General features: G+C 45.7%; 2 protein-coding genes across 2 annotated transcripts; both read right to left on the bottom strand.

The window, feature by feature from the left end:
* Positions 1-13476: 13476 nt before the first annotated feature.
* Positions 13477-33696, bottom strand: TNFSF8 (TNF superfamily member 8). The gene is made up of 4 exons (XM_021551458.2): positions 33502-33696; positions 25914-25959; positions 14462-14533; positions 13477-13868 (listed from the first exon to the last, which is right to left on the bottom strand). The coding sequence occupies exons 1-4, from the start codon at positions 33694-33696 to the stop codon at positions 13477-13479; spliced, it is 705 nt and encodes a 234-aa protein (XP_021407133.1).
* Positions 33697-66173: 32477 nt separating this feature from the next.
* On the bottom strand, positions 66174-139031 carry TNC (tenascin C). The gene is made up of 24 exons (XM_021551384.3): positions 138800-139031; positions 113539-114131; positions 111406-112626; positions 109850-110113; positions 108747-108862; positions 108510-108666; positions 107687-107956; positions 106236-106421; positions 105395-105484; positions 104071-104334; positions 94532-94804; positions 92336-92608; positions 84749-85021; positions 80414-80536; positions 79098-79241; positions 77779-77898; positions 77108-77251; positions 75902-76032; positions 74834-74966; positions 72776-72927; positions 71251-71347; positions 69769-69930; positions 67494-67657; positions 66174-66299 (listed from the first exon to the last, which is right to left on the bottom strand). The coding sequence occupies exons 2-24, from the start codon at positions 113999-114001 to the stop codon at positions 66189-66191; spliced, it is 5331 nt and encodes a 1776-aa protein (XP_021407059.2). The 5' UTR covers positions 114002-114131; positions 138800-139031; the 3' UTR covers positions 66174-66188.
* Between the last annotated feature and the right edge of the window lie 4631 nt (positions 139032-143662).

Below are 143662 nucleotides of genomic sequence, written 5' to 3'. Positions count from 1 at the left end.
AGCTCCATCCCAGGGCACAGCTCGGGGGGCTGAGGGGGTGTGGAACTCACAAAGCTTCTTCTGGGCAACTCTGCTCAGTATCTGGGAGCAGGGAAAGGAGGGGAACTTGTCCATTTTCATCCTAAAAATGAAAGTAGTGAGAGCAAATGCATGCGAATAAATGCCTAAATATCATTTCAAGATGAAATCCAGCATCCAGCAAAGATGCTTCCCTTGGAAGCTGGAAAATTCCAAGGGAAGTTGAGGAGAGTCTATGATTGCTTACAGCCTGTGATTAATTTTTCTTACTATTTTGTAGAAAATAATTAGAAAGGGATTTGACTTTCCATTATATGAGACAGACAGTTATTTTCCACCATAAGCTCACTTTTTTTTTTTTTTTGACCATTCCTTTTATCTCAATATAATGAGTCCTAAACTCTACTATCCCACATGTTAAGATCAACTTATTTCAATTAAACTGAAATATCCTGAAAACAGAAATCACGATTAAACAGCAACATTTTGGACAGAGGAATGCACTGAAATTTCACTTTCAGAGAACTGAAGAGTGTAGCAGAATTAAACTTCTTTGGAAGACATCTCTCTGCTTGAAGTAGATAACTCAATATGTGATGTACAGTTGAAATGCCTCCGAACTATTTTGAGTCTGTGCTTCCAAGCTGGATTGATTGTGCTTCCATGGCATTTGGATGCTGGTCAGGAGCACTGGGGGAGCTGTCTTGGATCCCTTTGTCCCAGGGCTGATCCCACAGGGGTAGCTTGTCCATATGCAATAGTGAAAACTCGTCTGTGAAAGCTTCTGGGCTCTCTACAAATGCACCTGTCAGTGTTTGCAGTTTCCCTGAGAACATTCATCCCCAGGTTTTCAGCACACATTTGTGAGGAGTTGGAGTAGTGTTTGGTGTGTTTTATTGTGGATCAGGAAGCAAACCTCAGACAGGATATGGGCAGATATTTTCTTGGATCATTTTGTGCAAGTGCCTTTGGAGGGTGGCGAGAGCAGGGATACACCTTGAAATGAAGACATCTCATTGTCCCTGACTTACCAGAGCTTCCAAAGCATCCTGAGCCCAGCTTTGGTGTCCCTTTGCTGTGCTGTGCTGCCAGTGCAGGGACTGGCACAGCCAGGAGCAGGCAGTGAGGTTGATAAGGGGTCTGAGGGAAAAGTGACCCTCACTGGGGGCCAGGAAAGCACCTGCCTGCAGGTGAGCCAGGCCAGCCTCTCTGTCTGCCCTGGAGCAGCACCTCAGCTCCAGGATCATTCCTGGATGGTCCCAGCCTCATGCTGCTGTGGGATTTGTCACACCCAACCCACCAGCATCCCACACTGGCACTGCCCCATGCCAGCACCACACCTGAGACAAACTCTGCTCTCAGGCTGCTGTGGCACAGCCATCCTGAGCGGTGGCAGAGCTGGGGATGATCAGAAATGCTGTCAGTTCAAGTATCTGCTGTCCAAATCTCAGTGGGTTTCTAAGCAAGCTGTACATTCACTCTTTCAGACTCCTTGGAAAACCCCAGGCAAAATCCACTCGGAGCTCTGGCAAGATGACAGATCATTCTCTGCAACTTGCAAAACAGTCTTTTTTTCTCCAACTCCCACAAGAGTTTCTTGTGAGAAGAGGAAGCAGGCAGTGGTGTCCCAGTGCCGTTCCACTACAGAGTTTGTGTCTGACTGTGTTTGAAGGACACCTCCCAGTGACGTGACCCTCCCTGAGGTGCTGGAGGGAAGGTCATAGAGTGCAGCTGGAACACAGAAAGTCAACGTAGGAGAGAAAAGAACTCGAGGAAATGGAAAGAGGGAGAACTGGCCAATGCCTTGCAATTCCTGTTTTTCTTTGTGGTGAGAGGAAATACCAAAGAAAAGGCCTAGCACACATTTTCCAGGGATTCGCTTGTTTTTAAAAGAGAGATGTAAGAGCCTGATGGCAACAAGACAGTGAGGCAGAGCTGGAAAATCAGTGAGGGAGAGTGAGCACTCTTGTGATGCCTTGTGATGGCTGATGTAGAACAGAGGCTGCACAGAACTAAAGAATAAAACAGGGATTTATTAAAGGATCTCCTCCATGGATCCACCTTGGGCAGCACCAGAGCCCAGCCAGGGCTGCACCCAAATGACCCAAAATGGTCCCAAAATGCACGAGCGCTCCTGGGGGCTCTCCCTGGGATCAGTTCTGCTCCATTGGCACCTTGGAGTTCATTGTCCCATTCCAGCTCCAGCCCAGGCAGTCCCATCCTGCTTGTTTTTCTCTCTGCAGCCCACGGTGTTTGTGCTCCTGGGCTGAGATTTGGATCATTTGTCCTTGGTGCCCAGCTCGAGCAGGAATTGTTTTGTCTCCCTGCTCTGTGCAGAGCTCAGCATCCCCTCATGTGAAGCCCAGACTCACAGACTAAAGCAGCAGAGAATGTGAAAAATAGAAAAGCTGAAACCTGAGGCATCACTTGGCTGCCCAGTGCTGTTCCAGGTGCTGCTCCAAGGGTGTGTTTGGAGCAACATGGAAGGATGGCACAACCTCCTCTGGGGAGTGATGGGCATTTCCAGAAGGCTCCAACAACTATGGACTGTAAATTCTGTGCTTTTCTCTCAAACCCCCAAAACAAACAACTGACACTAATTTATCAGACCTCTGACACAGGATAAGGCATTCCAGTTCCCTAGGGGAAATTGGGCATTTTTGAACCACCAACTCTTCCAGCAGAGGAGTTTTACTGGACCATCCCCAGCAGCAGCTCCCAGATTCAGTTTTCAGCACTGAGGTTCTTCCTTAGCATTTCTGGGACTTTTAAAAATCTGTTATTATCAAGGAAGCACCAACACTGCAGTCAAGGAGAGGGACACCCCACCAGGATGTTCTTAACCACAGGCACATCCCTGTGTTGATTATCAGGAATTTGAGCAGGGCTGGGCCTGGTGTAAAGCTCTGCAGCCCCTCCTGGCTCTGGGAAGAGCCAGATCCCCTGGATATTTTATATTAATGCCTTGGTCTTTCTGTGGTTTTGATCAGAAATTCCAGCGATGCTCTTAGCAACCCCTGTTGATACAAGATCCAGTGAAACTGGTACTTTCCAGAAAAAGTGAGAAACTGTTGTGTCTTGGTGGAAACATCCATGGCTTACACTTTCTGAGACATTGGTTTTTCTTATGGGGTAAGTCCTGAAACTTAGGGAAAAACAAACAAAACTTTTGGGTTCAGTTTCTTTTCTGTGATACTTCCTTTTGTTTTCAACATAAACTTCATTTTCATTCTCTAGTGGGTAATTCCTAGTGAAGAGTGGACAAACAAGTGTTTTTTTTTTCCCTCTGGACTCTGAGCTTCTTGGGAAGAAAAAAACCAAGAATTATAAGAGTTTATGTATTCAGTAATACAGGTCCCCATTAAACAGGGAAGAATCAGGTTATTTGCTCTGAGTAGGCTCAGATTATTTTAGAACCCTGGAATGTAAACAAACTGCAGCCTATAAACTTAGATAAATGATCAGGGGAAAAATGTCCTTCCTGTTAGGAGCTGGGATTCCTGCTAATGGATGGGAGTGGATTTTTCTTTCCTGGATTACATGTTGCAGTGACTGATGTTCAACACACTCATTTTGCCTCATTTTAATAGGATTTGGAGAGAATGTTAAAAATAGACAGTTTCTAGAACCCTTTGAGATGTATGAAACCAGATTAGCTGAGTTATCTCCCAGTTATGCAGGGGATTCTGTGACTGGGCTGCTTTTCACTCTCAGTTTCATTGTTTTCTCTTTTATCCTCGAGCTTCCTCTCTGGGTGGTTTGGTGACAGATCCCTGGATTTATGCATTTTCCCTTGGTTTTTTTTGGATGGCTCAGGTAGCAGCAGGAGGGAAAAGTTGCAAAACTGGACAAAATCAGTGAAGTTACCTCAAGAAAGGGCTGTGAGTTGTTGGAACTCAAAATGTCCCTCAGACATTTTTGGAGGTTCCAGGCCCTGGTCAGAAGCATTTGGGACCCTGGCAGGCAGCTGGAAACAGCTGTGATTTTGGGTTTGAACCATGGAATGATTTACCAACCTTGCAGGAAGAACAAGAAGTCACAAAAGTTTAGATATTAGAGTAGAAGTGGTCACAAAGTAAAGGGAAGAATTTTTGAGTGCTGTACAGGGGGGTTTTGGTTTTGTACATGGGGGTCAGAGGTTTTAAGATGGGTTTGGGATCTGGGCCTGCCCTGTCCTCCCTCTTTCTTCTTCCTCACCTCCATGTTCTTGGTGATGTTGACACTCACAGATTGGTTTAGAGTAGAAAAGCACCATTTAATATAGGTAATAGGCATTGGGAAAAACTGCAAACATGTAACACGTAATGTACCATATAAAAGATAGAAAATCCCCATTTAATATAGGTAATAGGCATTGGGGAAAAACTGTAACCATGTAACATGTAATGTACCATATAAAAGACAGCAGCAGCCCTGGCGGGGAGAGAAGAAGCAGTCGGGGTCAGAGAGGATGTCAGGGTGTGTGTGTGCCTCTGCCTGAGCTCTGAGCAAACCACAACAGCCCAAGGAGAAAATCTTTTACATAACTTGCAATAAACTGCCTGGAGAGCGAACAACAGAGACTGCTGAGCCTTTCTTTGGAAGCTCGGGCTGGAGGAGAGATTTTTTCCAGCACACAGAGTCCCTGACCCAGGTGAGCTCTGGCAGTGAGTGATTTCTGGCTGGGGACACGGTGAGGAAAGCCGAGCAGCGATGGCTCACCCTGACTGAAAGGTGCTTAATTCAAAAGAACCCAGAGGAGTGATTCTCCCCTGCACATTGCTGAATAATTAATTAGTCTGTGCTTGCTGCACCTCAGGAGGTTGCCGTGGTGGGACTTTAATGTGATTTTGATCCAGCATGTCCAGAAGAGCTGAGACATCTGTCAGACCAGGGGATCTCCTGGCGGGATGGGATGGGGTGTGGGACAGGCCTTGCCCTTCTACCTGCTGGGTGCTCCTGGTTTTGATTCAAGACCCGCAGGTTTTGTCTTCCCCTGCAGGGTTTAAACCAGATTTACTTCACTTTTAAAAGTCTCATGTTGCAGTAAGGTAGAAAAGTTATAAAGAAAAGCCATATAAAATCAGGCCTGCTCTGGCTGGCCTGTCATTTCTTCTAAGTCAATCCAGCACTGTGCAAGTTCCCATGTGAAAGCAACCCTGGTGTGAGCACTTCATTAGCACAACAATCTATTCCTGGGTGAAAAACATCTTACTCTTGTATAAACTGTTTATCTGCTAGATTTTTTTAATCTGTTTTACACAGTTAGATAAAAAAATGAAAACTATCTCTCACAAAGAACTTTTCCTGCACGTACACACCGAGGGTTTGAGTGACCAGTTAATACAGAATAACTTGTTAATGACCAATGAAGTAATTGTTAAGAAAGCTCCTGACCAATGTGAGTCCCACACGAGGTCTGTAAAGCTGTATAAAAAGGAGTTATGTTCATAAAGAGTAAAGAGAATGGAGTTCCATGTGATTTACTCCTTTAGCCTCAGCCTCCAGTGGCAGTACTGCTGCTGAAGTGCACCCTTGACAGTAACATCCTAATGAAACTGCTTCCATAAATCACATCCTTCCTTCATGAAACCAAATCTCTGACTGGAGGCTTAAAAAAAAATCCAAAATTTGGAATTGTACATGGCACGTACCTCACGGGGCAGATAATGAATAAAGTTATTTTCTACTTTCTTTATCTTTTACAAGAAGGAAGTTACTTTGTCTAATCTTCATGGAATTTAACATAAGAGATGTAAAAGATGTGGGATGAATCAAGTCTCTTGTATTTTCTTCTGAATAGTTACTGTAGTTTTCATTTTCTAAATTTTTTTTCAACTAAAGTCAGCTTAAGATTTTTTTTTCTCTTGTCCTGTTATCCTTTGAGTGAATTTATGTAACACCTTAACAAAATGCATGCTGAAGTCCTTGTTGCTTAGTGAGCTTTACACCTTTTAAATTGATGTTAGTGAGTTTACACCCTTTAAATTAAATTTATTTGGACCTTACAACACCCCCTAATGTGTTTTATAGTGAAAGATCAGCACAGGGTGGCCAGAGCAGCTGTGGCTGCCCCATCCCTGGAAGTGTCCCAGGCCAGGTTGGAACAGCCTGCGATAGTGGAAGGTGTCCCTTTCCATGGAATGCTGTGGAATTAGATGACCTTTAAGGTCTTTTTCAACCCAAAAAGTTCAGTGATTCCATGATTAAAGCTGCAGGGAAAGACCAAGTGAGTCATTAAAAATACTGGCACCAAACAGAGATATCTTACTCACTTGTTGATACAACGCTGTGACCCCGAGCTGCTCTGGCACCTGAACTGCTGCGCTGTGACTGTTCCTGCTTAAAACCACTCCAGAATTTAAGTGGCTGTGTATTTTCAGAGCCTCTTGGTTGCCATTCAACACCTGCTGGGAGTGAGGGCTGCCCTGGAGTGTTCCTCTGCGTCAGGGCACAGGCACGAGCCCTCTCCAGGCCTGAATTCCAAAACTCCGACTAGCGTTCGGCTAAGCTTGAATCATTCCGTCTTCACACAGACATTTCACCCTCGTGGGAGAAAACTAAAAAACCTGCCAAGCACTGGGACATCCTGCAGACATCTCTGCAGCTCTGGAATGAATCAGAGAACCACAGGGAATGCCAGAGTCAATTGGGTTGGAAAAGACCTCTGAGATCATCGAGTCTGACCTGATTGTGGGGTGACAGGACGGGGAAATGATTTTAAGCTGGCAGAGGGGAAATTTGGCTTGGATATTAGGAAGAAATTCTTCCCCATGAGGGTGGTGAGGCCCTGGCACAGGTTGCCCAGAGAAGCTGTGGCTGCCCCATCCCGGAATTCTCAAGGCCAGGCTGGATGGGGCTTGGAGCAAACTGGGATAAGGGAAGGTGCTCCTATTTTCCTGTCTTTATTTTTGCATAAAAGTGGATGGAAAAAGGAAATTGAACATAAGTTAAGGAGAGAAAAAGGAAATAAAGCAAAGTGTGGATAATTTGGGAAAACACCCCAGCTGTTTGAACAGTTAAATGAGCTCTATGAAGCTCTGACTCCAAGGATGGAGGGAATGTGGCTCCAAAGCCAGGCTGGACAGGGCTTGGAGCAACCTGGGATAGTAGAAGTTCCCTGAAATGGGGGGAATGAGATGAGCTTTAAGGTCCCTTCCAACCCAAACCATTCTGGGATTCTCTCCCAGCTTTATGGGAGAAGGGCAGATCCCCCCTGCAGCCCTCAGCCCAAGCAGTTCTCCAAAGAGCTTTGTGCTCCAGCACCAGGAATTCCTTTCCCATAAGGAATATTTGTGTTTCTTGGCCAGCAGGACCAGCCTGTGCCCATCTCTACCCTAAATGCTGCTCTGTAATTTGTCTGAAGATGGTTAAAGACACTCTCAGCGCTGTGCTCTGAAGCAGGTGTGTTTATTCAGGAAAACACCTGTGCGCCCCAATAGTTAAACTGAAATAATTAGCACAACACAATTCCATTTTGCGTGGGAGAGTTGTTTTGTCATTTCATAGGTGTCATTGCTAAAGCCCCCAGTGAACACTCACAGCACAGTTGGGTTTATACAGGAAAAAAAACTCTTTAAATATAAAGGCTCTTCAATACTTCTCATAATTCTGCCTGCCAGAGGCAAAAGTCCTGCTGTCCCACCACTGTCCAGGTTGAGGAACTTGGTTAAGGCCCCTGGAGTTACATTCATCAATTGTTTCAAAATTGCATAAAATTTAGCATTTTCACCATAAAACTTCTTTTTCCTCTACAGCATAAGATGTATAAATTGCTGGTTTCAAGTTGTGCTTGATGTGAATATTGGAATCAAAGGATCCCAGACTGGTTTGGGTTGGAAGGGACCTTGAAGCTCATCTCATTCCCCCCATTCCATGGGCAGGAACATCTTCCATTATCCCAGGTTGCTCCAAGCCCTGTCCAGCCTGGCTTTGGAGCCAATTCTCTCACATCCTTGGAGCCAGAACTTCTTAGAGCTCATTTAACTGTTCAAACAGCTGGGGTATTTCCCCCAGTCCTCACACTCTGCTTTCCTTCCTTTTCCCCCTTTACCTTATGTTTGATTTTCTTTCCCATCCGCTTTTGTAAAAAATATAGAAAAAAAAAAAATAGAAGCAAAGAGAAGAAGAAGCAGAATGAAAAAAACCTAAAGAAATTTTAAAAATGTAAAACCTGAAGGAATGAAAAAATTGTCAAATATTTACTACACAGTTTTCTATGAGAAAAGTAGCTTCAAAAGTGACTTTCAGTTCTGAGTTAGTGCTTAATTCCAAAATGTGGCTTTCCCTCTGTCAGGTCTGGACAAGACCAAGGAATAAGTGGAATAAAAATGACCTAAACAGGCAAATCTTATTCTTCTGTGACCATAAATCTACCAACTTGCTCAATTGTCATTGTGTTTTACCTCACAAATGTGTCCTGCTTGGAGGCCTCAGTCCATAAATTACCCCTGGAAAGTGGCCATAAAATATCAAACCACGTATTAAATAATCTTTTCTTTATCTGGAACTGCATGAGTCTGTTGAGTTTGAGGTGGCTGGACAGAGTAAAGAAAGACTCAGTCAGCAGCTGAGCCTGGCTTTTCTAGGCAGCTATTTTGGGTGCTCTGACTCACCTGGAGCTTCCTGTTTCACATTAGCTCTAAGAAGGAATTAAGGAGCCTAAATTTAGAAATTGTTGACGTGAAGGAAGTGGAATGTCAGGACTGCAGGATATGGCAGCTCAGGAAAAAATGATGGCTTCACTCCTGGGGTGCAGCATCCCTGACTGACACCAGAGCACAGAGGTTGCTGCAATCCCTGGGAATGCTGAGAGTGGAGAAAGCTCTGATCCCATGGAAATGTCCAGCTCTGGGGTCTCACAACCTTCCCTCTCCTTGGAAAAACCTGAATTTCTCCTTCAGCCTGAATTTCACACAGTGCCAAGCTGTCCTTGGGGCTTGGAAGTGGACAAGAATGAAGTGGCTTGGAGTGTGCCTGCCTCTGGGCCTTGCTTCAGTTAAAGCTATTTAAGATTTTAAATAGCTTTAAAATAGGGGAAATTGTTCACTATTCCTTCTGCATCCCAAACCTTTAAGCTCCTGGGATCAGCAGTGAAAAGAAAAACTGGGAATTTAAACCATGGGGGCTGGGGGTGGGGGGGTTCCAGGTCTGACTGCAGAATGTGCTCTTCCAAAACATTTATCCAGTTTTTCTATCCTTACATTCTTTGAAACTGAGCCAAGTAAAACCATCAAAAGCTGAGCCTGGAGGAGGTTTTGAGGTCACTACATCAGCTCCTGCTGCCCCAAGTGTTGCTCATCAGAATTTGCATTTGTTTCAGTCGTTTTCCCTCCAGAAGCTGCCTTTGCTCTGTGGTTTTCTCTTGCTGTTTGCACCAAACACCAATTGTATCACTTCCACTTTCTAAAGACCTGTTGTAAGGACCTAAATATAAAAGTTTCTTATTTATTTTGCTTTTTAGGTTGCTTATTTGTGTTGAGTAGTCCCTTTCTTATGTTATCTTCAGGATTGGGTGCTTGAAAACAGTGGAGCTGCTTTGAATTCTTCTGTCTAGTAACATTATGAATAATAATAATAATAATAATAATAATAATAATAATAATAATAATTTAAGAGCATGAGCAATTAGCCAAGAATTTTGCAGAATGCTGCTTGTTCTCCCAAGGGATCTGTGTGGCTCAGAGCAGTGCAGAGTCAGGCAGTTCCTGCACAGAAGGTCAGGGCCCTACTGACCCAGGTGGGATCTTTAAATAGGCATTTTTAGGTTGCCAACATCCCCTGGCTGGCCCTTGGCACAGGAAGGGGTTTCTCTCTAAGTGACTGTGATGTTTTCTTCTCGTGCTGAACAAAAAACTAAACAAACCCTGAAGTGAATGTGAAAGTCCCTCCATGAATAATTAATCTGTGTCACATAAGCCATGGCTTAATTTTCAGAGCTGAGCTTTGAAGAGTTTGGGTTGGGGCCAATTTCATGGGAGGTGTCATGGAGCCTTGTGAAATCTGATTGCTCTTGTGCTTTCAAAGTCTTCACGGCTCCAGCAGAGCTCAGATCCAGCTCTGTGATCTCTGATCTTAAACCTGATCAGATTTTGGGCTGCTGCCCCGGGGTGAGCTGGGATGGAAATGTGTTACATCAGCTTGACTGCTATTGAAATCCCTGTTAAAGATTTCTCCAGCAATTAACAATAGGCAGAATTAAGCCAATAATAGGAACTTTTTTCTCTATCAACCAAGATTATGAATAAATTCTCTAGATGCCCGTGGCCAGGCAGATATGAGATTAAGAGTGCAGCTTTATCAGTGACTGGGGAGGGCCCAAACCCCTTTAGAGAGCAGAGCTGTGGGATTGTTGCTGCCCCCAGTGTCTGCTGGAGCTGGCAATCACACGGGCACAGAAAACTCCACGTTTGCCCCATCTGAGGACTAGGGGAGGAATTTGTACAATTTCTCCATGACTTTGATGCCTTAGGATTTGAGTTTTTCTATTTTCCATAGCTTTGTAACCCTGCAGTTCTTTAGTGTAGAACTCCAAACTCCACACACAGTGTGAGCTGCTGCTTTCCCATTTTGGGCAGACACAACAATTCCTCTCCAGGCCTGGCAAACAGGGACCCCTCACTGCCTCAGGCCCCAGAGATGGAAACAAAAGTGAGTTTGGGGAGCAAACTTGGGGTCAATGACTTCATTAGCTGAAGCTGAAATTGGCAGCTGAACCCCCAATATGCAAATGGCCCAAACTTATGAAAGTGTGAAAACCCATTGTCCATTTTGGGTGCAGCCCCTGGGGGGCTTTGTCTGCCTGAAATGTACCTGAAGGGCCTTCAATAAATATTCCTGCTTTTTATTCCCTTAATTTTGTCTGGCCTCTGTTTTTAGGTAGCCCCAAAAGGCATCAACTTCAGTGCATTTAGGATTGCTCCTCTCTCCTGGGCGGGGAACCAGAGCAAGGTGTGGTTCCTCAGAAGATGCTCCTGGGCAGATCCAGGACCCTGCTGCTGCAAACAGGGCAGGGAATTCCCCACAGGGAATTGCTGATGATGCTGCTGGAGAGACACATCCTTGTGGGAAGGACCAGCCTGGGGATATTTTTAAATACAGGGCTGTTTTCAAAATGAGTCGCTTAAAAAACTTAGGGAAAAAATAAATGAAGGAAAAGGGATAAAAGAATGAAGTGGCTTGGAGTGTACCTGCCTCAGGGCCTTGCTTCAGTTAAAGCTATTTAAGATTTTAAATAGCTTTAAAATAGGGGAAATTGTTCACTATTAATGGCCTTTCTTTCTGTCTATAATTTATTCTTATTTCTCAGAAGCAATAGGGTAGAGGCCAGATTTCTTTATCCAAAGGTATTAAAATGCCTGGGGCTGAGCAGTTTAGCATTGCCTTGTCAGGATTTTTTTCCATATGGCAAAATAATAGGATAAAATCACCCTGTGGAGGGAGAGCTGCTTTATTTTTAAAAGACTGCCCTTTCTCTTTCAATTCAAAGGCTCCAGCGAGAGGAGGAGTGGTGGGATGTGTGAGGAGATGCATGTTTTCATTCACTGAATGCTTCTATGCTCAGGAGCTATGATCCCTCACTGCCAGGCTTGCTTTAACTTCTCTGGATTGTGTGGATCAAAGTGGAGGCAAAGAGAAGTTAAAAACTCTATTCAGAGACATGAGGTATTTTTAGGGCCCAGAGGGGTAAGGACAGCCCATAGGGGTTCCAAAGTCATAGGCAGGGTCAGCTGACTCTTATAAAAATAAATTTCTCTCTGCTAAGAGAAAAAGAAAGAAAACTAAATCCTTGGTTTTTGTTTTTTTTCTTTTGATTTAGTTTTCTTTTTTTTTTTTTTTTTTTCCCTGAGTCATTTACAGCAAAAGGAATTTTTGTTTGCATCAATGTTCATCAGAACAGAAATTGGGTACCTCTAGCAGTGAATCATAACAGTTGTTCCTGACTTTTGGAAAGTGTCTGGTGTAATTTGAAGTCACCTGGTGGACGAGACAAAACCTCATTGATATGCACCATCAGTTTCTGGTGATGTAAAACAAGAAACAAATTACTGCTCTGAGGAATATTTGGAGTGTGCTCACACAAACTGAGCCATATCAGTCACCAGCATCCACTGAGTTTGGATGATAAACCACCGGGTTTCTGGAGCCAGAAACTCAATCTATTACTAAATGTTTGCTGTGGAGAGTTTGCCAAGCTGCAGTCAGAGAAAAATGTCAATTGTGCAAGGGGAAAAACTCCAATAATGGTGAAAATAGACTTTCCTGAGTTCCCAGAGATGAAGGGAAAAGGAGAAGGACTGAACTGGGACCAGCTTTGGGAACATCTTGGTCCTTTCCCTCCCCATACTGTAAGAATGAAATTGCAAATAAATGTCTGGGTTACTGCATTTCATGGAATAAAAGGGCCTGAGATTCTTCTTTTATCCTGCATTCTCTAAATAATCCAGGCATCCAAAGAAGCTCAAATACCACCACCCATCCTCTGGCCTGCTCAAGCATCTCAGCTCTCAGCTGAGGGCCAGTCTGAAACTGTCTTTCGGCAAGTCTGGACTTTGGGGAAGTCTGGAGCTCTGGCTTTCCAGGAAGTGATGCTGTTGGAGGAAGATTCCCAGCCCAGTGTGGTCTGTGTCACACAGGGACTGCCAAACTGGCAGAGCAGCACTTGAGGAAAATGCATCCTCATGAACTTTGCTATCTGCCAGAATGGCAACTCCATTGCTGTTTTAATGTTTAATGTGAAAAGGTCTGAGAACCCCAGGGGAGAACAGAGGCTGAGGACTCTGCTTAGACAAAGTCTCTGTCCCAAAAAGCTTTATATTTAAATAGAAAAGATGGATAAATAGTGACAAGGAAGACACTTGAAAGGAACGACATAAAGTCCATAGCAGAATGCAGCACAGAAATATCCTGTAAATCCCAAATCTCCTTTGTCCTGCCCCAGAGTTTCAGCTGCCAGCCCGAGAGTCGAGAATTTCATAATTTCTGCTGTTGTACAATGAATCTACTCCAGAGTTCTCATTGAGTGCCCATGGTAAAGAAAAGCTTTGACTACAAGCTTTGGCTGTTGGGTTTTTGGAAAGACCAGGTTAAAACACTACTCCATACAATAGAGTTAAACAGATTTCCCCATGTCCTGAGCACAAGCATTGTGCCAGCAGTTTATGACCTTAAAAATCTCCGTATTGTGGATTCTTGCCATGACCTGGCTGGGTTTAGTCTGTGTTTGCACAGATTATTTCGAGGAACCCTTGGTGGGTTAAATGCTGGATAGTCCAACTTTCCCACCCGGAGCCAAGCCAGGGATCCTGGCAGGTGTGGCTCTTGCAGTGTTTTTTTCTGGGACACTCACGAAGTTCCTTGTTCACCATAGGGATGAGGTGAGGTGTGAAATTTAAACCAAGGTGGTCCCTAGTAAAAGCAGGCTGCTGGTGTTCAGAGGAAGGGTCTGGCAGCAGTGGGAGATCGGGGAGCTGCTCACTTTCAATCGCTGCACTTCAAGACCCCGAGAATGTTTTCATTGGGAAGAGAAATGTCATTCAGGAATTCAGGATGGTTCAGTGTTACTGATATTCGGTCCTCCACCTTCAGTTCTGTCAAGTGCAGCTGGAGCAAAGTCTTAAAAGTCTTGTCTTGGCACGTTTCCGACGCACACAGTGTGGACAACGTCTGCCTGTCCACCCTGTCGTTCACCAGGAGCTCAATCTTGAGGTCGATGGGGCTCTTGGAGCAGTTGGGAAAGAGAAAGTTCAAGTGGCAGAAGATCAAGTAGAGGCCTTGTTCCCTGATCACCAGCTCCTGGCTCAAGCACTGCATGGCCTCACAGGTCCCCTTCTCCACCAGGCTCAGCTTGGAGCTGTTCACTGCTCTGGACACTGGAGGGAAAGCAAAGGGCTGTTAGCTCTGAGCTCCGTGAGCTCCCTGCAGCCCCACCACACTGCCAGCAGTGTTTCCTGCTGAAAGGAGACGCCTGCTCAGTGGTTTCCTGCAGGAAACTCCAGGAAAAATCCTGGAATGACTGCTGGGAGCTCAAACATGGAGGTGGGGCACTAAAAATTCCAAGGATTTACACAGCCCTGGGGGAACCCAGGACAGCGAAATGCAGGAGTGTTCATTATTTCGCCACTTGGCATTTGAAGGAAATTCATAGAGATGTACATTCATGTACTTTCCATATTCATGGAGATTGTACAGTTCATGGAGGTGTACATTCCTCTGTGCATGTGCAGAAAATAAATCTTTATTTCTATTTATATTTATCAAGTTGAAAAAAAGGGTTCTAGGATTAGATAGGGGTTTTCCAATCACATTCCAGGAGAACTAAGGAATATTTTTCCTATAAAATGCCCATTTGGACGAAAGTTCTATTTGCTACTAAACCCAGTGTGAATGACATGAGCAGCTTTTCAGACAGCTCTGAAATTTCCCTTTCCCACCCCTCTTCTCCCACCCTGGACTCCCCACTGACCTCTCATGTAGGCAGCAGCCCCCTTGGCTGGGACACTCTGTTGTATTTTCAAATAGTCTTCAAAGGTGTTACCTGAAGAAAACAACAGATTATCTCATTGCTCCTGAATATTTTTTTTTTTTTTGGTACTGTAAAATGCAACCAGCACTTGGTACCCCACTTCCAGCACAGTTCTTACTCCTTGGCTGGGAATATCTGATCTGCCCAGGGAATTCAGAGCAGTGTCACTCAACAGGTAAATCTATAAAAACCTAAAACTCTGGCAGATTGCAGCTCTCAACTGTGAAAAATTAAATTCCTTACCCTGCTTCTTGAAAATAGGAGTGGTGGTTTTAAATTAAAAGAGGGTGAATTTGGAATAGATATAAGGAGGAATTACAGTGAGGGTGGGCAGGCCCTGGCACAGAGTGCCCAGAGCAGCTGTGGCTGTTCCTGGGTCCCTGGCAGTGCCCAAGGCCAGGGTGGACAAGGTTTGGAATAATCTGGGATAGTGGGAGGTGTCCCTGCCCATGGCAGGGGTGGAACAAGATGAGATTTAAGGTCCCTTCCAGCCCAAACCTGTTTGGGGTTCTCTGATTCTGTGAAACAGAAGTTATGTACTGTCCCTGCCCATGGCAGGGGTGGAAGAAGATGAGCTTTAAGGTCCCTTCCAGCCCAAACCTGTTTGGGGTTCTCTAATTCTGTGAAACAGAAGTTATGTGCAGGTAAGCTTAATTTAACCAAGTTGCTTTTGTGGTGCAATTACAGTAAGCTTTTAAACATTTGAGTGGGACATAGTTCTGAAAATGTCTCTTTGGGTGCTTCTGGAATGTTGCATTATTCCCTCATGGTTAAAACGTGGATTTCACCAGGACTTTAAGTTCTTCATGTAATCCTAGAGTGTTTTAGGTTGGCAGGGACCTTAAAGCTCATCCAGTGCCTCCGCTGCCATGGGCAGGGACACCTCCCACTGTCCCAGGCTGCTTCAAGCCCCGCCAGAGCCGCGCGGGGACGGCTCCATCCCTCGGAACTGCTCCATCCCATGGGAACTGCTCCATCCCATGGGAACTGCTCCATCCCTAGGGAACTGCTCCATCCCTCGGGAACTGCTCCATCCCATGGGAACTGCTCCATCCCATGGGAACTGCTCCATCCCATGGGAACTGCTCCATCCCTAGGGAACTGCTCCATCCCTCGGGAACTGCTCCATCCCTCGGAACTGCTCCATCCCATGGGAACTGCTCCATCCCTCGGGAACTGCTCCATCCCATAGGAACAGCTCCATCCCACGGGACGTGAGAACTGCTCCATCCCACGGGATACAGGAACTGCTCCGTCCCACGGCCGCGGGATCCGTTCCCTTCCACGGCATGCTAGAACTGCTCCATCCCACGCGACGCTGGGATGGCTCCATCCCACGGGATGCAGGGATTGTTCCGTCCCACTGCCTCGCGGACTGCTCCGTCCCACGGCCGCGGGGACGGCTCCATCCCACGGCCGTGCCCGGCACTGCAGGCGGCCGCGGCGCACCGAGCAGCCGAGTCCCATCCCCGCATCCCGGCACCGCATCCCGGCACAGCATCCCGGTGTCCCATCCCCGCATCCCGGCACCGCATCCCGGTGTCCCATCCCCGCATCCCGGCACCCCATCCCGGTGTCCCATCCCCGCATCCCGGCACCGCATCCCGGCACCGCATCCTGGTGTCCCATCCCCTCATCCCGGCACCGCATCCCTGTGATCCAGTTCCTGCATCCCAGACCCTCTTCTCCCCCTTGCATTTCACCTCCTTTCCCTCCATATTCCTGCCTTCCATCTCCTCTCTGGAAGCTTCTCCTTCTCTCACCACACTAGATGTTCAGTTAATGGCACTGAATACCCATTCCTGGAAGTGTCCAAGGCCAGGCTGGACACTTGCAGCAGCCTGGGGTAGTGGAAGGTGTCGTGCCCTTGGCAGGGGTTTGGAATGAGATGACATTTATGGTCCTTTCAAACCCAAACCATTCTAGGATTCTGTCAGTGATTCTGTGATTGTAGTGTCTTTATTCTGCGTGACACAGAATTGTCCCCTCAGTCCACAGGTGGATGGACACACAGACAAGGTATGGATTCAGGAAAACCATGCATATCCCAGTGCAACCTGGCAGGTGAATTGCTATTTCTCCTTGCATTTACTCTCCTTTACATCTCCTGTCTCTCTGCTGTGGCTGTGGAAGTGCACAGGAGCTCAGATGGCAAATTGAGAATTTTATGTGTTTTTATTCCACAGCTGAACACCAAGAATAAAGCAGGAAGGAGTTTCAGTTTCGCTCTCCCAGTGTACACAAATCTCTGAAGTTTTCCTGCGACTAGGTTTGTAAAACTGATATCACAATCCCCAACCCTACAAGGGTCTCTGAAGGGCCAGTTAATGCAGTTAATATCACAAAACTAACTCCTACTAAAACCTGGCATCAGATGTTTGTCATGATCCTCACATGTCCACAGTGCTGCTGTGGCCTCACCTCAATCCCTGGGAGCGCTTTGGAGAACCACAATAAAAGAAAGATCTAAAGCTGTGAGAGAGCGTCCAAAGGAGGGCAGGGATGGGGCAGGGTGTGGAGGGGCCCGTGAGGAGCAGCTGAGGGCACTGGGATGGTCCAGCTGGGGCAGGCTGAGGGCAGAGCTCCCCGGGGCTGCAGCTCCTCCTGGGGCAGCTCCAGCTCTGCCCTGGGACAGGGACAGGAGCCAGGGCACGGCTGGAGCTGGGCCAGGGCAGCTCAGGCTGGAGAGCAGGAAAGGTTCTTCCCCCAGAGGTGCTGGCACTGCCCAGGCTGCCCAGGGAATGGGCACGGCCCCGAGGCTGCCAGAGCTCCAGGAGCCTTTGGCCAGCGCTGCCAGGGATGCCCAGGGTGGGATTTTGGGGGGTCTGGGCAGGGACAGGGGTGGGCTGAATGATCTCTTCAGTCCCTTCCAGCTCAGGATGTTCTGTGCTTCCATGATTCTAACAAGAGCTCTTTTTATATGCAGAGTGGGATAAGGATCTTAGATTTCATAGGATTCCTGAAACTGGGGGTGATGATAAGAGATTCAAATCTCCAGACCCTTGCTGTATCTGCATAACCTTCTTTCTAAGGGAGTTTTGATAACAGGGATGGACAAATCAGGGAGAAGCTGGTCCCACAGCCAAGTTCCCCTGGCTGGAGGGGCTTGGTGTGGTGCGTATTGCAGGCTTTGCACTCTCCATTGGAGACAGGAACTCTGGATATTTTGAAAAAAAATGCAATATTTTTCTGATTACAGTAGTTTAAAAACTTTTGTGGTGAGCAGGAGCTCACTGCTCTCCAAGAATGAGTAAGTTATTTACCAGCGTTCCTTCACCATTCTGGAAATCCCCAGAGAAAAACCAAAGCCTACTTTGCTGGTGTTAGTCATGTCAATTTGGTGTTTTAGTGAGGGCAGAGATGTGGAGATATGGCTTAGGATGGGCAAAAACCCTTCTGGCCTTTACTTCAGCTAAAGCTGTTGTGGTGATAACAAGAGTCTGGTAACAGAATCAGCATCCTAACCCCACTCTCTCTCCGTGTGTCTGCAGGAAGGGGGAGATTATTTACAGAAACTCAGTGACATTTAGGGGGTTTACCCTCCAAAGGCTGAAAATCCCCTGCTGCACAAGCAGCCCTCAGAGGCTGCAGCCCTGCAAGCTGTGCCAAGCCAAGTGCTGAGCCTGCCCAGAGCTGCCCCACCTGGCTGGGCCTCAGCTGCTCAGGGTGTCCGTGGATTCTCTCAGGATCTCCCCTTCTCTGACATGGCTGCACTGTGCATTTCCAGAGCTGTATTTAACATTTATTGCTGACAGCAACTTTGGTGTGCCTGCGTTTGAATTTGGTGACATCAGCTGCATTAGTCAGAAGGGAAATTGTGGAAAAAAAATTTGTTTTAGAGAGACAGGTCTGGTCCTCACTCTGCTGAGACAGCTTTTATAACCGTTTTCTACTTTTATTTCTCAAGTTAATTCTTTTCTTTGAAACATTTCAGCTCAAGCCAAGAGAGGCTGAAATTACCAGAGCTGCAGGACTGATCCGATGGATGTGCTCACATTCCTAATTGCCTTTGCACGAGTCATGGTGTAAATCAGAGGTAATCCCTCTGCAATCAGTGGGATTAGATCAGCTTAAAAATACTGCGAGGAGGAGGAAAAACAAAGCCACACCTGGGGCTAAGGACCAAGGAGAACACACTGGTTTCACTGCATGCTGTGAGGCACAGGCACTGCAGGTTTGCTGCTTCAAGGAGACCTGCTGGGAGAGGGAGGGGTCTCAGGGGGAAACCCTAAAGAAATATCTGGAGATCACTTAGTTTTGTCTTTTTGACCCCTTTTAGGGTATGATGGGCATCCAGAGGGTGCAGCCCTGAGGAAAAGAACCTGGTTGTTTCCAGGAGCTCCGTGCAACTTTTCCCCACTTAGCCAAAAGGGACTGGGAAATGGGACTGGAAAATGGGACTGGGAAATGGGACTGGGAAATAGGACTGGGAAATGGGACTGGAAAATGGGACTGGGAAATGGGATTGGGAAGCAGGACTGGGAAACAGGACTGGGAAACGGGACTGGGAAATGGGACTGGGAAACGGGACTGGGAATCAGGACTGGGAAATGGGACTGGGAAACGGGACTGGGAAATGGGACTGGGAAACGGGACTGGGAATCAGGACTGGGAAATGGGATTGGGAATCAGGACTGGGAAACAGGACTGGGAAACGGGACTGGGAAATGGATCTCAGAGAAGCTGCAATTTTGCAATTTCACTGAGCCCCCTGGATTTCCCCCTGAGGTGCAAAATGAACCCCTGAGGTTCTCTCAGAGCATCAAAACACAGCAGCACCTTGTCCAGCCAGGAGGAAGCCGGGGCTCAGGGACATGAGGACACATGGGCTGCTGCCAGACAGGTCCAAGAGGATGTGACTGTGCTGGGGAAAGTTCTCTCTGCTGCCTGCCTCAATTTCCCCACCTCTGAGATGGGTCTGACAGGAGCACCAGCAAAGGGCACTGAAACCACGAGCTGAAAGTGGCTCTGTCAGCATGGAAGGTGCTTCTACTCAGACATGGAAAGCCCCTCTAGTGGGGTTCCTGGGTCTTGTCCTGGTCCCAGACATCCCTGGTGACATTCCACTGCCACGGGGGTGGCATCACCTCTGGCTGGGGGCTGAGTGTGGGTAGGCACAGGAGCAGGGCAAAACTGAATTATTCTATGAGGTAAAGAAGTAAAAGCAGGCAACAAACAGCTTTTGCTTCCTCTGTAACCCCTGTGGATTTAAGTGCTTATGGAATTGGGCGAGGTGATGTCACACATCTCTGTCAGCAAGCCAGAGTTAGCATAATTTACCTTGTTTTGTTTCTCAGCAGCCACTCCCTGAAGTCCCTGTGGCTAATTTTAACTCTCCCCTGCCAGTTCAGTGTCCTGCAAACAGCAGCCAAAGGACTGGCCCGGCCTGTGGTGCTGTGACAAGTGGCAGCTGGGTGACATCCCCTTGTGGGATCCGTGACAGAGCTCTGGGCTCAGCTCCTGGCTGTGCTTGTCACACATACCCCGACAGCCTTTGGTCCTCAAGAGCCCCAGAACTGCCACTCAGCTCTGAGGGGGACTGAACTCAGCTGCCAAACTTCCTTCTAAAACCAGAAATTAAAGAAATATCCCTTTTTCACCCACCAAATTTAGGAAGAACCTCTGATGAATTCCTCCTCACTGCACACCTGAGTACTGCCAAACCTGTGGAATTTTAGGTCACAACTCTTCAACTCTCTGCCTGCTTGTCAGTGTAGCAAAGGTCACATAATATAATGAGTTATTCACATATATATATATGTGTGTGTGTGTGTTTATTCATACATACTGATATATATTCACATATAGCTGTGTTTTAGGTGTTGGAGAGAGGGCAGACCCAACACTGAGCATCCTGAGCAATACCAATCAGCCCAGCTGTGATGACCTCAGCCAGCAGCCCACCCTGCATGTGTGTGCTGCATTTCCCCCCGTGCTGGCCTGCAGGAAGACTCTGCACTCTTTCTAGCATTTGCAAACCCAGGCTTGCCCCTGAGAAACACAACTCCTCTGCCCTGGCCTCAGCCTGGGTCACATTTATGCACCCAGACGCCTCCCTGGACTGAGGGGGCAAACCTTTATGGCCCCAGTGTGAAATACCCATTTCTGAGGAGCCCACTGCTGTGGGATTGGTGCTGCTGCCCTGCAGCATCATCACACACAGCCACAGGGTCATCGAGCTTGGAAAAGACCTCCAGGATCATCAAATCCAGCCTGTGCCTGGTCCCCACCTCGTCCCCAGCCCAGAGCTCTGAGTGCCACCTCCAGGTGACACCTGCAGGGATGGGGACTCCAAAACTCCCTGGGCAGCCCCTGCCAAGGCCTGAATTTCCCCTTTCCATGGGGAAATTCCTGCTGGTGTCCCCCCTGAGCCTGCCCTGGCCCAGCCCGAGCTGTTCCCTCTCCTCCTGTCCCTGTTCCTGGAGCAGAGCCCGAGCCCCCGGCTGTCCCCTCCTGTCAGGAGCTGTGCAGAGCCACAAGGTCCCCCCTGATCCTCCTTTTCTCCAGGCTGAGCCCCTTCCCAGGTCCCTCAGGAATTCTCCAGCCCCTTCCCAGCTCCCTCAGCCTCTCCTGGGGCTCCAGCCCCTTCCCAGCTCCCTCAGCTGCCTCTCATAGTGCTGGGATCAGATTAAGTTGCAGAAGGCCAAACTGCCCTCCGAGACATGGCTGCAAATCTGAAAAGGCTCCTTGGCCCATTGGCTTCAGCCTGATTTTCTCTACAGTAGCAGGTTTGTGACTGTCACCTGTATTATATTAATTTCTCAGAGCCACGTTTTTATTTGGGAACATATTGCCCATTGAAACTGAGAGCAGGGTGCTGGATTTCTTTTCCTGGTTTGTTGAGTGTCAGAGAAAAATACCTACAAATTGTGTGTGTGTGTGTGCTCATTTGTATCTGCAGGGTTTTTGGGCTTTTTTTTTGGTTTTGTTTTTTCTCTTTTGTAAAAGAGAAGAGATTTTGATAACAAATCTTTGCAGCTCAAATAACAAGAAAAGCCATCAGCCCAGATTATACAATTCCCAGTGAAATGAGACTCGGAGAGGCCAGCAAGGAGATGATGAGGGCTGTACCTTTCCAGGTCATCAATTTGTCTGTGGGTTCATTTTCCCTCTAAAAAATGAACATAACAATACTCCTCAGATTCACACTAATGGATGATTTGTTATTTGTGAAATGGGAATGAGTTTCTGCAGAGAAATGCTTCCACAGAAAGAACATTTCCCAAACACTTAGTGATGGATTTAATTCTTTTCCCCTGTTGCTCAGGTACTGCACCGACAGTGGCACGGAGGATTGGAGGAGCCTGATCCCATTTTTCACACAAACATTTAATGAGCTGCATTGCATCGCTCTCAGCCTGTGCCTGTGCATTCCTGCAGCCCATCCATTGGGGCCTGACAGCTGAGTCAGGGCTGGAAAACTCCCATAAATCTGCTTTAGTGCCCACTGGTGTTTAGCTAACAGCAGAACATAATCTCATTGGAGATTCAAATTAAATCATTGCATTTCCCTGCTTTAATAAGACACAATGAACCCGTGTTGTGGCTGGGTCTGGGCTGCTGCCCGTTGGCAGCTCAGTGAAGTCTCTGCCTGAGCGACCTCGGCCGGACCCAGCACACAACTGTTGTGTCACAGGATCATGGAATGGTTTGGACTGGGAGGGATAAAGCTCATCCATGGCCAGGGACACCTCCCACTGTCCCAGGCTGCTCCAAGCCCTGTCCAGCCTGGTCCTGGGCACTGCCAGGGGTGGGGCTGTGTCCCCCAGAGCATCCCTGAGACGCTGGTGCTGACACAGGGCAGGAGCCAGGCTGAGCACCCTGCTGCCAGCTGGGCAGCGCTGGCTTTTCACTCCCTTGCCCAATTTTAACAGTGCAGGAGCCCTGGTTCATGGCTACAAACCACACCCAATTTCCACCTGGGAAAATGGATCTAAATCCAAATCCACAGCAACTCCAGCCTCAGCTCAGTCCCTTTCCTGAGTGTTTCTCCTGCTCCTGTCTCTGGGTGGGACCCGGCAGCAGTTGCCACAAGTCCCTGCTTGGTTGCCAGCAGGCAGCAGCTGACAGAGCTCCCTGTGAGGGGCCTCAGTCAATTACCCATTAATTAATTAATTACCCACCCATTAATTAGTTGTTTGGGTACACACAACAGACGGTGCTTTGGCCCTTATTAGCATATGAGATTTTATAAACAAAATATGTCAGCAAGAGCAAACAGGACTTTGAGGATTAAATCAAGATTACAAGAAGATTCAATCTGAGGGGTTTACTGGAAAAAGAAAATTACATCAGACTTCTGCAAGCAAGAGATGTTTAAAATGTATATGTTTCTTTATGTGATCTTTAATGCAGTTATTTTAGTAAAACATTACTAGTCTCCCTAAAATAGTATATAAGCATTTGTATCCCACAGTAAAATTGGATTCTTTGACCACCTCAAAGTCTTCCCTGTCTCTCTTTGCTGATAATTAAGAAGCTCTGCTTTATGTATTTGAAGAGGAAAATAAAAGGCCCTGACAATTTGCTCACACTTGAGTGCTCTGTTACCCTCCAACAGAGACTGATGGCTTGGAGAGCATTTCCCTGTACTAAACCAGCTTGCAGCAGCCCTGCCTGATGTGGGCTCTCACTCGCAGCCCCTTCGCTCCTTCACGAGTGGCATCACCTCAGAGCAGCGAATTGGGAAACTCAGAGCCAGAGGCTGCTGGATTGGTATGGACCGACAAAAAATGTTCTGGCTGGTGAGACAGCACCCTGGCCATTCCTGGGGAGAGCACACTGCTCCTCCCGGGCACCTGCCAGCTGCTGCTGAGGAGCACAAACAACTGCATGAGTTGCTTGAGCCGAAAAAAAAATTTATGGTTTATATATATATATATATATATATATATATATATATACACAATAAATATAAATATATATGGTTTATACAGAGTATATATGTATATATGTGATTTTATTTCATATAAATATAAATAAATAATATAAATGTATGGGGTTTTAAATTTTATATATATATACATATTTTATACATATATAAAAATATATATACATGTAATAAATATGTATACACATATACATATTTTATATATGTATATATGCATATACCTATATGTATATTTTATATAGATATGGTTTTATTTCATATAAATATAAATAAATAAATAATATAAATGTATGGGGTTTTATATTTTATATATATGTATCTTTTATATATGTATATAAATATATGCACATATACATATATATACATTTATATACACATACATATTTTATATATGTATATGTATATATGCATATACCTATATGTATATTTTATATATATATGATTTTATTACATATACATATAAATAAATAATATAAATTTATGTTTTTATATTTTAAATAATTTTTCAATATATGCATAAATTTATAAATAATAATATTCTTTTATTTCGAATTTTATATTTATACATTTATATAACTATATAATATATCATATACATAATCTTTATATAATTATATAAACATGAAATTAGGATTAATATTCTATAAATTAACATCAGCATTATATGAATTCTTGATTAATAATAATTATTTTTATATTATTATAAGAATATTTAAAAAAAACCAAAATATATTTTATTATTATTTTAAAATATTGTTTTTAAAATATTATTTTATTATTTTTTATGTTTTTTATAATTACATTTTATTTTATCTAATTAATATAAATAAAAATATATATAAACAATACAAATATAACTATAAATGGACTTTTGGACTGGTGACATCTCTCTCCCTGCCCTGGGAATGCCCCTACCCCTTGTGCTTTGCTTTGGAAAGCGCTGAGCTCCAGGTACAACCTCTGGGGTTCCTCCTTTGTGGATCATAAGGCTCCACACTTCAGATCCTGCTCTATTTCTGAGCCTCTTCAGATACAAAATAAAGCACAAAAAGGCTTGAGAAAGGCTTAAGAAGATTTAAGGGGATGCTTAGGTTGCTGGGAAGAAAGCAGTGTGTGTGTTTAGGGAGAGCCTATGGGGAAAAGAAAATTCCTCCAGGTTATAGGAATGTTAGAACTTCCCAAAAGTGAGGGTCAGGTAAGATGGGAGCTCTCAGGAGGACACGGGGACACGCAGGGACTGCCTGGGCAGCTGTGGGAGCACGGGAGAGTCAGGGATTCCAATTTACCCAAAACGGAGTGGGGGGGCCCAAACACTGCAAAAATGCAGCTGCAGAAAAGGTGATTGTGGGATTGGGACTCTCCAGAACTTGGGCTCCTCTTACTTAGAATCATGGAAGCACAAAATATCCTGAGCTGGAAGGGACCCCAAGGATCACCCAGTGCCACCACTGTCCCTGTCCAGACCCCCAAAATCCCACCCTGGGCATCCCTGGCAGCGCTGGCCAAAGGCTCCTGGAGCTCTGGCAGCCTCGGGGCCGTGCCCATTCCCTGGGCAGCCTGGGCAGTGCCAGCACCTCTGGGGGAAGAACCTTTCCTGCTCTCCAGCCTGAGCTGCCCTGGCCCAGCTCCAGCCGTGCCCTGGCTCCTGTCCCTGTCCCAGGGCAGAGCTGGAGCTGCCCCAGGGAGGAGCTGCAGCCCCGGGGAGCTCTGCCCTCAGCCTGCCCCAGCTGAACCATCCCAATTTCCTCCAATCTCCCCTTCTGCTCCAGCTCTGGATGAACTCGGGGCTTCCTTTCCTCACTGGGGTGGAGGCAACGGCACCTCCTGCCCTCTGGGACTGGGCACAAACTTGGTTTTACAAGGAGTCAAATATTGGTGCTGAGATCTGTGTGAGGCTCATGTCACAGTGTCACTGACATGAGCAGTGCTCCTGATTCGCGCTAAGGCAAAGCAGAATCTTGCTAAATTGTCTCTCTTAGATAGATTTTCTTATTTCAGTCTCTCTGTGCTCACACTCTGCCTGTTCCAATTCCTTGCTCTGTGCCTTTTGCTGCTGGTCTCCCCTTGTCCCTGATTGATCCACCCACTCCCTTCTCCCTTTTCCCCTCAAACCAGGAGCTGTTTTGGGACATGTGGAACACATTTTCACCCCTCCCTCATGAAGATGAGGACTTTATACACATTTACAAGAGCCAGCGCTTAAAATAAGACATTAAAATCAGAATGATGTTCACATCTCCTGGCAAAAATCTCTTTGGAACAGACACTCCAGGGCACATTCAGAAATATTTATTATTTCCTCAGCCATGCACTGGTTCCTGGATGTACTAAGTAATTTGAAAGCTTTTTTCTCATTTTCATTTTTTCCCCACTACTTTAGCTCTTCACCAAGAGAAGCCTTTATTGGAAATGTTAAGATGTGCACAATTGACTTATTTGTGACCCTGGGCAATATTTGCATTACAGATATGACAAATTGCCTGTGTTGTTTAGGGGTCTTACCTGTCCTGATGGGTTTTTTGATGCCCTCCATGGCAGGATCAGCTTCCTGAAAGAGAAGAAAGAGTAGAGATGGATTATTCTGGGAATAGGAAATACCCATTTCAGGTACAACAGTGGATCTGAAACATTTCTGTTTTTTTTCTAGTATAGAAAACCGACATTTCTGACACAGCCAGATTCTCTCAGTGCAGTAAGAAAAATGTGTGGCTTCTGTTGGGGCTGTTTCAGAAGCCCAAGTCCTAAAAATCCTTCTCTGTGTCTTGCAAGGCTTGGAGAGAGTAGGACAGACTGGGACTGGACAACCTGGAGAGCCAAGTGCCTGGGAAAGATCATTAAAGCCCCAAACAGGTCTGAGCGTGACAGTGATGTCCTGTCCCACTTCTACTTCTTGCTGAGATGTAAAACCAAGGGTGAAAATGGCACAGGAAATTGTCCTCAATCAGCACGACATGAGAAATTCCCAAAAAACCAACTTCAGGGGTGAAATGCAGCAGGATTCCTCTGATGACATCTTTGTCACCCAAACACACATCCCAGAGCTCCTGGCAGCTCAAAAAGGAGCAAAATGCTCTCCCAACATCTGAGCAGAGCACTGGGAGTTCCTTGTGCAATAAGGTAGAAAAATTATTTTATTTTTTTATTTATTTTTAAGCCATATAAAATCAGGCCTGCTCTGGCTGGCCTGTCATTTCTTCTAAGTCAATCCAGCACTGTGCAAATTCCTGTGTGAAAGCAACCCTGGTGCGAGCAGTTCATTAGCATAACAATCTATTCCTGGGTAAAAAAAAAACAACTTACACCTGTATAAACTTGTTTTACACTGTTAGATAGAAAAATGAAAACTATCTCTCACAAACTGTCCCTGCATGTACACACCAGGGGTTTGAGTGACCAATTAATACAGAATAACTTGTTAATGACCAATAAGTAATTGTTAAGAAAGCTCCTGGCCAATGGGAGTCCCACACGAGGTCTGTAAAACTGTATAAAAAGGAGTTATGTGAACAAAGAATGGGCTTTTCCACCATGAAGAAAATGAAGTTCCATGTGATTTATTGCCATAGATCCTCACTGTGTGTCACATCCCTTCAGTGCCACCCTGGGTGATCCCACAGGGATCCCAGTGGCAGGGAGTGGGCTTTGCTCAGGCTGGGCTGAACCACCTCCTCTTACCTGGATGCAAATTACCTGGGCTAATTGTGCAGGCTAATCAGGCCAGGTCCAGCTTGGCACATTAAATTAAACCATAGAACCATTACCTAAAACCACAGAACCATAAACCATTACCTAAAATTAAACCATGGAACCTAAAACCTCTCCCAGCTGCTCCTTGAGCCCTGTCAGACCCGGTGCCCTGAGCACTTCCCTGCTCAGTGACCCATCAGGATGTCCAGGAAGGAGAAATTTGGGAAGCTCCACCAGCTTTAAGACAATATCTGATATCTCCTGGGAGAAATTTGGCACTGCTGTGGTGGGAACAGCTTAATCCATAGTGTTGTTACAGCACAAACACCTCATGTGTGTGAGGTTGGATCTGTTTGTGGTGCTTGATGTTCTAATCTTAAATGTTTAGGAAGGTTTTTAATAAGATTTTGGCTCCACGTGGCTAGGTTTTGAACAGCAGTGGAGTGTGGAGCTGCATCTGCTCCCAGCAAAGAGTTGCTGTGCTATGGTCTGATGGCAAATGCTGTGTCCTGCAGAGGAGGCAGAGCTGCTCCCAGGGGCCTGGGCAGTGACAAGTTAATGGTTTGACTCTCAGATCTTTGGGCTCTTTCTCAGTTTGAATGATTCTGTGACTCTCCAGGAGTTTGGAGAGCTGTAATTTGTTAATTTTCTCTCCCCACACCTGTGTAAGTTGGGGCAGAGTTGTTGGAATCTGAGGTGTTGATGATTCTGAGATTGTAGAAAGTCTCTGTCTGTCAGCCCCTCTGCCAAAGCAGAAGCCATAATTGGTCTGTGCTGGTTTCCAGGTTGTTTATTCTGTTTATCTCTCACATGTTCTGCTGCCCTGCCCAGCTCTGTCCTGCAGGGCAGCGTGTGGGGCTCTGCCCTCAGTGGGATGTGACAAACATTAAATACCAGAAACTCCCTGGGCTGGATTGACAAGAACGTGCCAATATCTGTCACCTCCGTTGGACAGTGTGTCCCCAGCCTGAACCAACAGAAAAATGCCAACACCACAGTGAAACATGGAGGGCATGAAGAAGGAGAAAAAGGACAAGGCACACCCAATTTCCTCCATCTTGTCCCCTTTGGACCCCTGATCTAGAATCCTAAAATTTTACTTTTGCACCCATGCCACACTTAATTATTGCTTATATCAAACACTCAGAGCTTGTAATTCATCCTGTAAGGTTGAAAACTCTTTTCCATGGGCAGAGATCACAGCCAGTGTCTCTGGGGGCTCTGTCCAGGGGGGTTCCTGACCCCTGCCAGGGTCCCAGACCTGCCAGGGCAGCCAGAGGGAAGCCCTGGATTCCCACCCAGAGTCACCTGTTAAGCCAATATTTCTCCAGGTGAAATTTCTGAGCTGTGCAGGGAGGTGCTGGGCAGCAGAACAGGAACCCAGAGATGGAATTTGAAAAAATTGATGTTTCCAAACTTTTTGGTGCTGAGACAACATCGTCCCTTGGGAACTCTGATGGATCTCATCACATATGTTAAACTGAGCAGGGTTTGGGTTGAAAACATTCCCAGGAATCTCTGCCAGGACCTCTCAGCCCCTTTCCTTGCCCCTGCTCTGGGCTGTTGTCTCACACACACTCAGGGCACAGGGAGGTGTTGCTGTTCAATGCAATATCTGAATATTCCTGCTCTCTGTGCAGAATTCAGGATGTTTTAGGTGACAGAAAAAGAATGCTCTGCCCCCAGTGAGATTGCACTCAATGAAATCAGGCAGCCAGGGAGGTGTTTGCCTTGCTGGTGGCTCAGAGCCTGCTCTGCACTCAGGGCATAAAACCTAAATTAAAATGGACTAAAGCATTTTGTTCTCACCTGGGAAGGCTCTGAGCAAGTAAAATCAGCACAGACCAAAGCAATTTATTTTAGTGACAATTGAGTAGATACTGAAATAAACCTTTAGGACTTCCTTTGAAATATCACTGGTATTATTTCTTTCTTTTCCAGCAGCAAGAATATTGCATGTAATGCTGTCATTTGGAATCTAAAGAGGCGCACAGGAGGAGCCCAAACAGATTAAATTCTACAGTCCCAGCTCAGAAAAATTTCAAGACAACAAATTTCTCCCTGTCTGGAGTGATCTTGGGGCTGGTGATGAAGGAGCTCAGTCTTTCCTCAGCAAGCAGAATAATTTGAGTTTGCTTTATTAGAGAAAATTATAATCAGGTGCCAGGGAAAGTGATTTATTTCTTCTTTCCCTTAATCATTTTACAAGAAACTTTCTCAAGCTGAGACAGAATAAAGGGTCATTTTCAATTCCTGGGTCACAACAGTGAATACTCATTGAAGCAGATACCTCTTACCCCTGTGAGGGTGTGAGGCCCTGGCACAGGTGCCCAGAGCAGCTGTGGCTGCCCCTGGATCCCTGGCAGTGCCCAAGGCCAGGCTGGACAGGGCTGGGAGCAGCCTGGGACAGTGGGAGGTGTCCCTGCCATGGCAGGGGTGGGGTGGGATGAGATTTAAGGTCCCTTCCAGCTCAAACCAGTCTGGGATTCTGTGAAGTCTTTATCTGCCTCTAGAAATTCCGTGGAAATTCCCCCAGACCCGAGTCCCCACAAAGGGCTGGGGCTCAGGGTGGCCTGGGAGCATCTCCTCCCTGCAGCTCTGTGGGGAGGAGCTCCTTGGTCCCCTGCCCTCAAAGGAAATGCTTCAACTTAAAAAGAAGCCCCAAGGCTCTCCTGTGTTTCTGCTCAGCCTCAAACCACCATGATTTCAGGAGGAATTTCCTCATGGAAAGGGTGGTTAAACATTGGCAGGGGTTGCCCAGGGAGGTTTGGGGTGCCCATCCCTGGAGGTGTCCCAGGAAGGGCTGGAGGTGGCACTCAGTGCTCTGGGCTGGGGACAGGGTGGGGATTGGGTGCAGCTTGGATTTGATGATCCTGGAAGAATTTTCAATGATTTTGGGATTTATTCTATGACCCAGCTCGGGCTGGGGAAGAAGATGGGGGCACTTCCTCCCGAGGTGCCAGGAGGCAAAGGCTGAAGCTGGACATGAGAAGTGCAGGAAGCAGAGCACTGTCCCCACTGTCCCTCACTGATAACGAGTCTCACAGGAAAGAGTGAAAATCAGTTTCTCCTGTGCTGACCAAAGCTGTCAAAGTGGCACTTCCAGACAGCAGGTGACTGTCACTGCACAGAACATTCACAGCCAGGGCAGTTTTCCCCTAAAATGCCTCAGTGGATATTTCCTGTAGTGCTCAACAAATGGGAAATTTGCATTTAGAGGAATTTTCAGTATTTTTATTTTATCTTTAAAATTTTATTACTTTAATTTTTTTTTTTTTTTTTTTTAATTTTAAAATTTTCCTGTGAGGGTTACCACAAGAGGGGGCCAACAAGCCCTGAGTGGGGCACCTGGGGCCAAAATGAGTTTTTAGGAGACATAAAACCACAATAAATAGTGCAGGGTTCTGCTGGCTGCTGTATGAGTCATTCACAAATCTACTGCTAAAGGTTCTTAACAGCCTTAAAGAGCAGATCAGCAAATAGAAAAACCTGCTCTGACCTTTAGTATTTGCTGGTGATAAAAAGGTTTTCCTCACACAATTTAGAGGTTCAATAGATGAAGTCTACAAAAGCCAGAGCAGTGATGGACTAACCCGGATCATGGACTCTGGACATCCACACAATTTTTAATGGGAGGCCCAGGTGTCTGACGAACCTTTCTGTAGAGCAGCAGACTTGTGAGGGTCTGTGTGCCTTAAAATGACATTTTCCAGCCCTTCCTGTCCCATTCTCTGCCACTGGTTTGCCATGTCTCTCTCTAAACACACAAGTATCTCCAGAGGTGGGTACATACACATAAATCCAGCAGTGAATGCAGCAGGCACAAGGGTGGGGTGCCCAACTCCACAGTGGGGGGTTTGACACACTTACAAACAGTGTTAAGAAGAAAAATGATGGCTCCAGACCACCTTACAGAGATTATGCTCATTCCAGAGGAAAATCAAGTCACTTGTGAAAGATCAACAATGGCCTGAAGCCAAGTGGTTCTGCAGGTGAAAGCTGAAGAATTGATCTGACTTCAGCACTGCAAATACTTCCAAAAATCCAATTTAGCTCTAAAATTGACCCTCCCCAGATAGGGCACTAATGTGCTGCACTACCCTTCTTAAAAACAAGGCGTAAAGGAAATTTCTTGGGGTGCTGGAAAGTGGGGAGGTGTGATAATGTTTGTTAGAGGTGCTGTAGGATTCAGAGAAGCAGCTTTGAATCATAGTTGCCTTTTTCATTCAGCCTTTCATGTTGTGTTTGCCTTCTTTGGAGCACCCAGATTGTGGGGGTTGCAAGTGCCTGGTTTCTGCAGAGTTTGATTTTCCTTTTTCAATCTGTCTTCCTTCAACTTAAATTAGGCAATTATGAATTCATCAAAAGGCAGCCTGTGACGGGGGCAGGGACAGTGTGTTCTTGTCACCACAAGCCTCTTAATGTTGTGGCACCCAAGGGTCCAACACCAGCACCCCAAACACCCCTTGGAAAGGAAGAAAATAAAAGTTTCTCTCTCAACTCAGCATGAGCAGGGTGTGAAGCTGCTCCTGAACTCAGGGACCACTCACACAACCAGCTGGGAACATCTGGAGGGAAAACCTCATTGTCCCAAGGAGATGATGACACAAAATGTTGGTCCTTTTGTCAGAGTTCTAGAGAAAATGATGAAGTCAGCTGGTGGTGCTCCGATCCCTCGAGCAGCTCAGGGCTCCAAGGGCTCCCCAGCCCCTCAGGTGCTGGCAGTCAGTGCTGGAGATGCTCAGATCCCCAAAAGAGTCTGGGCCCAGCCTGACTCCGACAGTGCAGCCAGGAGCTGAGGAGTTCTGGAGCAGTTCCCTGTGGAACCTGTCCCACAGAACCAACACTTGTTCTCTGCTCTGGGAGAGGATTTGTTCTCTCCTCAGGACAGATGGGGGAAGGCTGTTCTGCTTCTGAACTTCCTGAGAGCAAAACACAATTTGTGCTTCACTGCCAAATTCTCCTCTGAGTGTAAAATTGCTGCTTGATTTTATTTGTTTCTCACACCCTTCAGCTTCGTATTTCCTCCTTCAGCCAAGCTCGTTTTCAAAGCAGCTGCAATGGTGTCATTACTCTTTTAAGTCAAAACCTTGGCTCTTTCAGCAATCTTGTTCCTCTGGCAACTCCTGTAACTGCTTTCTCCTGATGGAGAGGTGATTTAATGCTTGCTTCCATAATCAGTACAAATGAAAGCTTCATTATACAGCAAAGCTGTGGCAAGTCTGTAATTACCTAGACTGTTATTTTAAATATCTCCCCTGATAGCCCACTATTTCTCACTTAAAAAGCCCCATGTCTCATGGTAACTGTCCTCAAAGTGCTTCTCTTTTGGGAGAACACTGATTACAGGTAAATGATTCCTCTCTTGAAGGAGTATCAGTCAAGCCTTCCTGCTTTAATTTCTGGGTAATGTGCGTACACGGGCACACAAATTGCACAGGGTAAATTTAGCAAGAGAAAATATTGAGTCAAAGGATCATATTTTCTTTTCCATGGCCAGTTCCTCCAACAGCTCTGTGCTGGAACTTTCCTTCTATGAACAGTAGTGGGGGTACCTCAGCACTTTGATTTTTGCAATAAGATTTCGGAGACTATAAAACTTCTAACCTGGCACTTTACCTTGGTAAAGTTGATGGTAATACCCCTACAAGGTCAGAAATTCACTTTTTATCCTCACAACCATCTATCTCTGCTCTGGCTGTCACTGGTTCCCCATCAACCCCAGATCCATTTGAAAGCAATCTTTTATTTCAAGAAGCTGAAGTGGCTGTTGGTAGAGGGAAGAGTTGTGTGTGTGACCTTTCTACAACTCCGGTTGTGCATTAAAAATCACACTCAAGGCAGGACTGAGGGGACAGGGGGCACGAGGAGCTTCCTTGGCCCCCAGCTCTGCTCTGGGTGCTTCGGGACAGCTCTTCCTCACCACATCAGCAGGCAGCAGCACAGGGTGTCACACAGAGCTGTGCCATGTCCCCTGCTGCAATCCACTTCAGAGGACCAGACCAAACCTTCTCAAGCACTGGTTGCTCTCCAAAGAGCCAACAGGAGACACACATCAAACCAGGTGGCACAGAGGCTGCTTGGCACCTTGGATCAGGAGCCTTCTCTTTCCATTTACAGAGTAGGGACTGTGTGCCAAGAACAAATGTTGTCTATGGAGAAAGATCCTCTCTTTCTGAAGGTCTTTTATCTGTGTTTCATCTTTCCCCTAATTCATGGGTGTGTGCATTTATAACAGAGGTAGGAACTGTTCTTCTGGCCACAGAATGAAGGAGGGAAGAGAAGAGAAGAGAAAAGAAGAGAAGAGAAGAGAAGAGAAGAGAAGAGAAGAGAAGAGAAGAGAAGAGAAGAGAAGAGAAGAGAAGAGAAGAGAAGAGAGAAGAGCAATTAATCAATCTCTTACCGTCCTCTGGACGACCAGGACCATGATCGTGGCCAAGGCAAAAACGAGCAACACACCCAGGATGGCGATGATGAAATACAAGCAGACTTTGTTAGTGGCTCCAAGCCTCCTGGAAACAGTGTCTTCATTCACATTCATGGCTGATTCATGTGAGTCCTTCACCTGAGAAAGTGTTTGCTCCTGTTCCTGGCACATTCTTATATAGCTCTCCAGGCACTGCTGTGTGTCTCCCCTCGGTCAGGTTCAAGTTGCAGCCCATCTCTGCTCCTGGCAGGATTTTCCCCCTTCATCCTGGCTCATGTGATCTGGAAAAAAAACTTCATCACTTGCTCTACAAAGAGAGAGGGCCCCGGGGGCGTGAGGCAGGACGCAGCTGCCAGCAGGGGAAGGAGCTTCATGTTCTTGCTCAGGGATTTCTCCGCCGAGGTCCTGCGCTGCAGCCGAGGTTTCTGATGTCACAAGGTGCACAGACAGCAGATCCCCCGCCCCAGGCTCTGTGAAATGGGGAGATATGCAAATTCTCTTTCATTTTATACTCCCTGCAGCTGCAGTTGTGTTCAGGGAGTCTGTCTCGAGCTCTGCCTTCCTGTTGTGCACTGAAAGCTCTGCTGCCCCCCAACAGGGAGCCACCTCCAGAGCTCTGCATCCACACGTGGCCTTTGGGCAGCCCCACTGTGCCCTGGGGTGCTCCAGGCACAGCATCACTGTGGGTCTCAGATTCAGTCAAAGAGAGAAACTGAGAGTTTCTATCCAGGCAGAAGCCTGGGAAAGAGCTGGAGAAGAATGTAAATAATTCTTTATCTCTCTTGTTGTTCACATTGTTTATAGTTAAGTTCTATCACTGTGTGTCAAGCACTCTGCACCAATGCTTTGAGTTGTTTTCACTTCAGGACCAATGGAGTTGGTCCTCACAAAGCTCTGTATAAAAGAGCAGTGTATTTTGAATAAACTGGAGTTTTACTCTCAGCAGCTTCTGAGTCAGTCTTCTCATTCCTGTCCTGCTCGACAGTGACACATCAGCAGCCAGGGGACAAAGGAAGGAGATGGACCTGCTCTGCCCCTCACCTGGGGTGCTGGGAGCAGTTTTGGGCACCTCAGCAGGGCAAGGTCATTGGGCTCTGAGGGTGTGTCCAGGGAGGGCAACCAAGGTGGTGAAAAAGGCACCACGGGCAGGACTTATGAGGAACATCTGAGGTGAGTTGGTTTGTTCAGGCTGGAGAAGAGATGGTTGAGGAGGGGACCTCATGGCAGTCCAGAGCTTCCTCACAAGAGGAGCAGGGCAGGAGCTGCTGATCCCCTCAGGTGGCACAGGAGGAAAGGGAGTGGAGCTGCACCAGGGGAAGTTCAGGGTGGACATCATGGAAAGGCTCTTCCCTGAGAGGGTGCCTGATCACTCCAATAGGCTCCCCACAGCACTAACCCTGTCCAGGGATAAAGGAACCTCTGGCTGATCCTCTTGGTTATAGGAGTTGGTGTTGGGCACTCCTGGGAGGAGCAGGGAGTTGGACTCAGTCCTTATGGATCCCTTCCAGATCAAAATATTCTGTAATTCTATGACTATCCTTGTCTGTGGAGGTCTGGAGATACCTGGGTGAGATTTTCATTGAAGAATTACACAGAAATGTGTCAGAAATAAATTCTGATGCAGGGTGCAAGTTCTGGGCAGAAAGGAAGTGGTGACACTGAAGTAGCTGAATGCAGAGGTTGGGATGTGCTCACAGAGGGTGTCAATAATCACAGTTTTATCTGCAATAAGGGAATTACTGCTCACTTCTATCTCATCCTGGCCTGGGGCTATCACCCTGGCTTTGCACAGAACTCAAGTGAGATTTATCTGGAAACATTCCTACTCTATTCCAGTGTTAAAGGACCCTGCATGTGTTTTGTGGGATGACTCCTGACTTTCTGGCCAGCCCAAGTCAAAAGACACCTGAGTTTTTCCATCAGTGTGTCCCAGCTGGTTGTGTGTCCCCTTTTGAATCACATCCATTCAAACCAGTTAATTTATTTAACAAGGAAATAAATCCTGGGTTATTTGTCTCAGCTAATCCCGATTTGGTATTACAAGGACATCAGAGAGGGCAAAGAGGATTTTACCAATGGTCCATCCAGCTTTGTCTTCAGTAGAGAGCAAAAAGAAATTCCTTGGGAAGAATACCAGAACAAAAAACCCAGACATTTTTTGAGTGCATTCTCCAGTTTCCTCTGATTTGGGCTCGTGGCCTCCTAGATAAAAGGTAGAACTTTTCAATTTTAATCCAATTGTTCTTTACACCCCTGACATGGCCGAGTTGTGGCATTTCCCTATCATTACCACTATCTTTAATAGAATCACCGGAGCACAGCACTACAAGGCTTGTACAGATTTGCAATGCTGTGTTTTTCACAGCATCCCTTATCACCATGGGAACAGGCACAACCTGTTTTAAGCAGAGACAAAGGGATGAGAAAATGGTCAGACCTGGCAGGTTGGATGAGGTAGACCCTCACCTTCTTGGTGGATGCAAAACTTCTGAACAGCCATGAGCAGCAGATGTTTCTAGTTCTGGAAATTAATCTTTATTATAATGGAAAGATTTACAAATTCTTGCCTGTGAAAGTTCATTTGACCCCTTAACGCATCAAGTGCAGACCAGGAAATCCACTCTTTGGGAAGCAGCACATGGAGATCTCCTACCAAAGTAATTTCTCCCCAGCCCTCCTCAACAACGTGACAGTTCTGAAATGAAGGAAAATCCAAATTCCCAATGTATTGCAGTGACTCTAGAGCAGGCAGTCAGCAACTCCTGCTTGTGACTGATCAATCCCTCAGTGGGGCAGATGATATTCCAGAGGATAACGGAGGTATAGTTTGTGGGATGTAATTTTGTGTGGTGTCATGAGGAGAGCCCATTTCTCAGCGAGCTCTTAGGCTTTTACATTCACACCTGGATTTCAGGTCACCTCTTCAAACAGAAAAACCCCTGTGCTAAACTCACATAGGAACAGCCAGGTAGTGGTGATGGCTGTAAAAGGAAAAGAGGTCAGTGAATATCAGTGAGAAAAAACGGGATAAATTTGTGCAAACAAGTGCAATCCAGGTTAAACTAGACCTGGTGCTTTCTGAGATAAATCTGGTCAGCCCATGAGCACAGCACTGCAAACCCACAGGGTGAGCTGGAAAGCTGGAATCCGCTGTGAAGGTCCTATAATCACAGAATCCCAGACTGGTTTGGGCTGGAAGGGACCTTAAACTCATCCTGTCCCACTCCCTGCTATGGCAGGGACACCTCCCACTGCCCCAGACTGCTCCCAGCCCTGTCCAGCCTGGCCTTGGGCACTGCCAGGGATCCAGGGGCACCCCCCATTAAATAGGGTTTTGGGGTACTCTGGCTGTGTGTTCTGGCTTAGAGGTGGTGTTGGGTTTTCAAACATAACATCACCCTGCGCACCTTTCACACTCTCGCCTGCGGTACGATGCTGATTCCCAGAGCACAGTTCACTATTTCATGTCTTCTGACCAGTGTTGTTCTGGTTCAAGAGGTTAACTAGTTAAATTTGCCCCAAATTTGCATTGGCACGAGCTGTGTCCTCTGGAGTAAAGAGTTTTGCATAAAAGGGCAAGGAGGCAGAAAACAAGCCAACCACAAAACCAGCAGCTCTAATTATTTCTTGGTAAATATTGCAAGTGATTGCCTTTGTCAGGAGAAGTACAAAACATCCCAGCCCATTGTTAGTACTTATTGTTCTGCTCCTGGGCTGAAAGGAAATGAACTCACTGAGAGCTGAGAACCCATCCATGGGGTCACTGGAAATTCACCCTTGACTGAAGTTGTGACAACTGAAACCTTTATCAAAGACAATAATGCCCCACTTTTGAGAGATGTGTGGGCATCCAGCTGCCACTGAAATCCAGGGGGTGAAGAGTGTAGGTGCCTTTGGAGATTCTTGGGTTTATATGAACTGTGTCCATTTCTTGGCAAAGCCATCAGCCATGTTTACATCCATGTGGTTGACTCCTAGAACCTCACCAAGATCTAAGAGACAAAATGAGCCATTATATGAGGTTTATTACCCTGAGTGATTCCTGCCATCCCCCTAATTGAGGGCCATTGACAGCAGGGATGCTGTCAGGCTTCTTATGGAATCAGGGAATCACAGAGGGTTTTGGGGAAGAATGGAACTTAAAGATTATCCCATCTCCCCTGCTGCCATGAGCAGGGACACCTTCCACTACCCCAGGTTGCTCAGAGCTCCATCCAGCCTGGAATGAGATGATTTCCAAGATCCTTTATGTTCAATGAGAGACCCCAGTGGCTGCAGGGTTCTCCAGCCCCCTCTGAGCCGCAGCTGATTGCCCACACATGAACATGTGAGCACATGTGGAGAGCAGTTGATATGGAAATGCAAAATCAGTAAATTGAGGTGGCTGCAAAACACCCTGAGCACCGTGAGGATGAATCACCTCGCTGGAGGCTTCGTTTCCTCCATGAATCACTGCGGGGTTGTGCTTGAACTCCACATCCCAGCCCTTGGCCAAGCTGAAAAAGTTGTTTGGGTTTATTTTTTAACGGCATTTCATAGAATCTCTGGGTGATCTTGAATCTGATCTCTGGGTGATCCTGAATGCTGATTGGAATCTCTGTCCATTCACGTGGTCCTGAGCCAAGCTGATCTCTGTCTGAAGGAAATGACACTCCAATATCTCATTCCCAGCCCTGCTGTGAGGATACCTTTGGCTGTCAGCACAAAACTCTCTTTTGAGGGAGATGCTGCCTATCTCCCATCTCTCATCCCAGCCTCTTGGAGGGTTTCCAAGAATAGCAACGTTCTTTACTCATTTTGTTTCTCAAATAAGATCACTGGATAAAAATAGACATCAGACAGGGGGAAAATGAGGGGGAAAAGAAAGGTTAAAGCTGCCACTGAGCAGTATTATCTCCTTGGGAAGCTGCAGAGGGTTTATTCATGCTGTGCTGCTGCCTCCTTGTTCAAAAGAATTATATCACTCAGTCTTGTAAGAATATGGAAAATCAGGTGTATTAAATTAGCTGAAAATTGGTTATGGGAAAGAAAACACCTCTTGATACTGCAGTGGATGTGCATCATCCATCTCCTTTGGAGCACAGGTAGAAAACAGAGGTGTTAGGAGAGATAATAAAATGCACTAATAAAACAATACAAATGGAACAGTTATAAAAGTGCAATAACTTCCACGAATTTGTCAGAGACAGAGTTTGCTCAATGGGAATTATCATCTGCTCAAACACATCCAGAGTCCTTCCCATGTGGCATCCCCCAAACTGGGGAGCTGGGAAGCCTGTGGTGCCTTTCAGCAGCACTTGAGAGAGTCAATCCAAATGAAAAACTCATTTCTGGGTATTAAACTCCTCTGTGTTCTGCTTAATGACCAGAAGAAAATAATGCATGAATTTCAAAGCTGGTAGAAACTGAATAATTAACATAGTTTAAATTAAAAAAAAAAAAAATACGCAGAGTTATTCAGAATGAGATTTTCAGGCACATCTAGAGATTTCAAATCACTGAAATTCCACTTATTCTGTTATGGAACACCAGAAGAACATTCATTTCCCATAAGGATCTCATAATTTCTTGAAAACCAGGCTATTTCTCTGTGATTTCAGCAGCATAATAAAAATATTGAGTCATACAGAAGAACATTCAGACTCTCCTGCATACTCTGGGATCTAATTAATTTTTAAAAAATAGAAGAGGATTGTATTCATTTTAAGTTAATTAAGAGAGAGAAAAAGAACATTTACACTTGCTGGTGTGAGTGTGGCTCTTAAAGTGTCTGGAAATCTTGGCCTGACAAAGTCCATGAGGTGGATTTGGGTCAGGAGGAGGAAGTGCTAATGTAAGGATTTGGGAGCAGGAGGAAACAACCACTGGAGCTCATGGGTGTGAAGGGAAAATCCCCATTTTCACTGTGCTGAACAGGGGCAGTGACACTGGCACAGTGCCACACACACCCAAAACAGGCACAGAGAGGCAGCACCACCACAAGAGCCTTACCCACAAAATCTGCAGAGAATTTCAGAATTTAACCCAGAAAGGGTTTTTTTAGATCATATAATTTGACACACTATTCAGGAAAAGGCACAGAGTTTTATCCCAAACGCTGGAAAAGGAGAATTCTGCTGAGCATCAGGTGGGGACTGAGCCGTGGGCAGGATCAGACTGGAGCAGCACCCTGCACCTGCATGTGGCCCTGTCACCCACCTAAGGGACAGCGTGAGGCTGGTGGGCACCCAGGGGTGGGGATGAGCAGTGGTTTTGGAAGTGATGACACTGGGCAGCTATGAGTTTGTGGGCCCCAAGTTGGGCAACTCCCTGGGGGCTCCCCTGGCAGGGGAGACCCTCCTGGAGCAGTTCTGTGTCAGGAAAAGCAGACACACAGGACTTTGTCTATCTTCAGCTTCTGTTTATTGTTATCTTATCAAAACTTCAGCACACTGTCTGCACCCAGACCTTGCATGTATGAAAACGGCACAAAAATGGCCAAAAACCTCGTGCTGCCAGGTCTTTTTAATCTAATCAAAAACTAAACTACCCAATTAAGAAGTGACACCTAAACTATTTTCCTTTCTAACCCCAATAAACTGACCCTAAAGACCCGCAATGCAGATTTTTCTACCCAATTACAAGATAACACCCAGACCCAAGAAGAAGAAGAAGAGAGAAGAAGGGAATTAGAGACAACACCCTATATCCTCCATTTGAACCCATTTACAAATACTAAAAATCCCAAAACCTAAATTTCTCCCCCATGTGACACACCACACCACTCTCTACAATCTCCATGATCCATTTCACACTTTTGTGGTTTCTAGTTTACCTTGAGGCTTTGGAAGTTTTCTCCATAGATAAGGGTCAAAGTCAGAGTTTTCCTGGGAGTCAGAGCACCCCAGGGCACACAGGGGGATATTCCCCAGGGGAATATTCCAGACAGGGGATATTCCCCTTGCTCTGGGTTCCCACAGGCAGGGCAGCTTGGGTGTCTTTGAGACACAGATCTGAGGGTCTGGGTTAGGACAGGCAGGGCTCTGGAATGGTTCAGCTGTAATAATCAGAATTTTCCCCTGTGTGAGTATGAAATATTCATCATTGGCCATGGACAGAAGTGGAACTATGGACTAAAAGCTGGTAATTCTGATTTAGGGAAGAAGCTGTTATTTGTGTTCTCCGTGTGTGTGTTGAAAGCTTTTGATAAAAGAGAGGTGAGAGATCTGAGGTCAGATTGAAAACAACCAAACCTTTCTAGGGACCACATCATCTCTGGTTAGACTTCCCTGGGAGAGCAGCTGAATTCACCTGGCAGCATAAGGTACCCAGATTAGAAATAAAACCCCTCAAAGGCTGGCATTCAGCATCTGACAGCTCTTAAATCTCCCTGTGTCCTACAGAGTCTGCTCAGCATGGCATTCATACACTGAACCCTACTGGGCAATAATTTGAGAACCATTGAAAAATCAAAGTTCCACTAGCTTGAGATGCAGTCTGTACATGAAGGGAAGTGCAGGAATGTGGGGTGAAAGTCTATTTATAATTCTGGCAGGTTGAAAGGCTTTGTTAGTTTACCTTTCTCAAAATAAGAAAGCTCCATCACTCTTCTGCTCAGGCAAGAAACTGTGAAGTTGTTTATTTTTTCCATCCCTGTAAGGCAAATAAGGAAAAATCTTGTAAAATTCCCACTGTAGAGTGCCTTAGGTGCCAGGGCCACCTTCTGTTCCTCAGTCTGGGGTGGATTTATCCCCACAGCAGCTGCTGAAGTGGGGATAAATAGAGGTGTTCCTCCTCTACCTCCCCATTAAAAGGCTGAAATGAAGCATCAGAAGGTGGAAGTGCCTCAGTTTCACCTCGGGGTTAAACACAGCTGTGCCCTCCACTCTGAGGACCCTCTTTAGGTGTTTGTGCCCCTAAAGGCCCCCTGAAGCAGTCCCCAGAGTCTTGGGGATGCCAAGATTGGCAGACATGCCAGGAACAGCCATGGTTGCAGGGCAGCACCACTGCCTGTTCATTTACACAAGCCACAGAATGTATAAATCACAGGACAATGGAAAAGGAAAATTAAAGTTTGATGCAAATGACTCAGGAGCATGGGCACACATGGAAAAGCTGCAGCAAAGGATGGAGTGCTGTCAAAATACCCCCAAAACATCAATGTTAAAAACAAAAACTCAATGTTAAATGAAGGCAATATAACCTGTCTCCTCAGGGGGACAAGAGCTTTCTCTCCAGATGTGAAACTGGTAAAAGTCTTAACAATGATGTTCTAAAATGCCTGAAAGGATGGAAGTCACCTGGAGCTTTTTATTCATGGTGGTTGGAACAAGTTCAGCTTGAAGCTGCTGGGAGATTTTGGTCACCAGCTGAGACCTGGGACACCTTCAGGCTGGAGCTGCTTTGGGCTCCCATCAGCACAGTTAAAGAGAGAAATCACCAGAAAAGGCAAAAGAGAAGCTGGAATTTCCCTCCTGGGAGCAGCACTTGGCTGACCAACATCTCCAAACAGAGCTGTGGAGATGCCAGCCCTCACCAATTAATGAGCCTGCTAATTGGGGTGTGCCAATGCACAGCTCTGGATCTGCAAGGCTGGGCTTCTCACAGGCCCTGCTCATTCACAAGGGGCAAGATTCTCAAAAATCTGTAGGATTAAATTATTATTAAATGATTCTGGGCTCCCCAGGCCAGTTCTGAAGGTGGCATCTGTGTGAATAGACAGTGCTTTCTTGGTGAGTGGTTCATCCTGGCTTATCTGGGAGATCACTTTGGTTATGTTTGTAATTAGCAATACCAGGGCTGATTACAGAAACAGCCCAGGCAAGTTCTTTGGTCTATATATCTCTGAGATAGATAAAGGCAGGGAAAATTACTGAGGGCATTTGAGAGAAGGAGCTCATTTGGGAGCAGGAGCCTCATTAACAGGCAGAGGGTGGGAGGTTAATTATTATTGTTCTTGTGAAAAATCACCCCCAACTTTTGTCATCACCCTTCTGAAGGTGGCAGTCATCAAATAAGCATAATGCACCCTGCCTGGGAATGAAATTGTGGAAGGCTGTCGTGGAATAGGGATGATCCAGGGCTTGGGAGCCAACACAGTCAGGTACACCAGGGGGGCAGTGACAGTGGGGTAAGGGAATTGGGGCATCCCTGTGATTGCCAGGGCATCACCACTGCCTGTTCATTTACATAAGCCACAAAATCTGTAAATCGCAGGAGAATGGAAAAGGAAAATTAAAATACTCAGCCTTGAGTGACAGCCTTTGTTTGTCCCTACAAAGTATTTGTCAGGTAAAATCCTGCAACTGCCAGCATTTTCTCTGGAACTGTTACCCTGAAATTATTCAAAGCCTTTTCAGAGCTGTTTTTCCTCACCACAAGAAGGACTTATCCACTTTGAATCCTGTTTGGTTTGCCCTCTGTGGAATTAAGTTTGGCATTTTTCTCTGATTCCAATCAAGGCATACAAAAGCTCTGTGCATTCCCATTGATATTCACATCATTTCTACTCCAGCTTCTTTTGAATTAATGAAACCGCAGAATCTTTGCAATGTCACTCTCAGTTTATGCAGGCTGAACAATTTAATCTTGCCCGTTCTTGAATTCTGCCTCCCTTTTATTCCTTTCTTTGATGCCTTTGTGCAAATCTCTTGGGGCTTCTTGGGCACACCACACACAGCAGGTTTTGCTGTGGAAAAACAGGATTTTGCCTTGTCCAGAAGAGCTGGGCACTGAGATGCCTGAAGGACACTCAAGAGAACCCATCAACACGAGCCACTTTAACAAAAAGCGTTTTATTTGGCAGTTCTACTTTTCCAAACCTTTTCCTTAGATTTTCCACAGTGGAGCCCTGCCAGCCTACATAGATCACAGAATGGTTTGGGTTGGAAGGGATCTTAAAAATCACCTGGTCCCACCCCCTGTCATAGGCAGGGACATCTTTCACTAGCCCAAGTTCTCCCAGCCCTGTCCAGCCTGGCCTTGGGCACTGCCAGGGATCCAGGGGCAGCCACAGCTGCTCTGGGCACCTGTGCCAGGGCTGCCCACCCTCCCAGGGAAGGATTTATTCCCATTACCCCATCTACCCCTGCCCACATTCATCTTAAGGCCAGTCCCCCTTGTCTCATCACTACCCATCCTCGTGAAAGTCTCTTCCCAACCTTCTCATAAATCCTCTCGAGCACTGGAAGTTGCTCTAAGATCTCCCCAGAGCCTTCTCTTCTCCCAGAAGAAGGAATGCCAGAAGGGCAAGCTCAGCCACACCTGCAGAGGTGCCACCAAGAGCACTGGGGACCTGTGTGTTCCCAGAGCTGGCTGACAATTCCCCAGGAGCTGAAGCCCTGTGGGATCCAGGAGCTGTGGTTTGGTGAGTCAGCAGCAAACAGCTCCCAGAGCAACTCAAGAACTCGGTGAGCAAACCTGGCCTGCGGTTTCATGCAAAGCCTTTTTCCTTCTTTTAGTCTGCGTGGGTTCGTGCCCCCTAAATTTCGCTCTCAGTTTCAGGTGTGAATGAATTCAACATCTTCAGGTTGTATTCAGTTAAGAGAAACTCCCCAGTTCGGACTGGTTTCAGTACAAACCTAAGCAAAACCACAGAATTGCTCATGGTCTCCAGACCAAACCATGCAGTTTACCTTTTTTTTAGGGTTTCATTATGAAAATTTCATGGAGTCTGAAATAGAATAGACACAAAGCTTTGAATTGTGGCCTGTCCACTTCTGCCTACTGGGAATATAATGGTTGGTGATGGAAATCTTTGCTGCCAAGAGACATTTCTGTGCTCCCCAGATGGTTTTAAGTGAAAATTGATTGATTTATTTGCCCTGCTTGGGTCTTGGGCCTTAAGCTTCATTTTGGCCCTTGCTTTGGTCTCCTTAGCATGGATTAAATCCATGTCTGGAAGACCAAAATCATGGATTCTTCCTCATGGTGGGAAATCAGTGCAGGCATGGCATAGATAAACCTAGATCTTCTATATCTCAGGGTTTAAAGAGATGTAGAAAATGCTGAGACTCTGCTATTGTTCTCTCTTACTGACTAACAGGGGATTCTTCCAGGGGAGATTAAAACCTGGATAATTTCTAAGTCACAGAAATGATCAAGCACTTGGTAACTCAGAATTTCACACTTATGTGCGTGTGGTGCACGTAAAAGACACCTTCAGCGTTGAGTTTGTGACAATTAAATAGCAGAGAAATGAAAACATGAGCGAGATGGAGGGTGGGCAATACTGGAGAAAATTTGTAGAAAATTTGTCTTGAAATATATCTCATTTTTAGTGATACACAAGCAGATGTGTGTGTTTTTCCTGGGTGCACTTCCAAAGGCTGTGTCTCACCTACTGAGCCAATTCTGTCATCCAGGATACATCAGTACTGATCCATTCTGCTGAATTCTTTAGGAATTACCCTACACAACTGAACCAAGAAACAACTAGGCTGGAAGATTTCATTTTAGAAGACAGCCAGCTTTCAGCTCAAAGGCTTCCAGTCAGGATGGACTTGCCTCTTCTTTCAAGGAGTCACGACAGTGTTTAACTCACTCCAGTCTGATGGATTTGCTTCTCTTTTCTGTTGGATTGACAGAGCCAGAAAGAAAAGAGGAAAATCTTGTGGATTATTTTCCCTCAGTTTTCATTAGCTCACATTTCCATTGGTCAAAACTTTCTTTATTTTAACCTCAATTTACACAAACCCTTCTTTCCCCAACTGGAATAAACAAACAAACAAACAAACAACCCAAATTTGTCAAATTTATCTTAGTAAAGATTTTCTAGACCCCAAACCATTTGTTCACTCTTGCTCCTGTTGAGCAGGGAAAATCTGTACCAAATTTCCCCTGTTCAACAGAGAGAGTGACTTCTGAAAACACACAGGATGGGAAAATGCAGCTTCAAACAGTGTTTTGAGTGAATGAAATAAAAACACAGCAAACAATTGAAACATTTGAGGCATCCACTCAAATGCAAAAAATATCCCCTCCGTCTGTGGCCACTGCTAAATGTAACGATGCAGTTTCAGGATGTGTCTTGGTGAGCTGCTTTTGGTTGGTTTGGTTGGGTTTGAACTATTTTTGAGATGAGGTTGGCCCATGGGAAAAGCCCAGACTGGGAGGAAATCTAGTTTCTCATCTGGTGTCTGCCCAGGGCTGTGTCACGATGCTGTCCCACGCTGGTGGCTCTGGGAGAAAGGAGCATGGCATGAACTGAGAGGGTGTCAGTGTCCCATGGAAGTGGAGCATCATTTTAGAGGAGATATTCAGGACTTTGCCTCGAGTTTCTTAGGTCAGAAGACTGAGGGAAAAGAGTGGGAGAGGAGCAGTGAGCACTCTGCAAGGAGAGCCACCAAGATGTGCTCTGAACTTTCCTGCTGCTCCATGAACACCTTGGGAAGGGAGACGTTTGAGACCAGCTCTGAGCAGAAGCACCTCATTGTGATAATATCTACATGTCTAAATCCAGCTATTTTCACCACGCAGCTCAGATCTTGTTAGAAGCAAAATCTTGATTTTTACCATTTTATAGACAGAAAACCTCAGGCAGGGGGTGGAGAAGTGAGAAATGGAGCAGAGACTCTTCAAAAGCTTTGCTGGATGAATTGTGCAAATGAGGTTTATGGAGCTGCAGTGGGGTTCTTCCCTGAATTCCACCAGGATTCTTGGCCAGAGAAAAGCTCCACGAGCACTTGTGACAGGGGGTTGTCCCTGTTGTCCCAGCTGAGCCTGAGCTGGGCAAGGCAAGGAATGAGGGAGGGATGTGGTGAAGATCGTGAGGAGGTGGTGGTGTAGGTTGTGAGAAAGCATGAAGCAGCTTTGACATGAGCAGAGGAAACTTCACATTTGGAATTTCAAAAGTCGACTCGACATTTCTGCTGTAGCAGATAAACATCTCAGTCTCTTTTATGGCTGGGAATGGTCTTTTTCTGTTTATAAATAGAAAAAAAAAACACAACAAGTTACCCGGTGTTATTTCCTCTGGGGCTTTTTGGGGGTGGATATCTGTGGGTAGTAAACAGCCCACAAAGAGGTTGTTGTGATTAATAATCAATGTGAAGCAGGGGAGGGCAGGGGCTGAGGCTGAGATGAGCCAGGTTTGGGCTCACCACAAACCAAATATAGGTGAGGGAGGGACAGCACAGCCACACTGCTGCTCTGGGACTGTGATTATTGGACACAGTCTCAAGCGACATCAAGGGAACTATAGGTTGGATATTAGGAGAAAGTCTTTCACTGAAAGAGTGATAAAGTTCTCAAATGCTGCCTGGAGTGGTGGTGGAGTCACCATCCCTGGGTGTGTTTAAAAAGCCTGGATGTGGCACTGCGTGCCAGGGTTGAGTTGAGGGGTTGGGGCTGGGTTGGACCTGATGATCTTGAAGATCTCTTCCAAGCCAATGATTCTATGAATTGCTGCTTTATGATATTATTTCTATACCTAACAACATTTTTCTTGCCAAAAGACAATTTAGGCAGACACACAGAGAGACCTGAAAGCCTCAGAACTAGAAATGAGACATAAAGGCACTGACAATCAGCTGGAGAGGGTGAGCAGAACACTTGAGGCAGTGTTTTAGCCTTGGCAAAGACTTGCTGGTGTCGTGGTGCCAGCCAGAATGGACACCTGTGTTCTGCACAAACACACTCCAAGACAGTCTGGTGAGTGCAGCCTGGGCAGGTGGTGCAGAGGCTGTTGAGGAGGAGAATCACAGTACATATTTCAGTGTTTTGAGGCTCTGTGTCCCAGTCTGGAGTACAGGAACTGCCCTTGTTCTCCTGGAGCATCCCCGTGGTGGGCAGCAAAGCCTTCAGTGCTGGTCCTGCAGGGGATGGATCTGCCTTTAGGGAAAGGGCAAGAGAAAACCTTTGGAGTTTGGGATCTGAGGTACCCTAGACATCCCTGCATGTCCAGGTAGGCTCTTGTGGGAATCCAGGGCTTCCCTCTGGCTGCCCTGGCAGGTCTGGGACCCTGGCAGGGGTCAGGAACCCCCTGGACAGAGCCCCCAGAGACACTGGCTGTGATCTCTGTCCATGGAAAAGAGTTTTCAATCTTACAGGATGAATTACAAGCTCTGAGTCTTTGATATAAGTAATAATTAAGTGTGGCACAGGTGCAAAAGTAAAATTTTAGGATTCTAGATGAGGGGTCCAAAGGGGACAAGATGGAGGAAATTGGGTGTGCCTTGTCCTTTTTCTCCTTCTTCATGCCCTCCATGTCTCACTGTGGTGTTGGCATTTTTCTGTTGGTTCAGGCTGGGGACACACTGTCCAACGTAGGTGACAGATATTGGCACGTTCTTGTAAATGCAGCCCAGGGAGTTTCTGGTATTGAATGTTTGTCACATCCCACTGAGGGCAGAGCCCCACACGCTGCCCTGCAGGACAGAGCTGGGCAGGGCAGCAGAACATGTGAGAGATAAACAGAATAAACAACCTGGAAACCAGCACAGACCAATTATGGCTTCTGCTTTGGCAGCGGGGCTGAGAGACAGAGACTTTCTACAATCTCAGAATCATCAACACCTCAGATTCTGACAGGGTCTGGCCATGGGGGACAATCCCAGCAGGTGCCAGCTGGTAAATCTGTAAATCTGTGCCAGCTACATCAGCAAACCCGAGATACCCCAAATCCTGTGGGTGCCGTGACATTTGGGATGTACTGGGGATACACCTGGCCTGTGAGGCTTTAGAGTGACCTTCAGGCCAACCTCAACCATCAAATCTGAAACCAGCTGGAGCTTCTCAAGGTACCCAGAGCAGCTGTGGCTGCCCCTGGATCCCTGGCAGTGCCCAAGGCCAGGCTGGATGGAGCTGGGAGCAGCCTGGGACAGTGGGAGGTGTCCCTGCCATGGCAGGGGGTGGCACTGGATGAGCTGTAAGGTCCTTCCAGCCCAAAAATTCTGGGATTCTGTGAAATATTGCAGTGGATTCCCCTCCTCTCAGAAATGCCATTTCACTAAAAGCAAAACTGGATTTTGGAAAAGTAATCATTCTGATAAATCTATTCAGAAATAATAAAAAAAACCCCGTTTATTTTAATAAGCTGAAAGACACAAGTTCAGCATTCAGGGAATAGAATGATTTCATTTTTCTATAAAATGACATTTTGTTTTGGAACTCGCTGCTTGTTATTAATTTATTTATTCAATATGTTTATTCAGCTTGAAACTATGGGGAAAATTAAGCCTTTTGATCTATGTTTGCTACATTTTAGTGGTGGAGAAAGGGACTTTTTTCTTGTGATGCGTTTCTAGGATTTTTTTTTCTTTTGTAAATAGGATTTATTCTTAAGCTACCTCATTACAAACTAAGCACAACAGCTAATTAATTCCTGATTAAATATTTGCACCACTGGCAGTTTTTCAGTGATAGCAAACTCTGTCAGCACTTCTATTCAGCAGTTCAGGAAGCCTTCCCTTACTGCCAATCTAATGGATTCTGTAGCACTTTAGAAAAGGATCAGTTTTGTTTTATTTCCTGAAGAAACAAAGAATTTCTCAGTGCAACAAGGACTGGATGATGATGCACAAGAGGGGACAGGGACTTGCAGGCAGGAAAAATAGGTGATTATAGGAAGATGTGGAGAAGGAAGGAGCTGTAGGGATAAGTGAGGATTAGGTTGTGGGACTTAGATTGAGTCAAAGAGAGAAACTGAGAGTTTCTAGCCAGGCAGAAGCCTGGGAAAGAGCTGGAGAAGAATGTAAATAATTCTTTATCTCTCTTGTTTTCCACATTGTTTATAGTTAAGTTCTATCACTGTGTGTCAAGCACTCTGCACCAATGCTGTGGGTTGTTTTCACTTCAGGACCAATGGAGTTGGTCCTCACGAAGCTCTGTATAAAAGAGCAGTGTATTTTGAATAAACTGGAGTTTTACTCTCAGCAGCCTTCTGGTCAAAATCTCTTCATTCCCGTCCTGCCTCGACAGTGACATTAGGTGGCTGAAAGATTAAACTTGTGTGTAAAAGGGAACGGGAAGGATGTTGTCATTAAGTTTTCATGGGAGCTGGGCACAAGAAAAGGTGTCCATCCTTGCAGGGCACTGTGCCAGGGGATGGAGCCAGGCAGAGGTCAGTCAGCTCCAGCAGAACAGTAGGCAAACACTGGTGACTACACTGAATTTCTTTAGGAAATTCATTTGGGCACTGTTTTTCTGATTAAAGCCAGCAGTTGGATCAGGGATTCTCCACACAAAGAGGAATTTTCTATAGGCAGCCTTTGAGACTTCTATATCTCTGTTCTTTTAATGTCATAATCTAAATATTTAGCCTGGCTTCCAGCTGAGTGTGAATCACAAAGGGAAGGAAAGCAGCCAGGTAGAAACCAAAATGACAGAGCACATTGTGGACCTGCAAGTCAGAGCAAATCCCAGTCAGAAGCAGAGTCTGGTGACCTCAACCAGAAGTTCACTGGGTGCAGCCATTGAAAGGCAATTAATCTGTGGGATTAATTGAAAGGTAGAGGAGGAAGTGCCCCAAGAGCTCAGGTTAGCACAGGATACAGTCCTAGACGGCTGCACAGCCCACAGCCCAAGCTTTCAACACTCCTGTGGTGGAATGGGCTGTGATAGCCATCTCCGTGAGCAAAGAACTGCCTGCCATGAGATGCTGGGGCTCTAAAACTGGGAGAAAATCGTTCAGTGACTCATCAATTCATTAGAAAAGGAACTTTCAGGTTGACCAAGCCTGTTCATGCATTTGAGTTGGGTTTTGCTGAATGGTTGAGGTGAAACCACAAGTTTTGGAAGGGCTGAAACATCAGCATTAGACAAGATAAAGCAGTGGTTTAGATCCAAGATTGCTTCCTTGGTTTGGCTCTTGCCAAAACCTGAGACCGATGATGCAGGTATTTTTCCTCATCCATTACTAGGCTGATTAATTTACCAACGGATGCCATAATAACAGATGTAATCTCTCTGAGTAATTCAGAGCACAGATTTGCGCAATCTTACCCCATCTTCAAGAAATCATGACTGTGACAGCATGTACAAATTAGAATACCATAACCTGAATGAAAGCATAGGAAAATACATGATAATAATTCCATGAAAACTGCAAATTAAAATTCCCTCCCTGGGACTTCCAGAATGAGTATGTATTACAGGAGTCTGAATTTAACCACTGATGACCTTGACTCAACAGGAGATCAACAACCCTTTCAGTATTAGCTGAGTAAATATGAAACTCCATTTTGGCTTAAAGTTCTACCTTTATTTCTATGCCAGGAGCAGTGATAGACACAGAAAGGTGAATTCCATACATTCTTAATAAATAAATAAATAAATGAATACATACATAAATAAATACATATATAAATAAATAAAACCATTCTGGAGCCTGGCAGGGACAGATTGTCCAGAGCCACCTAACCAATGGAATCACAGAATGGTTTGGAAAGAACCTGCCATGGGCAGGGACACCTTCCACTGGAGCAGGGGGCTCAGAGCTCCATGCAGCCTGGCCCTGGACACTTCCAGGGTCACCACCTGCTGTCTTTGGTCCCTGCAATGAGCACAGAGCAGCCCAAATGCCCATCCAGCCCAGTGCATCATCAGCAATAAATGAGTACAAGATGCTTTGGGAGAGAGGGAAAGCAACAGCTAAAATACAGCAGGCATTCACCTGAGTGAATTCCTGCTTGGGTCCAGTTACACCCTGTGGCAGTGATATCCAGGATTTAATTGTGCAATGTAGAAAACAAGCATTCTTTTAATTTATTTTAAGTGCTGAAGAGTTTGTTTTCCTGGCATGCTCCCTAGGTTTGTTGGGTTGTGGCCTGGATTCATCTCTGTATCGCTGCCTCCCCTCAGTCAAGATAGGGATCTTTGAAATCTCTTTATTTTGAAATCAAGAGAGAGAAATGGAACTTTTCCAAAGGGGATTTTTCAGTTTATTTTATGCCTCTGTTTCAGGAGAGTATGGCTCATGTCCTGTCCCTCCCCAGAGACTCCGTTGCCGTCGGCTTCAGCTGAGAGAGCTCCATCCCTGGGACACTTCAGTGTCTGGGCAAACACAGCCTGGCTGGAGAGGACAGCACTGCCTGAAGTCTCAGACAAGGGAAAGAAGGAGGAAAATCAAAAGCAAACTGTGGTCTTGGTAGGAATCCTGCAGGGCAGCCAGATCCAGAGGGCTGTGACCCCTGTGGGACAACTCAGAAAGTGCCTGAGTTTCATCTTGGAGCAAAAGCCATTAAAAATGAGCTGTGTGAAAAGGGAAAGTGTCTCTGCTGGTTTCTAGGATGAAGCAGCTGCAGGGCCCTGCCCCATGGGGAACCAGAGCTGCACCCCCTCCCCTGCAAGAAGAGCCAGCAGGGATGCAGCCCTTCCCCAGGCCAGCCCGGCTGGGAGGCACTGAGCAGCTCTGCTTGGCCTTGAGAGGTTTACCTGAGAGCAGAAGACTCCAAAATCATGAAGAAAAACTGAAATGAAACAGTATTTGCTCGTTAAAAGAGCTGAGGCAGCTTTTTAGGTTTGTTTTCATTTCAGCGGATGCCAGGTCATTTTTAATTTTGATGTGTGTTCGTTCTCCCATCCCTACAGATGCAGGCACAGTAAGAACACACCTCAGGCTGCCTGACAGATTTCTGGTGTGGTTTTGTAAGGTTTCCTGAGAATCAGGGGACATTTCTTGTTTTGCAGCGTTACAAAAACCCACAAGTGCCTGAGTGCTCGAACAAACAGGTCAGTGTGGGGAGAGGTTACCCAGGGGCACAAATTGGCCCTGGTCAGCTCCTCTGCTGGCCCTTGGCACAAAGCCACGCTGGGGCTCCTGGTGGCCCCTCGGGGGTTGGGATGTGCCAGTGAGGTCCTGGAGCCGCAGGGAGATGTGGTTTGTGTTTACCAGCACCTGTGGCAAATTCATCTCAGAGCCTCCCACAGGGAACCCTGTGTGCACACGGTGATGCAGAAAGAACAGGAGGAGGCAGCTGCTTGTGTCAGATGTTCCCCTGGTGCTGGAGAGTTTAGTTTTGAAAGAAGAAGAAAAAAAAAAAGCTTTAAGGTACTTTCTGTTGTTTTTTTAGTTGTTTCTTTTTTTTTTTTTTCTTTCACTGAGGACATAGGGTGGAAATTATTACAGCAGGAGCCAGGCAGGCTCTGTCTGTGAGCTGAGCTCTGCCCGGCGCTGTGCCCCGAGGAGGATGTGCAGGGATGGGGACGGCAGAGCAGGGAGGATTTCTCAGTGAGAAGAAAAATTTAATGGAAGAAGAGGAAAGATTTGGAATGTTTATTTTACTTTCCCTGCTATGCTCACATGGACACCTCCCTCTGTCTGTGCCAGATAATTTAAATATATAATTATTATATATATAATTATTTAATATATATAATTATATATATAACCAACATCTTATTATATTATTATATTTATTATATTTATTATATTATCAACAATATACTATTATAATATAAATAAATAATAAAGAAATATTATAATTAACATATAACTATATATAATTATATAATTTAAATATGATTATTTAAATATATCAATATTATATCAATTATTGATTATATCAATTATATCAATTATATTAATATTGATACATTTATTAGATAAATGTATAATTATTCGATAATTTGATAAATATATAATTATTATATAATTCTAATAATTATAATTAATGAAAATATAAATATTAAAATATTAAACCATAAATAATAATAATAATAATTAATATATTATAATAGTTTTGTAGTAATGCAAGCAAAGCTTTAAGTAAGGGCTTTTTCCATGAAGAAAACCCTCTTCCCTAGGTGGGAGACAGCAAGGAGAATGCAAAATTACAGGAAGGTGTAGAGCCAGTGACACTGGGTGATTAATGAACCAACCCATCTGTCTTGCCCCGACCACAGCACCACACAATGGACTTTCACTTTCTCCCGGGGGCCTCCAAACATCCTCATCCTGAGGGCCAGGCAGCCTCGAGCTGATGTCTCTGCACTCAGAAAGGGACTGGGCTCTCACAGGGGCAGGCACTGCTGCAGAATTTCTGGTATTTCTGTGTCCTGAATGATATTTATGGCAGGAACAATAGACAGAGAAAAGTGTGTTCCATACATACTTAAAATAATAAATAAATGAATAAATTAATAAATAAATACATATCTAAATAAATAAAACCATTCTGGAGCTCAGCAGGGGCAGATTGTTCAGACCCACCTAATCAGTGGAATCACAGAATGGTTTGGAAGGTGCCTTAAAGGATCCTTGAGCAGCTTGGAAACACTGCAGTGTCTCTTACACTGCAACATGGGAAACAACTCTTGAAAGGATGAAGATATGAAAAATAATCTTGTGACTCTTGCAAGGACTAAGAGTGTAGCCTCAGATTATTAAAATATAAATCACACCGGTGTAATTCATTGCTCTCCACTCCCTAGAAGCAACGAGAGCAGAGAAATGAGAACTGCCAGATGTGAAAACTGCCCAAAAATGATCTGATTTTGACAACAGCTCTATATATTCTGCTGGTTGAAGTCCAGTAAACCTTATAATAATGGGCTGACTACCTTCAGCCCCACTGGAAGTCAAAGTCTAGGTCCTGTGTCTAAGAATAAGCCCTGGAAATATCTCACCTTGGCCAGGTGGAAATGAAAGCTCCCAAAATGCCAGGTGTGGTCACAGGGGCTGAATGAGAGCCCCTTGTGCCAGACTTGGGCCTCCCCCATAGATCTGTAGGCTTAGAGCTGTATGCAGTTTGGAATAATGAAAAAAGGAAAGAGTAATAGAATAGTAGAATAATAGAATAAAAAAATCCCAGAATGGATTGGGTTGGAAGGGACATTAAAGACCATCCACCACCATGGCAGGGACACCTCCCACTGTCCCAGGCTGCTCCAGCCCTGTCCAGCCTGGCCTTGGGCACTGCCAGGGATCCAGGGGCAGCCACAGCTGCTCTGGGCACCTGTGCCAGGGCTGCCCACCCTCCCAGGGAGCAATTTCCTCCCAAATATCTAACTTAAATTTCCCCTCTTTCAGTTTGGACCCATTTTCCCTTGTCCCATCTCTGCCAGTCCTGGTGAAGGGTCCCTCTCTGGCTTCCAGCTGCTGTGAGGTGTCCACACACCCCTCTTGTCTCCAGGATGAACATTCCCAGCTCTCCCAGCCTGTCCATAGGGGAGTGCTCCAGTCCCCTCACGAATGTCATGCCATCCCTGAGAGGATTTTGGTGCCAAGACTGCACTGTGGCTGCCTGTGCCTCAAAGGATGTTTGCAGCACCTCCAGTAAAACAAGCTGTGGCAATTTGAGGGCAGGAACTTTTCTTTCTGCTGAGGCCCATTGGGCAGCTCACCCACAAACACAGCCTTTGGGACCATGGTGCCAAAAGGCACCATGAAAAATCAGTGGTGCCTGTTGGTGAGAAAAACCAGTGGGCCAACTCACAGCCCTGGATCACTGGAATTTCTGATTGATCAAAACCACAGAAAGACCAAGGCATTAACATAAAATATCCAGGGGATCTGGCTCTTCCCAGAGCCAGGAGGGGCTGCAGAGCTTTACACCAGGCCCAGCCCTGCTCAAATTCCTGATAATCAACACAGGGATGTGCCTGTGGTTAAGAACATCCTGGGGGGTGTCCCTCTCCTTGACTGCAGTGTTGGTGCTTCCTTGATAATAACAGATTTTTAAAAGTCCCAGAAATGCTAAGGAAGAACCTCAGTGCTGAAAACTGAATTTGGGAGCTGCTGCTGGGGATGGTCCAGTAAAACTCCTCTGCTGGAAGAGTTGGTGGTTCAAAAATGCCCAATTTCCCCTAGGGAACTGGAATGCCTTATCTCCTTGTTGGAGGTGCAAAGCTTTCGTTAGAAATAAATGTGCCAGTGGATTTTTTTTCTACTTAAAGAGTGTTTGTTTTCTGTGCTTTAATTTTTTCCAGGAAGAGATAACTGAATCTCAGAACTGATGCACTCCCAACTCTTACATGCTGGCACTGCTTATTAGCTGCTTGCTCAGTGGAGAATATTCTTCCTTATATAGGTCTTTCAGAAAGTAGGTCAGGGGATTAACGTGAGTGCTGTGTACTAAAAATCCTCTTTGACAGCCTGCCTTCCTTTATTATTTTCTCACTCTGCCCACTGCAGATGCCAACACCTGCCAGCTCCTCTGCTGTTTTCGCCTGGGGTCAGTGGGGATGACCACAAACGGTTTCTCCACTCGGATCTCACAACCAATCTTGGCCCACTCATTTTTCTGGCGTGTTTGATCCCTGACAGCACTGAGCTTTGAAGAAGGAGAGGTTGTTTTCCAAAGAAACGTGGCAGTGCCACATCAGCCCAGGCACTGGGGTGATTTGTCAGTGGAAAAACACCTGGGCGGAGATGGCCTTGGCCACTGAAGGATGGAGCTCAGATCCTTTTTGGGAGCTGCTGTTCTGAGAAAAGAGCAGCCGGGCCCAGTGCCAGGCAGGGTGTGAGGAGCTCCCACAGCAGCCCAGCAAGCAGCTTCATCTTCTCGATGGCAAGTGCTTCTAGGAAGTTCTGCAGGGCACATAACAACGATCGCCACCAAAGCCTTCTGTGAAATGTTTGCTCTCCACACGATGTCCTCGGTTCCGTGGCTGCTGCTGGTGCTGCTCGTGTTTGTGCTGATGGGGCATTTCTTGGGCTGTTTACAGGAGATACAGAACAGCTCTCTGTGACATCCTTACAGTCACACAATGGCCTGGGTGAGCAGGGACGTTAAAGATCATTTCATCCCACCTTCCACTGCCCCAGGCTGCTCCAAGTCCAGTCCTTGGACACTTCCAAGGGTCCAGGGGCAGTCACAGCCTCTCTGGGCACCCTGTGCCAGGGCCTCACCATACATACAGGGAAGGATTTATTCCTAATATCTGACTTTAATTTCCCATCTGCTAGTTTAAAGCCATTCCCCTTTGTCCTGTCACTACTTGCTCTTGTAGTTTCTCATATATATATATATATATATATATATATATATATATATATATATATATATATATATATATACACAAAATTATATCCCCATACATATCCACATAATCATGCCACCAATAAAAGATTTAAAACCCATATTTAGAAACTCATTTGTTTGAAATATAAATGATTTATGAGACAAAACAAAACACTATTATCATATATTCACTTCACAGACACTCTTAACCTGAGTCTGTGTCTGCGTGCACATCCACGCCTATCTCAGGAGATGTCTGAGGGGCCCTCAGCCCTGGGTGTCCCTGGGTGTTTCATGTCTGTCCCTGTGGTCCCTGGGTGTCTCTGGGGGTCCTTGGGTGTCCCTGGGGGTCCCTGGGTGTTCCTGTCTATCCCTGTCTGTCCCTGAGTGTTCTGTCTGTCCCTGGGTGTCCCTGAGTGTTTCTGGGTATCCCTGTCTGTCCCTGTCTGTTCCTGGGTATCCTTCTGTGCCCCTGGCTGTTCCTGGCTGTCCCTGGGTGTCCATGGGGGTCCCTGGGTGTCCCTGAGTGTTCCTTGGTGTCCCTCTGTGTCCCTGGGAGTGCCTGTCTGTCTGTCCCAGTCTGTCCCAGTCTGTCTGTCCCCCTGTCCCCCAGTCTGTCCCTGTGTGCAGCACTCAGAGCAGCCCCAGGCTCTGCTCCAGGCCCAGCGATGGCCCCAGAGCCCCGGGCAGGGCTGAGCCCAGCAATTCCCTGCCCAGGAGGCAGAACTGCTGCCCTGGGCAGTGCCAGCCCTGGCAGAGCCCAGGGAGGCTCTGGGGTCTCCCTGACTGGAACATTCCAGAACCATCAGCCCCGTGCCCTGTGCTGGCCTGGCTGGAGCAGTGACCCCACTACGGTCCCCTCCTCCTGACCCACGCTGAGATCTGTGGATCTGGGATTCTGTGAACTAAGACAAACCAAGATTCTCAGTGAAGGTTTTCAAATCTCCACATGGCCACTCAGTGTACACTCAACAGGGTGATCTTTGTGCAGAAATGCCAAGAGCAGAGCAGCCCCCAGCAACCTGCTGTGCCAGCAGTACCCGGGCAGCGAGAGCACCCGGGAGGGAGCAAAGCCCTGGCAAAGACCCTGCTTTGTAGCTGGTCATGCAGCCTTGAAATGAAAAACAAAGCAGCTGAACTTTCTTTGGCCAAGGACAGATGCAAAGCTCAGTGTTGTCCTAATTCTTAAGATTTTCTAAAGCCTTCTGAGTTCACATTCTTCTAGAGAACTTTCTCACACAACTTTCTGTAAACAACCTATTGTTTTGCATTCCTCCGTAGAGACGGAGAAACTTGATGCACTGGTAGTTTGTCCAATGTCATTGGAGAAGTGGCACATTCACCCTCCAATCCACTGTCACCTTTGGAAAAGTATAAATGCTGGAGTCAGAAAATAAACTTCCTCTTTTTCACCTTTGCAATAGCAGTGGCTCACGTCGTGCCTTCACGTGTCCTGTAGTGACAGCTCAGAGCTTTTTTTGCTGCAGAAACATTGAACTCCCACCATGTGCTGTCACTTTGCAGTTGCAATAAAAGCCCCTTGCCAGCCACTGCATCCTTGCTGCTATTTCTTCTCCAGACCATGGCCTGGCAAGGTGGGCATGGAGTTACCCCCTTCACATGAGCCCCTGCTGCTCACACAGCTGAGGGTGCCTCCAGTGTGCCCCATTTGCTTTCCTGCTCTGCTCCAGCTCCAGACAGCCCAGCTTTTTCTTGTACTACCTTTGGGATGGAGCTGAGGGAAATTCTTATTTTTACTGCAGAAGAAAATTGCTCTTTTCCTGTCCCAGAGGTGCTGTGTGTCCCCAGTTTTGTTGCACTGCAGCATTCCCTGGGTACTCACAGAGGTACCCTGATCAGGGGGTGATTATTCAGTGTTCAGCTCAGAGGAGGAAAATAGATTTTTTCCAAGCAGCCTGAGTGTCACAAAGCCTCCAAAACCAATGTTCTGTTGAGGTGGGAAATCTGTTGAGAAGTGCCAAACTGTAGCAAGGAAAGAAGCTCTGAGGGCACAGACTGATGATTTTTTTTCCGTGAGAGATGCAGAACTTTCCAGATAGGATCACTAAAGCTGGGAGTACACCATTACTGTTCCTTTATTTCAATTTTGTTCACCACCTGTTGAGCCTGAGGCACACGACACAAAAGCTCTGATCTGGGCTGAATCCCTCTCAGGACACAGACACCCTTTGGCTCTCCCCTTCTTTTCCTCTCATGCCCTTTGAAGCACAGACATCAGTGATTTTACAGGAATCACAGAACTCCTACTCATAATCACACCTTAACAAGAAAGAACTCTGCTTTATTCACTCACTAGAATGGAGTGGAAGAGGGAGATCCATCCCAATATTTGGGAGTGCTGGTGATGCCTGAGTGCCTCAGTGCGGGGCGAGGGCCACAGCAGCCCCAGGCAGTGCTGCCAGCTCTGAGATCAGCACCTGCTGCCACCTGAAACCTCGGTGGTTTCCTCTCGCTTTCTAAGCTGCAGGAAACACTGACATTTCTGCTGAGCTGGCAGCACCCTGGGGTCTGAGTCCCAGCGGTGCTCCCAGCCTGGAAATCATAATGTTTTTATAATTCTTGTATCTATTAATATGTAGTTTTATAGTTATATGTGGATGTTTGTGGGCAAACACAGACATGGATGGTTTTTATAGGTATATACACACCTCTGTATCCATATCCTTTAGAGTTATGCACTAAAGAATTGCAGGATTACAAATAGAAGAAAAATAGAAAAGCTGAAAGCATTCAGTGATGCCGGGGGGCTCTGTCCTTGTTTCCAGGGAGCAGGATTGCTGTGAGTGCCCCACAGCAGAGCTGCCACAGGGGTGTCTGTGTGTGCCAGGGCCCCTCAGCTGTGCCCTCCTGCCCTCAGACCGAGGGCAGGGCTCGGCAGGAGCTGCCCTGGTGAAACCCCGTGTGCTGGAAGATGTCCCAGCCCGGTCACTCCTGTTCCATCCTGCTGCAGAACACTCCCTTTGGGCTGTTTTCTTCCAGCCTGCCTTGGGAGAGCTGCTGTGGGTTGGGAGAGCCTCTGGTGATGCCTCAGGATTTGAGCTTTTCTATTTTCCATAGATCTGTAACCCTGCAGTTCTTTAGTGTGTAACTCCAAACTCCACACACAGTGTGAGCTGCTGCTTTCCCAGTTTGGGCAGACACAACAATTCCTCTCCAGGCCTGGCAAACAGGGACCCCTCACTGCCTCAGGCCCCAGAGATGGAAACAAAAGTGAGAGGGGGGAGCAAACTTGGGGTCAATGACTTCATTAGCTGGAGCTGAAATTGGCAGCTGAACCCCCAATATGCAAATGGCCCAAACTTATGAAAGTGTGAAAACCCATTGTCCATTTTGGGTGTAGCCCCTGGGGGGCTTTGTCTGCCTGAAATGTACCTGAAGGGCCTTCAATAAATATTCCTACTTTTTATTCCCTTAATTTTGTCTGTTTTTAGGTAGTCCCAAAAAGGCATCATCACATCCAAGAGCTGCGTTTCCCTCCAAGGCCAAGTGAGATGAGAAGGGTTTGCCATGGGGGAGATGGTTTGGGCTCAGTATTGCTCAGGGACACTGAAATTTTGGTGGTTGAGAGGCTTTTCCCCATTTCAGTGAGAAGAGTTCAGAGCAGTGGCTGGAGCTGTGAGTGCTTGGAAAGGCAAGAGCAGCAACCATGAACGCAGGTGTAGCCAGGGTTGGGATATATTCACACAGAGGGCTTCAAAAGAGACTCCTCAGGGCTGATGTGAGACTGCCAAAACACTGAGCTGCCACCTGTATGTACTTTTTATCATGAAAAAATTGCAATTAATTTGACTGCTGTGCCAGTGCTGCATTGTTTGTGGGGGTAATTTCCAGGTAGTCTGGCTACAATAAAGCAGAGGATACACATAGATTACACTGAAAACAAATTAAAATTAAAATTAAAATTAAAATTAAAATTAAAATCTCAGGGGTCCAATCTAATTTTTACTATTTATTTCCTAGGGAAAAGTCAAGTGGTTCAGCATATAAGGCAATTCAGATTATGGTTTTTTAACTTTTGTTTCCAGTTTCTCTCAGCCATTTACACTCCTTTGGTTAGTCATAATGAGTTGAAACAATCAAAAATGTCTTTTAAAACTTTTTTTTAAACTTTTTTATAGGGAAGACCTGTTGAACTTATTTTTGCTGACTACCTTCTTTGCAAGCAGCATTCTATTTGCATGAAAGCCTAGAATAACTTGTTAATAAAGTCCCAGCTCTTCCTAAAGCTGTGACTTTTGCAATTGGTGTGATGACAAAGTGGGAATTATCTCTCAGACTAAATCTGAATGCTTGTGCTCTCTAGTGACACAGCCAGGCATTTTTTCTTTCACTTGGACAAAACCCAGCCTTTTTCATATTATTTCTCCTCTCACTTTCACAGAATCACAGAACTAGAAGGACAAGGCACCAAGTAAAGTAAAAGTAAAGAGGCAGAGGAAGGGTGGGGAGGAAATGAGCACTTTGAGTCCTGAAAGTAGTTTCAGTTTAAGCAAGGGACCAATTTTCAGGTTGTTGCTTTTAACCCTCTCTGCTGCTCGAAAACAGGGGGATGCCTCTGGCAGAGGGAGCCATGAAAGTGGGAGTGAAAAGGATTATCTGGATTATCTGCACCGAAACCACCGTGTGTTGGATTTCCCCCCACCCCAATTTCTCTATCTGTATTGGTCTCTTTCTCTCTTTCCTCTTTGCAGCACAGAATTTACAGTAAAAACACAGGAAGCTGAATGATTTCCTCTGAGGAAAGTACCTGATCGAGAGGTGAAGGAGCAGAGTCATCATCAGGCCCTCTGAGCCATCCCTGCCCCTGCACTCAGGGGTGGTTTCAGGAGGTGCTGCCTTGGAACAAGATGCCTTGAAGGTGTTTTTTGCCAGGTCAGGCAGGCTGGCACAGGAGAATTGTTTTTTCCCCCTCTGGCAATCCCAGAAAAGGGAGTCCTGAATTTGTGAGTAACAGCAGCAGTTGTTGATTTGTGAATAACAGCAGATATTTATTTATTTATTGGTGATGCTGCGCCCTGTGCACCAGAAACCACTTAACCACAGTCACTCTGCCCACAGTGGTGTGGAGGAGCCTCTGTGCCTCCAGGGAGTGTGAGATGGCCCTGGGGAGAGATAAAGAAGGCACTTGGGGAGGGACAGACACATTTTTAGCTGCCATTCCAAACCTGTCCCTGCCCAAGGAGCCAAGATGGGAAAGCCAAACAGCAGCGCTGAGGAAGGAGACCTGTGCCCCCTTCCATTGCAAGACCCCTTGGGAAAGCTCAGCGCAGACTTCCGAAGTTTCAGAGGTCTTGAAAGGGGACTTTTGCCCTAAAAATACCCAAACCCTTATCCTCAGTGTCAGCTGAAAGGGCACGAGTGAGTAACCCTGCAGATACCATCTCAGAGAGACTGTGATCTCCCCACACTTCACGAGTGACTAAAGCTGAAGTGGATTTTTCAGCTGAGTGGGCCTAAATGTAGGAGTGGAAGGGATCCAGAGATGGGTACAGCACCAGCCTCTTTATTTTGCAATAACTTCTCCTGTCCAATAACTCCTGCCCCCTCCAGGAAACTTTCCTTTAGCTTGCAGAGCTGTTGAAATGCCTGTGTGTGGTTACATTTTCCTGCTCCAGCCTCCACTCGGGATCTCACTGCTGCTGCAGAGTGCAACTGGCCTGATTCATTTTGCAGCAGGAACGTGATTGGTGCAAGCCCGGATGGAGACTCATTCTCAGCCCTGTGGAAATTCCTCACCAAGGCTGCAAGTCAAGTGAAAACCTCACTGTACAATCATCAGGTTGTGTTTCTACTCCTAAACCTTTTGGGATGGAGCCAGGAACAGCTTGTGAGCAGGCGAGGCTGACCCAGAAAGTTCTTACATCATCTTTTATTCTGGTTTTGTTTTTTTCTTTTTTTTTTATTATTTCTTTTTGCTGAGGATTGTCTTTCTCTCTCACCTACACCAACTCCTTCGCCTTTAGATTGAAGGCCTGATTAAGATGTGTGTTTTTCCAAGGCCCTCCAAGAATAAAGATCATCCGTGCAGTTCTGGCTGAGCTTTGCTCGCAGTCTCCTGCTGACAAACCACACCTTGTTTATCAGGACCAACATTTGTTGTACACACACAGAGCTGCTGGAGCTCTGAGGGCTGAGATTTCTGTACCTGCCAGGGAAATCACTGGGGAAAAGGTGGAGGAACAAAAGCTGGAGCAGAAAAGAAAATGCTCAGGCTGTGCTGAACAGGGACTCGAAAGCTGCTGGGGGGTTCATGTCTCCTTTATTTTAATTTTACATTATTTTTCCCCACTTCCCAGTAAATAAATGGTATAATTTTATCAATTCCCTGTGTTTGTAACACTCTGTGAAGAATTCCACTCTGCCTTGAGCTCCTGATGGAGTGCAGAGAACCAGCAGGAACCAGCCAAGTACCACCTCAGCAATCCCAGCTCTATTCCTGGGCCATCTTGTCCTCATCCCTGGCAGTCAGAAATAAAAAGTGGCAAGGTACCTGTGAGGCTGATGCCACCTCCTTGCCATTTTCTGGGATCAAGCTGCTGCTTATTGATGACACCTAAACATTTCTATTCTGCTTTCCTTTCTAATCAAATTCTGGTAGAGAATGTTCAGTGGGTCAAGCACGAAGAGTGCTGAGAAGAAGAAGAAGGAGAAGAAGAAGAAGACAAAGACGAAGAATATGAAAAGAAGAAGAGAAGGAGAAGGAGAAGGAGAAGGAGAAGGAGAAGGAGAAGGAGAGGGTTAAGGAGAAAAGGAAGAGAAAAAAACAAAGGAAAACAGGTACTGCCCCTTCAGAGTGTAACAGGATTAACATGGCAGCTGCAAGAAGGTTTTTCAAGGATGCAGTTTTGGATTCAGGTTGTGAAGACTGATACCTAATGAGTATCAGGCAGTCACTGGATCACTGTGTACTCAATTTCTTGTTTTTCATTCTCTCTGACCCTCAGTTATGCTCAACTGCTTTTAAAGCAAACCAAGCCAAACCTGTAATTTTGATTGAAGGGACATCCTTGGGCAGGAAAGATGGGAAAATTGTGTTTTCTGTCACAAATCACTGGGCTGTTTATTCACTACTGCAGGCTCAGGTGAGATTCCCTGGCTTTCTGGTGCCATTTAGTGCAGCAATGGGTGAGATCAGTTCCCTTGGCTGGAATTGCATCAGGAGAGGAGGTGAGGCAGCTGCACCCAGAGGTGATGCAGCAGATGTGGGTGCTCCAGCTGAGCTGACACTAAGGTATTACTGTGGCAGAGGAAAGAATTTAAGGTATCTGCCATCTCCCACATCATCCTGGAGTTCTCTAATCACTGCACGCTCATGCCTGGAGTCAGAAACCACATCACTTAGCAGTCCAAATCTCACAAAAAGCCAGGGGCCTGAATCACTTGAAAGTGATTCCATCACTTTCAGCCATCAGCCTCACTCCCCCAAATTATGCATCCAGCTGACTTTTGCCCACCTGGCTTGAAGCTTTCACCTCACCCGGACTAAAGTATGAAATCCAAGCCTGAAGTCTTGCTCAGACTGTAGTTAAGGTTAGGACAGTAACACTGGAAAAGGAGTTTTCCCTTCACTTGTCTCAATAATACCTCATGGATGCAGTCCTAACCCCATAAACCCCCTTCATGCCCACAGATATCCCCTTCAGTGCCTTTAGGACCTTAAATCTGGCTGAGGAAATAATTTCGAAGCCCTTCCTCTCCTGCCCCCTTGAGGCTCCCAAACTGCTTCATCACGTTAAGGATGAACAGCAGCAGTGAGCCTTGGCAGGTTCATGAACAGATTTCAAATCTTAGCGTGTTATTAAACTCTTCTCACGAGTTACAAACAGGAAAGGGGGGAAAACCAGTGAATTTCTCTTCCAGGAGCCCGTGGTGGAGCTGCTGGTCCCAAATCAAGCTTGTGTCAGCTCTGAAGGGTTTTGGCAGGTCTGAGTCCAAGGATTTGCCAGCTTCCCTCTCACAGTCGGGATCACAGAGAATACCAAGCAGGGCATCTGTCAGTGAGTAATTACAGGAAATATCAGCTTCCTTTTGTGCAGCGTGTTTGAGTCTTGTCTGGGGCGAGCCACAAACCTGAGCCTGTCTCCAGGAGCTCTTTGGAGCTGCCAAGGTAAATGACACCAGAGGCAGAGCCAGGCAGCTCTGGGATGTTACCAGAAATGAGGAAATCATTCCATAAATGTCACTTCTTCCCCTGACTGTCTGCAAACAGACTGCCAGAGCTCTCCAGCGCCCAGAAACACGGATCCAGTGCCATTTCCTAATAGCTTGGAAAGCATCTGGAGAGCAGAGCATATTTCTGCATTACTGGATCTGTTCTCCTTTATGCTGCCTATTATTTACTGTGATAAACACCTAGGAAGGGCGGTTAATTACAGAGAATTAATTTAATGTAGTGCTGCCAGTGCCCTGGAGGGTCAAAGGAAATTTATGTTCCCCATGCAACACAAACAATGTTCAGGAGTGTAACTTCAGTCAGGAGGGAGGCAAGAAACATTTACAAAATGTTTACAAAACGTTTGTGAAATGCAACCTTGAAGTAGGGCAGAGAGACTGGATTAAAACAAGAGATCGTTTATTGTCTTGAACTGCAGAGTGTGATACAGAGGAACTACATGGATTTTCATTCATAGAAAAAAAAAAAAAAAAGAGAGCCCTTTATTTACACAAGTGTTCAAACTGCCCATGGTACCTACAACAACTCTGGGTTCTCTTAATTTTGCTTTGTTAGTTATTCCCACCTAGTGGAGTAAGCATTGGTCAGTAACACTTAGAAAAACATGGAAGAAGCTTTTGGGCAGGAAAAAAAATTCTATTCTGAAAGAACCCAAATCTCCATGGGCATTTCACTGTAACAAACCCACCAGAATAATTACAACCAGTCACTGACAAAAGGAACAGTTTTCAGTAGGGTCTCAGCAGCCTAATTAATCTCAGTCTGTCTTTATTTCCCCATCTAAGTAAACATATCCTGGACATGCACAAACTCCACATGGATGAAAAAAAAAGGTAGAAATTTATTTAAAAGTAATTGTGCTTTTATTTATAAAAAAAAATTTACAATCAGACACTGTCCTGCTGTGTTTCCAAAAGCATGGTTCTCTTAAAAATGACAAAATGTAGCTTATTATTATTATCATTATTATTATTATTACTTTGTCTTTATATTAATAATATTAATCTTATGCTTAACTTTAAAAACATACTGCTTTCCCTTCCCATTCCTTCCTTCTCTGTGGTACTTGATATATATAAAAAAGGCATTCAAGCCACCAATTATTTTCACTTATAACTAATAATAATAATAATAATAATAATAATAATGACAATTAATCTTACACATTTCTGTGTGTAAAATATGGCTGGTTCTAAAACAAACTACCAATGTACAAAGCTGTTCTCCCTCCCCTCCCCTGGGCCACCCAAGAGATCGTCAGATGTTGGAAGAACTTTATCCCAGACGTTTTCTGGCAAAAAAATTAAAAAAAAAAAAATTAATAAAACAACACAGAACCCTTGAGATCGTTGTCTTTGGTGTGGAGGACGCTCCTGGTGGGCAGCTGGAGCTGCTCTGCTGGAAGCTCTGGGATGCTTTAAGGCTTTTTTTTTATTTGTTTGTTTGGAATGCTGCAAAGCCTCTGCCGGGCCACGGTGCTTTGGTGCCAGTCCCAGCTCCTCACACCCCCAGGCCAGCGATGCCAGAGGGTCTCTCCCCACACCCCCCTCTCCATCCCCTCCCCAGCCCTGCCCGCAGCCCCCGGGGCTCTACGCTCGCTTCCGACGCCCCTCCAGGTTCCGGAAGCTGGAGGGTCTCAGCTTCATCTCTGCAAACTGGATGGAATACTCGTGGCCCTTCCAGTGGAACCAGTTGACGCCCTGTGAAGGCAAAGAGGAGAGGTTGGAGGTCACACCTTCATTTGTTGCCCCTGGGTCAGACTGGGGGTGTTTCTGGTTTGGGCACAGAGGCACCACAAAGCGGAGGAGCTTTGGGAAGCACAGGAGCTGTGGAATGTCCAATCCATACAAACCCACCCATGTGAGGTCACAGAATCATGGAAATACACAATGGATTGGGCTGGAAGGGGCCTTAAAGATCATCTTATTCCAACCCTGATGTGGGCAGGGACACCTCTCCCTGTCCAGCCTGGCCTTGGGCACTTCCAGGGATTCAGGGGCAGCCACAGCTGCTCTCGGCACCCTGTGCCAGGGCCTGCCCACCCTGCCAGGAAAGGTTTCCTCCCACTATCTCATCTAAACCTATTCTCTGTCAGTGTGAGGCCATTCCCCATTGTCTTGGCATTCCAGGCCCTTGTAAATCTTCTCTCTCCATCTTTCCTGTCAGCCCCTTCAGGCTCTGCAAGGCCACTGAGCTCACCCCAAAGCTTCTCCTCTCCAGGTGAACAATCCCAGCTGTGCCAGCCTTCCCTCCCAGCAGAGCTGCTCCATCCCTCTGCTCCCCCTGGCCCTGCTCTGGGTCTCTGCAGCAGCTCCAGCTCCTCCCTGTGCTGGGCAGGGCTGGGGCAGCTCTGCAGGTGGGGTCTCACCTGAGCACAGGGCACAGGGGCAGCATCCCCCTGCCCTGCTGCCCACGCTGGGCTCAGCCCAGGGCAGGGGGCTCAGGGCTGGGGCAGCTCCAGCTCCCACCCACAGCACCCCCAGCTCCCTCTCCAGGGCTGCTCCAGCTGCTCCTCCCAGCCTGGACTAATCCTGGGGGTTGCCCCAACCCAGGTGCAGCACCTTGAGCTTGGTCTTTTTAAACCTCTGTCCCTCAGAGCTGTCTCTCTTTGCCTGGCTTTCATGGCAGGAAAAATATTTTTGTTTCACATGTTGAAAACTACAATTATTCCCTGGACGCTTGGGATATTCCCTTTGAAAATCAGACAAAGCCAACAAGATTCCAGCAGCGGATATTAAATTCTTGGTTTGTGATTGCCTTTACATTTCTCTATGTTCCTGGAGAGTAGAAGGAGGAGATGCTGTGATCTTTTGCTCTATGAACCATCAGAAAAACCCACAATTGCAATTCCCCTTCCTCCCATGCATTAGAGAAGCCTTCAGAGCCAAACTCACCTGGCTGTGGCTGTTGTCACCATATCTGCCCATCAGGTTGACTCGGTGGCAGTTCTTGTACCAGAAGGCTCCTTTGTATGACAGAGCACAATTGGTGATGGCAGAATCGTGGTCCTTGTCGAAGGTGGAGAAGGACCTTCCATTGTGGTAGGTCATGGAGTCACCTGGATGGGGGGACAAAAGAAAGAGCGAGGTCACTGACTTGACTGGTTTAGATTGCATGTGTGTGCCCATTCTGCAGAAAATATTTGGACTGTGCCTGTCTGCATCTACATTTTTAAAAATTGACTTGTTTTAATACAGAAGGAAACGCACAATTTTTGGTTTTGCAGGCAGGTCAAACTATGTTTTCAGGTGGTCTCTAATCCCCAATATATGAGGTGTTTTTTTCATGCAGCTCGATTTCTGTACTTCTTGCTAAAAGCTGGGTTTTACAGTGTGGAGAAGCCAAGACCAAAGAGGTGTTCACAAGGAAGGAATCAAGACTAAGAGAATCTCCACGCTGACTGAATCCTACTCAAGGTAGCAGCTACTACTACTCTGCACTAGACAATTTGCCTTAAATCACAGAATCATGGAATGGTTTGGGCTGGAAGGGACCTTAAAACTCATCTTATTCTACCCCTGCCATGGGCGGGGACACCTTCTACTATCCCAGAGTGTTCTCAGCCCTGTCCAGCCTGGCCTTTGGCACTGCCAGGGATCCAGGGGCAGCCACAGCTGCTCTGGGCACCCTGTGCCAGGGCCTCCCCACCCTTACAGGGAAAAATTTCTTCCCAATATCCCATCTAAATTAAATAGACATTAATTCTGCTGCTGCATTTCCTGTCTATCTCTGTAGTCTGTGTAAAAGCTCTTGTGCTGGTCACAGAGCCCACACCTCTTCTCTGGTTTATGCACCCAGCAGTATGAAATTATCTCCTTTTAAGACATATTGTTAAACTGGATTTATCTGTTAATCCTGTGAAGCCCTGAAGAGGACTCACCAAGGGCTGCAGGGTTTGCCCCAGTGTGACTACAAAAGGCAGATGATTTGTTCAGCAAAATCATAAATCACATTACAGCAGGGCTTTGCTGCAAATTCTACTGACAAGAGAAGAAGCTGTGCCAGGTTATTATTGGCTGTATAAATGACAGCCAAGATTGGCCAAATGAGATATATTGTGGTTTAATACACTTGTTTCATTGCTGCCATAAGCAGGCCATAAAATATGGCATGAAAATGCCTGGAGGATATAAAACAGAAACATAAATACAATGATATGTTTGATTTTTGAACACCTCACTGTCCTGAATTGTAAGATATGGTCTGGGGGTATGTATTTCCCATCTGTTAGAGGTGGAGCAGTTCTCCTCTGTTCATTGGGCACTTTTCTTTATCTCTCCCTCCAGGAGATCTCTTCTGTTCATGGGCCATTAATTATTAATTATCTTCTGTTCATGGCCACTGAGTGTCCCTGCATGGCTGAGAAAATTCCAGCATCCCATGGGGAGAGGCTCTGCCCAGGGGAGGAGCCAAACATTCCTACCTGGATCCAATCTGACCTGGGAACAGCACAGCAGCCTTTGCCCCCTGCATTCCCAGAGGAGCAGCTTCCTTCCCCCTGCATTCCCAGAGGAGCAGCTTTCTTCCCCCTGCATTCCCAGGGGAGCAGCTTTCTTCCCCCTGCATTCCCAGAGGAGCAGCTTTCTTCCCCCTGCATTCCCAGAGGAGCAGCTTCCTTCCCCTGCATTCCCAGAGGAGCAGCTTCCTTCCCCCTGCATTCCCAGAGGAGCAGCTTCCTTCCCCCTCATTCCCAGAGGAGCCCAGGCCCATCTCCCCCAGCCCTGGAGCTCCAGAGGAAAACTCCCCCCTTGTGCAGGATCCTGCTCCAGCAGAAGCACAGCTGGCACTGCAGGAGGGCTGAGCCCCCCTGGGATGGGGCTGAGCCACTCCCTGACCCACAGGGGACAGGGCTGCTCTCACTCTGGCTGTGGTTTGGGGTTTATTTGTACTATTGCATTTATATTTTTAATTTCCCTAATAAATGCTATTCCTATTCCCATATCTTTCACTGAGAGTCCCTTAATTTCAAAATTACAATAATTCAGAGGGAGGGGTTTACATTTTCCATTTCAGGGGAGGCTCCTGCCTTCTTTAGCAGACACCTGGCTTTTTAAACCAAGACACTCACAGTGGAGAGGCAGCTGCTGATCTGCAATATTCACACAGTTACCTTGAGTTAGCGGGGAGGAAATGGGTCCTTTGAAGGAGGGAAATTCAGATTTTGCCCACCTGCAGTGCCGCTGTAGCCATCCACGCGCAGGCGGTAGCGGCTCTTGGCGTCGCCCACGCTGAAGCGGTCGTACACGGCGTAGGCTGTGTCCCCCTTGTCCCTCAGGTCCACCCGCAGCTCGTACTGGCCCTGAGAAGTGATTTTGTGCAGGTTCTCCAGACCTGTGGGCAGGAAGGAATGTTTGTCTTGATGCCGAATTTTTTTTGTCTTTTTCCTTTTCTTTACACATGTATTTGGAGCTCTGTAGCCTATTGTTGCATTCCTACTTGGTTTTCCCAGTGCTTTTCCCTACCTTTTCCCTAGGCAGAAAGATAAAACACATTCCAAAGCCCCTATTCCATCTTGGTCCTCCCTGGCAACCAAGGCCAAAGGAAAGCTCTTTGAGACCCATTTTCATCAACAAAGCTCAGTTCTATCTGAGGGGGGAGGATTTAGAGAGGGCTCAAACTGTGGGGAGATTTCATCACCACTTGTGCTCCTAATTGGTAATTTTGTCAATTATGGTAATTTGTTAAACTTGTAAAAACTGTGTTCATCTCATGGAGGAGGGGCTTTTTTGGACCTTTTCCATATTCACCTCTAGAGGACTCCAATAAATATCAACCTTTACATTACTCCTATACTAATCTTATCTCAAAAATGTGTTGCTTGATTTCCAGGCTCCTTAAGGCATCAGTCTCTCCATGTTTTTTTCTCTGTCTGTGGTGGGTTAGGTGCTGGTCACTGAACCCAAAGCCATTCAGCTGCCCCTGGTCATTGCTGAAAGAGAGAAGTGGCCAAAGCTCTCCCTCCCATGCAAAACCAGGGCATTGGCCACACCATTATTCCATAAATGGGGCCATACTGGACTGTTCAGATACAGCAGGACACGAGCACTGGTGGGGACACTGAGCTGGACCAGCTCTAGGGTGATGTCAGCACAAAAGTAAATAAATAGTCCCAGGCTGACTGGGAGAGACTTTACATCAAATCATAGAAACAAGTTGGGCAAAACCACCAAAGCTATGCTGTGAGATCGTCATCCTCAATATCATCATCATCTTTCATTTACAACCAGAAAAAATGCAGCACAACCTTTGAAAATGTGGAAGGTTTACTTGTATTTTAGCAAAATGTGAGTTTATGACTTCTCTTTGCCCTGCTTTTCCTCTGTGGATCATAAACCTTTGCTGCTGGGGGTGTCCCAGGAGGACAGGAAGCAGAACCTGCTTCCCAGGTCACCTCTGACTTATCCCAGAGCCCCAGTGAGCATTGGTGGGTTCATTTGACAGCCTTTGACTGCAGCAGGGACTGTCTGAGCCTGGTCCTTTCAGTCTCCCTCACGTGGGATGTCCCTGGCTCCTTTTCTCCTGTTCCTCTTTACAAATACTCCTTCCAGCCAAATGGAGGCCTCTCTGCGGTTCCTGGACTTTTGGGCTGTGTTTCTGTTTTGTTTTGTTTTGTTTTGTTTTGTTTTTTAAATACAATTCTTCAGCACTTACCTATCCAGAATTCATCCTTAGGATCTCCAAATCCTGCCACGTAAGAATTCCAGTTCTTGTAGAAATCTTGTTTTCCATTCTGACGCCTCAGGAACACCTAAAAGCAGGAAATGTTATGGACAGACTGCCCTGGCCAGAGGAAATTGCTTTTACAGACACAGAGCTCAGCGTTGCTCCTGCCCTGCCTCTACCCCTCCCAGCAGAGCCTCACTGCAAGGACTGAGTTACACCCAGGCTGTTGGATGCTCCATGGAGTTTTTAAGTCTCCAGTTTCTCTGTTGGGATCCCAGGCTCCTCTGCATGATGTGGCCTCTCAGTTGCAGCTCTCTGCCCTTTTAAGCCCATCCTACAGTTCTGGATTTCTCAGCCAAGGGTTTTTCCACCCCTCATCTCCCAGCCAAGCATTCCTCCAGCACCTCCTGCCTTTCTGTGCCATGGGTCCCTTTGGCATGTTCAAATTTGGGGATGTCGGTGTGGGGAGGTGGCATTTACTGCCATTCCTTTGTTGGCTGGGTGGGATGTGTCCCTTGCACAGTGGCCTTGGAAGCCGCTATACTCCATGGCTGCTGAACAAATGCTTCCCTTGGGCTGTGCTTTACCCTCCCTCACTCCCCCTCTCATTCAAACAGAGTCAGTTTGTGAGAATCCAGGGCATCCCTCTGGCTGGCAGGGGTTCAGGAACCTCCCTGGACAGAGCCCCCAGAGACACTGGCTGTGATCTCTGGCCATGGAAAAGAGTTTTCAATCTTACAGCATGAATTACCAGCTCTGAGTGTTTGATATCAGTAATAATTAAGTGTGGCACGGGTGTAAAAGTAAAATTTTAGGATTCTAGATCAGGGGTCCAAAGGGGACAAGCTGGAGGAAATTGGGTGTGTCTTGTCCTTTTTCTCCTTCTTCATGCCCTCCATGTCTCACTGTGGTGTTGGCATTTTTCTGTTGGTTCAGGCTGGGGACACACTGTCCAACGTAGGTGACAGATATTGGCACGTTCTTGTAAATCCAGCCCAGGGAGTTTCTGGTATTGAATGTTTGTCACATCCCACTGAGGACAGAGCCCCACACGCTGCCCTGCAGGACAGAGCTGGGCAGGGCAGCAGAACATGTGAGAGATAATCAGAATAAACAACCTGGAAACCAGCACAGACCAATTATGGCTTCTGCTTTGGCAGGGGGCTGAGAGACAGAGACTTTCTACAATCTCAGGATCATCAATAGCACAGATTCTGACAAATTCACCTTCCTCTATCCTTGTTGATTAGAAGATGTGTTGTGCAATATGGTCATTTCAGCAGCCCTTACACCAGTGGAGAAGGATCAGGGTTGAAACCAGGGGTGTGACCCATCCTTTGGAGACACCTCTCTCTCCTCCAACTCAAAGTAGAATTCTGGGCACTGGAGTGTCCTACCCAGGATAAAACTCCCCAGATGTATAGATCAGACAGCCCCACTGTGCTGCTGAGCCCCTGAGGGTGCCTGGGATGAGCAGGAAGGATGGGGTGTGCTGCCCCTGCCCCGTACTCACGATCCAGCCGCCGCCGTCCTCGCCCATGTCACAGAACACCTGCAGAGGCTGAGCCTTGTCCCCGTTCAGGTAAATCGTGTAGAGCCCAGAGGTGGCTTCTCCATTCAGCAGGGCCTGGGAGCAGTCCTTGGGGTAGGGATAGAGGAGCCCAGCTGCACACACAGGGAAGGGAAAGCATTCCTTAGGAAATCAGCAGTTACAAGGAACGTGCCAAATGCAATGGCTCAGGAAAATCCCTTGTGGGACAGCTCCAGATCCCAGGAACAGGTTTGGAATTGCATCTTGCATACAGAACATCCACAGGATACAGCTGGTGAGGTGAATTCCTCTTTTAAATGTGGTTTTTTACATCTGTCTACACTTCTGGAAGCGTTGGGAATGTGAGATAACTACTCCCTCCTAGGATGAGAGTGCATCCTCCAGCTAAAGGCTGAAATTCAGGAGCTGTGTTACAGGGGAAAAACAAATCTACCAATCTCTGATCATGTGACAGAAAAGGGGGGGATACAAGGACAGGACTTCAATCAAAAATGAATTAATTTTGAGTGTTTTGCTAGCAAGGACAATATTAAATGTGTTATAAAGCTACACTCATAAAAATAAATCCAATAGCAATAGCTGAAACTGCAGGAAAATGTTGTTAAGCTTTTCTTTCTTACAAGCCAATGAAATCATTGCAGTCAGAATAATTTCTAACCTCCCTAAAAGATTTTATTTTTTTTCTTTTTATTCACTCAGGTCATTAACTTTTTCAGCCAATTAAGTGTTGTTCCAGGTGTGTCCATAGGAGAGTTTTTATCTGCAGCTTCTCACAGAGTGGCTGCTGGTCCTTGCCAGTGTTACACATCCCTGCCTGTGCTTCAGCTCCAGAGAATTTCACAGAATCATGGCATTGTTAAGATTGGAAAAGACCCTTAAAATCAAGTCCAGTCATTAACACAGTCCCACCATCATGTTCACCACCGTGTCCCCAAGTGCCATCTCCGCAGGTATTTTAAATATTTGCAGGGATGGGAACTCCAACACACCTTATTCCAATTCTTGCAACTCTTTCCATGGAGAATTTTTTCCTGATATTGAATCTAAACCTCTCCTGGTATGATTTAAGGCCATGCAAGTTTCCACCAGCTTTGGGATTTGGAGAAAAGTGACTCTACATTCACTTTAGTGTTCCCCTGTCACTAAATAGACACAAATGTATTTTTAGAGTTAAGGCCAGGCTTAAGCCTCTGCCTTAATGAGTCTGACTGTTCACATGGCTGAAGGCACCTGGTCAGTCCCTGCTCATGGTCAATTTGCCAAACATCACCTAAATGCACCCAGATTTAATTCCTCTGCTGTTTCTGGATGTGTGGGTGAGTTCACCCTGCTCTGCATGAGCAGTGTCAGGGCAGACTCGGGGCTGGGTGACTGCTGGCAGTCCTGGTGCCAGCAGCAGGAGGGGGAATGGGCATGACTGAAGGTCCTGCTGGGCCTGAAAGGCAGAAAACTGGGAAAAGTGAGACAAATGACAGGCAAAGTGTCACAGCTAGTACAGAACAACTCCTTTTTTTAATGTCAGCTTTGAAGTGACCTTCAGAGAAGCCAATTTATCCTTGCAGAGCTGTCCTGTTGGGCTGGAGCTGACGTGCAGAGGGACTTTGAGACAGCCCATCTCAGGGAGAGGAGAAAAACCTGCCCAGAAATCCATCTCCTCAGCCCCCAGCACTGATCTATGTGTGCCTTTGTGGTTTGCTTCATTTCAGCTCCAAACTCTGATTTGTTTTCCCTGCTCGCTAGGATTGATACAGGGAGAAATCAAGGTGTCAGCTGGATTTTAAAGAATTCCTGCTGATATTTCACATGGGAAAGGCAGGATGTTTCACCAGAGAAAGGACTGTGAGGGTGATGTGGATGGATGGATATTGGAATTTCATCCTGCCAAGGGAGAACAGTTCTGGGGGAACGGACTTTGTACCAACACTTGAAATGGATTAAAATCTTGTGTGGCGTGTGTGTGTCCTCACAGCAGAGCTCAGCAGAATTTAGATTATTTTAGCTGTGTTTTAATGTCCTTACTGGTGGTGAAAATGGTCTGGATGGTTTTGCTCCTCAGAGCCCCACTCAGGGCCTGCAGTTTCACCGTGTACTGCGTGGAGGGGCTCAGCTCTGTCAGGCTGTAGGAAGTTGTCTCGGGGTTTAGGATGACTTCCTATGGAGAAAAGAAATAATACAGGGAAATCTCAGGGAAATAAATCATAATGACCAGAATGGTTACATATTTTAGTCTGTCACATTACTTTTTGCCATAATTATTGATGGCATATTCAACCATCTAGATTAATTAATATAAAGCTACTCCTCCAAGATTTTTACCAAGCTAATCTTTAGAAGTTCAAAAAGCCTGCCTGGAAATGAGTGTTTACCATCATAATGTAAAAGCTGGGAGGTTTGAAAGCAAGGCAGCATAAATGTTTACATGTCCTGAATGTACAGATTGTGAGATTCGTAAAGAACTGGGAAACTCATCCTTTAGAACAAGGAAATGTTGCACTCCAGGCTTTAAAGGGCCATTTTTCTGTGACATTGAAAGACTGATTTTCAGTGTGCTTGGGGAATTTGCCTTCCTGAAAATTAGAATCCTCTCCATTGATCCAGGCTGGGCATCCAAAATTTTATTTTTTATGGGATTCACCTGATTCACATTTAGTATAATCTAATTATGTAGGAACAAAATAAAATTATAGAAGAATAAGAGGTACTTCCACAGGCAGTTCATCCTTCCTTAGACACCCCTTTGTGCAGGGATTCCCCTGAATTTACAAAAGTGAATCACATCCTTTGGGGGTGTGAGTTTACTCCATGGTACAGGTCTGCAATGAAGGAAAATGTTTGTGCTTTTATCTGTATTGTGGAGGGATGAAAGGCAAAATTCATTCTTCAATGGAACTTCTGTTTCAGGGTATAATGTATGAAAGTCCTTTAACAGCTTTTAAATGCATTTATATTCAGTCTAGCACTGAAAAAGGCAGCGAGTATTTTTAAATTTAGTGTTTAAATTAAGGCACATGATTATGTTGCATTTCTGAACACTTCAGAGCATCTTCACTGCCCAGATTTGAGGCACAGCCCATCAGGTTTATTTACCTTGACTCTGCCATCGATGGATTCATAGATCAGGAGATATCCAGTGACTGGAGCTCGGGGAGGCCTCCAGCTTATCACAGCTGCTTCTGACTGCACCTCAGTGGTACTCAAATCCCTTGGAGCATCCAGCCCTGCAGGAGACACCACAGCAATTACAACCACATCCATACAAAGTGAATTCCACTGGTTATCTTGTGGGCCATATATTAAAACAAGCCAGGAAAACAAACCTTTTCTCCAGAGAAATTTGAAATGAAAAAACACTTCAACCTTAACTTTTGTGGTTAAGAATTAATTTACCCATTGGTAGTTTAAAACAAAGGTGTTAACTTTAGCTAAGTTAAAATATGAGCTTATTCCAGGCACCTTATTTTATGAGCAGTTGCACTGAAATGTCTTTTGAGACAAAATTGTGCATTTCATTATTTCTCTCAAGGAGACAGATCGGTATTTACATATTCCCAGGAAATAAAACTGTGGTTCCAATTATGCTTTTTTTAGAATAGGGAACCTTTATAGAATAGGAAAACTTTTCCTGCTTGGTCTGGATCCAATCTCCAGCTTCTCTTCCTCTCTGTGATTATAGGACTGGATTGGTGTGGCTCCCTAATTAATACCCTGGGACAAGCCAAGGCAGGAAAATGAGAACCATCCCTGTTCCCACTGATGCTCATGGAAAGCCACAAGTGTGAAACCAGCTGGGCACCTTTACGAGCCAAAGAAGAGCTCCTGCTCCTGCTCTGTGTGAGACTCCGCAGAGCTGGTGATCTCATATTTTTATAATTTCTGCTCCATTTGCATATTGGAGTTCATTGTGCAATTACAACTCCAGCCCATGAAGTCCCATCCTGCTTGTTTTTCTCTCTCCAGCCCACGGTGTTTGTGTTTTTGGGCTGAGATTTGGATCATTTGTCCTTGGTGTCCAGCTGGAGAAGGAATTGTTTTATCTCCCTGCTCTGTGCAGAGCTCACCATCCCCTCATGTGAAGCTCAGACCCACAGACTAAAGCAGCACAGAATGTGAAAAATAGAAAAGCTAAACCTGAGGCATCAGTGACAGAAAACCACCTCTGGTCAGCCACACCAGGGTCCCACCAGAGAAAGATTGATGCAAGCGCTATCAAAATCCAGGTTTCCCGTGAAAAAGGCACCAGAGGAACACAGAGCAGGTGGGACAGAAGGGCTGCAGGGTGGGGTGGGACAGCACCTGTGGTGAAGTGGGTGGAGAGGGTCTCGCTGCTCTGCGCGTCCTTCTGCGCGTGGACGCTCAGCGTGTACTCCGTGGCAGGCTGCAGCCCCTTCAGGTCATACTCCACCGTGTTCCCTGAGACCAGCTGGGTCACTTCTGCCTCTGAGAACAGAACACAGCAGAAAAGAGATGTTGATGCCATTTGGACACATCATGATGTGGCTCAACTCCGTGCTCCACTCACTGATTTATTTTATTCCTACTTGGTGCAAGTGCAGAATGATAAAAGCTCGGAGCCCTTGGCTGTGCTGGGACCTCTGCTGAGTCTGGGTTCCACCAGAGCCCTTTCTCTAAAAGTGTGAGCTCTCTCTAGTGTTCACAGGAATTATAACACCGCCTCTGCTTCCCAGGAATCTCACTTATCTCTGTTTATGAATCGAGAGTGCTGAATTAAGATGATCAATTTTTAAATGCTTCCAGCAAAGCCCCTTCTCTAAATAACATCCCAGAGGCTGCCAGAGCTCCAGGAGCCTTTGGCCAGCACTGCCAGGGATGCCCAGGGTGGGACTTTGGGGGGTCTGGTGGGTCCCTCCAGCTCTGGATATTCTGTGATTTTCCTGGAGTTACAATCAGCACCTCTTGAGAACTTTAACCCTTCAGCTCCCCAAGCCATTCCCAGCTCCTCTCACCTTTCTCAGATGAATAGGACACCACGTAGTTATCCACAGCAGCAATTGCTGGCTGCCAGGTTGCCAGAGCCTCAGAGTCTGTGATGTTCACCACTACCAGGCCTGACGGGCTGTCCAGAGCTGGAAGAAAAACAGATTGAAGGAATTTGACAAACAGTCTCAGCTCGGTGCAATGCTCTGCTGTAAATTCATGAGAGAAAATGCCCAAAACTCAGTGCAGCTTTTATGACTCCCTTTGGAATAGTGGAGTTCTGCAGGAAAGACGTCAGTGCCTGTGGAGAGGCACCAAAACCTCCACTGGAAAGGGAGGTCAGTGCTGGAAGAGATGAAAGTCTGGGAACAAACAGAACTAACCATGTTCTCAGATGACTCTTGGTACCATTGATCTCAACAGCTCTGTCAAAGCTGACATATTTCTCTCAACACCCTCAAATCTGGGTTGTTTTTTAGAACAAATTCAGTAGACAGAGCTGGGAAAAATAACCAAAGTGACAGCAGCTGATGGCCACTGTGACCTTCCAGCAGCTTCTTTGGAATAAATCAAACCCACATCCAGCCAGACTCCAAAATCCCCCCGTGTCCTGCTTTGCCTCCTCACAGCACTCCACTTTTCACACAGGTTTATGCTCTCCCTGAATTAAGATGGATCTTTGACTCCAGAATAGCTGGAATGGGTTATAAATCTCCTGTCATTATCCAGCACTCATCATCTTGTTCTTTGCCTCAGCTCTCTGAATGTTTGTTAGCCCCCAAAAAGAATACAAGGATGGATCAGCAGGATCAGAGTGAACTCTCATTTCCTGCAGGGATATTTAAAGAAAAAATCAGGAGACAGAATACTGAGAAAAATATTGAGACAATATTGAAGAAAAAAACAGGCAAGAGAATGTTTTTATGCTTAGGACAGTCTGGAACCTGGGACATGTGAAACCCACAACTGGTCTGAGCTGCTCAGCTGAGCTTGATCTTTGCTTCCTCATCTCAAAAACAGCATTAATTACAAAAAGAACCAAACAAACTTCTGTTTTTTGGTTTTTTTTTTTTTTTTGTTTTGTTTTTTTTTTTTTTCTGGTGAATTAGAACTGTAAATACATTAATTGTCTCCACCTCACAGGTTTACTTAGCATTTTGCAAATGGGAGCCTGACTAAATTCACCAGTTCCATCCTCATGTAAAATGCAAAGACAAAGGAGTGGGAAAAAGATCTTCCTACAGTTTGTGTGGGCAGCAAAAATGGGATCTTGGTGGGTCTGCAACTCCAGTCTCTGAGTCAGATGATCCATTTAAAGAGCTGCTATTTCCTGCTTTTATATTATTACCTGTTTTCAGGATGCCAGAGACGGGCTCGCTTTCTTCAAAGCCTTTCACAGAGATGACACTGACATTGTAGTCCACACCTGGGACCAGCTTCACCAGCTTGGTCCTTGTCTTGCTTCCTTCAACTGTGACAACATTTGGGGTACCTAGGATGAGGCCAAATGCCAAGGGATGAGTGACACAAGACTCCAGGAAATGCTTGAAGGGTGTTTTTCAAGTTAAAGGCATTATGGCCACCATGGATGTGCTTCTACAGCAGGAGAGGAATTTTCTCCAGTTAGTTACAACCACTGGTGTCAAATTTTGTTGCCAGAACACCTAAATGTAAATAATTGTTTTGTACTCAGTAAGAAAAATTAACATTTTTAGTGGAAGGTGTCCCTGTCTGTGACAGGGAGTTGGAATAAGATCAGCTTTAAGTCCCTTCCTATGCAAACCATTCCGTGATTTCTGTTCAGAAAAATACAATTTCTCAGACAAGGTGTAAGCAGAAACCCCAGCAGTCTCTACCTGTGAAGACAGGACTTTAGATCTGCCTTGTTTGTGCTGAGGGCTGGAAGATTCTCCTTTACCCTCCTCATTTAGAATAAAAATACAGTGTATGTTATTTTAAAAGGTGCTTTGTGTGTGGCTGATGACTTAGCACCCATATTTACTGCAAATCCTGGGTTTATTCCAGGAAAGCACTTAGACAAATGCCTAACTTTATGACTAGATTCCTTTTCTTCTGTGGGACCACTGTATTTAAAGCTGCACGTGTGCTTCCAGGCTATATTGTCTAAAGATCTAAATCTTTCCTTGTCTCAGTCAACAGCAGCACTTTTGTTGGTGCTGATGTCTTTAGTGTTTGTTCTTTAGCTGTTTCCCTTCAGAGATGTCCCTAAATTAGGTTAAAAATCTGTTGAAGTAGAGGAAATTTTTGAAGTTGGACACTAAACCAGAATGAGACAACGCTGGGGAGCACTGAGTAAATCACTGATTTGAAGCTTTATTATAACCATGGATTAGGATTATTATTTCCAAGGGCCATCTTTTCCAGTGTGCTCAGCTCATGAAGTACCTACAAAATAATGACACTTTGGAAACTAATCCTTGCTGAGGAGGTTCAGAGACTTTTTAGGAGTCCAACCACTCCAGCATTCGCCTGGCCGCCATGTCCACATCCCATGGCAGTCAAGCAAAGGTTGGCTGCACACCCTCGTTCCTGAAGAAGAATAAGAGAAAATCTGTGCAAGATCACCTGGATCAGCACTGAAAGGAGGGATGACAGCCCAGCAAACCCTTCCTGCTCTCCCTGGCACCCCCTGGCCCAGCTCACCTCCCGTGACGGGGACGTAGGAGATGCGGAAGTTTTCCACGCGGGAGCGGGGCGGGGTCCAGCTGACTGTGGCAGCATTTTCCGTGATGTCAGAGAAAGAAATTCCCTTGGGCGAGCCCACCGCTGTCAGGGGAGAACAGAGAACACACCACACAGGAAGAAAAGGTGAATTGTTTGTTTATCAGTCCTTAATGCTGGAAAACCGATTTGTTTTCTCACCCTAAACCACGAGCTGGTGCTGTCAATGTTCTGCCCTGAACAACATTAATTAATGCAGGGGGTGAAAAACTGAAGGGTTTTTATTACAGCAACAACCTGTTTGGTCCAAATTTTCCTTTTTTTCAGGACTATTTCAGTATTGCATAGGTTAAAAATACCCAACATGTATATACATATAGAAATAACGGAGATTTCAGTGCTGTAGAAAAGCAGGAGGAAAATGCGCAGAAATGACTTTCTGCTACCCATGGGATGCTGTATTTAAGATTTTTTTCTATTCCAGTTTCACTTGGAGGATTTTTAGACCTTCCACTGAGTTGCAGAGGCCTCTGTGACACACAGCAATGACAGCCATGGACAGATCTCTCTTCCTGAGCATGAATTTCCTAATGCAGGGTGCTCCAAGGAGACCTGGACTCGGGTGTGGGAGCCCATCAAGGCTCCTCTCAAGAACTCCCTCCTGGAACTTCTGTTGGCTTCAAACCAGAAGAAACAAGATTTTCTTCCTGGAATCTCGCTCTGAGCCCATGATTTTTCTTTCAAGCATATCCATCCAGAGAACATCGAAGTACAACCATCACAGGAAAGGCACCTGTGGCTCCACTGCAGCTCTTTGTCATAAAACTTGGCCTTTCCCTATCAAAACCTGATCACTGCACTTGCCCACATAAATTAAATCAGTAAGCTGGGCAAACAAAGCCCAAATTTTACCAAAAATAACCCAAACTTAAACCCAACATGTATCTGAAACATTCCAGTTGGAGGCTTAATTAAGATCCTTCAGAACAAGCATGGAAAGGGCTTTGGAAGAACGTGTTAAAGAGATTTTACATTGAGATTTACACTGAGCATCCCACTTCCAATCTTTCCAGCTTTTTTTTGGCTATAACCAAAAGAGCCCTGAGGTATTACAAAATAAACAGCACACACAGAGCAGGCAAAGAGCACATAAAGAGGAGAGATCCCAAAGATCAGCCACGTGAAGAGGAGTGGAGACAGGCTGAGTGCAGGGGAAGGGGGGCAGAGGGGGGAAAAACAACAGGGACTGGGCCTGAAATAGCTTGGAAAGAACGTGCCTACGGGAAAGGAGTCAGAGGCTGTTTGTTCCATGTGTCCCCAAAGCAGCAGGGCACTAAATCAACTGAGAGGCAAGGAAAGAAAAACAACTGAGCTCTCAAGAGAAATGTAAATTATGTCTCTGGAGCTCACTAGAAGTGTTGTGTTGGTGGGGTTTGCTCACACGGACAAGCCAAGGGAAGAAAAGAATTACAGATAAGAAAGGAAGCGAGGTGGGGTTGGAATAGCTACATGGCACAAAAAGGTGTTGCTGGTTTGGGTACAGGCTGAAGGAAATCAGAGAATATAAAGAAAATGCAGGAAAGATGGAGAATTGAAAATTAGATTGGTTTTGCTTTATATTATAGGTAGCCTGGGAGGCTTAAGAAAACGGGAGGTGGTGATTTTGGAGACCAAACAGATGGACGAGCACTTGGTTTGCATACACATTGAGAATTTCAGCCTTTCCCAGCAAATAAAATCCCCAATCCGTCCCACTTGGACTCTGCTGTGCACATTTTCACAGGCCTCAGGCTTGTTTTCTGCACCAGGTGAGCTGCATGACAAAGAGCAGTGAGAAGAGCTTTGATGTGAGTTTTCCACATCCCCAAGTCCCCCAGCTGCATTCCTGGGAGAGAACCTGGCAGGAAATATAATGGACCATCAGAGCATCTGTCCTGGAATGAGTCCGAGAGATGGGAGAGATCTGCACCTTTGAGCACAGGGAAATGAAAAAGAAGTGAATGAAATCATCTTCTTGGGCTACCTGAAAGCCAGAATGAAGCAGGCACAGAAAGCAGCCAGCGTGCTCCTGACCTGGCACTCACAGGGAGCCTCAGGTCATCTGTAGGGCAGGCACAGGTGAATTGTCTTTATCCTCCAGCATCATCCCCAAAGAGGTGTATGCGAGACAGGGAACTCTCCTGAGGGGCTGCTAAAGCACCCATGGTACCTGAGACAGGCTGTGTTTTTAGGGATGCTTTTTGCTAATTGTTCTTTCCTTTCTAGCAGACTAGAGGAAGATATTCCTTGGCTTTCTTCTCCCAGTCAACAGGAAGCAGCAGGTTGCATTAATCACAAATCAAGAGCATGTGAAGTGTTTTGTGATCATCTCAGGAAAAAACTGCTGTCACAATGTGGCAAAACACCACTGGAAGAAGAGGAAAGGAGCAGCATGAGACTCACACCTCCCACAAGGATATTAATTGGACCACAAATGTGTTGTGATCTCCCAGTGGGGGTTAAATTGCACCTTTACTGAGGTATTACAGATAAAATTCTGAAAGACACCAACTCTGAGAGCAGCAGTGGATAAATTCCCTCTTCAGGGATAGAAATATTTCCTTGCAACCACACTGGAAATGCTATAAATATCCATATGTTTGTGCAATAATCCACTCCTAAAAAAGAAATTAGTTGGCTGCCACAACTACCTTAGCAGCCACCCACCCAGCGTGGTGTAACCTGCAGCCCAAATTATTTAGGTGGCTTTTTGAGGCTCTAGTGTCCATTATTCATGGGCTATTTACAGCTGACAAACATCTCTTGGGCTATTGGCTCCAGTGACATGTGCTAAATCTCCCTGCAAGGACTGCACAGGGCTTAATCATGAGGAAAATGACAACTCTCAGTGGCTTCCCATAACTATCCTGGGAGTCACTGAGGATGGGGACCTGCTGCTGACAAGGGCAGTGGCCTGTAAACATCCCTCTCCACTGGGAGTCAACGTGAGGAGCCTGGCCAAGGGGGGCTGCTGGTGCTCGTTCTGCTTCGTGGAAGTGTCTGGGGGACTGTGAGGGTGGCCTGGCTGTTTGTGCAGGGATGTGATGGCAGGAGTGCAGCTGGGAAAGCCTTTCTGTGCTTGCAGCTGAGCCCACAGGCAGCAGGGTGGAGGATGAGGGCTCGGAGGCTGCCTCAGGAGTTGTTCAACGCTGAGTTGTTGTTGCCTGGCAAATGCCTCCTTTAGGCATTCCTGTTGCTTTGCTCACTCATGGAGCTTAGAATCATACCCTGAGCTGGAGGGACCCCAAGCATGACCCAGCCCACCCCTGTCCCTGCCCAGACCCCCAAAATCCCACCCTGGGCATCCCTGGCAGCGCTGGCCAAAGGCTCCTGGAGCTCTGGCAGCCTCGGGGCCGTGCCCATTCCCTGGGCAGCCTGGGCAGTGCCAGCACCTCTGGGGGAAGAACCTTTCCTGCTCTCCAGCCTGAGCTGCCCTGACCCAGCTCCAGCCGTGCCCTGGCTCCTGTCCCTGTCCCAGGGCAGAGCTGGAGCTGCCCCAGGGAGGAGCTGCACTCCTGGTATGCTCTCCTGTCTCATCATTTTCCTCCCATAATTAATTTGATTTCAAATTACCACATTTTAGCATCAGCAAGCTCAAAAATTTTTAAAGAAGAAATTTGGCTCATGAGACATTGCATCACGTGCTTCAGGTTTGAATGTGTTTCAGAATGGAACCACGATTTTGGTGTGAAAAGAATGATTGAAACACTTCATTCAAAAGTGCCAAAATGAAACGCTTCAATTATGAACCTCAATCAAAGCTTTGATTTTGTAAAGAAACTCAAGTCAATTTGAATTACCCAGCACATGTTGCTCCTGGTAAGATCAGTTGAAATTAATGGTGCTTAGGCCTTTGCTGGTCAAGCCATAAATAAACTTCTCAATGGCCCTGGTAAATTCATTTTGTCATAACTCTTTCCTAGGGAGGGAAACTGTTGTGCAGAGCTGAGATGTAATTAGTCACAGAAAATCACTGAAAAAGGCTGATGCACAGACAATATTTCTTGGCCCTCAAAGACAGTGTTTTAATTGCCACACTCTGCTGCCTAATTCCTGATCATTAAAGTAATTCAATTAAACCGTATTAAATAGACAGTGATGAATCTTGGGAAGCTGGGACTGATTACAAATAACCACACCACACTGAACCAGTGACTTGGACAAGGGACATGCAGGAGACAGTTCAGGACACCTCTGGAACAGCACGAGCTGGCTGTGAAAAGGGAGCTGCTGAAAGGAGCAGGGAATGTCACACTTTTCCCACTGCAAAGACAATACCTGTGGATGCTACTGTGTTTACGGGCTGGGAACGTTGTCCACTGCCAATTCCATAGAGCTCAATCTCATATTCAGTGCCCTCTTTCAGCCCTGTTATATCCTGGGTGCGCTCATGGCCTGGCACTATCAGCTCCAGGGGGTCAGATTTCCTTTTGGTGTCCCTGATTTTTAGAACAAAACTGTTGAAAACCCCATCATCTGCAGTCCAGGAGAGACGGAATCCATCTGGGGTTGCATCTGAAACCAGAAGGTTGTCGACCTCGGGCTCTGCTTCTAAAAAAGGAGAAGATAGCAGTGGGGAAAAAAAATGATTTTTTTAATCAGTTGATCAGAGACCTGCCTGAGGTCTGGCTATAGCACACTGCAAGAATCCGACCACAGTTCAAAGCAAGGGGAACAATCTGCCAGCTCTTAAAAAAAATAAAAAGATTAGTGTTACACAGAACAGGATAAATGTGAGTGTGTGCAGGCCCATTCTAACTTCCACTCTCGGACAGCAAACCACTGCATGGACACACAGGTTTGTCTCCCACATGCAGAGTTACACATGCTAAAGGTGAGTTTCCTGGGCATTTATCCCTCCCTACCTGTGTCACGCATTTATGGCCAATAAAAACAAGCTCTTGTTGCAGAACTGCATGTCTGGAACATTGTCAGACCTTTCTGCTAGGAGGACAACAGAGAAGCCACTGAAAATTCTTTTACTCCATGCAAACCCCTTATTTCATGCTCTTCTGGCATCTGTGATGATTGTGATCTGATTAATCCTTTACTGTGCTCTTAAACAGGAAAGGGGAGTCATGAAAATTCCTCTCTTAAACAGCACCCTTCAATCTAAATGCAAGAGCTGCTGCCTCTGGTTAATGAACCCATTCAAAAGGATCCCAAGGGCTCGAAGTTATTAATTACCTGCAAATCACCTCTAACTCATATGGTCAGGCACCATTAGTTAGAGAAATGCTGCTGGAGTGGTTATGTCCTACAGCACCTCCAGAGCAATCCTTCCTTCCACACAGAGCCATTCCTATTTCTTTCCTCTCAAACTTCCCACCAAATGAAATCCTTCTTTCCTCACACAGAGCCATTCCTATTTCTTTCCTCTCAAACCTCCCACCAAATGCAATCCTTCCTTCCACACACAGCCGTTCCTATTTCTTTCCTCTCAAACTTCCCACCAGATCCCACCCCCAGCTTCACTGCTGCCCAGACAGGAATGTCAGATAAGAACTGATGGTTCTGGGGCTGGAGAACCAGCCTGCAACCATTTCCCAAGAAAGCCCAAGTGCTGCGGGAAGACAGCAGCTCTGATATGGTTGGAAGCATGAGCTGGTTTGAGGAGAGAGGTGCCAACTTCGGGGTGGCAATGATCCCACTGTGGGTGGAACCCACATAGAGAGGAAAGAGAGGAGGCCATGAGAAGGAGTCCATGGCTCTTCCTGAAGGTCCTGATGGCTGGAACATGGGAGAATGATGCTGTTGGAGAATGCTGATGTGCCCAGCTGTTAACAAGACGAGCTCTGCATGCAGCCATTCTTCTTTCAAGACTTTGTTAGAGGTACCTGCAAGACCACAAGGAACTTTCACCCCTCAGGCCCCCACATGCTGCTCCACAGGATCCCTCAGAGGGAAACATCCAGTTAAAGGGAACAGAATTCCACTGGTGAACCCATCAGTCATGAGGAGTTACGTGGAGCCACGATGCAGAGAAGGATGCAAAAGCCAAGGTTTGCACGAAAATGCCTTCCATGTGAGAAGGAAAGTGAGAGAGAAAAGGGTGGAAGGGAACAATTTGCTCACATTGAAATACCTGTAACAGCCAGAGCGCTCAGGGGCTTTGTTTGGTGCCCCTTGGCAAACCCATAAAGCAAAACCTCATAGCCAATGCCAGTAATTAGGCCTTTAAGCTTCAGCTCCCTCTGGGCTCCCGAAAGGAGGAACTCTTGTGGGTCCAGCAGCTTGCCAGAATCCACCACGACTACTAGAAAGTTGTCAAAGGCATTCTCCGATGCCATCCAGGACACTGTGAACCCATAGGGGTTCATATCAGACACTGTTAGGTTTTCCAGTGGGGGCATGGCCTCTAAAAGAAGGGAAGGTGCAAGAACACACACACACACACACAAAAAAAAAAAAAAAAAAAAAAAAAAAAAAAAAAAAGTGAAAAACATTGCAAATTAGAAAGTGCCACAGATTCCATCAAACAAAAATCACATTTTTCCCCCTAGTGTGGATTTAATAGCCAGGACAATGAGGATTTTCAGTGGAGCTCAATTTTGAATTTTTCTCAGGGCTGTCTCAGCACCTTCTCTCACTTTTCTCTCAGAGAGAGAAACCCCTCCCAGTGAGAGGTTTCAGCTCCACTGAAACCCCTCCCAGCTCCCTGTGTAAGCATATTCCTGCTGCTACCCTTGCACTATAAGAAAGTTATAACCAAAACTGCTCTAGAAATGCTGCACATAAAGCTTTCAATTATTTTTACTTCTCTCCACCATCAGTGCTTTAGGGACAAGCCTCAGTCTGGGCATTCACAACTCCTGTATTTCTCTTCTTTACCTATTCCACATGAATATCTCCAGCTTTAGTTTTCAGTGCTGGAGGGGTCAGAGGTGCCAGAACAGGAACATTAATCACCCAGGGTCACAGCCAGTGCAAATCAGCTGCTGCTGTGCTCTGTTGACAACTTAAAGAAATTCCACTGAGGGCTTCTTTTTCACATCAGTGTGACATTTGTCAAAGCAAAAAGATGTGGAAAATGCTTCAAAATTCACCACTAAGTCTCAGCAAAAAAAAAAAAACAAACCAAAAAAAACGAAAAAAAAGCCAACGTTTCATAAGATTCTCAGTGTATTTTGCTCACTCAAATCCTGACAAGTCAAATAGGAAGATCAAGTGGCTCTGCTAAGCCCTGGCCTTGATCCTGGAGCCCAGGCACTGCTTGTATTTCTCCACAGGATTTGTCCAGCCTCACTCTGTTGGCTCAGGAGCTGATTCAGCCAATCTCCCAACCACTCAAAATCCCACTCACCTCAGAAAACACCAGTTAGTTAAAGGCAGAACCTTCTCCTGAAAAGGGCTTTGGGTTTGCTTTTGACATTTCACAAACACTGGAATGAATTTTGTTAGAACTTGCCATAAAAATCCCCCCTGCAGAGTTATAATTTGGAATTCCTTATGTATTAATATTTACACATTTGAATACTCATTTTAGAGATATTTTTGCCTCATATTTACTTCTAATCCAGCAATCCCCAAGATTCACATCTTGGGTAGGTCTCTGGAAGGGAACGTCCTGGGACAGGAGGTGTTCCACGAGCCAGTCCTGTCTGATGAACTCCTAAGCAGCAGGCAAATTTCTCCCTCAAACTTCAGGAGTTATAAATGATTATTAGATGTGGGAGAAAGGCTCCAGAGGGGTCTTAATGACAGAATCATGAAATCACAGAATTACTTGGGTTGGAAAAGACCTTAAATTTCTCCAGTTCCATGGGCATAAATACCTTTCACTATCCCAGCTTGCTCAGAGCCCCATCCAACCTGGCCTTTTAACTCCCTTTAAACTAATCCTGCTCCCAGGAATTTTTTTAAGGTCAACATTCCTGCTCTGACCCCTATTTGCACCAGGTTTTCAGACAAACCCATCGCTGCTGGGGAGATCCTTTTTGGGGACATGCGTTTCCCTGAGCCAAGAAAAGGACTGCAGAGCTTGGAGGTACCTGTGGTGACAAAGGCAGTGAGGGGCTCTGTGGGGACACCTGCCCTGGTGGTGCCCTGAATGTGAATGTCATAGGCAGTGTGATCTGTGAGGCCTGAGATGTGGGCGCTGCGGGTGCCCCCCGGCACTGTCAGCTCCTGGGCTTCCTGTGCCGCCAGGGAATCTTGGATTTTGATAACAAACGTGGCAAAGGGCCCGTCTCGGGTGGTCCAGGACAGGTTGAAGCTGTCAGGGGTAACGTTTGTGAGGGCGAGCGTGCCCAGCTGTGGCTCAGCCTCTGGGGGAGAAAGGAACACAGGTCTTGTGTCTTGTTTTGCTGTGGTTGAATTAAAAAAATTAAAATAAAATAATATTTTTTTTAAAAAGCAGCATTGTAAGAGCCATTTTCTCAGGTTTTGGAAAGAAGCCATGAAATTAGTGCTGACTTTTATATTTTTTCATTAAATTTTCTTAAGTAAGAGCCATTTTCTCAGGTTTTGGAAAGAAGCCATGAAATTAGTGCTGACTTTTATATTTTTTCATTAAATTTTCTTAAGTAAACTCAACTTGCCTAATGAAATCTGGGCCTGGTTTACAGAAGCACCAACAACATAGACATAAAAATTGCGGGAGTTCCACACTGGGAATTTGATGGGATTACAGACCCACAGCAATTCCAAAATAGAGAGAATAGGATTCAGGCAGGAATCCTTGAAATCCCAGTCCAGGTTCTGTTTGGTGTTTCTGTTGCCTGGAGTTGTAGATACTTCTATTTTTGGACTCTGAGGTTTTTGAGGGATTTCAGGGATTATCTCAGCACTAATCTCAGGCCAAAACCTCCCTGGACTCCACGGATAAGGTGTTCCTCATCCTCTGATTAGGCACAATCAGAGAATGTCTAATAAACAATAAACCTCACAATACTGCTCTTGCTCCCCTTCCTGACTGTTCAGTGGTCAGGGCACCTCCTTAAGAAGCCAAGACATTCCTTTTCTGCTGGAGAAAATTCAAATTCACATATTCACATCTCTACCCTGCCAGAAGAGGGAGAGCTCCTTACCCATTGTCTTTTAAAACTCTTACACTTAGTACAAAAATCATGAAAGCTTCATTAAAGCCCAGAGAGAGAACAAACACAACCCAACAGAGGGTCAGAGAATCCTGTGTTTGCTCTCTGGGCTGATTTTACAATTTTTATGTTGTCAATTGAGTAGGAACCAAGAACACCTTGGGAAATGCAGCCAGTGAGAAACAGAACACAGAAAAATAATGATGGAAGAGTGATCCATGCTGGGAGAAAAGTCAGAGAGAGGATCCCACCGACAGAGAGTGGTGAAAGAGTGAAATCTTTTTCTTTGCTAAAACAAGTACTGCTGCAAGATGTTCCAACTTTTACTCCTGTCCCCCATTGCAAGACTTTTAAATAATAATCCACCTCATTCTCTGGGATTGTCTGGGAAGAGGTGAATGGAAGTGGCCCCGATTAAGGACACAGATGTCACAGATGTCATGCTGTCAACCAGTGAGCATGGATGCCTTCATGGCCAGCAGGGAAGGTACCACCATGGTGCTCTTGAAGACAGGCAAGGAGATGAGAAAGTATCCACAAAGCAAATAGGTTTGGGTGGAAAACCCAGGAAAACTGAGCCCTCAGCCCCACATGCAGCTCAGAGAGGGCAAAGGGAGCCTTTCCAACCTCATCCTGGAATGGCCACATTCCTTCACATGCCACCTGCATCCATGGTCAGGCACATTCCCATCATGACAGCCTGACTCCCAGGAATGTTACATGCAAAATGAGCTGGAATCATATCCTCAGGCATGTCTTAGTGATCTCCTGCCATCCTGGAATCACCACCACCCAGGGAAACAAGACAGGCTCTGGAGACTCAGAGGGAGCAATGCAAGGGACGGAGTGGTGAGCTGACCACCAAGAAAAGGGGGATTTGCTTTTTGAGCCCTGCTCTGTGATGAGAACCTAAAAATCCTGGGCAGAGAAAATATCAGGACCAGCAGAAGGTGGCCAGACCACTCCATGCAGTTTGGGTTGATCATTTCACATGCGGCACAAAACTCCCACCAGAGATGGAAATGCCTTGGGAGGCATTTGGGTTCAAGGAGGACAAAACTGACATGCAGGTGCCTCTCCAGGCTGAGAACCACATGAAGGCATCTCTCCCACCCCCAGCAAAGCAAGTGAGGGTGGGATGAACAACTTCATTCAAGATCAAGTGCAAAGATGCTGAGTGAAACACATCAACCATCTGGAGTAAGGCAATTATATATACACTGAGCTTGCAGAGAGGTGTGTATATATAAGGAAACCATCATGGTTTACTACTGCCTCTCTTAATGCTGGGGACACTTTTTCAGCCTTTTCCATTGCCAAAGATCTTTTTCCAAGCTCTCTCAGTGCCTTTCAGCCTCCCCTCATGGTGATCTCCCTATAATTCCCCAAGGGGACAATGATGAGCTGGAGCCACATTTTAGAGCAGTTTGGTGGATAGCAAGAGAAAGGAGAATAAAAAGCAAACCTGGAAGGTGAAACAGTGAAATACCTGTAGTTGCCATGGCTGTCAAGGTCTGCCCACCTTGCCCATCAATTACCCCATGGAGCTGGACTGTGTAATTAGTGGCAGCTTTGAGGTTGGTCACTACAGAGTGCCGGGAGTCCCCTGGCACTGTGAGCACCAGGGAGTCCAAGGGGAAGTCAGAGTTCCTGACTTCCAGAATAAAGTGATCAAAGGCCTTGTCCTGTGCCTCCCAGGTGAGTGACAGGCTGTCTGAGGTAGCGTTTGATACACTGAGTTTGCTAAGGAGAAGTTCCTCTACTACGGGAAGAAAAACAAATGGAAACGCATCACAGTTATTAAAAGCCAAAGCAATAAAATAAATTAATAGAGAAGTTTGAATTCACCCAACCACAGGCCACAAGGGTCACCCAGCCTTGTGTTTCCCTATGTTTCCCATACCCCTGCTGTTACCCTGACCTTGCCACTCATCATCAAATGAGGATATTCACAGTCTGCTGCTGCTGGAAATTGGTATTATATTATCTGATAGCTGAGATTTGATATTTTGTTTTCAGTGACCACAATACTCCATTCTTGTGACAAATCACTATGGCAACTTTTCCTAGAGGGGCAAAATTTGGTGGAGGTGTTAAACGATCACAACATGAACCATCATCTGCCTACAATAACAACCCCATGTTCTGTTTCTGTAGTCCAGTCCTCACTTCCCACTCTCATCCTGAGCATTTGACTTCCCTGTCTTTTCTGGGAAAACTGTCAACTGTAAAACCTTGAAATGCTCAACGTGCCAACAACTCAGTGCCTGCCTATTCCCTTCTCTGACATCAACTCAAATGGACTTTTCAATCTCTCACCTAACACAACCTGAATAATTGAAGCTGAATTCAAGCAGTGAATGTGCCTTGCAGGATTGTGCTGGCACAGACTAAAACGTGCCTGACATCTTTTGGGAGAATCGGGGTAAATCTGTGTCTAGAAATCAGCTTATCTGAGAGAAACTGTGTCCTCTCTGAGCTGTGGGACAGGTGCATGCACAGGTTGAAAGGTGACCATAAGGAGTTATCTCCCACTTAGTTCTTGGGATATTTGCTTTGCTTCTCTCCTGCCTCAGAGGCTGCCCCAGCCTTGATACCTAGCCTCATTGTGTGAATGAAATCCCAGCACGATGTGATTGCCTGACTTTGCTGCTGGGATGGTGGCTCAGCATTCACAGCTCACAATGTCCCAGGTCGGTCTTCCGCGGAAGGCGTAGAGGATTGGGAAATGGGTGGGCTGTGGGGTAGCTGAGGGCAGGGAAGGGGGCACAACCTGCAAGGAAGAGTTCAAAAAAGCAGAGTTAGCACTGAGGCAGGCTTTGTGTACCTGTGGTAGCTGCAGCACTGATTGCCTGTGTGCGGAACCCGCGAGAGATCCCGGAGAGGTAGACAATGAAATCAGTGCTGGGAGAAAGCCCTGAGATATGAGCAGTCCTTGAGTTGCCTGAGAGGTTGAACTCCATGGGCTCCAGCAACCTGTTAGAATCAATAATTTCAATGGTAAAGGCATCGAAGTCCCCATTGGAGGCTGTCCAGGAGAGGTTGAAGCTTTCGGGGGTAATGTTGGAAACCGTGAGCTCAGCAACGCCGGGCTGTTCTCCTGGGGAGGGAAACAACACCGGTCAGAATGGCCCCAGCCTCCTCTAAGGCTCCTCTCTGCCAGGCTGGCAGCACTGCCAGCTGGGGAAGGCGGTGTGAGTAAAAGCTTGCTACAATCAGACAGTTACTAACGGGAGGAAATCAAATTAAAGCATCGCAAAATGTTAGATAAGAAAAAAAAAATTAAAATAACATTAAAACTATGGTTATTTTCCTTTCCCTTTGGGAGCAGCTACGTCTTTGAGGCCTGAGCGTGAAAGCAGATGCAAAAGGACTTTCTTCCATGCCCCTGGGGCATTTGGAAAAGATAGCTTCCAGTTTTAGGAGAAGCTAAAAGCAAAGCTGTTGCTTTATCCAAAGGAAAATCTTGTGTTTTGTTTACTCTTCTACTTTCCCTTTCAGCTTAAGTCTGTGAAAGCTGGCTTGTAATTTTGGAGCTGGAGCCAAAATGCAAAACAGGGAGAGATGCCTTGGGGTTTCTTCCTCTCTGCAGACATCCCCGTAGCGTTACAGGAAGGTTCAGATATTTTTTTAACAATTGGAAGTCCCCAGAAAGGAAGGTTTTGAAAAGCCGGGCGCTGGGCTTGACCCAGAAAGGGAAGGGAAACCCTCAGCAGGGCATTTTCTGCTGCTTTCACGAGGGTAAAGGAAGGGAGCACATCGCATATTGAGGCAGGACACCCGTGATGTGTTTCCTGCTTTGTCTCTTTGTCCAGCACATTGCTCTGTTCTCCACGGGCATCTGCTCCCAGCTCCTGGGGAGGACTCTCAAAGCTCAGCACTTTCACTGGGACACAGCACAGGCATTCCTGCCCAAGCCAGGCTGCTCGAAGCACTACAGAAACAAGCAAGCTCTGCTGCACTTCTTGCTTTAATTCTGATTAGTTCTCACAGGTGCTTTCATCCCTTTCTGTGCTGGGTGCTGTGTGCTTGGGGGAGCCTGGCATGAGCCAGCTCTGGCTATCTCACAGAGACAGGAGGTCGCAAAGGGCTGGAGGGGAGCCCAGAGGCAGCAGAAATTGTCTGCAAGAAATTGTCTGAAGGAAAGGCCACTGGTGCCCCTTTAGTGCCAATTAATTCACACTGTTCATTACAGTTATCAAAACAACTGGGAGGATCAGGGAGCCACAGAGCAGAGATGTAAATATACATTTATCTCTCATGGTCAAAGCCTGTGATAAGCTCTTACTTCAAACTGATGCGTTTCACATGATCAACCAGAAAATTATTTTGGTGTCCTTGATGAGCTTCATGCAAACTCCTGATAGCAGAGAGCTCACTTGCCTCCTTTCAGGCCAGTTTTATCCCAGGGTAGTTCTGCTGAATTTGATCTTTTGCATTATATCTTTTTCAGGCCAGTCTCCTGATCTTAGATGGCTTAATGCATTTTATTTTTCTTATTAGGAATTAATTTATGTCCTTTCCTATATGAGAACATATGGAAGGTGTTTGTCCTTGCCCTGAGTCAGGTACACACAGCTTTACCACTTTAAGTCTGAATTCACACAGAAGCTACTGCAGAATTTCAGAGGCAGCTTCTGAAGGGTAAAAACTCTCAGGCTTTGAGTATCTGGGCTAATAAATGAAATATTTTTATAATTTTACCAGGCAACCTGGCCTTTCCCATGCAGGTACAACATCCAGCTGGGTTTTGCTGTTAGTGTCAGCCATGTAAGTGAGGAAAGGGAACAAAAAAAAAGCTGTTCTGAGGCGGGGTGGGAGAAAGCAAGGAGGGAAGGGCACTGAAACTCTGGCTAGGAAGCCTGACCATGAGGCATTGCCGTGCCAGAGATGTTCAGCCAAGCTTTAAGGAGCTCAGGGCACCCCGTGCAAGGCTGCCCCAGCGGGCAGGATTTGCCCAGCACTCGCAGGAGCTCCGGCTCACATCTCTGTCAGCAAGAACGTGGGGCTGCAGGAAAGGTACCTGTGGCAGTCTCAAGAGAAAGGGGCTTGCTCCTGTAGCCCCCAGTGACCCCCTGAAGGGTGATGGTGTAAGGAGTGTTGGCCTTGAGGCCGGTGACATTCACAGAGCTCAGTGTCCCCGGGACTGTGACATTCCGGGTCTCCTCGGGCTTGCCAGGCTCCTGCACCTGGAGGACAAAGTTCTCATAGGCGCCGTCGGCTGCTGTCCAGGTGAGCTGGAAACCATCCCAGCCAGGCTCTGACACTGACAATTCCCCCAGCTCAGGTTCCTCCTCTGGATAAGGACAGAGAGTCAATCTGTTACTTGGGTTGCAGAGGGGTGCTGATGCTGGATTATTTAATGAGGTTCTGTGTTAATGAATTTCACATTTAATCAAGGCCACAGAGATGCTCCCCCACTGCCCTACATTTACACTATCAGCTGCCTCAGATAACTTCAATAGAGCCTCTTTGGAGACATGGCAAAACAGAACAGTCAGAGAAGGACTCTAATAATTAATAAATATTTGGAGGCTGCCCACAGAAAGCAGCTCATAGAGAATCTTACAGCTATAAGTGTTTTATCAACATTAATCACAACTCTCTATGAGATAATAGGTATTACGGTGACAACTTTACTCAGTGTGATACACTGAGTTGTGAAACAACTTGACTTCAGTGCCATTCTGAAGTAACTGTGTTGTAAGAGTAGGAAAAGGTACAGTTTAAAGTAGTTGGGATTCAGATATTTATGCTTTTAATTGCATCCACTTGAAGGATGCTGCTTAAGCTTCCAAACTATTTCTAATACAAAACAACAAAGAAGAGAAAAATGCCTCCATGTCTTCATGTCTTTAATGGATTTTTCTTCTTTTGTCACATTATTCTACCCACAGACCCTTCCTGTTGGTGTAGACAGGACTTTCAGAGTTACTGATATTAATTTAAATCAAAATGTTCACTCACAGAAATTAACATTCTTGCAAACCCCCATAGGGGTAGCCAAGGAAGCTGGGAGCCATCAGAGGTAACTCTGCTGTTAAATCTGAAAGTTGAGGTCATTTGCTCAGCAAGAATGGAAATTTCTTTGTTACAAAGGGGATACAACTGATTCCTTAATATTAACAGTCAGAGGAGAAAATGAGAGAGCACTGCCTGGTTTTTCTACCTGGAAACTCCTGTGTGCTCTATCACTGACCTGTGGCCTGGGATGATTTTCTAGCACACTTCTGATTTATTTGAATTATTGCACATAAGTGTTATAGTAAGAACAGAGTGTTTCTGAATAATCCCATTCTGCATGACTGAGAATTCATAAGAGACATTGCATGAAGGGAAATGTAATTTGTCAATTGTAAACTTCAACTTTATACATATTTTAATACAGAATTTAAGGGGGCCTTGGAATAAATGAAATTTAGGCTCAGCAGCATCACTCATATGGAGTTTCTCCCAGTAAAACAAAAGTGATTGTTGCATGTCTGCTCAAAGCCCTAGGCAGGCAGCTGGAGCTGGAATTTCAGAGGTTGAGTGCTCATAGATCATAATGATCTTCAGTAAAATTCATTCATGAATCAGTAAATTGCTGCTATTAAGGAACAGAAGTTATGTTGAACTTTTCCCATCCTGTAAGAAGGAAAGAGACTGTTTATGACATGATGATGATATTCAACAATAAAAGAAATGCATTCATACAGAGTTGTCTTCCCTTATCAGGAACAGAAAGGAGATTCATTGAGGTAAAATAGGAGTTGTGTCAAAATAGGAGTGTTATCTGGAAAAGAGAAAGCAGAACAGGAAGGGAACTGGCTGTATCAGAGATCACAATCTGTTGGTGGCAACAGAAACAAATAAAACAAATACATTTCCTTAAAATGAAAGTGAAACTAAAGTTACAATGAAGTTAAATCTTTTAAATAGAAGCTTGGTTATAACACGTAATGCAGGAGCCATCACAGGTTGCAAGCAATTCTGATTTCTCTGAAAATGCTCAGTTTCATTCTCCTCCACGATGCAGAGCCACTTTTCCTGCCATTTGTTTCTCATGCATGTCGGAGACAGAAAAGCAAACAACCCTCTCATGCTCTCCAGGGACCAAGGGGTTCTCCTGTGGAATCATGCACCAAACAGGATTGCTGGGGAGCTCCAGAATCCTCAGCCATCCAGCACCCAACACAGATGGCACAGCAACCACAGTGTCGTGGTAAAGATCAAGGATGTTGTTTCTTATTTCAAAAATCCCAAACAAACAACATCAGAGAGAGCAAACCATGGAGAGGTGAGACTGTTCTGGCTCTGTGGAACAATCTTTGTGTCTCTGCATAAGTAGTTTACCTGGTGTTGGGAATTTGGTTTTGAGGGATGGACAAGCACAGTCCTTAGTCTCCAGACCTGAGCTCACACCTGGTACTTTGGTCATTATTGAGCTCAGCCCTCATGAAATTCATGGAACAGGGGTAAGAGGTGGGAATTTTTGGATAGGTGTCAAAATCTTTTTTTTTCTCTGACAGCACCACTCCCATGCCAAACTCCTCCTGTGTTTAAGCACAATCCAGACAAGTACATGCAGCATCTCTGTGCTCCCACATCCCTTATCAGCAGCAGATGCATCAATGTCTCTCTTTGCAAGCAATTTGAAGAGAGATTTGATGCTGCATCACCTTCAAAACTGCACAGGGCATTGTCCATGCTGCACCACCCGAGGCTCTCATTCCATAGCTGAAAGAGTTTCATCCCATGCAAAAGTTAGAATAAACCAGCCAAGACGAAAAGCATCACTCACAAGCCTAAAATCCATACCAAAGCCATATAGAAATGAAGTTCTGGATTTTGAAGCAGAAAAGGAACACGTGGCTGTGAATCCATGGGAAATACCTGCAGCAGCTAGAGCTTCAGGGATCAAGAGAGCTGGCTTTGAGTAGCTCCACAGAGGTTACTCTGGAATTGTGTGCCAGCTGGGAGACTGGGAAGTTCTGTTTCTCAAAGATTTCCCAGCAGAAATATTTCCTGTTTTCTGTTTAAAATGGACAGGCCTTTCAGAGTGATAGGGAGCTAACCAAATACCTCATCTTGTGCTGCTCAGGACAGGGTGAAACTACTGGAAGTCCTGTGGGTCATGTTAAGGTCATGAAAAGCCCCAGTGGCTCTGGGCTGGGCAGGTGAGGAGGCACTAAAAGCAGAGCAGGAGGTTCAGGGCTGGGGGATGTTAAATAACTGAGCTGGGGAGGATCAAATGGTGTTTCACTGATTGATTGTCCAGGTGTGGTGACCAGAAGTGCTAAAAAGTGCTAAAATTTATAACCCTCCAAACAACAGCTAACACCTGCTCCAACACACTCTGTTTCCAGAGCTCCCAATGCACAGCCCACAAAGCAAACAGAGGAGTTCTCCTGGTTTTGGAGACTGAGTCCAGGCCTCGAGCAAAGGGAGCATCAGCACACCCAGCCAGGTTCTCACAGAGCCACCCTGAGCAGCAGCAACCAACCAGCAGAGATGAGCTGGAATGCTTCCAGCAGGGAGCTGGCACATCCTCAGCTGATGGAAATCAGTTCTCTTTGATTACTTCCAAAGAACTTTGCTCATTTACATCGCATTGGAACCCTGAGTATCCAAATGTGCCCTTTTCCTACACCCATCAGGGAATACTCCTCATACAAACCATGAAGGGAATTCATGCCAAAATTCACAAACACATCCAAACCCAGGCTGGGAAATCACATCAGAAACATGCTAAATCTCCTCATATCCTACCAAAAACAGGCCTGGAGAAGTTCTCCATTGTGATACATGCAGAAGAAAGTGGAGGGGACACACATTCTTGCCTGAAAACTAGGATAGAAAAAGCTTTAAAAATATTTCTTATAGGAGATCCAGGAATGGAAAGGGGAAAGGCCTGGCTTTCATCATGCTGAATGATCTATGGATATATCCTGTAGAACAGTCAGATTCTGGAAATCTGAGAGCTGTGGAGGTCACAAGCAACGTGTTTCTGATCCCAGCCACAAGACACCAGGCAGGGGATTTCTCTGACATGCAGAATTATCTCCTCATTAGTGGGAACCCACATCATTTCACACCTCGGTGACTTCCTTGCTTTCATGCTCCACTTGCATTCCATAAGAGAAAGCAAGTCATCGAGCACCATCCAGCAGCTCAGCACAAATATGTACTCAGGATTCATTACATGTTTCCAAATTCACACATTCATCACAAAGAAATACATTTTCAGAGGGGCAAAATCAATTAGAAATGTTTTCAAATAGAAGCAGAAATGTTATCTTGTAAATATGCTCTCAGGTCAACTACAGGTGTGAAAACATTGCTTTCACAGTGTGAGTTTTCTGCTCACCTCTGGGAAGGAGAGAAACCTGTAAAGCAAAGACTGATTCATATTTATATATAATATAAATATTTGTATTTACATATGACATTGATATTCTTGATTTAGGTAAGAACTGTCCTTAAATCACCCCAGACATGATCTGAGCAGGCTCTGCCTATGCTTGAAACTCAGTAAAAATTTAACAGAGTAGAAATCCATTTAAATTTAGGTAAAATGTGCCATTTTGAACCTGCTAAATATGCTGTTTAGTCTAGCCCTAGCAAAACTACCCCAGCTAAGAAAAAGAATGTGAATTTCCAGGTAGAAAGGTAGAAATAAAACGACTCTTCAGACCTTGAAACAGCGCAGAGTAACCCAAGAGTTCTTTCTGTACTTTCTGACAGAAACTGAGTACAAGTATAACTAGCTATAAGTATAATGTGAAATCAGCAGAATAAATATGCATTAACCTATTGTAAAATTCTATGCATATGGGAATTAATAAAAATAATAAAAAAATATCAAAAGCTCATAAAAGTACGCATGTCCATTAAAGAGCAATGAGTCCCCACATGCGTCCACAGCGCTGTAAATAAACATACCCATTCCCTACAAATCTTTATTAAAATTGTAGAGTTTAATTTTTCATCCGCATTTCATGCTGCAGCCTGGAGATAACCATGTTTCCATCACACCAGCACAGCTACAATGCTCACCACTGCCTTCATCCCCTCTTGCCCAGTAAACCACTGTCAGCACTGTTGTCTGGCTGCTGCAGGGCTGCTGAGCTCCTGGAACAAAGCAGGAAGGTTTGGAACCATTCTGCAACTCCCAGCTGCTTGTGCATCAGCAGGTGCCAAACAAGTCTTTCTTATTCTGGGAACAGGCAAAAAATTACAGCATCAGGAGCACCGGCACTTGTTTAGTCTAAAAGTTGGTAATTTAACAGCCCAGAGGTGGCTGGGCTTTGCTGAAGACAAGAGTGGGCAGCCCAGTGGGGAGGAGAGGGCAGCAGTGCATCCTGCAGGGACAGCTCACCCTGGGAAACGGAACCCTGAACTGGAAACTGAAGATAAAACGTTCAAAAATAAAAGAGGCAACATAAAATTAGGGTGGAATTACACTCCTGGTGTACCGAGGGTGTGTGAGAGAACCCTGTGTAAGATCATGAAAACTGGCTTCTCATTTTCCCTGACCACCCCACGCTTTCCCCACATCCCTGCCTGTTCTAGCACAGCCACACAAGGATTTGGTTACTCCAGTCTAGGTGGAAAATGCAGCAGCAGTTTAAGTATATTATAAAAAACCTGAGGGACCAACAACCTGTGTGAGATTTGAATCCAGAAATATGCTGGATTCACAAGTGGATTTATTTTATTGTGCCAACTTTGGGAGCTACATGGAGGTTGCCAGGTACAGGTTGTTCCATGGAACATAGGGAATGTAATTCTGAATATTACCTTGGACTTAATGACTCCACAAATGAATTTGTGGGTGAGAAAGAATTGTTTTCGTCTACCACAGATATTAACACTCATATATCCCACATTCAATTCATGTGTATCAGGGGAATATGTGGCTTTGTGTACAAACAGGAGATGGACAAATTTAAATTATATGAATACATGGAAAATACTCTGATACCACAGAAATATCAGTGTTCTTTGTTTAGCAGGCAGAATGCTGTAACAGATAATGGAAAATCTGGAAAACCAAACTGTAGAATAACAAGAGTGGTGGAGCTCAAACACTTGATTTAACAATGAGGGGAATAGATGTGCAGAAAAAAGAGTTCTGGGAGGTTCAGGTTGGTGGGTGACAGCCAGAGAATGATTCACAGTGGTGAGATGAATGAGCAGAGATTGAATCTGTGTAAAAGGGAAACTGGATAGATAACAAGCATAAACTCCTTCCCAGGCTGGAATTCTTCTTACTGTCAGCTTAGGAATTAGCTCAATATCTCCTGGTAAACTCTCCAGGCTGAGCCTGGCCTGGATATGTCTGTGATGTGGTGTTGGCCTTTTGAGGAATGCCACTGGAATGTTTCTCTGGTGGTTTTACTAAAAAGGATGCTCATGACATTTCCCCAACTCCTTGGGATAGAGCAAGAAGTATTCTGTATTACTTCTTGCTTCTGAATCTGGGATTTTAAATGATTCCTCAAGAGGTGCTCTCAGGCACTTCTCCAATCTCCTGTGTGAGACATGATGACCCAGCAAAGGTTTTCTTTTTTAGCCCCCTTTGGCCAAACCAGTTTTCCCTCTCTTAAACAGCTGATTAAACTGGGCTTGCAGTGCCTGTGCACCTCAGAATTTCATGAAGAAACCACTGCAGCACATCACAAGCCAGAAACACTCCAGAAATAGAGTAGTTATCTCTACAAACCCTCATCTTGAACTCAGGAGCCAGGTGCTCTCAGAGGAGGAGCCAGCTGAACAAATGGACAATCTTCCCTGGCAAATTTAGTTTCCCAGTGCTCAGCACTGCACTTTCCCATGGAACTGGCTCACCTCATCATTCTTGCTGATGTTTCTTTGAGTTTGTGTAAAAAAGGGTGGCGCAATCTGAGCCTTGGAGAAGCCAGGAGAGGAAGAGGGGCTGACGCACACCACGGACAAGGGCCTTTGGTAAACAGCATAAATCTTGTGAAAAACATTCAGCAGAATGGAAAAGTCACTTCTCCAAGCCATGCTCTGCTGTACAAACTCACTTCCAGAGGCAAGACAGTATCACATCCACCATTCATCAACAGTTGCTGCACAGTCTGGGTCCTTCAGCAGAGGAATTTGGGCTTGGCTCTTGGTTTCTGTAATGCTCACTCATTTATGTCCCCAGGCCTCTCATGCCTGATGTATTGCTATCCATCCTGCTCCAGGCCCCACATTGTGCTCTGCAGGCAGGGTTCCAGAGGCAGAGCAGGAGGGAACAAAGCTGCAGTCTGAGTGCTGGGCTGCTCAGAGCTGGCTACGTGCTCACCCTACAGATGAGCTGCTCATCTGCTGGGACATGCTAAAGGCAAGGTCCCTCCAAGGAGTAAAATGGCTCATTATATTTAATTTCTGAGTCAAACCTTCGTGCAATGGCAGGTGGGAGCCTGGTGATACCTTCACTAATAACAGAGTTTCCTGTGGTAGCCACAGCTTCCAGAGGAGCAGAGTGCTGCTCTCCAGCCTATGCACACACCTTGGTTTTATAGAAGTGTTGGTTTGGAGACTGTCAATCCCAGCTCCCTGGGGTTCTCTGGGCAGGAAGGGCTCTGCTGTGACACTTCTATGTACTGCAGCACAAAACTGCTGTGGGTTCCTGTATTCACACACCACAAGACACTAAAGCTGTGTGGTCTGTTCCCCTTAGGACCACGAAGTCCCTCATGGAATTCTCCTGCATTCCTGAAGCCTCTGGAGCAAAAAAACTTATTTCAGGGAGCTCCTCTGGGTCAGGACTCAATGCTTGCATTAGGGTTACAATACGTGGAGCTACAAATAAGCAAACAGAAATGTGAAATATTCAGCCTTTCCTTTTCAGCAAAATTTAGCAAACTTCACCCTATTATCTTTGCCATCCCTTGAGTGCAAGATCAGGGACATCAATTAAAAAAAAATATTTTGTCACTTGAGCTGCACTTCATCCCTGTGAAGAGACAGAAGCAACAGTGGCTTCCATCCTGTGTTATGGAAGATTTTGTGATGTGTCCTTTGCTCTAGGTTCATGAGTTCTGAATATTTCAGCTTGCCTCCACAAGAGAGGGCAAAACAAGATTGTTTGGCTTTAGCCTGAGGACTTGGGACCTCCCAAGTGCTGGAACGTGGATAAAGAGGAGTGTCTTGAGGGTAGATGGAAAAGCAAACTGAAGAGACCACTTGTCTTGTACCACCCAAGCTTCCAGAGAATTTCTGCTCCCTGTGCTCTGTGTTTGGATTTGTCCATTCCTACCCAGGAGAAAGGTCACAGAGCCAGGTTATGTCAACTGCTGCTCCCAGGAGCCCACTGCAGAGCCCTCTGTGTTTACTGGTGCTCTGAGTAAAGACATAAAATAAATACAGCAGCCAGACGAAGGTATTTCTAAAGGAAAAAAAAAAAAAAAAGAAATAAAAAAAAAAAAGAAAAAAAAAAAAAGGCGAACATTGAAAAAGAAGCCACCCTGTGAAGCTTTGGAAGCTGTGAGATTCCACAGCACATTGTTTCTGCGTTTTCACCAGCACTGCAGACTTCCTTGAAGCCTCTCAGTCTTCCAACAGAGAGAGTTGGAAAATTGAAGCTTGCTCACACCTGCCACACAAACCAACAGCTTCCTTTTTTCTGTATGTGCCTCAAGGTTTCCCAGTTTTTTTCTGCACTGGATGCAGGCCTGACTTAGGCATCAAACAACTTGTTCTGGACCGATGGTTTCCAGACTATATAACTCTCTGATGGATTGCTAACCTTACAGATGGTCTTTGGGGAGAAAAGGATAAACACCTTGGTATCTGCTAAGGCAAATAACTGTAGCCCAGCTGATTGTGATTTCACCATCTCTGCTTGTTTAGAGCAGTTAAGGCTTTGCCTCACAGGATTTAGGCTGAGAAACCTAAAGATTTGGGATTTATTTGTGTTCTATACTGAGATATAATTCCCTATGCAACAAACCTTGGCTCACAATGTTTCACAAAGGATAAAACCTTGTTCAAGAAGTCATCTGATACTGGTCAGAGGGAGTGGTGTGCACAAATGGAGATGGCAGAAACAGACAAATATAAGTCACAGTACCCAGTGGAAATGGTGGCTTGGACCAGATTGGGAAAGGAGCATTTTTGGATGAGAAAACTGAAATAAGGCAACGTAAGAGCTCCATTGGCCCTGCTGAGGGATGATGGCCTGCTGTGAAGAGAATAAATTAGGCAGGAACAAACAAAGTTAAACACATTCTGGTTGCTCTTCCTCTAAGGTTTTTCGCTGTAGAAAGCAAAACATGTTAAAAGACATGATGTACAAAAATACCCAGCCTCACCTAAAGCAAAGAATGAGTTCTACATCCTCACAGGACCCGTGGATGAGCTCTTTGTGAGGCGTCTCAAAGCAAGAAATCATTGGGAGCATGGAGGTGAGCACAGCAGGGAGGGACATACAGAGCTACCCTTCACTCTCTGATGCTGGCAGAGCTGTCTGCTCTGCAGGAGGTTCCCCAGATATGCATTAGGAAATCGGGTGAAGTCATCCCTGGGCTAATCCCTGTCCAGTGACCACCAAAAGCTGTTACTCACCCGTGGAGCCCTTGACAGTGGTGGGTTTGCTTTTGTGCCGTCCCTTCTCTGCCAGCAGGCTGATGGTGTACTCAGTGCCTGGCTCCAGCCCCCGCAGCAGGAAGGAGGTGCTGTCCACGGGGATCTCCACCTCGCTCTTCTTCCCGGAGGGACTGGTGGAAACCAGGCGGTAGTGGTCAAACTTGGCCACCGGCCTTCTCCAGCGCAGGGACAAGGTGGTCTCAGTGGGCTCGCTGACTTCCAAGTCCTTGGGGTTATCAAGATCTACAGGGCGAAAAACAAGCAAAGTTGAGGCGTCTTTGAATGGCTCTGAGAGAGTTTTTCAGGCATCTGTAGAGGAACAGCTCCACTGGGGAACTGGCAGCAGCTCAGGGTTTGCTCACCTTTGGGACTTTTTGTCCTAGGTTATAATATTGGGGTGCATTCCATTACCACCTCGAGCTGCAATTCCTTTTTTTTCCCTTATCTCGTGACTCGGAGCACCATTCTATTGTGAGATGCTCCGCCCAGAGGGAGGAGCCAAACAATCCATCAAGGATATCAGCGGGGTTGTGCAGACAGCAAGGAGATCCCATCTTCCAAGAGGAACAGCTGAGATCTTCCCTGCACTGGACCTCCAGAGGGAAACTCCATCAGTCTACAGGAGCACTGCTGGGACAGAACCACATCTACCACCACCGCCCCAGCCAGAAAGTGTCAGGTTGTATCTCTGACTCTGTCAGTGGTTCTTCTTTTGTGCTATTGTATATATTTGGTTCTTTGTTCCCTTTTCCTAATAAACTGTACTTCTGACTTAGAGCCTCTCACTGGTTTTGCTTTTCAAACCAGGACACCTTTTGAAATTGGTTGAGGATGATGATATTCTCCTTTACAGACAAAACGAAAACAAATTTCCCCCCTTATACTTGAGAGGCAGAAATAAAGCCTTCAGATAATTCAGCTGGGAAAAGGGTGAAAAATTCTGCATTGGAAGGTCAATCAGGAGTACTGCAACCTCTCTTTGTCACATCAACGTTTTGGCCACCACCATTCCTGCCAGAAACCCTCACAGATAGAGGAGGATGGCCAGAGAGATCAGCGCAAGCATTATTATCATTAGGGAGCTCACCTGGAGATGAAGCTCCCAGAACATTAAGAGGAACAGGAAAAAGAAGTCTGATTCAGAAGTCATGACCTTTGTGGGATTTTTTTTTTTCCTTGAGGGGTAACGTAGCAAAATGAAAGGAAGAACTTTCTAAAATATCTCTTCAGCATCTCTTAGAAATGAAGGAGTGGCACCACCTGAGTTGCCTCCTGCAGAGCTCAAATGGATCAGGACACTCACCAGTGCCAGCATTGATGGTAGCAGGAGCACTTTCCCTGTCGTTCCTCACTGCTGTCACTCCAATGCCATATTCAGTTCCAGGCCTCAGACCTATGAGATGAGGAGAAGAAATGTGAGTTCCTGTCCATGGAATATGCCTGCATGCATTTGTTGGAATAAGGAAGGCTGAATGGATGCAAAGTAAGAGATCTGCTTTCCTCTCTGCAGAGAATTGAGGTTTCTGTTGACTCTCCAGCTGACAAGCTGCAGACTGGCACCAGTGAATCCCACCCCTAGCACATGAAAATACCTTTTGAGCTCAGGATGTGAAGCCACTTCCACAAAACTGTTTAGTATTAGTCAAACTGATTCGTTGGATTCAGGGATGTATGTGGAAGTGAAATGGTTACATATCTTCTGCTGGCTGGAAATCCATTTCACATGGCTTTCAATTCAATTTGGTCTACTCAAATTATAGAATCATTGAATAGTTTGAGTTGGAAGGGATATTAAAGATCATCTTGTTTGACCCCTGCCATGGTCAGCGACAACTTCCACTGTCCCAGGCTGATCCCAGCCCTGTCCAACCTGGCCTTGGGCACTGCCAGGGATCCAGGGGCAGCCACAGCTGCTCTGGACATTCTGTGCCAGGGCCTGCCCACCCTCTCATGGAACAATTCCTTCCTAATATCTCATCTAATTTCAAATTTGTAACTTCCTGTCCCAAAAAAATGTGCTTGAGATAACTCAAATTTGTTTTCACCTCTAATGTATAGTGCCCACAAGCACATTTTTTCTCCATGTCCTGTGCCCTGGGGTGACAAAAACAATGTGACATTAGTGACACTCTCCATCCCCCTACCTGTGAGTGTAGCTCTGGTTGTGGCCTGGTTGCCCTTGGGCACTGTGATCTCCACGTGGTCCCCGCCAGAGATGGGGGCAAACTTAATTCGGTAATTATCAACATTGGCGTGGCTGTTCTTCCACTCCAGGGTGATGCTGCTGTCAGTCTGGGACACCCGCTTCAGGTTCCTTGGAGCATCCAGGTCTGGAATCAACCAAGCAATAAATAAATAATTAGGAATATTTCTCTTCTGACAGCAGTCTCTTGTGACAGGGCTTTTTAGAAGGTGAAATGACCCATAAAGCCTCCTCTCACATGATCCTGTTATGGCTTAACTACAAAAAACAGAGGTTATTAGTAAGAAAAGCAGAGTTCACCAGCTTCAGTTCAACAAATTTAACTTCTATCTCCTGTGACAAAAATAACATTTTCACTTGCAATAATTAGTTTTTATTACAAAACAGGTTTGGGGGAAAATGTATTTGGATGAAAATATTGTTTTCCTTTACAATTATCTCAGCTTTCAAAAGGATAAAAGGGCAAAAAATTGGACATCTCTAGAATTTCTATTCAGTAACATCTTGCATTCATGCCTGGAAGGAACTCTAAGTCTCAAAAAAAGGTGAATATTATAGAGAAATTTAATGAGCTTTCATTTTTCACACCTATAGTAGCCTCAAATCGTGCTCCAAAATAACAACTGTATTTTAGGATGAAAAGGGATGTAATTCGCAGCTCTCTGCATGCATCAAGCCTTGATAACCCGCTAAAGGACCCACACTTTCCAAAAACATTCCCAGAATCACTGAGAAGCACAGTAAATTTATAAAAGAATGGCAGGAAATATTTGCAGAACTGAAGAAGAAGAAGAAAAAAAAAAGAGTTCTCTGCTTCTAAACTAATTAGGCAAAGAGAAATAAGATGGAATAGAAGCTACAGAAGATATTTAGCTCATCAGACAGACAGGCTAAAAGACACAATAACCTAATTCCCATTTTAAAAATACATTTAGATTCTTGTGGGGGCAGGTCTAAATATTTTGGTGGGCCAACACGACATAAAAGGAACAGGAAATTATTCTCTACTTCCATGTACCTCTAAAACTGGGCTGATTTTGTGTTGATCAGAAACTATGATTCTTGGCTTTTGGAGGGTATTAGGGTGTTTGTTTCTATTGTTCATTTTTTTGGGTTGGGGTTTTTTGTTTCTTTCTTTGGGGTTTTTTGAGTATGTGCTCCATGTAAGAATTTTGTGCAGTTAGTCAGGTAATGCATTATAAAATTGATAAAACCTAACTTATAAATAATAAACCTAACTTCTACAGCTGTGGACAACGCCACTGATTTTTACACATTAGAGTAGTTGTTGATCAGCAGCTACTGATTTTGTGTTGAACAGCAACTCCAGCAACAAGACATAAATGGCACAGGAGGATGGGTGGTCCCTGTGGCACCTTCCCAGCCCCTCACCTGTGACAAAGACTTCCTTCACAGGGTCGCTTTCCATGTCCCCTCGACGAGAGACGAGCGTCACCTCGTACTCCGTGTGTGGCCTCAGGTTGCCAATGGAATATTGGTTCTCATCTTCAGAGAGGTCAATGGTCGTCCTGTCCCCTGGAATGTCCTTGGGGCCATAAGTGAGCTCCACACCTTCAACTTCAGCCAAGGGTTTGGACCACGTGATGAGAGCCGTGGTGTCGGTGACGTCTTTGGCCTCCACCTGGCTGGGGGCATCAAGCTCTGTCACCAAGCAAAAAGAGAGGGGAAAATGGGCTTTAAAAAGAAACCTTGCCATGAAAAACACCCATTCAGGACAAAGTTAAAATTAGTAAATCCTCATTTACACTCTTCCTTTAGTTCCTATAGTTTTAGACTCCAAATGGATTCAATCCATCAGAAGCAAATCCATCGAAACTCCTTCAAACCAGGAGATGCCCAAAGAAAGACAAGCAGGAACCCTAAGGATTTCCCTACCTTCACACATTCTTAATGCAAACATGACCAGGATGAAACAAATTCTAGCAAGAAATTCTAGTTTCTGCTGATGTACATCTTGAAAAAGGAATAAAAGTGCATACTGCCTGCTCCTTTCTAGCTGGACATAAATTTCCCTTCTGCTTCAAACAGGGAATTGTTTTTCCCTCATGTATTCATTAGCAACTCCACTATTTCCTTTTCTCCCCCTATTAACTCACAGTGTAGAGCTTTAATTTCTCTTTGCTTACAAACCCCCAAACAGCAGATGTTTTGTTGGTGGCCAGCTAAAACCAGACCAAACACAGGTTGTGCTTACTTGTGGTGATGACTTTGGACAGTCCTGGTCCTCTGGTGTTGTTCTTCACTATATGGATGGACACATTGTACTGCTGGCCAGGTGCCAAACCTGGTTGCATGTAGGATGTCTCTGGCCTTTTCAAGCTGCTGGTTATGTCACCATTATCATCCTTTTTCTGGAACACGTTGGAAAATCGGTGAGTACAAACATAAAAATCCAGGATTTTTCACTCTATACATGAAACTTCTTCCTTACCATATTATGGAAGACCAGCTCCCAGCCATCAAAAGAGAAGTTCAGAGGGTCCCACTCCACCTGGACGGATGTTTCCCGAACAGATTTGAATCTCAGACCTTCTGGAGCAGGCAGATCTGTGGCAGAAGAAGGTGATATTCTCACATGAGCAGCAAATTCCCATAAATAGGGCACTGGGGTAGGACATCTTTCCACTTCTAAAACATCTGCCAGATGGGGATCTGCAGATGAGGTGTTAAACTCTCCTCAGATCCAGTTATTGTGACTTTGGGGAGACTTTCCTGAGCTGGTCAAATGTCACTTTAGAATAAAAAAAAATTTTACCCTTGAAATCTCTTTTTTATGCCCTCTTGAACAAAACCTGGTGTTGACTTTGGAAGTCAGGAGAGCTGAATCCTGCCCCAGCTCTCCAGAAATGAGCTCAGTGACAGAAATCAAAGAACACCTTTTGATATTGGGATGTTTAGATATGACAGTGATGTGTACAAATCAAAAAGAACATGAACAACAGAAGTATAGGCAGGCAGATAAAAGGTTAGATATAGTAAATCACAGCAAAGATACAAAAAAAATATAGCCTCTACTTTAGCCAAAATAGTTTGAATTCAAGTGATTTCTTGTACATCTGCTACATTTTAAATTTTTTTATCAGGAAGAATTACCAGAATTTTTTAAATGAACATTATAATAAAGAAATGTACATTATAATAAAGAAATGTACATTATAATAAAGAAGCCAAGGTTCTTAATTCACTAAGACCCTACACTGGGAGACATTGAGAGCAGAAGAACTTGTGAACTGTGCTTCTAACAAAGTCCCTGGTATTGGAAAAAACTAGAAAATGGAAGTGTAGAAGGCTGTTTTTTCTAGGCCAACATTTGAATTGGAAGTAGAAAATACAAAAGAAATGAGATCTCAAAACTGGAATGTAAATCAATACATCTGAACTGAAAATAAAAAATGCAGAATAAATACCCCCAAGAAAGGGATGCAAGTCAACACATACAAAGTGAAAACAGAAAATACAAAATAAGCAGCATCCCTAAAAGAGAGATGCAAATGGAGTAGACAAAAGGATGAATACAGGGAATATTAAACTCACATGTGGCTACCCTGGCACTGACTGGAATACTCTTCTTGTTTTTCAGGATTGCAAAGACACGGATAAAGTACTCCACCCCCGGCTCCAGCTCGTGGATGGTGGCAGCTGTGTGGTTTCCTGGCACGGTGAACTGCATGTCCAAGCCCCCACTGCTGGTGGGGACGTAGGTGATGAGATACTCATTGACCAAGTTCTCGTGCTTCCACTCCAGATTGACAGTTTTATCTGTCACGTTGGTCACAGTTAGCTCAGTTGGAGGAGACACTGGAATGGGGGGGAAAAAAAAGCCAAACCAAAATTATAAGAATTTCTCAAGGCTCAGGAAATAATGACTTGCCCAGTTTCACATTTTCCCAGGAGCGGTTCCTAAGGCTCATCTCACACGCAGGGAATGGAGAAGGCATGTCCCACAAATTAGCTGCCGAGGAAAGGAATGCTCAGCTGATGGAGACTACAGACATTTCCAGAAGCCATGGGCCAATTTCTGCTCTCACACTTGCACACAACCTCTGGCTGACTGTGTTCCAGCTGCTTCTCTCATGGCTGCAGCACAAGACTGCTATAGCTGGGTCCCAAAGGATTGAGATGTTTAATTCAACTGCCAGCATCATGTGATTGTAGAGCTAGAAGTCGTGGGATTTGCACAGATTTTCCAAAGTAAAATAAAACACTATTATTTGAGTAAATACTTGCAATAGATGTGCCTGTGAGAGATCATAAAGTGGAATTTAGGCACCTTCCAGAAGGAGGAGATGAACAATGGGAATTTCTTTTAAAGGGTATTCATTGTCATTTATAGTGTTCCCAACCCCAAAGTACTCTTTGATTACCCAAATTTAGTTTCACAATTTCTCCCCCAGGATCTACTAAAAAAATCTACCTCATTTATGGTGTATTGCCTGTCATTATCAGGCTGCCAAAATTTTCTATCAATTTCCATAGAGTCAGTGGTCCTGGGAAACCAAGCATGTGACTTTATAGCTAAGTTTCCACTCCAGCTGATCCTATGATTTTCCTCTAAACTTCTGTGAGATCTAATATACACACATCCATATATATATACACACACATACATATATGCATATGTATACATATAAAAATACACACACACACACACACACACACACACATGTGGAGAAGACTCTGGAACATTTCCCTTTTCTCCTTAGCTAGAACAGCTTCTTTCAGCTTTTTTTTTCTGGCATCAAGAGGTACTGTGAGAAACTGAAGGGTCATGGTGACAAATCCCAGCTGGTGCTGGCTACAGCACCAGTGACATTGTGGTGGGAGCAGAAATGGAGGTGACAAAGGTACTGCAACACCATCAGCTACCTGTTGTACTGGTGACCACCAAAAGCCACCAGAAACTGTTACACTACTTAGCCCTGATATTTCAGGATGCCAAGAACTACTGGTGTTGTTTCATCTCTGATCCTGCTGTTTGGACTATGTTGGAAAAGCAGCAACGGGGCCCAGCTCTATGGGAAAGCTTTGTGGAATGTCCACGGCTGTTGGCTGGCCCAAGGAGAAGCAGTTCAGAGGGACACTGCACCTACCATCGGAGCAGTCATCCCCAATGTAGCCATCCTCGCAGACACAGCGCCCGTCCACGCAGCGCCCCGCGTTGTTGCAGTTGTTGGGGCAGGAGCGTTCCCGGCAGTCCTCACCCACGAAGCCCTCGTGGCACACGCAGCGCCCGTTCTCGCAGCGCCCACGCCCGTGGCAGCTGTTGGGACAGGCCAGCTCGCCACAGTCGTCACCCGTGAAGCCGTTGTCACACTCGCAGCGCCCCTCCACGCAGCGCCCGCGGTTGTGGCAGTCATTGGGGCAGCGCAGCTCGGCGCAGTCCTCACCCGTGTACCCCTCGTCGCACACGCACTGCCCGTTGACACACAGCCCGCGGTTGTGGCAGTCGCTGGGACACCGCAGCTGGCCACAGTCATCCCCGGTGAACCCCTCGTGGCACACGCACTGCCCGTTCTCGCAGCGCCCGCGGTGGTGGCAGTCGTTGGGGCACCGCAGCTCCCCGCAGTCCTCCCCGATGAACCCCTCGTGGCACACGCACTGCCCGTTCTCGCAGCGCCCGCGGTTGTTGCAGTCATTGGGGCAGCGCAGCTCGGCACAGTCCTCGCCCAGGTACCCCTCGTGGCACACGCAGCGCCCACCCACGCAGCGCCCGCGGTTGTGGCAGTCGTTGGGGCACCTCCTCTCGCTGCAGTCGTCGCCCACGAATCCCTCGTGGCACACGCACAGCCCGTTCTCGCAGCGCCCGTTGCCGTGGCAGTCGTTGGGGCAGGTGAGCTCCCCGCAGTCCTCGCCGGCGAAGCCCTCCTCGCAGAAGCAGGTGCCGTTCACGCAGCGCCCGCGGTCGAAGCAGTCGTTGGGGCAGATGAGCTCGCTGCAGTCCTCGCCGGTGTAGCCCTCCTCGCACACGCACTCGCTGTCCACGCAGCGCCCGCGGCCGTGGCAGTTGTGGGGGCACAGGGGCACGCTGCAGTCGTCGCCCACAAAGCCCTCGTGGCACAGGCATTGCCCGCCCACGCAGCGCCCGTGGGCGCCGCAGCCCTGGGCGCAGAGCTCCTGGCCGCAGTCCGGGCCCGTGTAGCCCTCGAAGCACACGCACAGCCCGTCCACGCACTTGCCCTGGTCGTTGCAGTCGGAGGGACACGAGGCCTGGCTGCAGTTGGGGCCCTTCCAGCCGGGCTCGCAGACGCAGCCGCAGATCTCGATGCTGTAGTTGCCGTGCCCACTGCAGTAGGGTGTGGTGTCCAGGCGACCTGTACCAATGATCCCAAATTTCATTATCCCCAATGGCACTAGGATGCCTTAGGCCAACGTAGCACATATGACCCAAAAGGGCTCTGATTTTCCTAGTTGCCTACAGGACATCAGTTTCTAAAGTTTTTAAATGAGAATCTCTCTTTCTTTCTCCAGCTAGATTTACTTTACCAGGAAAGCTTTAATTCGCTATAATGCCAGGGAAGATCCCCTGCCAACAACTTGGTAATTGAGCATTCCATCTCCCTTCTCAAAGTTCTCTCCCACTGACTGAGCAGCTTTCCTGACTGCTTCATTAGGGCATGCACGATGGAACATCATTCATCCATTCACCCCAGAACACAAAAAGTCAGGTAGCACATTGTGTCATGAGCTGTGTCAGCAACTAGGAGGCTCCAAAGAAGACTTGTATTTCTTATATGACCAACCCCGTTACTCAATTTAAAAATTAACCAGACAGACACAATTTTTCCCTCTTCTATAACTATTTATGCTTGTCTATTGCCTTATGTCCTGCTGTATTTTTATTGGTCTCTACTAAAGAAAACTTGGAAGTGAAAATGGTTACATTGGCAGCTTCTTCAAGGGGACAGAAAGTGGAGCCAAGAGCTTGGACTGTGAGTTTTAATCTTAACTCCGACACAGATTTACCATGTCCAAGTGTTGTCCATGCTCAATGCCACAGCTACAAAGGGTCCCAGGTCAACTCCTGACCCACAGATCCATAAAGCCTGGAACTGTGAATGAATGTACCTTGCACACTGGCCAAACACTTTCCCAGTTTTGATTATGTTTCAAATGTGAGAGGTTGATTTGTGTTCATTCTTGAAAGAGATTGGAGTATCACTCTAAACCATATCTACAGCCAGCACAAGAATTTCCCCCAAGAGCAGCTCCCCAGCCTGCCTTACCTTCTGCTGCCTGGGAATTAGGACAGCATCCAGCCCCACTGGCACACTGCTCCCTCAGGGAGGAGACCAGCCCCTCCAGCTCCTCTAGTCTGCTCAGCAGATCCTTAATGTCTGGGGCAGCTGCACAGCCACAGGCCCGGCGGGGAATGTTAATCCTGTGAGTGAAGACAATCTGGTTCCCCTCATTCACCGTGTGCTCCTCGTAGTTCTTGACGGGCTCAATTTCTGCCTTCAGGTCAGCATCGCCGCTCGCCGTGTCCAGGTCCACGGAGCAGAGGGAGCCAACAGGCAGCTTGATGTTGTAGACATGGTTGAAAACCACAGGCTGGTTATCCTCTGGCAAGGTCACATTCAGCCCAGCCTCCCTCTTCTGCCGGATAATTCTCTTGATGAGTCCCCCAGTGACATGCTGGGACAGCAAAGCGAGGATGGCACAGGCCAAGACCTGGCTGGGGAGTCCCATTGTGGTGCCCAGTTCTCTTTTGAGGCTGAAAGAGTCTTAGGTCTTCTTGGCCTTTGTAATCTGCAGCAGAAATTGGAGAGCCAAGCCAAACCAAGCTGGAGATCCTTTTCTTTCCTGGTGTGTTTTTTCCCTAAAGGAAGAAGGAGCAGTGTAAGGGATAAACAGGAGCTACACAACCCAGCAAAGTTGTGATACTGCTCGTGTGCTGTATCCTCAGAGAACAGAACCATCACAATTCACTCAAGCTGCTGAGCTTGCTCTGTTGTATAATAACAGTGGTTTTCCTGGATCTCAGTGTGATTCTGAAGGAAATGCCACCTGACATGAAGAAAACTGCTGTTATTTCCAGTTCAGAGCAAATACAGTGGGTTGTAGAAAGTTTAACTCTCTCAAGCAGAAGACTGGGGAAGAGATGGCTGCTGAGTCAGAGGTAAATAAAATAAATATGTGTTGTGCTATTATTTAACCAATGTTAAATTCTGTATTTCCTTCACCCCTCCACTGCTTGAAGGCTGCTCAGTGTTCGACTATGCAAGAAACTCAAGACATTGTCAAAAGGTGCATCAGCACCCCCAAGCTCATTCTATCTCTTTTCTATATGTTTTAAATTACTCCAAGATTGCTGTGGAATCTGAACTCCAGGGCTTGTAGCTTCATAGTAAATTCCACTATATGATGATTTCTTAAGAGCTTGAAGATAAATGGAACTCTGCAGGTGGAAGGTTCTGGTGTCAGTCCTTGTGTCGCAGGGATATTTTAGTATAAAAGTAGTGAGACACAAGAGAAGCAGAGACTCCAACAAGAGATAGCAATAAAACTACATGTGTAAAAATGCCTTTTTAGCAGCCAATATCCCTTTCCATCAGGCAGCATCTCCCACTGTCTGATCTTTCCTCAGCTATAGCACAATAACTCGTGTACAGTTACAAGCACCTGGCTGGGCTCTACAGCTCCTCCTGAAACTCATTCCTTTCAATTAGCTCCACTATTTCCTCTTCCTCCTCAGTCTGTGCATGTTCCTTTTCAATGGAGTGAGCCAAGGGAGTGCAAAGACATCCATTGACTTCCATGCAGGACCAGCCCCTCAGCACGTAGAGTGAGGAGCCAAAGCAGTAATGGACTGCCTGAGCAAGCACACCTAATAAATGTCATCTCAGCATTTGTTTTCCTTCCCACTCCCAGAAGAGCTTGGTTTAATGGCTAGATCAGTGACTGTGCTTTCAGTGGTTGCAAGCTACGAAATGCCAGTAATGGAGGAAACAGCAATTTATTCTCTAAACATCATAGTTTTGATGCTAATTTATTTGTCAGATGAGAAACCGACCTCTTCCACCCTTCTGATTGCCCCAAAGTGGAGGGATGGTTTTTCCCATGCTATCCCAGCTGCTTTTGTGAGAGAATGACAATAACACATCAGACACTTCACTGAAGTTTAGTGGGTTTTTTAGGGAATGTAGAGCTCACAAAGGGCAAACTTCACCCCTTTTTACTGGGGAATAAATCAGAAGTAAACAAGCTGCAGGGAAGGCCTTTTCCTTGTTACGGAAAACCATTCAGCTTTAAGGCATTTCTAACACTTACCCCATTTGTTCAAATATTTTTGCAAACCCTGCCTGCACCAGAAGAGATCACAAGGTTGTTAGTAAAGAATAACAGAGACAGATACGATCCACATCTCATTTCTGACTCAATCCCTAAACTGGGTTGCCAGTTCATTAAATGTGTTCAGGACTGTATTTGAAGTAGGATTTTAGTCTTGAGCACTCCCACTTGGGCTTTGCAAAGTGCTTCCCATGCAATTCCATGTGCTGCTATTCACTTTTTGCCCCAGGAAAAGGTCATACAACTAAAACTGGTGCCTAACCCTCAAGCACTCATTGAAGGGACAGGCTGCTTGACAGATGGATCACCAATGGAAAATGGAACAAACTGGAGGCAGCTCTGCATCTCATTCTCACTGAATTTTAGTGAAAGTTGAGCATCCATTTCCTTATGGCTTCTGTAAATCCCAACCCACAGGAAAACTGGCCTTGCCCAAACCAAGGAAGTTGCACTTTTTTCTGCTGACCAATGTGAGTTGACAAATCACTTAATCATGGTACAAACTGTGATTTCTTTAACATGCCTGGAAAATGACAAACCCGCTCTGGCAAGAGCCACTGTCACTGTCACCTTCACTACTGATGAAAGCCACATGGACACCAAGACTCTGAGAGGACATTTGCTGCATTAGAGGCAGCCAAACCTCTCAGCTCATAGGTGATCCTGGAAGAATTGACACGTCTTGGCTGACATCCTTTTGAAGTTTCTGGGGAAACATTGTGGTGGTCTAGGAGCAGCATTCCATGCCTGCTCTTTGACCCCTGTGCTTTGACACCTTGTGTGATGTCTGAGCTAATTCATCCCCATCTGCCAAGGGCCCAGCACAGTCAGCTGAGCTCCACTCCTGGATCTGACATCTACAAAACAAGACACCTTCCTCCAGTTCTTTATACATTAGCCATGGTCTTGGCTGGGAGAACAAAGAGGACATCCTTCTCTCCAACCCCAGCTCCTCAAACACATCCAAACAACAGCTCTGACCACAATCGACCACCCGGGAGAAGGAGAGAAATGAAGACAAATTAACTGCCAGGCTCTGTTGTGCCTTTGTTTTCCCTCCTCTTCCCTTCAGAGCAGCTTGTGTAGGTTGAATTTTAAACCTTCCTCTTGGAGAAATCCTCTTGATATTTTCTTTGCAGACATCAGCTGCTGGATTATTTAGGGGCACCTAAAAGTCTCGCAGCAAAAGTTGGCAAAAAATGACCCTTCCCAGCATGAATTTGGCCTTGTGGTCTGTAAGAGGACCTGGTGATGTCTGACATCTCCCAGGTACTTTGAGAGGTCTATATGACCCAGAGTGAGTTTATTTTTACAAATATTTTGTCTAATAGGGAACCTCTCTCATCCTAATGAGCTATGCCCTCAGGTCTCCCTGCCACCCTGACTACAAAAATCCTGGACACGATGATGTGGATGATCTGCAAAATGTTCTGTTTGTCATGCAGGACAATAATTCTAGAGCTTGTGTTCTCCCCATCTGGTCACTGCCACCTTCCCATCCTCCTTGGACAAGAATTATCTCCTGCTCCCCGAGACACAACCTCAATATAAATAAAATGTGTTGTGGCCTCTCACACATTTTAAATATCTGATTAAAAAATAGAGATTATGAATTAAGAAGCAAATCACAGCATCACCTGCTGGGGCAAAGGGAGATTCAGGTAAGAAAAGAATTTTCTTATATGAACATTAACTTTAAAAGTTCAATTTTAACCAAAGAGCAGAAAAGGGCTATTTATAGAAAATACTTCTTAAAAACCTGATCACTGCCTGGTGATACACTTAATAATATGTGGTGGAGGTAAAGTGGACTGTCAATAGCACAAAGGGAAGGAATAATTTTCATTTCCACTGTAGCCCTTTCATCTGAAGATCTGAAAGCATGTCACAGTCTGGCTGTCAAAAGCTGAAAAAATGTTATTAAAAAGGGTTATTTCTTTGTTTAGACATCCCCCCTCCCTCTCGCCCCTTCATGGCATCAGAACTTTTTCAGGACCTTTCCATTTAATTAGAAATTTTTTTCTTAATAGGAAATTTTCAATCAATCTTGAAAAAAACCCCAGGAATCCTGACTCCTGGGGAATACTAAGCAAAGGTAATGCATGAATATTTCCCTTACCCAAAGCCATATTTGCTGGAAAGCAGCAGGTGTGAGAAACTAAATTAATGTCTGCATGCTTTAAAGTCCTGGTGTAGCACTCTAGTCTCTCCTGAATGTTCAGGAGTGGCAGAATTGTGAGATGATTTGTGGGTATGTGGAATGATAAATATGCAGATGAGAGCCCTGTGCAATTTTAATCAAAACAGATTGCAGCAAGGAAGGGATGGAGGTGTTAAAAGCTATCTCAGCTGTCCTTCCTAACGAAAGCAGAAGGCTGATTAGATTTGCTCAGACACCCTCTACATGTCATGACTTGGAAATTAGACATGTAAATGGCAGGGAAAAAAGAAAGGGAAAAAAAAAAAAAAAAGGAAACAATTCCTGTCTAAGAAGATACTTCCTACATTTCAGCAGGAGGGGATCAAATATTGTCAGCACCATATTGGATTCAAGCACATCATGCTAAAAGCTGGGTAAAAGTGCAGAAGGCTGGATTGTGACAGGGAGGAAGACTCACCTGGAGAAGAGCCAAAGCCCTCTCCAGGGAGCACAACAAGGAGCATTTTGAGGTTTGTGAATTGCTAACCCCGAAACAGATTGCTGTGATCTGTTAACTGCAGGAAGTTCATGTTTCCAGACTTTCCTCCAAGGCGTGATCCGTGTGTTCCCTGCAGCCTGGAGTGCCCAGCAGGGCACTGTGGAGGCACTGACACCACGGTATCACTGCCCCCTCTCCTCAGCGACCGCCAAAAACACAGTGAAGAGTTATGTTATGTGTAGTAAATATAATTTGCACCATTTCTAGTATGATATGTGTGATATTGAATATTTGTTGGAGTATACACGTTTGTATTAGGAGTCCCCCCAACCTTGCAGGCGAAACATGGTGTATGTTGAAACCCAATTTACAGGTAAAAGGATGTGGCTGGCCAGGAGATGGGGATGGGCCATGGCTGGAGAGATTTGGGGACCCCAGGTACTGATCATGGTGTGAACGACCCGGGATGGATCTCATGGAAATCCTCGGGCAGATCCATGGGAATGCAGCATTCCCATAAACTTCATCAAGGGATTCACCAACTCCTGACACTGAATTGTTCTTCTTCATCACCAAAAAAGAAAATCTCATTAACCTATGGACTCTGAATGGAAGAAAAGACTGATTGCTGAAATCTTGGCCTCAGGTGGAATTTTCCCTATAAAAACCGTTTGTGCCAGGCTGGAGGTGTGTGGGCACAGAGGAAAACCTCTGCTGGGGCTGACTCCTTGTTGCACACCCAGGGCTGACCCCGGGCTCGGCTCTGTTCTTTCCTTGTGGCTGGCTAGATAAAATTTGATTGCAAAATAAATATTTTATTTTTTTAGTTTAATTTGGCTGGACAAATTTTCATTTATAACAGTTATCTCCTGGGGATATTGATCTGACCTGGACCATTCCCTGTCTGCAGACATGGGGAAATGGGGCATTTTCTGCAAGGAATAGAAGCAGTGCTGTTCTACAGGACTCATAAATCCAGATCATCTGCCAGAGGGCATTTTCACAAGGCAAGGCCTCAAAAGATGCAACCTCTGAAAGCCAGAGGGCTGGGCTGCTTTTACCAAGAGCCTGTGACTCCTGAGGCTCTGGGAATCTTCTCCAGAAAAACTGGATTAAATCTGAAGTCACTTGAAATGTTCTCAAAGCAAGGGACTGGGGGGGACCTGCAAGTTTTGACGTATCAGGCCAAAACATGAATGGCTCTGACTTCATGATCTTCCACTGCTGTTTCCACACATTCATAACTGCAGAAAATAATTTTCTTTCCTTTCCAATTCCAACAGGGTGAAGGAATCAGCATGGATGCTCAGTGTAGGTAAACTACATTAAATCACAGTGGAGAGCAGAAATTCATAACACTCCTAAGCCATCAGGCTTGAATCTTTTCAGCAGAAATGATCAAAGCCAAATTGTCGCCTTTATTTTTTTCTCCCCACCTCTTCTTTATTTACATTTTATCCATGCTAGGGAGAGGAATTTTAAGGCAGCCGAATTTAGAATAATTCAGAAAATCCGCTGTGTTCCCCAAGGCTCCCAGAGAACGTGTGTGCAAAGAAGTGTGGCAATTGTTTCAACCCCAATTAGACCCCACAGATACGAGCAAGCCCTGAGGGTGTGAAGCTCCAAAGGGAAATTTTCATAATTCAGGAATTTTCTTCAAAGTCTTAAATTGGCTGCACAAAGAGGTGAAAGGAGGGTCATAACTTTCATAGGAGACAAGAGGAAGCTGATTGCCTTTTTCTCAATGGTTCTAACAGATAAAAGTGCAGAGTGATAAGCAGGAATCCATCCAAGCTGCAAGGTGAGAACTTACCTTGAAGTTATAGTCAAACAACTTCACTTCTGCCTCCATGGCCAGGTCACAAAGAATAAACACTCTGCAAATGCTCTACAGTTTTCTAGATGAGAAATCCCACTTCTGGGAAGCCCACACAAAATTATAGATGCAGGCTCAGTGACCTCCCATTAATAAATAGCACTAAAAAAAAAGCCTTTGGCACCTCACCTATGCCAGATTTTCAGGCTAAAGCTCTTCCTGGAAATAAAAAAAAGGGAGATAAGCATTAACCAAAAACTCTCCCTGGAAATGACAAAAGGAGATAAGCATTAACCAAAATGATCTGGCTGGCTGTGGGAGTGCAATGAGAGTGAAAAGAGGGGAAAAAGCAAGAAAGCCTCCTCTGGAAAAAACTCCATGGAGAAAGGGGCAGAGAGGAAACAACTGGAAGAAAGTTTTAAAAGTTGTTTAACTGGAGGAGTTGAAGTGTAGGGATACAAGTGAAACAAATCCACTTTTTCAGTCACAGAAGGGACTCAGTGGTGTTCACAGCCCCACAAGAGGAGCCTCATGGCATCCAGATGTGCTGGAGGAAGGCAAAGAGCCTTTTCTCTGAAAGCTTTTTTTAATTACAGAGGATAAACAAAGCACACTCCTCTACTTTAAATACAGACAACTGGGACGTGGAGAGGCTGACACTGAGACTCCCAAGCTCCCCAGCTCCTCTGACTTTTTTGCTGAGGTATTTTACCCACTGCAAACCAGAGGAAGCTGATGCAGCTTTGCTGAGTCCCACCACAGTGGTTCCAACACCTCCCAGAAGGCATTTATGGCCCTTAAAGCACATAAAAGCACATCTTCCTCTGGATGTGCCTGCCTTTGTGACTTGAATCCTTCCCATTTCAGGACACAGCAGCAGTTTGTCTTTGATGTGGGTGAGCAGTCACAGCTCAGGGCTCTGGATGCCCCCGGAGCCACCTGTGTCCCATCTGGTGCTGGCACTGCACATTTCAGAGCAGAAACTGAGGACAGACACAACCAAGAGCACCCTGAATGCAGAGATGGGAATGCCTCTGCACAGTTAATTCAGGATTGACTCCTGAGCTGTCACAAAGGAGAGTTTTCAAGCCCAGAATGCTTCCATCATCCATTCCAAAGGTTTGCCCATGCCACTGGAATTAGTCATAACAACAAGAGGAATTTTAGATTATCTTAAATCCTATGAGAGGTCCTGTGATCACGTCAGTCTCTTTCAAAGAACTGCAATTAAAACAATGCATGGGTACTTTTTGCCCCCTACAGCCCCTGAGATCCTGCATTAAATGTCACTTAGCTAAGCTGAGCTCTTCACTCCAGCTCAGTTTTCAGCTTTGGCTCTTAGATGATGTTCCTGTTTTGGGGAAGCTGTAGGGTCTCTGTTTCACAGATGCTACTGCACAGCATTTCGAAATGAAACAACTTGGATGCATTTTAGCCTCCACCCATTCTACCTTGGCTGGAAAGCAGCACTGCCAGGGCTTTGCCAGGGCTGTTTTGGAAGGAATTTTAATTAATTGCTTTGTGTACAATTTAGAATTTAGCAAAGGCTCATATTTCAAAGCCATCAGTATGACAGTGCCACAAAGGGGAAGGAGAAATAATCCACTGAAGCCAACATCCATAAAATGTGAAAGAGCTTTGGTAAATTCTGAATGATAAGCATAAAAGAAGACCCATGAGAGACTAAACCTTCTGTTGTACAGTTACTGTTCTGAGGTAAATGAGCATGATTATTCCAGTATAAACTACTTTTGTTTCAGAAGTTTTGTCCTCTTAGCCATGGAAAATCTCTCCAGGTCTATCCTTGTTCAGGATCTCAGAGAGAGAGCAGAACTTTCCAAACTAAACAATGAGTTTGGCTCTTTTTCAAAGCAGAGTAAAAATTCAGGGAGGTGGTATTATTCCAGTATTACTGGAATAAACTTTGATCAATGAAATACTGAATATATTGAGCAAATCTCATGAATTAAAATAAAAATTAAATCAGCTGGCAGAGATATAGCTGGGAGAAAATGACTGCTGAAAACATGCAATTATTAAAGAGAAGTGAAAAACAGATTATGTGACGAGGTGCCTACAATAACAGGATATGGAACCCAGCAATCAAGAGGTGCCTTCCAGTTTCTGGGTCCTACAGACTTCACTGATTTATGTTTCTTAGGAATTAACCTGGCTGATGATGAGAAAAGCAAAGAGATGCTGCCTGAACATACCATTGCTATTGGTATTCCATCAGGATCAAAGGAGCAAGAGCTCAGGAGAGAGCCAGGAATGTGGGAATGGCACCAAGCTGGGACTTGGGAGAGCTGAGATCATCCCTCACTTCTGCCATTTCAGCCCAGTCAGTTCTCACCCTGATTTCTAGTAAGTCTAAATAAAGTACAAATAACTAAACTTCCTAATTCTATGTTTCCACCTGTTCTAGAAAGATTCTTCAGTTTACCCCTAATAAAAAGTCTTCCTCTGCTATCAATTTTTCTGCATAAACTCTATGCTCTTCATGCTAGAATGTCTTAATTCTTTCAATACACCACCTGGATTAGAGGTTGCCCCAAGTGTGTTAAATAACAGGAGCCAAGTGCCTACAGCTCTTAATAAGGTTTAATCACTGCCACCCTCTACATAGGTCACAGGTGGGGACAAGATTGATGGTGAAAAGGACAAAAGAGTCCTTGGGAAATGGTACAACCTGGCAGGAGCAGAGCTGCTCTGACACCACCACCATGGTGTTTAGGGCAGTACTTACTCTTCAGGCCAATTATTTGTAGAAAAAACTCAAACCTCGAGGCTTTTCAACATCACTCTCCAACAGGTAACCCAAGCACGATGAAGAATTCACATTTACAGGAGCAGAGCCCAAGGAAATGGCATCTGCTGAGCCCTGTGATATCCCAGCTTGCCTTGGCTCGTGTCAGAGCCTTGCAGCTATTTAAGCTGTTGTTTAAATGAGAAGCATCCAACGTGGCATTATGCAATGATTATATATAGGCAGCCAGCCTCGGGAAGAGACCACACTAAAAGCAGGAATCCAAAGCTCTTAACTCATTTTTGGTAGCACCAGATTTAATAAAATTATCTGCATTAAAAGTGAGTGAAGGTAATTGCTGAGTGACTTAGAAGCATGGTGCAGAATTAATCAGACCACACTCATAACGTGGTGTTTAATCTTTCATGTAATTTGCGGCTAAATGTGCATAATTAGAAACAAATAAATGATACATCTCAGTGTGAGCCACAGATGAGCTGCCTTTCAGCATGGTTATGAGCTTCTGACTAGGGGTAATGGGGCTTAAATGAGGTCTCCAGCTTGGGACTTGACAGTGATGGCTCGGGTTTCAACTTTTCTATTTTTCACATTCTCTGCTGCTTTAGTCTGTGGGTCTGGGCTTCACATGAGGGGATGCTGAGCTCTGCACAGAGCAGGGAGACAAAACAATTCCTGCTCCAGCTGGGCACCAAGGACAAATGATCCAAATCTCAGCCCAGGAGCACAAACACCGTGGGCTGGAGAGAGAAAAACAAGCAGGATGGGACTGCCTGGGCTGAAGCTGGAATGGGACAATGAACTCCAAGGTGCCAATGGAGCAGAACTGATCCCAGGGAGAGCCCCGGGAGCGCTCGTGCATTTTGGGACCATTTTGGGTCATTTGGGTGCAGCCCTGGCTGGGCTCTGGTGCTGCCCAAGGTGGATCCATGGAGGAGATGCTCTAATAAATCCCTGCTTTGTTCTGTAGCTCTGTCCAGCCTCTGTTCTAGGACAGCCTTCTCAAGGCGTCAAGAGGATATTGCCTTTTGGTTCATTTTACTTCAAGAACTGCAGGAGTCCTTCCTGCATTTCCTTGGAGACCTCCAGCAAAAGTGTGCCAGGCTGGGGAGCTGCTCACCACATCCTCCTCTTCATCACAGGGGCAACAGGAGCGAAGTCTTGCCATCCACACTGAGATCCCAAAGCACCTGGCTGGACACCCACCAGCAGGGATGATATCCTTGGCATATTGGTGCCATCCAATATTAGGTGCTAAAGGCCTTGAATGCTCCAAGACACCACAATGGAGTCACTTCTCACCCACCAGGGAGGGATTTGTGCCACCTTTTGGCAGAGGGGGAGTTTGGGGAGCGCTGTGGGTGACCCCACAGAGCCGCTCCCAGCTGCCAGGGCTCCGAGCATCCAACAAAACCCCAACACACAAAGGGAGCTGGGACTGAAAACCAGCCCTGCTCCATGAGTGCATCCCTGTGCCAGGGCAGCAGCCCAAAGGCAGCTCCAGCCAGCGGGGCAGGCTGCTTGGTAGCAGAAAATCTGAATTTCCATACGCGTTTCCACCCAGACACTGAGGAGGACATTGGCAAAGTGTATGCCTGGCCAAGGGGAGGTGGATAAAGCACTTCCCTGCAAAGGTTTATTTTGGGTGTGCTGGAGGCTGAATTCCTGTGCTGGAGTAATCCTGGGGATGAGGTCATGTGTTCCCTGAAGGGGCTGCTTTGTAGCCCATGTTAGCAACGCTTTTTCTCTTATCAAGCATCTGATTAAACTCACAAAAGAAGGGTCTTTAAAAAACAGGCTCAGGCAGAATTAAGAAGTGAATAAATAAATTGAATTTGGGTTTTTTTCTCTTTTTCCCCCCCCTTTTTTATTTTTTTTAAATTTTATTTTGCTCGCCAGGAAAAGGGGAGAGGAATAAGATGGGAAAGGGGGAAAAGACACTGATTCCTTGTTCTGAGATGACAGAACAAAGATCTTAATATATATTCAAGATTTCTACAGAGCCAGCCCTGTGGCAGACATCACACCCACCCATGTGGCAAATGTCACCTGGGAGGGTCACAGGGCAGCACCCAAACAGCACAAACCACCCCACACCTCTCCCTGCCAGGGTGATCCAGCAGGCACCTTCTGCAGCAGTGAAACCCTTCAGAACTGGGCTTGTTCCATTATGGAGGAGGTAAACTCAATTTTTATTTGACTTGAAGAAAGACTTGGCTGATTTGCACTGATCTCTCTGTAAGCACTCAAGGATAATTATAAATTATATCTACTGTACTTATTGGAATGAAAGTGTTTCATATCAGTTATTTGGTGGCATCAGTGGTCCCCTATATTAGAAGAAACTATTTCTCTTTGTTTCTCTCATTTTGTATAATTTCATTCAGTATTTCCCTCCATTGTCCTCTCCATTGGATGTCAAAAAATAAAAGGTGTAAAAGTTGTCTCTGTAAAAGAACTGGAGCCAAGTGGTGATAAATTAACAGTACAAGTGCTTGAACGTTTTTCAAAACACATATTTGGTCATTAAAAGGTGCCATTTTTTATTTGATTCTGAAGATTCAGCAAGAAAGAAACTAAGAGGGAGTCAGCAGCATTTCAGGAGTTCCTATCCTTGAGAAAAAATTCCCTGACAAACCTTTTTTGTAAATCTTTGAAACCAGTAATGGCTTGCTTTGAACCAAATGGTCTGTTGGAAAGAATAACCGCCTCAATAATTTCTTCAAAGGATTCCTGCTCCTTTTTCTAATAGAAGCCGAAGCAGCCTGGCCTTCAATTACTAAGTGAAAATTTATCAAAGTGAACCCACAATGCTCGTGCTCTCCTGCACCCCAGGACAGAAAAAAGAGAATTAATTTCATGTTCACTCCCACCTCTAAAAGATCAGAGTTGCGCCCATCAGGGAGCAAAACATGTCAGTGCATCTTCAAACACCAAACTGAATTTTCAGGCAGCAAAATACTTCAAAAATACTGGTTCAGGAGCCAGAGGGCTCCTTATTGCTGGCTGCTCTGCCCAATTACCTTCAGCTTGTTCCATCTCCAAGCACAGGGATTCTTCTTTTCCCAATACAAATTCTGCTTGTTACCCACCAAAGGGCTGTAACCACGGATAAATAACACTCTCCTGCCCCCCAGGATGTTTGGCTGGGAGTCAGCTTGGCTGGAGATGTAAAACAAACAGCTTGGAAGAGTGGGCAAAGAGAAGAGAGCAGAGCTGGGGAGGGGCAGCAGAGGAGACAGACACTGAGGTTTCTCAGTTTTGGGATTTGATGGTGCTGCTCTGGTGTCTCAGACAGCTTTTGCCTCCAAGACCTGTCAGAGCAGCTGGTGGATTTGACCCGTTGGCACTGCAGGATTCACAGCAGCTAAAAATATGTCTGTGTATTACATTTTTAAAAATCCTGATTTTGTTTGAGGCAAAAAAAAAAAAAAAAAAGGATAAGACCATGCAAAAAGGATGCTGCTGAATGAGTACAAGGGAATAATGCAGCCTGGAGAAGATTTGCTGAAGTAATGTCTCACTCATGGTTTATGTTGCTCTTTCTTAGAGGTGCAAAGCCCAGGAAATGAAAAAGCTGCATCTATAAAAAGCAAAGGGTTTTTCTTACAAATTAGATCTATTCCCGTTAGGATATGAGGAGGTGAAACTCGGAATGCTGAGCTGGAAAAGCCAAACAAATGCTCATTTGGACTAATCTTATTTTTTAGAACATATTTCAGCTAACATTTCCAACAGTGGTACATATGCAGGTGAGATTTTGATCCTGGTTCTCATGCAGCATAAGGAAAGGAACAAATTCCTTCTGGATCTGTCTTGCAGGGACCTGTGGAAGGTGATGGATGAGAAAAGAGGCACAGAGCTCACCTGTGCTTTACCACAAAGCCTTGGCTTGTGGTGCTGTGACCTTTCTGGAGAAGATAAAATCTCCTTTATGGAATCTGGGAATACAAATTGCCAGATTGGTTTACCAGGGAATCAGCTGAATGATGGGGAAATCTAAACTGGAATTAAGTTTGAGGTGAACCAATAGGGCTGCCAAGGAACACGTTCACATTGGAATTAGAGTTTAGTGGAATGGTGAGGAACAGAATTAAGGTGACTTTGCAAAGTGGGAATGAACAGGTTCTCCCAGTGAATGGATTCCTCAGGCTTGGAAAGATTACATCTCAGCAATAGAGGCTGAGATAAAACCTTCCTGACTGCGGGTCTGCCATCCCCAAGTCTTTTCCACAAAAGAGAAATGGACCCATGTGATTGCCACAAAACCCTGTGCTCTCAGAGATTCCAGAAAGTGCCCACATCTTTGGGGTTAAAGGTGTGGTCCCCTGGTTAGACCTAAGGACTGAAACTCGGGCATCCTGCTCTGAAATGATTCCATAAATGATCTTCTGTGCCTCTGTTTAACCTCTGGTAAAACCTCACAGGGGCAATGTGTGTCCCTGTGAATTAAATGTTCTAAGGACCACACAGGAAAGGTGCTGTTAGATCTTCATTTCCATAATGCAACATCTTCCTGAGGAGTGCTGTAAAGTTGTCAGAAAATGCATCATTAAAAAGCAAAGAGCTGGAGTGTTATCCCTGCAGTGTAGGAGAGAAAGGGGAAATCTGCAGAGCTGCCCCAGCACAGGGAGGAGCTGGAGCTGCTGCAGAGATCCAGGGCAGGGCCAGGGGGAGCAGAGGGATGGAGCAGCTCTGCTGGGAGGGAAGGCTGGCACAGCTGGGGTTGTTCACCTGGAGAGGAGAAGCTTTTGGGTAATTGCAGCTTTCCAGGACGTGAAGGAGCCAACAAGAAAGATGGAGAGAAACTTTTTACAAGGGCTTGGAGTGGCAGGACAAGGGGGAATGGTTTTAGACTGACAGAGGACAGGGTGAAATAGGATATTGGGAAGCAATTCTGCCCTGGGTGGGTGACCAGGCCCTGGCACAGGTGCCCAGAGCAGCTGTGGCTGCCCCTGGATCCCTGGCAGTGCCCAAGGTCAGGCTGGACAGGGCTGGGATCAGCCTGGGACAGTGGGAGGTGTCCCTGCCACGGCAGGGGTGGTAGAATAGGATGAGTTTTAAGGTCCATTTCAAACCAAGCCATTCAGTCATTGTTTGATTCTCTGAAATGTTTTGTTCTGAAGAAGAAAGTCTGACCCATGTGCAGCACAAATGCACAGAGCCACAGGAGTGCCTGAAATTCTGGGTAACAATAGAAAACTTCACCTTACTCTGAAGCCAAGGGGTTGTGCCAGGCCAATTACCAGAATGAGAAGATGAATCCATGGAAATAAATTGTAAGGTTACCAAAACCCACAGAGAAAGACACCAGAGAATTTGAGAAAAATTTGCAACTGACCCAAAATGCACAGGTCCAGCTCATTCTCCCTTTCATCTCTGGAAATTTTATGGGATCTGAGGGATCATTCCCACACATGTGGGATCCTCCTGCACCTTGGTGTGCCAATGTTTGCTGCTGTTACACAACCCAAGAGATTCACCCCTGTGGATGGGAAGTGCAGGAGAATCCTTCATCCAGCTCTGACCACTGAAGGAATTTTACACCAGCCACAAGAAAAAGCCTGGTTATTTTATAGAGGAGATAATTGAAATGTGTTGCATATAAAGTAAAAAAAAAAAAAAAAAGAGAAGCAGCATTGCAAGAGGTAACCATGGGAGAACTCACACCAAACCCAGCTGGTCTAACTCACAGGGACTGGGATGAGGCACAAGTTAACAGAGAATTCAGTTTGCCCTTGGAACTCGGTTTTTGTTAAGGGTTCGGACACTTGAGCATCAGTTTCTGGAAATGGGAGCTCAGAAAAGAGAAACAAAACGAGCAGGTCAGTGGGGAGCTCTGGAGCTGCATTCAGGCTCCTGGCAGGGGACACAGCAATCAGCCAAGTGGAGCAATTTGCTACAAACTCGGAGGAGGGGGGGAAAAAGCCATCTGCTAAATACTTTTTTCTCACATCTGCAAAGAAACTTCTGTTCTTGTGGTTGCTGTCAGAGGGGGAAGAACAAGCCCGTGGCAGACACAGCCTGGACAAAAACTGTGGATTAGAAGCAGCAGGGCACACCAGAGATGGGAACAGCAAAGACAACAAAAGATTCAGAAAAACTGGCGCTGTTATAAAAACAGAGGCAGGGCTGTAGAAATGGGTCACATCCAAGGGGCTTGTGGAAATCAGAGTGGATGGGTCACAGCTTCCTTTTGCCTGGTTTTTAATCACCTGGCTATCATGGCCAGACACATTTTCTAAATGCAGCTACAGAAAAGGGAATACCTTTCTTACACCTTTGCATCTGGGTTTGAGTTCAGAGCAGCAATTCTTGGCACTTCTGCTGAAAATGTTTTTCCACTCTAGGACTGATTTACAAATATAAAGAATTACTTAATCCTTCACTGCTCTATGAAACATGTATACTACTGATTTCATTGCTGGGTAAATAAACCAGGAGCATATTAAGGCCACATGAAAGGAGGGTGTTCTGCAGCTTCCTTTTCCTTCACATGAAGTTACGTGCGGAGCATTTTCAAAACCAGGGCTGCAGAAACACCTGGTTGCTGCCTGAACTCCCTGCTTGCATTTCCAGCACAGGAGTGACTTTTACCCATCCCTCTCTGAGGACACAAGCAGAACTCTGGGCTGCTGAACTGGGAATTGAATGCAGGCCATGGCAGAGCTGCCACAGACACAGAAGCCTCAATTAGTGCCTTTTCCAATATTAAAAAAAAGAACCCTTTCACAGCAAAAGCAGCTCCTGTGCATAACCTCCCAGCAGAAACCACTCCTGCCTTTTAAGTATGTCCTGTACCTTTTAATAAAGCCTTTGCTAATAGCAAAAGCATTTGCTTGGGCTCTTGGCTTTTCCCTGCTCACAGCAAAGACGCGGAGCTGGAAAAGATCTACGGTTTTCTAAACTTGTCTTTGGAAAGTTTCTCTGCCAAGTTACACTTTGTCAGGAGCTCATTATTTTCTGGAGGCTTCGCTTTGAAATAGTTTGAGGGCTTTGCTGATGCAGTTTCAGACCATGAGGTTCATGTGCTCGCTCGCATGAATCACAGCAACTCGTGTTCCTTCCACACACACAGCTCTGCTTCATTTCCAGGCCCTTCTCCATGCTGTTGCTTCCAAAACCACCTATAAATTTTCCAGAGCCCATTTCACAAAGTTCTAGGTGGTTTTGGGATGAGATGGGAAGATCAGAAATTCAAGACTTCTGAATTTTCTTCCCACTCCTTTCATGCCAAGCAGGAGTGGCTGAGAACAAAGGAGCAGCTGGTCCTGGAGATGGGAACTTGGCCAGTGTAATTTGTCTCCCAGATTCATGATTTAGGTATCAAGCATAATTTTTTTTTACTGAAAATGAGAGGTAGGAAATAAGCCATCAATAGAAATCAATAAATATAATAACAATAGGCAAAGTAGTGGCTGGTCTGCTATAAAAAAACAGATGCCAATTTAATACATAAACCAAAAACATTGGTGAAATCTGTGCAATAGAGATAAGGATCATTTATAAGAACCATAAACTACTGACATATTAAACAAATAGACAGTGAATAGGCACTGAGACAGCACTGCTTTGTACAGCACCTCTGAGGAAGCTGTTTTTCAAATTTCTGCTGGAGGTCAGGAGCAAGAGATGAGCCAAAATTCTGCTCCACACACCCAGCCCCACACTTTTCCATATTTAAAATCATTTTAGCTGAAGGAATGTCACGTACAGAGGCAAGAGAAGTGGAATTCTTCTCTTTTAACAGCTTTGCTGTAACTAAGAGCACGAACAATTTACATTTATATTGGTCTGGAATAACAGAAAGTATTTAATTGTATGGATTGCTGCAGATTATATTGGTCAGCAGGCAGCAGGGTACTTTCAGAATCCATTATGAATATTTGCATGTGCTTTATAATTTTACTTTGATTTAACCATATACTTATTCAAGCAATAAAAATGACTCAGAACTCAGGCATAAAAGCCTGCACTATTCCTAGGGACCACAATTATCATTCCTGTCATTAGCAGGCTTCGGGCATGGTTTTAAAAGAAGCTGAGGAAACAGATGGGTAACCCTTCACCAGGCAGTTCCTTGCTTTTAAACCAATTACGAGTTTCCCTGGGCAGCTTTTCCTCCCTGCTGGAGCTCCTCTGTCCTTGGTACTAGCACCTCAAACACACAGGGATGTGCACATTTTTCTAACTCACAAGACCACAGAAGGAGTTCCTTGAAATCCGACTTCCAGTAATCGCCCCCGGGCAGCAGATCTGCCTGGCCTAGTTCTGTCACATGTGGTAGCATCAAGAATTTGCATCTTTGGCAACCCAGGGAAGGGTAGCAAACTCAGAGTGGAGCAAAACACTTCATGAGGAGAAGATGGAATGAAATCAACCATGGCTTGGCAAGGCAAAATGAAATGTAAATGAGAGGCACAAGATATGAAACAAATTGAGTGCAAGGCATTTGGAAAAAGAGAGGAGGCTGCTTCTGAAAAGTCCAGTCTGGGGATGTTTTGCACTGCTCTGATGTAAAGCAGAGGCACTTATGTAATGTAATGGAAATTACAGCCATAAACACAGCCCTGAGCGGTGATTAGTGACTGAACTCGGACAAAAATCTGCACTGCTGCCTCAAATGTCAACAAATTGGGCACTGCCACATTAATGGGAGGCTTGAGAGACCTCAACCAGCTCTGACCTTGTTCTCTTAACCCACAGTGACTTGAGCCCTGCCTGTGCTGAAGCCTTGGCTGGCAGCAATTTGAGCCGAGGGATGGTGAAAGGAGGGACATGGAGCTCAATTATCCAGCACCAGATCCCCAGTGAAATCAATGCCATTGTGTCACATGAGAATTTGGCTGGCAGCCCCTGAAGTCTGCCCAGGAGAAACCCATCCCCTCATCAGGGCAGGCTGGAGGGGACAGGGGACAATGCAGGCAAAGAAGGGCCACGCTGGGCATGGAAAATGCTCCGTGGGTTCTAATTTCCCCTCTGGCAGCCTGGGTTTGTCCCTGTGCTGCTCCAGAATCAGCACTCCTGACCTATATGAGCACAGAGCAAACTGGAGCAGCCCAAGGCATCCTCTGCACAAAGGTATCATTAAGGCAATGTGTGTCCTGTGGACATCCAACACCCCGCACCACAGGGAATTCAATATTGCTCCTGTCAGCAGGAAAACTCTCTCCCAGGGGGAGCTTGACATCACACACTCAATTTTTAGTTTATTAATTTCATTTTTAGTTCAATTAAGCCCCCCATCCCTTTACATCCTGTTACAGGATTACAGGATATATAGGGCATAAATAACACAGAGAGGCTGTGGATTCCCCATCCCTGGAATTGTTCAAGGTCAGGGATCAGAACAACCAGAAAGGTGTCCCTGCCACATGGCTGGTGGTAATAAACTGAATTTCCTTGTTTTCTGACAACAACCCTGGCAAATCCCAACGTGCTCTTGCTAAGACAAATAAAGAATATATGAGGTAGCAGCCATAGAATGACAAATAAAGCAACAAATAATGCTGATGTGTTTGAGAATGGCACTCTCTGGGTGCATCAAGCCTGGAGCTGCAGCACTTGCAGTGCTGGCTCCCTGTGATTGACTTGCTAACCTGTAAAGTGGCTAAGTCGACATCATAATTAACACTTGGCAGTGGAAATATAAATTCCCTGGCTTGTAGGTGGTATATCCTCCTCTAAACACTCCACTTGGCCACCAAACTGGAAAAATAGATAGGACATTCATGAGGAGTGCTCGCCATGGGAAAAGCCAGCGGGTTTTTTTTTTTTTTCCTGGAAACTGTTTACATGGCCAAAATCCTTCAGCAAGAAAAATGATCTGAGAACTTTCCCTTCATATGTATCCTGTTCTCCCATGCCTTGTGGCCCACAGTGTGCAGCATTCATTGGGAGGCAGCCCTGAATTACTGCGGTACAAGCAATGCAGGAGGGAAGTACAAGCCACAAGCAAAGGGAAAATATGCATTACACTGGCTCTGGCCAAGAGGAATGGGCTGCCTGCAGATCACAAGCTACCTTTATATCTTTCTTGGCATAGACCTTTGTCCTGCAGCACAGAGAAGCTATTTAGGAGGATTCAGCAGACCCAGAAGGGGCTGGCCTTCCAAAGGAACCAGGAGAGACAAAGAGCCAGTGCAAAGTGGCCACTGAGCTCCTGTTGAGAGGCCAACAAACAGCTCCTGACAAGATGAAACCCTGAGGAGGGAGATAACCACCAAGGGTTGGTGCTGAAGTGCTCAGCACACACTGAGAGTGACCCTTTCCTGTCCAAATAAAGGCTTTTCATCACAGCAAAGAGGCACAAAACCACTGTCCCCAGAATCCTCAGCCCACAGCCTCCCTCACCTGCTGGCCTGCATCCTGTGCCTGAGACAAACCCCAAACTGACCAACAAAATCTGCTTCTTTCCAGGTCTTTTGATTTCTTGGCAAGGGAAAGTGAACTTATGTCTTGGAAATAAAGCTTTTTTTAGCCCTTTTCCAGTCTTTCCTTAATGGTGGAAATAACTCTTTAGCCAGTTCTGGTGGGCACACAGGGAAAGGATCTCACAGTTTGATTTTCATGTATAAGCAGAAGAAGAAATTTATGTTCCCTTTTAGCTTTGTGCTGCCAGCATGGTGGAAAAGAAGATAAATTTAAAGAAGAATCAAGACTGCTTAGATTAATATTCTGCTAAACATCCTAATTCCATAACAAAATTAGCATTTGCAATTTTAGGCTTATGAGCTTAGCAAGTTCTGGTGCACGTTGGGCAGAGTTAAAGCCAAAATCATTAAAATGGAATTTCCCCAGGCTCTCAGTTTCAGTCTCCTGGGAGGCTCCTGGCCAATATCTATCCACACATAGTCAATGCTCCAGCCTGCCATGGGAAGAGGCAGCCACTACAATAGACCTTTGTTGAGCCCAGGATTCAAGCAAGCACTTTTGGAAAAATCTGTATTTAAGGTTTCTGTCCTGCCACCCTGCGCTTTCTCCTCAATTGCTGAAGAGAATATGTTTCCTGAGCATGAAACAATATCATTTTTGTGGGCAGTTTGGAAAGCGAGCGCGTGTACGACTCGAAGAAAAGCTCCCTTTCTGTGGCCTGTGCGGGGCTGGGTTTGGGGAAAGGGCTTTCTGTGGGAGTAATCTTTCAAAGTAGGAAGCAGAGCTCCCCCATTGCTCGGGAAGAATGGACCTCCAGTGGGCTAATATGTGATGGATGACTGAATGCAAACTTGGCAACGTTGCCCTCCGCTCCCCAAAGAATACAAAATGCCACTGCCTATTCGGGCACCGGGGCTCTCCCGTTGGAAGTGCTGAAAACTTGGCACTATCCCACCTTAGTTTAATTGAAACTGCAGACAATTAAGGATGGGAGCTCGGAGAAATTTCTTGCGACAAGATCAGCTCAGGATGGATTTGTCTTGGGTGATTGGCTCATGCATAAGCCAAACAAGAATATTAATGGTGAGTTATTTCCCACTGACTCCAAAACCTGAGCGGCAAAATCTCACATTTGTTTAGGAGGGGTGTGTTGGGAGGTGTAATTTATATTAATAAGTATTATTCAAATTCTACATCTGGATAAGCTCTCTGAAGCTATAGATGAAGGTTTTTTTGGTGTTATTTGTTCAGCAAAAGGACAGGCAGCATATAGGAGAGAGGAACAATGCATTTAGAAATCCAGGAAAATCTTACTTTAAGGACAATTCTAATTATAAGGGCACATCTAGCATTCATTCAATGCTAAAAAGTGATGCTAATTCATTCAAACTTGGCCATTTTAGCAGAAGGATCCCCATCTATTCCCTCTTTCAGTGGCCAGACACTTCCTGCAGGCTCCAGAGCCACCTCTTGTCAGGCAGGATCCCAGGGACTCCTCCTCCCAGTCTGCCCATTGCACACCGTGGGGTTACATCATGCACTCAGGGATTTCAGAGGCTGGAACAATGCCCAGTCTCTGACTTTTCCCACATGTGGAAGGCTTTTAACTCCAGCTCTGGCTGGCCAGAGGGTCAGACACACGAGTGGACAGCGAGCACCGTGGGAGGGGAGGTTTCACACCTGTAGAAACCCTGAGCTTAGTGGAAACTGCAACCACTCAAGGTTGTCCCTCAGGGTTCTTCATTTCTCTGCTTTCCAGTCTCAAACAGCTGCCTTCTTATTTCCTTTTTCTCTTCACTATACAAAGAATTTTTTTGGGGGGAATAGCTAATAAGAGGAATTGCAAGTTCTCTGTGGCAGAGAGCATAATTTCTTAAACCTCCTCTCTCCTTCTAGTGAGGCTCTAAAATGCTGGAGCAATTATTACAACAATAACTAACCAAAGCCATGGACAACAAGTCCTCTTTAATATCATGCAGTTTAATGAACTAAATTGCATCTTAAAAACTCATAAGCAATCTGTACACATTCCGTATTTTGAGCTCTTGACCTCAGGTTATGGTGTTTCCTGTCCAGAACTAATTAGTTACTAATCCTATAATTGCTTGCAGTTTTGAAGATTTCTGAGCCTGGTAGATGACAAAATATTAACTTATTTCACTTAGATTGCTGTCTTCCTTAGTTTCCCATTTCAGCAACAATGATTTTTTCTGCAAAAAGACATCAGCAGCTTCCTTAAAACCACTAAGGGCAGCTATTACATTTTATAGTAGTTTCAGATGTCTAGAGTTCATAACCACAGGGTTAGATCAGAGCTCAGTCTTTGAGCAGGGTGTGCTAAACTCACACCAGTAATGAAGTCTGAGAAAACACACATTGGTAAATCAGAACCCAGTTTCAAAGCCCTGTATCTCAAACTGACACAGTGCAAAATGAATTCCTTTAATTATTGGAAAGCTGAGATTTCGAACTTTCCAGGGATGTAAATCATCAACTCCTAAGCCTGGAGTTTTATGAGCCACTAGACCTTAAAACTGTCAGTGGCCCTTCAGCTTAGCAGACTGTGATGGCACAAAGCCAAGGAGGAATTTATCAAGTCACAGGCTTCAAATGAGAGTAATTATTTAAGCACTCTGGATTTCTCATGGCACAGAGGTAGGACAGGTGAATGTGTAGCTGATAACCAAGCAACCTCTGCATTAATTTTCCTTCCAAAGGTAATATTCCTCCAGGGATACCAGGGCTCTCTAAGGGATATGGGACTGGATGGAAACTCTTTCTCCTTACATCCACTTCCACCAGACACCCATTGTCCAACCCAGAACAATTAAATGCCATCAGAACCACTGAAACCTTTAGACAGATACTACAAGACTGGGTAAACAGAGGCACCGTGGTGTTGTACCAGGAAAACAGCACAGAAATGGCCAAGCTGGTTTTCCAAATGGTTTTGCCAGGAGGAATGAAAGGGTTAAAGCTCTGGCTCCAAAGCAGCATCACTGTTTCACAGACATTTCTGCTTTTTAGTTCTGCCTGACTCTTGAAAAGGATGAGAGTCCCAAAAGGCATAGACCCTGCCATTTAATCTCATTTTCTTATCAAAAAGTGAGACAATGCTCAAGAACAAACTTTGACAGTCTCTTTATAGCAAGCCAGAATGCCTTCACCCATGAATAGTCTTTGGCTTTTTTTAGATATTTTATAAGAAGCACTAATATGAAAAAAAGCTGAACGTCAAACCCCTTTAGAAATTTTCTTAGAGAAACATGATAGTTAAATTTGAGTGAATACTGAGGAGAAATGATTCAGTTTTAAAGAGCTGGGTTAATAAAAGAGGATGGCTTTCAAAATACTTCAGCTAACAGTTACTCAGAGTTTGTGGAGCACATTTTAGCCTGTGTTTAGGGATTTTCCCAGTAAGTTCTAACACCATTAAGCATCACTATCTGAACAGGAGATTTGGGTTTGGTTTTTTTGCATATGCCCATGACCACTGTGTATCTGGAAGGGATTTCTTTAGCAGAATTTCTGCTTTCTCTCTAGATGAGACCTCCTGACATTCTCATCTGCAGGATGGGGGCTTTGCAGCAGATCCTTTGGCTCTTCCCCAGCTCTGAAAACACTGATAAAGTAACTCTAGTGACAGGATTAGGGGCTGGGATTTGCAAAGAAATTTCTCTAAGCTGAAAGGAGCCAGAGGATAAAATTAATGAGCAAAAAATATGGGAAGTGAATGCCAGTTTGGTATTTGGGATAGTGACTGTGGCTGGGTCAGTGAAGGGAGGCACAGCCCTTGTCACTCCTGTCCCATCACTCTGCTCAGTTCAGGTGCAAATCCTTCCCTGAGCATGGGGCAGCCCCTGCACTGGGAACACCCTGACAGCTCTTCCAGCTGCTCCCCAAATTCCCTGCCAGGGAAGTTGAGCTGCAGACAGACCAGTTATCTCCTCTTGGCTAAACACTTTCATCTGGTCAAACTTTCTCAGATTCAATTTGCCCCTGCGTTCTCTGTATCAGTAAGAAATAACCCAGAAGCCATCACATTTCTGCAAGTTCCCCTAGGGTTCAAAGGATGGTATTTAATCCTCATTTTCCACCTCATTTTTGGACTCCAACACCCCTAAACTGGTCTAGAGGAAGGTGTCCCTGCCCGTGGCTGGAGCTCTATGATCTCCAAGGTCCCATCCAACCCAAACCATTCTGTGATTTCACAGCTTTAAAAGGCAAATGCACAAACCCAGCACAATAAAACAACCCTCACATGTCACATTAATCAGAAAGTGTGTAAAATGAATTCCCAATGTTTACTATGGTCTTAAAAAATTAAACCAGGAGAGAAAACCAAATCCAAGAGCTGGATAGCAAGGCTTTTACCCAGACCATAGAGTTACATTCACCTCATTGTTTTTTGTTTTTTCATGAAGAAAAACTTTTATAAATGCTTTTATTCCGCTTTTTAATTTTATATTTCCACTGTGCAACACGACACATCATCATCATTTCAAAGTGAATATTCCTTTCCACAGTATGAGACAGACTTCTCAGAAGTTTAGATTAACTGCCAAAAACTTCTCTGTCCTGGTAGCCAGACAGAAAATCAGGCAGGGAAAACTCTGCAAAGGTGATGTAACACGAAGTCTTGAGTGAGTGAGTTTAGCTCCTAAATTAATCTAGAGTGTGTTCACCTTCTCCCAGCCAGCTTCTCCTTTTTAAGCCAATTTGAGCCTCTCTGGTAAGTGCAGACACAGTCATGCAGAAAATCTCAGTGCACCAGGGAGCAAGGAGCTGAGACACAGAGCAAGTGCCTCTGTTTTTCCATGAGGATGGAGAATTTCACCCTCCCGCTCCCAGAACCCACCCAGCAAAGCAGGGGTAATAAAATACCAGTTGAATCTTCCTTTGTGCTTTGCTCCCCACTGCAGCTAATATTACCAGACCTTTAAAAGCAACTGGAGCCCAGTGGGGGTGGGGAGGAAGGTGACAAAGGCTTTGGTGCAAAACAAACAAAAAAAAAATGTGGGGACAGCAAATGACAGGCGGGAAGGGCCCGGCTCTCATCAGGTCACAGACAGGAGCACATGAAGGGTTGCTTGGGAGGGTTAAAACCTGCAGTGGATTTAGTCTGGTTTGCGAGGTGAGGATGGGGGAAGCATCTCTAGCACTCCAGGAGCCAAGAGGAAATCCCAAATCTGCTTTCCTGCCCTGCCTGTCAATCCAGGCTCTGTCTGTGCTTGTGTGGATGCCCGGCAGCCAGCCAGCTCCTGCTCCATTCATTCACTGGGTCGGGTGGATGTCACCGAGACTTTTCTGACATGACTGCACTGGACAATGCAGCCAGACCTCGGGGCAGGCGTGCTCCAACCCAAAACCATTCCCCAGGAACATCCCTGCCCATCCACCTGCACCCACAGCCACGAGGATGTGACAATGCAGCCAGACCTCAGGGCAGGCATGCTCCAACCCAAAACCATTCCAAGCAGCATCCCTGCCCATCCACCTGCACTCACAGCCACGAGGATGCGACTCGTGGTGATGCCAGAGCATGGGTCACTGCAAACTTCTGTGTGCGAGAACTTTTTAATTCAGGGGGCAAGCAGACTTACCTTAGAGACTCTGACAGAGCTTAGATCCCACTGTGAGCAGCCTCCATGAAATAAATACGGTGCTCAAAGCCAGCTGGGCTCTCCTGACTTTGTTGCCGTCCTGTCAAAACTCGGCGAAGTTGCGTTGTCCGGAGCCGTGTGCGAGCGCAAGGCAGCGAGCTTTGACAGCAAGGCAAACTGGTCACAGCAGCCAGATTCTGCTGGGTTTATATAGCTGAGCTGCAAATCCTGATCCTTGGCTCGTTCCACTGTAATAGGATGCCTGAAGGCATTTTTTTTTTTCAGTTTTGCTTTAAAGGAACAGCCTCTCTCTCCCTCTCTCTGGCGTGGCTTCTGAAAGGCGCACACACACACATGCTCACACACTCACGCTGTCATCCACAGGCACACACACACACACACACACAAAAAGAATTTGCATGCGATTTATGGCTAAAGAAGGAAACCCCCTGAACCATTCAAAAAGAAAGTCAGCTCAGGGCGAATGAGTCAGAAAGCAGAATATTTTCCCTACAGCATCAGCAGAGTGCATTATCAGGAGTTTTAATCCCCTCACCCCCATTATTTTAATGTTGTGAAATAGTAGCAAGCTTGCATGAAATCAGGGGAAATAAAAGCAGGTTTAAATTCTAGGGACTCCTACAGAAATTAATGGGTTTAATGTCGGTGTAAATAGACCCCACTCCACGGGAATCAACTGCAAAATTCAGATTTACATAGAGGATCTGGCATATTCTCATCTTTTCAAGCCTGTGATCTCTTTTGTGTCCTTTTGCCCTCCTGCTCTGAAGAGCTGGGGGCAGAAACGTGGGGAATTCACAAGAAAAGTGAGCAGAGTAAAACAAAACACAAACAAAATAAAAATCCCCAAACTAAAATAGGAGAGATAAAAGCCCAAAGAGGACAACAGAGGAGGGATTCCCTTTCTTCTCAGATCAGATAAAAAGAGATTACGTGGCTGGCTGTGTGTACAGATAACCCAAGCACTTCTGTGAGCCTCAGGGCTGCCCTGCTTCCAACCTGGAGCTATCGGTGACACACAGAGTGCTCAGCTGGGACCTGCCCAGGGCTCTTTGTTGTCTCTCAGTTCCCCCCAACCTGAGGCTGGTGGCAAAAAAGAGAAGATCACAGTTAAAGGATTCTCATTAGCACGGATTTCCCTCTCCTGACACTAAAATCCTGTACCCCAGCCCGCTGTGCTCTGGGTTTCTTTTTCCCTTGGGTTCTGTTGTTGGGGAGGTGGTGGCAGAGGAGGAAAGAGGAAGATTATTGTTGAACTTTCAGGTCTGTCTTCCAGGAGAAAAGATGAAATCACTCTTCTGTTGGATGGTTTAGAAAGCAAGACTTACCCAAACATCTCTGAGGGCCATGAAAACACAAACTCCTGGGATCCTCCTCAGGAGCAAAGATGCTCATCAGGAGAAAGACTGATTTTTATCCTTATGAGCCTGGGAATTTCGGGTGATATTCCTCTCTGAAAACATCTCTCAGCTGGCCTTTCCCTGGCTCCATGGGCACATCAATGGATCTGTGTCAGACAGCTCAGGCTGGAGAGCAGGAAAGGTTCTTCCCCCAGAGGTGCTGGCACTGCCCAGGCTGCCCAGGGAATGGGCACGGCACCGAGGCTGCCAGAGCTCCAGGAGCCTTTGGCCAGCGCTGCCAGGGATGCCCAGGTGGGATTTTGGGGGTCTGGGAGCTGGGCTGGGTGGCCCTTGGAGTCCCTTCCAGCTCAGGGTATTCCATGATTGTGTAGTTCAGGATTTTTTTCCTTTTTGCTCCTCCACAGCACTACCAATCCTACACATTTAGAAATGGATGGGGGAATCCCTGACCCTGAAATTCTATTTTAGAAGACCATAAAATACAGAGCTTTTTTGCTGAGCTTTTTTGCCCACTGAAATGCTTAAGTTTTCCTTGCTGTGTCTTTTTGCACACCATTGGCCCCCTGTATGCCTCCTGTTATATCTGATTATATCACTGAGCTCACCCCAAGCTCTCCACACACAGCATAAATTTTAGTCTTTTCCAAACATCAACGCCCATTTCCAATTTCTGCATTAATTTTGTGAAATTCTGTGTTTCATAACAGTCATGCCCTCAGAGAAGAAATGAGCCTGTGATGAGAAGAGGGTCAGAAATATTACTGAATTCCTGTGAAAGGCTTTGAACCCTCCTTGAGCACCGATTTCTTAGAAGAACATCTTGTCTGGGCATCTCCAAGTGTGGGAATCCAGGGCTTCCCTCTGGCTGCCCTGGCAGGTCTGGGACCCTGGCAGGGGTCAGGAACCCCCTGGACAGAGCCCCCAGAGACACTGTCTGTGATCTCTGGCCATGGAAAAGAGTTTTCAACCTTACAGGATGAATTACCAGCTCTGAGTGTTTGATAGAAGGAATAATTAAGTGTGGCACGGGTGCAAAAGTAAAATTTTAGGATTCTAGATGAGGGGTCCAAAGGGGACAAGCTGGAGGAAATTGGGTGTGCCTTGTCCTTTTTCTCCTTCTTCATGCCCTCCATGTCTCACTGTGGTGTTGTCATTTTCCTGTTGGTTCAGGCTGGGGACACACTGTCCAACGTAGGTGACAGATATTGGCACGTTCTTGTAAATCCAGCCCAGGGAGTTTCTGGTATTTAATGTTTGTAACATCCCACTGAGGGCAGAGCCCCACACGCTGCCCTGCAGGACAGAGCTGGGCAGGGCAGCAGAACATGTGAGAGATAAACAGAATAAACAACCTGGAAACCAGCACAGACCAATTCTGGCTTCTGCTTTGGCAGCGGGGCTGACAGACAGAGACTTTCTACAATCTGGGAATCATCAATACCTCAGATTCCGACATCCACCATCCCAAAGGCAGTGGGGCTGTTGAATACAGGCATCAGCAGGTCTCCAATTTTTGTGTGCAGTTCTCAGAATCTTCTCCAGCTGGTCCTGCAGCCACTCTGGGCCAGCTCTGCTTAAATTTGGGGATGTGAAATCACCCTGAGCTTGTTTGGTCCTTCAGAGTTGGACTCAATCCTTGTGTGTCCACTCCAGCTCAGAATATTCTGTGATTTAAGAATGATTTCTAATTCAATGAAATGTGTATTCAAGACTAAACCTGCATGGGAGATGTAACACAATTTTTCCAATAAAAGCACAATGGGACTCAGGAAATGACAATTCTCCATACAATGAACCATTTCCTGTCTTTTATTTCAGTAGTTCTTTCACAAAACACTTTATTTCCCTGTCCATACAAACAAGTCTACACAAGCTAAAGTCAAACTGAGGGAAGAAGCTTGTGGGATTTATTTTGGGAGCATTTGCAAATGTCATGTTTTTTCCACCAACAGCTGCTGAATCAAAATTTAAACTAATGTTTTCTCCAATAATTCACCACCCACTTGCCTGACTTAAAAAAATAAGCCACAGGAGATAAGTTCCAGGTAAGAGTTCAGGCTTGTTCTTGTTTTATCTTTTTTTGGGCTCACCCATCCTTAATCACAGTCTGTGGCAAACACTGAACCATCGGCTGAGTCAGAAACAAATGATAACATGAAAGGACAGGGAAAATGTATTTTAATCAGAAAATTAGCTCCAGGTTGTGATCTCTGACAAGCAGGACCAGCACTGGATTCTGTGCCCTGCGGTGCCCTTTTTCATTAGATTAATGTGAATAGAAATTGATCTTTTTTTTTTAATGAAAGGAACAGGGAGAAATTAAATGAACACTGAGCTGAATATGCTGGAGTTTTTGCTGTGGTTTTATGGGCTTGCAAGTCAGTGTTAGCGATGAAATTCAAAGATCTATGGAAAGTCATAAATTATAAACAAATCTAGGAAGAGCTTGATATTTATGAAAGCCTAAAAGAGGCTAAAATTAATTGTTTGGGGAAATATTAGTGAAATGCAAAAAAAATCCTCATTATAAACTTGGGACAAAATTGTTACAACACAAGTAATTAGATTTAATTCCAATTTAATACCTGTGCTGGTTCACCCAGCGCTAGGAATAATCTGCTTTGTAGCAGAATGGTTGAGAGTGAAAGCTGCCCTGAATGTGAATTACCAGCACACTTAGTGGAGCCTGAGAATCTTTTGCCATGCACAGAATGCAGCCAATTTCAGGAGCACACAGATGGGGATGCAGTGAGCCCCTGCAATACAACATCTGAAACATAAATGACAAGATTTGAACAATTTGGTGCTTGTGGCTGGAAGGAAATGTATTTATCAGAGAAAACTCATGTTAGAATATAATCACACGATCACAGAATATCCTGGGTGGGAAGGGACCCACAAAGATCAGCCAGTGCAGCTCCTGGCCCTGCACAGACACCCCAAAAATCCCACCCTGGGCATCCCTGGGAGCTCCTGGAGCCCAGCAGCCCCGGGGATGTGAGCACAGAGCAGGGCCTGAGAACAGCCCCAGGTGAGTCCCAAGGAAACCATCCTGGAAAACAACTCCTTCACTTGCAAGAGGAAGAGGAAAAGTCAAGATTTTAAGAGAGACGCTGATATCAGAGGCTGGTCCTTAAGGAGACTTTAAGATCCTTTCTGTGCTCCATTCTTAAGATTGATGATTTTTGGTCAATCTCTTTGACCCTTTTTCACTGAGTATCCTTTCCCTAAATTTGCTGTCTTTCCAGACCATATTTACAAGGTTTTCCTGGCACAGAACCAAGATCTAAATGCTTTTGTGTTTCCACCTGCATTGCCTTCATTCCTTTACAGCTGTAGCCAAATACAGCTCAGTTATTCGTGGTTCATACTGAGCAATATTCCAGCAATCCTGCTAAAACTCTGGCTTTTGGATTACCACCTTATCTGTTACTTTTCTGTTGGTTTCCCAGGAATTTGCAGAAAAACATTTGCTACTTCT

The sequence above is a fragment of the Lonchura striata genome, chromosome 22 (genome assembly GCF_046129695.1).
Source record: "Lonchura striata isolate bLonStr1 chromosome 22, bLonStr1.mat, whole genome shotgun sequence".
NCBI lineage: Eukaryota > Metazoa > Chordata > Aves > Passeriformes > Estrildidae > Lonchura > Lonchura striata.
Note: the sequence above shows the minus strand (reverse complement) of the source record. Positions and strands in the feature narration are given on the sequence as shown.

Bases quoted from the DNA above. Each gene is read 5' to 3' on its own strand.
- TNFSF8 (XM_021551458.2), bottom strand. From the start codon at position 33,696: ATGTGCCAGGAACAGGAGCAAACACTTTCTCAGGTGAAGGACTCACAT. The intron at 14,534-25,913 runs GTAAGACCCCTA...TGTTTTCTTCAG, and splicing joins CAAAAAACCCATCAGGACAG to GTAACACCTTTGAAGACTAT. The intron at 13,869-14,461 runs GTCAGTGGGGAG...CTTTCCCTCCAG, and splicing joins GGCTGCTGCCTACATGAGAG to TGTCCAGAGCAGTGAACAGC.
- TNC (XM_021551384.3), bottom strand. From the start codon at position 114,001: ATGGGACTCCCCAGCCAGGTCTTGGCCTGTGCCATCCTCGCTTTGCTG. The intron at 110,114-111,405 runs GTAGGTGCAGTG...CCCCCATTCCAG, and splicing joins TGGGGATGACTGCTCCGATG to TGTCTCCTCCAACTGAGCTA. The intron at 76,033-77,107 runs GTGCTGTCCCAC...TGTCTCCTGCAG, and splicing joins CTCCACCCACTTCACCACAG to GGCTGGATGCTCCAAGGGAT.